The sequence below is a fragment of the Triturus cristatus genome, chromosome 8 (assembly GCF_964204655.1).
Source record: "Triturus cristatus chromosome 8, aTriCri1.1, whole genome shotgun sequence".
Taxonomy (NCBI): Eukaryota; Metazoa; Chordata; class Amphibia; order Caudata; family Salamandridae; genus Triturus; species Triturus cristatus.
In genome coordinates, this window is record NC_140591.1 from 1,147,256,201 (window position 1) to 1,147,400,379 (window position 144,179).

Sequence of the window (144,179 nt, forward strand, 5' to 3'; positions counted from 1 at the left end):
TATCTTTAGGAACAGCTACCCTCTCAATATAAACACGTGATTTTGAGGGAGCATGGGTACTGGACCTATTTTCTAATTATGCTCCCGGTCCCCCCCCCCTCTTTTTGTTGATGAGCTAGAGATCAACACACATAAGTTACACTTCATATATTACAATAAAATAGAACAAATACACGTTAAGCCCTAGGGGCGAGCCAAACCATATGCTAAAATAGTGGTATAAGAAGGAGCCAGAGGACACAGAGCGTGAGGCGTCAGCAGCAGCGCGAGCTACAGTGAGAACGCAAGGTCTTCTCCTTCCGCTGCAGACCCTCCTCAGCCGCCCTCCCGCTGCCATGTCTGCCAGCGGTCTACTGGAGCAGAGACCAAAAGGCAGCCAGGGAAACAAAGTGCAAAACATAGCCGTGCATCCCAAGGATTCTTTGAATGATTACGACTACAAGCCTTATTTGAACCCCCAAGCTAGACAAGTGTTAAAGAATTAGGGCACTGAAAGAATCAGTTAGAAGCGCTGAGGCAGTGTCCAAATTAAAAGAAAAACAAGACACTGCTCGCTGCAGCGACTGCCTCTTCTTGACACCCGGGAAGCCTCACTGAATCGGTTACCCACAGAATAGATAGGACACACTCTTCTTTCTGCTTAATTTCATGAACTGAAAGACCTTATTCAAAAAAAAACTTAGTGGTATAAGAACCACGACTTAACTAGACACAAAGCCTAGAGCCGGTAGAATTGCTGGGAACCCAAGGAACCACCCAAGGTAGTGACACAGGGGACCCACGGGGGCCGTGTGCAGAGTGAGAACACAGCCGCGAGCTCCCGTTATCTTCTATGGGGAACGTCGCGGTTAGATTTTTAAAGATTAGGGACACTTAGAAATGACTTAGGACCAAACCCTCTTGGACTTAGGAAGTTCTAGGGTCAACACCCATGGGAGCACCAGAGTACTTGCGTTACCTCACCCTGGGAAGCCGGGTGCATAGGTGTCAAATGGTGTTGGGTCGCGTCGTTGTTTTCAATGGGAGCTGGCAAAGAAGTGCTGCTTCTGGGAAGGTAAGAAGTGTCCGAAGAGATCCAAGCCTGGATAGAAGTCAAGATGAACCTGAAATCAGAGGGGACAGAGTCTGGGTCAATTGCCAGTTACCAGGGGCACGACAGGGGAATGTCCACTGATGTTGTGTGATTTCAGGTGAAGAAGTGAAAGCTTGACTCTTCAGTCACGAGGACCAGGAGGCGTCGAGGATGACCAGGAGCTGGATTCAAGCTGTCTCATGAAGGATGTCGAGTGCTGCAGCATCGGTGCCCGGATTGGACACAACAAGACTCGTCAACAGCAACCCACATAGAAAGGAGAAAGATGCTTTGGTGCAGACCAGCAAGGTCTGAGGGACTCACCACTTGGTGGAGAGTCAGGGCACATCTGGAGCAACCAGGAAAGCCCAAGGAAAATCAAAGTTACCTTCACAGGGACCCACCAGTTGACGGACCAGGGATCGCAAAGGAGCCTCAAGGTGAAATGCAAGAAGTGGGCTCACGGAACACTCATGGAGTGTAGGCCCACAATCTTTGGTACAGATGGTGCTTGGGGCGTGGGCTCCAAGTGTCCCATAGCACGACTTCAAGAGATGTTGAGAAGTTAATGCACTTGCAAATGTGCACGGTGACCAGGAGTACTGGTTCCACCTTACTCACAAGGGCTGCAGGTCTCAGCTTTGCTGGGGCCTTGGGTCAGCCTGTGAGAAGTCTGGAAATCCTCTTCCTAGGCTGCAAATACTTCAGAGTCCGGCGGGAGCTTCGGAGAAGCAGACCGGCAAGATGCTTTGTTGGTGCGTGCAAGCAGGAGAGTGACTCCCTGACCCCAAGGGAGATTTCCTCAGTCCTCTAGTCTTGAGTAGAGCATTGAAGTTCCAGGATACAGCTTCAGAGTTTCATCCAGGGACATCTAAAGTCCTGTTGCCAGGGCTTCCTTAGTTATACCTAAGGAAAGGGTTGGACTAGCTCTAGAAACTCACCTATGGGAGGGTTTTGAAAGAGGGGTGGCTACACCCATTTCCTTTGTCCAGTTTGGCGCCAGAGCAGGGGCTGGAAGCCCCTGAACCGGTTTGAGCTGGACTATGCACAGGGACACCAAATGTGCCCCCAGTGCAGGACTTCAAAGCACTCTGAGAGTGGTCCCACCCAACCCCAATACACATCTGCCTGTCTGAGAGGTGGTTTCACCTCCCTGTGACAGGAAACCTATTGTCCAAGCCTCCTCTGCTGGAGTTTCGGTCAGGAGCAGAAGGCCAGACCCGTGTATGTGGCTGCAGCATCCATTTTGTGATGCCAGGGCTCAGTTAAGTTGGTACCGGGTATACCGTTGCTGTCATGTCTCTCCCTCTAGAAGGGTGGGATCATATTCTCACATCAGGAATTGATGTGGGGGTATGATTCCAAGGTGTTTGACACCAAACACAACATGTTTCCGTGCAACCAGTGCAAAGTTAGCATTAACCGTTTTAGCTGTAATGCACTTAAGAGTATATGGTCAGGCTGCACCACTGACAACCCGGGAGAAGAGATTCCGAAGGATGCAGAGGGGCTCAGCTCATGCCTGGGCACCCTTTCGCATATGACCAAGCACCCTGCCTTCAGGATTGATAAGGCCTGCCATAGGGGTGACTGATAGGTTGCTATGTGCAATGATAGGTGAGGTATAGTGAACCTAAACCTCAGTAAGGGGTGCATGCACCACCTTACCCAGGCTGCAGTAGCAGACCTGTGGTGTCATTTTGGAGGGATTTCCAGGGGTGGCACAATACATGCTTCAGTCTCTGGTAGGCCTATGGGGTACCTATGCCCTGGTTACACAGTATACCATATACTAGGGACTCACAAGGGTACAACAGAATCCAATCTGGAGTGTACCTAAAGTACATGGAATCAATTTAGAGAGGAAGAAGCTAGGTTGTGGTCCTGAATAGCAGGGCCCCATCCAGACTTAAGTCGAAAAACAGTGAAATACCAGCAAAAAGTGGGGGTAACCATGTGAAGCAGATCCTACTCTCCTACACAACCCCCCCTCCCAAACGCAAGGACATTAAATTAACCTTGACCAGTTGAGTCTTCATGTTCTAAGTGGAAATATCTGGAGAGTTCATCTGCATTGGCATGGTTACTCTCAGGTCTATGTTCCACTGTATAGTCCATCCTCTGTAGGGAAGTGGACCACCTGAGAAGTTTGCAGTTTTTACCCTTCATCTGTTTGAGCCATAAGAGGGGCTTATGGTCTGTCTCAACAATGCATTGAGTACCAAACAAGTATGGCCTCAACTTCTTCAGAGCTCAAACCACAGCAAAGGCCTCCCTCACAATGGCTGACCAACGTTTCTCTCTGGGGGTCAGCCTTCTGCTCATGAAAGCTACTGGCTGATCCTGACCTTCATCATTTAACTGTGACAGTACAACCCCTAACCCCAACTCAGATGCATCTGTTTGTACAATGAACTTGTTGGAGTAATCAGGACTTTGCAGAATGTGAGCAGTGCACATGGCCTGCTTCAGGTCATCAAATGCCTTTTGACAGATAGCTGTCCACTGAACCTTTTTTGGGCATTTTCTTAGAGTTTAAGTCATTCAGAGGTGTCACTATTGATCCATACCCCTTGACAAATCTTCTGTAGTACCCAGTCATGCATAAGAAGGCTATCACCTGTGTCTGGGTAGTTTGAACAACCCAGTCCATTATAGTCTGGATTTTTCTCTGCAATGGTTGAACCTGGCCTCCACCTACAAGGTGGCCCAGGTACACAACCTGACTCTGCCCTATCTGGCACTTAGTAGCCTTGATAGTTAGGCCTGCGTTTTGCAGGGCCTCCAAAACATTCCTCAGGTGGACCAGGTGATACCACCTAGGTGGAGCTAAAGACAGCAATATCATCAAGATATGCTGCACTATAGTCTTCCAGGCTTGTAAGGACTTGATTCACCAACCTTTGGAAAGTGGCAGGTGCATTCTTCAAACCAAAGGGCATTACCACAAATTGATAGTGCCCACTAGGGGCATAAAATGCCGTCTTTGGCTTTGCATCATCAGCTAGTCTGATCTGCCAGTAGCCAGCTGTCAAGTCAAATGTGCTTAGAAACTTGGCTGAGGCCAAAGAATCTATTAGCTCATCTGCCCTTGGGATGGGATGGGCATCAGTCCTAGTGACTGCATTGAGACTCCTGTAGTCCACACAGAACCACATCTCTCTGTTGCCATCTTTGGTGTGAGGTTTAGGTACCAGGACTACTGGACTAGCACAAGGGCTATCTGAGGGGTCAATGACTCCCAAATCCAACATCGTTGGGACTTCTGTCCTTATACAGTCCCTGCCATTGTCAGGTTGCCTGTAGATCTTATTCTTCACAGGCAGACTGTCCCCAGTGTCCACTTCATGAGTGCACCAGGTGGTCTGACTTGGAGTCAGAGAAAACGTATGTCTAAACTGGCTGAGGAGTTTTCTGCAGTCAGTTTGTTGCTGGACAGTGAGGCTGCCTGCCAAGGCTACACCATCTACTGATCCATCATCAGGGTTCTGAGAGAGCAGGTCAGGGAGTCGGTCACTCTCTTCCTCCTCTCCCTCATCTGTAGTCATGAGCAAGCCCAAATCTGCACTGTTAACATATGGTTTAAGTCTGTTGACATGAAGTACCCTATTGGGACTCCTAGGGGTTCCAAGGTCTACCAAGTAGGTGACCTCCCCTTACTGTTCAACAATTGTGTGGGGGCCACTCCATTTGCAATTGCCTTTTGCAATTCCTGGCTAGCCTCAAAGTTTTTAGTTGCCTTTTTTATATACTCAGCCATCCGGGAGCGGAGACCAAATACATAGTCCACTATGTCCTCTTTAGGTGGTTTGAGAGGTAACTCCCATTCTTCCTTCACCAGACACAAAGGACCCCTAACAGGATGGCCAATCAAAAGTTCAAAAGTGGTATAACCAACCCCCTTTTGTGGCACCTACTTGTAGGTAAACAAAAGGCAGGGCAAAAGGATGTCCCATCTGCGCCTAAGCTTTTCTGGGAGACCTTTGTTCATGCCCTTTAGGGTTTTGTTGAATTTTTCAACTAAACCATTGTATTGTGGGTGATAGGGTGTGGTGAATTTGTAATTCACTTCACACTGCTTCCACATTGCAGTTAAGTAACTTGACATATAGTTTGCTTCCATGTCAGATACTGCCTCCTTAGAAAAACCCACTCCTGAAAATATACCCAAGCGGGCTCTTGCCACCACAGGTGCTGTAGTGGTCCTAAGTGGAATGGCCTCTGGGTACCTAGTGGCATGGTCTACCACCACCAGGATACTTCTTTGCCCAGATGCAGTTTGAGGATGCATGGGACCAACAATGCCAATCCCAACCCTCTCAAAGGGAACCCCCACCACAGGTAGTGGTATCAGGGGGCCTTTGTGGTTGTGCAACAACACTCCTTAGTGTCTTCAGACATGTGGGGCCAGTGAAAGTGAGGGACAACTCTGTCCCAAGTCTTGTTCTGATCCAGGTGTCCTGTTTGGGGAATATCATGGGCTAGTGTCAGTAGGAAGCCCCTAAACTTCAGAGGTATAACCAACCTCCTGGATGCACCAGGCTTGGGGTCTCTACAATCTGAATAAAGGAGTCCATCATCCCAATTCATTGTATGGGTGCCACTAGCATTCCCAGCAGCCTCATCAGCAGCTTGCTTTCTGAGGGGTTCAAGAGAGGGGCAGGGTTTCTGCTCCTGGCTCAGATCAGCCCTGGAAGGACCCCCTGTCCCCAAGAACTCAACCTGGTCTGGTACAAGCTCCTCTGGGACAGTTGCTTCTTCAGGTTCAAGATCATCTCCCTCAGGAGACTAATCTGTGTTCTGAGTCAGGAGGGAAGGGACTGCCTTAACCCTACTGCTCCTCCTCTTGGGAGGCACCTGGTCCATTCTTCCAGAATCCAGGTCCTGTCCAGTGTTAGACATTTTGGCCTGTCACCTAGTCACAACAAAGACATGAGCAGGGATCCCTAACATTTCTGCATGTCTCCTGAGCTCCACTTCAGCCCAGGCTGAAATTTCCAGATCATTGCCAAGCAAGCATTCGACTCGTAGGTCGGCACTTACCACCACCTTCTTAAGGCCAGTTACCCCTCCCTTTGAGAAGTTAACAACAGCCAGAAAATGGTATGTTCTGACATTGCTAGCATTGGTCACTTGGTACATTTCACTAAGTATAATCTGCCCAGGATCCACAAGATCCTTTGCCACCATTGTGACACTTGCTCCCGTGTCCCTGAATGCCCAAGCCTCTTTTCCATTTATCAAAGGCTGCTGTCTGTATTTGCCCAAGTTACTGGGACTCACAAAGGGGGACATATCCATGCCCCCATCACAGATCAGGACAGCCTGAGTTGGAACTCTGACTAGGCCAGACTCCATCTCAGAACCCAGGGTCAACCCTACTACACCTTTATTCTGAACATTAACACCACCAATTGTAGCTGTACTAGGGGGAACAGTTGCCTTAGGGGCAATGGTGGCTGGAGTTGAGTCTTTGGACTTGGTGCAATCACTTGTCCAGTGAGTCGTCTGCTTACACACTTTGAACCATGTTTTCTTTTGGCCTTTCCCTTTATTAGATTGGGATTCATCCCCTGAAGAAGATTTTTGGGGACCTTGTGCAATCCTTAGTCATCAAATGTGTAACCATTGGCTCATATCTCACAGCTCAAATATCTACCTTGTCAAACATGCACAATTGCATGAGTCATGTTACGCCGTTCACAGTGATTGATCACATGTGTTAAGTAGCTTTGCTTCTCTACTGTCAGTTTCCACATATGAGTGTATATCCTGGAGACACCAATGCAGTACGCACAGCTGGGCTGACAGGCATGTGGCACACTGTCATGTGTCATCTATGCATGGGGTAATGTAGCAAAATCCAGATGATTTGAATAACAAAAACAGCTCAAGTTTCATAGATGTAATAAATGGTCTACAAACTTTCAAGTCTGATAACTACAGCTTCACAATGCCTCAGGCGGAACACCATTCTCCTGGCACATCTGGGTGCAGTTACTCTTATAACTGAACGCATTTTGATCATGAGTACAGTCAACACTGTGGAACAATCTTGGCTAGACTGCACAAGTCCACATTTTTATATACAAACTCTGAATGTCCCTCACTTTGATTACATAGTATGCACACTTTGTACTACTGATATTGCTCCTGTCTAACATCTCATTTGGGTAACCAACTCAAATTTAATGCATATGTGACATCTCAGAATCAGATAGTGATGCAACAAAAAATTGTTTAGCAAGCCATCAAGGTGGAGTAGTCAAGACCGTTAACACACATGTCAACAGTTGTGACTGGGTACCTCACATCATACCTCCCAAATGCTGCCATGTTGTGATGAGTGACAACCTGTGTTTGCCATAGAATGGCTTGTGTTTTCACCGTCACAAAGTCCTACACATGGACTCACTCTTTAGAATGTTGTGTATGAAATTTTCTACAATATCATGGTTAAGGTCAGTGTGACATGTGACCAGAGTTATCCCAGCTGTGACCGTTCCACGGGATACATGTGATCACACTTAGCAGCTCAACTGGGAAAAAACATTGGCACACAGACTAAGCCAATCTAATCTAGTCCTGAACATAGACACATCATTCTGCAAAAATGTTTAGCATAAGATTTCCATAATTGAGTGCTTCAATCACAACACACTTCAATGATTTGTTCAAAGCAATCTGAGAACAGGCTCACCCATCAGTGAATTTGCAGACACATGTCAAGCTATGGGATATATGCTGAAGCTCGTACACATGTGTTTTTAAATTTTGGACGCACCCATGTGCATGTCACTACTGTTCCTACCCTGAACATGACTCGCTCACATATCCCTGATGAATGGGGCATTACCTGTCATCTATTGATCCTTCTCCATTTTCATTTTGTGAACATAACTGCACATTTAGCAGACTTTACTACCTGTTAAAGTGCCATCGGGCTAAGATCGTACATCATGCATGATTGAAGATAGAAGTGCAACAAGTAATAGACTCACCCCTTCCTCGCTGCTGTTTGGCCTTCAACTGCCCATGCAGATCAGTGGAAGACCACTGCTAGGATGCGGAGGGGGAATCAAGGTTCAAACCTCACTTTCCAGGTGTGACAGGCCCACCTGGACCTCAGCAATCCTCTTGGCCGAGCCATGTAGGTCCTGCCACCTCTTGCAGCAATGACAGACATGACAATATATGACCCCCACGTCATGCACCTTCTTGGCAATTGTCAGCCACATCCTTGCCTTCTTTTGGGAGTTGACCTGTAAGGATGACGTTGTGATAGTCCCTTAGTTTAAATGCGTCATGTTTCTGAGTCACACACTACTATACATAGCTCATGGTCAGTTTGGCAAACATAACTAAGGGGAATGCAGGTGGCATCATGTGCATCAGTTTTTTTTTCAATGACAACTCTGTTCCATGAGAACAGTGATGGCATGTTTGCCCCAATACACACACTTCTACAGCAGTGTGCCTGCCCAAAAGAATTCCCTAGACACAGTTAAACTTGCAAATGCCTAAAGAAATATTCATAAATGATATTCCTAATGCCAGTGATGCACGATTATTGCAAATGTCCAAGGGCAATGCACTGTTATCCTCACTCACCTGCTGCTCTGGTTTGCCATACATCTGGCTGTGTAGTGGCAGGAGTGTGTCCAGCAGAGCCTGGTTCTCCTCCTCGGTGAAAGCTGGGGCCCTGGGCTGTGTGCTTGCCATAGTGGCTACCAAAGGATGGGGTAACAGCAGCAGAGAGATGGGGAGGTGCAGGAATGAAGCAAGTAGTGGAGGCAAGTGCAGTCTCTAGGGATCACACAGACTTATATTTCTACAGCAGAGGTGGTATCAAATTCATGCATCAAAAGTGATAGGTTTGCGCCAGTCGCATTGTTTGAATCGGTCCAATGCATAACATAGCTCACAAATGACACGCCTACCGCGACGTTCAAAAACTCTTCATCTAACCGCGATTTACTTTGATACATTGGTGATGTGAGGTAACTGAGTCGGTTTCCAGGCGCTGAAGACATGAGCCCAAATCGGCTTCGCTCACCATAACAACCAACAGCCAATGGCTGTGACTGATTTGTTTCGGATGTGACTACCACATCCTTTGAATACTCACCTGTGTTTTTCGCCATGACAACCAATTGCTGTGATCGAATCATTTCGGATGCGGCAACTGTGTCCTTTTGTGAGATGGATTAAGCCACGCCCTATTTACAACACTAAGTTAGCATAAGCGAGATCATTTTTAACAAGCAAGCTTGTCGTTTCTGCTGCGCTGCACACGACACTGTTGTTATGTGTTATTCATTTTAGAAATGCTGACTCGACTTTGCCTTACAGGATAACAAACTGTTGTTTCACATTCTTAACCGTGAAATGTGCCCTTGGTCTGTACATCATGCAAAGAACGCGTCTGGGTCACTAGAAGTTGTGATTAGATTGATCGTACCACTTGTTAGACATATCATGCATACAGCTGCCAATATCTGAAGGACAAGCGTCTTTAATATTGCAGAAAAGTTTGGTTTTACATTCATTCGAACAGAAGAGCTGATGCATGCTGTGAGAGCTGATCCTTTGATGTGATTCTACTAAGCTGATCTATACGGTATGGGGTCCCCCCTGTTAGCCTAAGAGACCTTCTAATAGTCTAATAATAATAATGTATTAGATTATAGTGAAAGGAGTGTGGCCGTAAACCACTGTCTTTAATATTATGATTGCTCTTTTCATTTTATATGGTATTGTGATAATGCTTATGGTTCTGATCTGTACTGTTAGTCTGCTAGTGTTAGCCAAAGTACTGCATCTTAGGACGCGAGGTTTATAAAATAAACTCTTTAAACTTTACCGTGTCTGTATTATTATGTTGTGGACTAACAAATAAGTACGAACAGGTATTTCGGATTCCCACCACTCCTGAGAAATATCTAAGTCGCTTGTTCTGGTTTGTCTATACATTGGGACCGCCTAGCTAGATCTAGGCTAACAAATGGGATACTAAGCTAGTCGGATAAGGGGTTCTGGGTTCTGAAAGGAGTTTTCTGGTACACCACAATTCTCTGAGGTCCTGGTCTCCTGCACATAGTTCTGTGCAAAAGCAGAATCCCTGCAACATGGGTCACCTAACGTTTGGTCTTAAGATCTGAGACGCTTTAGTAGTGCTGGTGTTTAGTCCACAACTACCCTCACTCTCGTTTCCGGAAAACTTGAGTGACGGTTTAACCTACCTAGGTTTAGTCTAAAGGTTCTATCAAGCTTGAAAATTAAAAAGGTTATAATTTTTTAGCCCAAGTGCTACTGTGAATATCGTTGTTACTTTTTAAGGTGTCCTTATGGCGGTTAATTTTCCCGCTCATAGTAGGGTTCCTCTGCGCGCTCATTTGAGGGCGTATGGGGTACCTGATGACGTGATGTCCGTAGTCTTTGTGGTCAGTGCTGATACCACCTACCCATATGAGTTGTTTTACTCATGGGTGACCTTTGCGGAGGTGGATACAGACGATAATTTGTTCCACGAATATACAGCCTCAGCTGTACCTGCGGCTTATGCCCCATATCGGACTCTGGAAATTCCTATTTCTGCCTGGCAGCATACAATTTGGTTTAATGGCGCCCTCCCCCATGAGGTCGTGTCGGCGAGAATGGGCCCGTTGTCAATTGCAGGGGCTACATGGCCGGTACTGGCCGAATATACTCCACACCCACGCTACATGACGGTAGCAGTGGGTGATTTGCGAACGCTACACACAGCCCTGATTACGGTCCATAGGGCGGGGAACAACCTTTACAACGCAACTTTTACAACGCACTACACTTACAACGCATTTTTTACAACGCACAATCCATTACAACGCATGACATTACAACGCAGGACACTACAACGCATTTTTAAAAACTACCTTTACAACGCATTCCATTACAACGCATACTACCATTACAACGCATACCATTACAACGCATAATATAGTAATATACTATCCAACACGTACCCTACTGTTGCACCCCCTGGAGTTAGAATAGTAATTTTTACCCCTATACTATCCAACACTTACCCTACTGTTGCACCCCCTGGAGTTAGAATAGTAATTTTTACCCCTATACTATCCAACACTTTCCCTACTGTTGCACCCCCTGGAGTTAGAATAGTAATTTTTACCCCTATACTATCCAACACTTACCCTACTGTTGCACCCCCTGGAGTTAGAATAGTAATTTTTACCCCTATACTATCCAACACTTACCCTACTGTTGCACCCCCTGGAGTTAGAATAGTAATTTTTACCCCTATACTATCCAACACTTTCCCTACTGTTGCACCCCCTGGAGTTAGAATAGTAATTTTTACCCCTATACTATCCAACACTTACCCTACTGTTGCACCCCCTGGAGTTAGAATAGTAATTTTTACCCCTATACTATCCAACACTTACCCTACTGTTGCACCCCCTGGAGTTAGAATAGTAATTTTTACCCCTATACTATCCAACACTTACCCTACTGTTGCACCCCCTGGAGTTAGAATAGTAATTTTTACCCCTATACTATCCAACACTTACCCTACTGTTGCACCCCCTGGAGTTAGAATAGTAATTTTTACCCCTATACTATCCAACATTTACCCTACTGTTGCAACCCCTGGAGTTAGAATAGTAATTTTTAACCCTATACTATCCAACACTTACCCTACTGTTGCACCCCCTGGAGTTTGAATAGTAATTTTTAACCCTATACTATCTAATACTTACCTTAAATGCAATTTAATATTATGCGTTGTAATGGTATGCGTTGTAATGGATATGCGTTGTAAAGGTAGTTTTTAAAAATGCGTTGTAGTGTCCTGCGTTGTAATGTCATGCGTTGTAATGGATTGTGCGTTGTAAAAAATGCGTTGTAAAGGTATGCGTTGTAATAGTATGCGTTGTAACGTCATACATCCCCATAGGGCTTTAGTGCAGTATGTGTCATGCACAGTTCAGGTGGGAGCACCTGCGGTTGCTGGACACGGGGCGGATCACCATCACGCGGTGGTGATTAGCCCTGTTATGGTTAACGCGGTTGTCGACAAGCGCCCCCTCAGTAAGGATGAATTTCCTTACTGGCTTGCGGAAAAATTTGATCAATTGGAAGCCGTGTTTCCAAACACTACACCTGTGGATAAACACAGGATACTCACCATTACTTTGCTGAAGGACCTGGTCCCTGAACTTGTTGATTGTGACAATTGGGGCAAGGTCTTTGCTGCGACATATTCGAAGTGCTACGGCACTCCGTCTATGGCTGTACTACCCTCCGTAATCAAGAAAGTTCAAGAAAGTCATGGTGCGGAGGCAGCTATTGAGTTGGGATTACGGCTTGTCGACAGCTTCAATGTGATTTGTTCCATGGTAATGGGCAACCTCAAAGGAGATTCCATGCAGTTCCAAGTTGGTAATATGCTGGAGCTTGTGGCTGATGCCGATAAGCCTAGGGAGTTCGCAAAAATTATTGCGAAAGCCTATAGGATGGTTGGACGTAGTGCCTTAGGCGTGAAACCCACCATCAAAATTCCTGATGTAGTGCAGCAAACTAAGGTGAGTTCGTCTACAAAAGACGAAAAGCCCAACTTTCCTAAACAGATGTGGCGAGCCAAAAAACAAGAGAAGCAGCAACAGAAACAGGTTTCTCGTCCTGCCTCACCAGTACAGTCGTATAGTGAACGCACTTATGATTTGCGCGATCGTACTCGTATTAAGTCACCTGATAGATTTTAGGTTTCTGAACAACGCTCTCCTCGTTCTTCACAGGAAACATCGACTTCGCACTCTGGTGGTGGAGACTGTGGGAGAGGACGGGGTGCTCAAGGTCGAGACCAGCCCCGCCAGACTGACGGTAAAGGCAAGCAGGAAGACGCTGCCAGACCAAGTCCACCGTTTCAGAAAATGAAAGTTGCTGCTATCTCAGCGAGATATGCCTCAGATGGTCAGGACACAGCTTCGGAACCTGACATGGGCACTAACGCTGCTAGACAGCGCGGCGGAAGTTACAGTAGTGCGGAAAGCATTGCGTCCATTTCTGGAGGCGACAGCAACTGACATTTATGTGACAGTTGAAACTGCTGATACTCGCGTAGCCCCCCCGGAAAGATTATTTGAAATAGTCCTTAATATTGAGGGTGACATACAACGCAAAATTAAAGTGTTTTTTTGGGATAATCTTACCACCACATATGATATCTTTTTGGCGGAGAAAGATTGGCCTCCGGCGTTCATTTTAGACGCCCCTAGGGGAGAGGAAGTTATACTTCCTTCCTTTGGGCACGCAGTGCCCATGGAGGAGTCTACAAGGTTAGCCGGGGAGTGGGCGCAGGTGCTTGCGCCTGCGTTATATCGTAATCAGGTTGGTTGGGACAAATGTTCTCCCAATCACGAGATTCCATTGCGATCCGATCCCCAGCCTCAACCCCAATATCCCATGCGTCGCGAGGCAAGACCTAACGTCGCGTCCATCCTTGAACAATTGGAGTATCAAGGAGTGATTGAGATATGTGTGTCACCCATGAATAATCCTTTATTTACTGTAACGAAGCCTGACGGGTCGTACCGCCTAGTTTTGGATTACTGGCATATAAACTCACATTGCCGGACGTGTGCGGTACAAAATACTCATAGTTCGGCTCTCGTAGATAGTCTTGTGAGAAAACGTTTCAAAACTATGTTCGACTTATCAAATTGCTTTTATTGCCATAATCTGGCCCCTCTTAGTTATGAGTGGACAGCATTCACCTCGGGTGGCAAACACAAATTGTTCAAGAGGCTCCCGATGGGCTATAAAAACAGCCCTGGAGTTTTTTCCGCTCGCGTGGTCTCTCTCTTGGAGATGGTAGACCCGGAGGCATACTCGTATGTTGATGACATCTATCTGACAGACGACGAGTTGCTTCCACACCTTGCTCGTGTGGATAACATAGTGACTATGTATGCAGACTTCGGTTACAAGTTTAACTTTAAGAAGTCACACATTGCTGAATTTACAGTGTTGTTCTTGGGGTACGAACTCAATAATGAAGGTCGAGGCTTGGAACCGCAGTTCCTTGAGAAATGCGCAAACCTTCGTATCCCTACGACACTGAAAAAACTACAATCCTTGCTGGGTTTTCTGAATTTCGGTCGATCCTACATTCCTGATTATGCCCAGCGTATCAAGACACTTTATGCCTTGATACAACCAACTTATACCAGATCTTGCTGACTGCCAGAGCACTCGTTGGCATTGTATACTTTGCAAACTGATCTTCTTACAGCTAAATATCTAAAAACTCATGACAACCACACCAACCTGGTCATTAGAATTCTCCCAGGTGCGGAAGGTTTCACGTACTTAACGTTCAATGAGGGTAACACAGTCCCCATTGCTTACAAATCTCATCTGTACACTTCGGCTGAGCTGCGATTTTCCACTGTTGAAAAAGTCTTGACAGCAGTTCAGATGGCAATCCTGAAAGAATGAGCGCTATCACAGGGAAAACGCATGCTGGTGGTAACACCGTTTCCTGCTCTTGAAGCAGTCACTAAAGCTAGTGTACCAAATTCTAAGGCTTTACATCCAAGGTGGATACAATGGGCAACCTCCTTAGCTTCGCCTGACGTCGAATACATCTTTGACGCGGCGTTGCAGACTGAAGAGAGTTTGGAGTATGAATTCGTTCATCCTGCTCCGCAGTCATTGCGCCCCATCGAGGAATACCATTGTGTCATATACACTGACGGGTCGGCGCAGCCCGCAACTGGATCAAGGCACGCTTATTCAGCGGCTTGTGCAATTGTAGTCAGTACTTTCGTGAATGGAGAGTTCAAATCTGATGCAGTGCATACGCAGTCATTGGGTGATTGTACCGCGCAACTGGCGGAGCTTCGTGCTCTGGTGCTTGCACTTGAGTTTGCTGATCACAGAGTCACTACTCTCATAGTGAGTAACTCTTACTATTGTGTTCAATCTTACGACAATTTGCTTTTTTGGATTATGAATGGATTTCGTGATTCCAAAGGTAGCGCAGTGAAGCATAAAACGCTTTGGGCTCGAGTGTCGGAACTCAAAGGGAGTCTGCCACTTGTGGATGTAATTCACACTCTTGGTCACCAACGAGTTGGTGTCCATGCTGTCGATAACAGTTTGGCTGACGAGGCAGCTAAAACAGCAGTGGCGACATATTTAATAGCAGCAGTTACAAGATCAAAATCAAAGATAGATACTGACATCTTGGCAGCTATTGCTGCCTCTGAGACAGGGACAAACTACCCTAGAGGTTTCCCTTCTCGATACCATTATCACTTAAGTCCTGATAACGTCCCGTTAGTGAGGATTAACGACGTTGGTGATAGATTGATTCCCAACGCGGACTGCAGACCAAATTTGATAACAGCTGCCCACGAAGGAGTTGCGTCTGCGCATGCTGGAGTGTCGGCAACTGTGTCTCTTTTGCAGCAACATACTGGTGGTACGGTTTTTATAAACAAGCGCGGGCTTATGTACTTAATTGTGACATTTGCCAGCAGATCTAACCTTCTTCTGTTGCACGTCCACCTTCAACGCAGCTGCATATATCTAATCAACCACTAGCGTGTATTTATTTAGATCACTGCGGTCCATTTACCTCTGATACTGCGTACAAGTACATCTTGGTTGCAGTGGATTCGTGCACACGTTTTCTGTGGGTGTGACCACAAAGGAGTGCTGATGCCAGGACTGTCATCAAAGCATTGCGTGTCTTTATAGGGAGTTTTGCGTGTGGTACCCTTCACTCTGATCAGGGCCCGGCGTTCGCCTCTAAGGCTTACAAAGAGGCAATGAGAAGTTTGGGGGTCCAAGTCAAATTTTCGTCTCCATACCGGCCTGAGGGCAATAGTGTTGTGGAACGGATGAACCGTGACCTAAAGCAATCGTTGACAGCCAAGGTGTTAGGTACAGGCCGGAACTGGCTTGCCCACTTGTATGACGTCCAACGTGCACTTAATAATCTCCCTAGAAGGTCTCTGGGTGGGCGGACCCCGTACATGATGCTCTTTGGAGTGAGAATGTTTTTTCCGGACCTTGATGGTCTAGACATGGCGGCGGCTGCCGCGCCTTTTGACCTCGATGACCACTGTGCTGTATTACAGAACCTACAAGAAGCAAGAGACACTCTAGCGAAGGAACACATGCCCTCTACATCTGAAGAAGCGCTCCTGGTTCCGGTGGTCGGCTGGCTGCCTCGAGTTGGTGATCTGGTCCGTGAGAAGGTGGAGACAAGAAGGAGTTTGGCCCCTCTTATCGTGCACCAGTCCCGGTGCTTGGAGTATTGGGTACACGTACAGTTGTTTTACCACCACTTCCTGGTCGCAAGGAAAACAGGTACATTTCAATTGAAAATGTCAAGCTACACAGGGTGGCCGATTCTCCATAGTATGACACCTTCGGTTTCCTGCCCTTCAATGCTGAGAAACTCTGTTGTGTTGCCACCCTCTATCATCGTGCCTGAGGTTTCCATTGAGATGCATACAGTTTCAGACATGCCTGTACCACCTTCTGCTGGTGATTTGACTGGTGATCCGGAGTATGCTTATCCTACAGAAGTCGCTTTGCCCCTATTAAATACAACAACACTTGCCCAGTCACATTCTTCCTTTGAAACTGAATCATTGACTTCCACTGTCCCTTCCAAAATTTCTATATTTTTTGCCTGGTTCAAGAGACATTTTTTGGTTGCACCTTGGACTTACATCTGGTTGGTGCTAATTTGTATTTTTTTATTCATGACAATTGGCTTTGTGGTAGTGTTTTTTAGACTTATCAATGGACACTACCTGAATGAGCGTTCTACAATTCAATTAATTGATGGAACTTTGGCCCCCCATTCCTCATCACACATCATGAAAAGGGACCAGACGTTTGTGAACATCACCGCCTGGCGTGTACGTGATGGGATTGCTTGGGATGCAGTGAACTTTCAAATTCATGGTCCCACCGAAGTTATTAATGTACCTACTGTTTTTCGTGTTTCTATTGGTGATGTAGTTAAACAAAACATCCGCTCAGATGATTGGGATGTACAAGCAATCGAAGCACTGTTTTCTGATTTAAAATATTATGCTGCATTTGATGCTGAAGATCTGTATTTAAATACTGCAAACTATGATGAGCAGTTTTGTTTTCAACATTATGGCACACATTTCCTACACAGATCAAATACTTTTCGAAATTTTGTTAATTACACTCAATGGGAACATTGTCCTGTCCCTATGCCCGGCAGCTCTGCCACTAAATTGAAAAAATGCACATACTTTTCGGATTTTAGTGTGTCAAACCCTGAGTCTTTTTATTTTAAGGTGGCGGTAGAACCCACTTCTAAGGTCAGACTGACACACACAAAATTATTATATTCCAAATCCTTTATGGATGAATTGGCTATTGGAGGTTATGACGTATGTAAAGCTACTATCGATCTTAAATCGGTTTGGGGAACTAAACCGTGGCAGGAACAAGGAACAGAAGCTTTGCATCGTGCCTGTCTTATCCCAAACCATATTTTATTTTTAAATTTGTCTATTTTTCAGACCACCTGTTTTGGATTGGCTATATCTAAAAAAATAGTTTCTCCCTCGATCCCTGATCTGGGTGCTTATCCTGGTTGGGAAAATCAATCAGATCTATCCCTTACTATGTTGCAGTCGCTTGTTTCCAATGGCACCTTCAATATTTCAACATTGAATCCTGAGGGTTGGTTGGTATGGCAAACAAGCTCAGATTCCTGTCAACGTCGGTTTCTGGATTTGGCTCCACGATATACATAACTTAGGGTTGACCCTCGTTTTACATCTTCACACACAGTGACTACCTACTCTGTAGGTAAATTATGTCAGTCATGGCTGCAACATTCCACGTTAACTTCAGTTAAGCTTCATTTATCACGCTTAAATGACAAAATAGATTTGAATGATTTTATTAAGGGTCCTGCAAATGGCAGGTCTAAACGATGGGCTTATGCTATTTACAATGAAATCTGGAAATTGTCGCAAATTGAAGCTGCTTCTAGATTACGTGCTATTGACCAGGCCAATATGGAAAAAGTATTGGCTGTGATAGATAATAGTATTAATACGTTGTCTTCTAGAATTTATACATTAGATAATATTGTTTCTTCTGTCGTAGACATTGTGCAAGATGATGTATCTGTGTTGTATCATGGTCAAAATCAGTTGCGTTCAATTATGCAGTTTGCATGGACATTGCAAACGTTAAAGGCAGGGAAAGTCCCTTGGGATTACATTAATATTTAATCATTGTTCCTTCCGTTTAATTTGACAGAAAAACAGCAGTTCATGTCCATGAAAGATGCAACTTATGCATTGCTGCACATTGAAAAATTAGAACCTTTACCTTTTTCTGTAGCTGAGTTAAATTCAGCAGTGTGGCTAATTCACGGATTAGTCACTTTACCGTTCAGTTTGTTCAAGTTTAGTTCCTGCATGAAACATTATGCCATTGGCAGATATGAACAACTTGGTGATGCGTTCCTGCACGAAGTATGGTCGCTTCCGTTCACTTACAGATGCGTAAGGGATGGCAAGGAGGTATATACTTAAAGGGTGAAGAATGCACTTCCGCTCCTGATCACTCTGTGGTTTGTAGACATATACAATTACATGGCGCTTGCAATATACACGCTCCTAATTTAGCTTGTGTCCTAAAGGGGATTCAAATGCCAATTATAACGTCTTCTTTTAAGCTTCTTGCCAACGGTAGTTATTTGCTTTTAAATAGTGAAGCTTGCTGTGGGATGCTAGTGGGTATTCCTTACATAGTGACTGTTTCACAAAAAGTAGTTTGCTGTAATAACGTCCTTTTCCCACCCCCGCAAGGCTGACTCGATATATCCATCTGGCCAGCGATTCCAACCTTGAACGCAGAGTTCAATAGGATGAGCAGAATAAAGGCTCTTTTGTCTAAAAAAGAGGTTGCGTTGACTTCGTCCCGTGAAACATTTCTTCTAAATGTGGCGAACACACGCACTGAGGTACAAGCTCTTTTAAATACCGACCTCCCCCTCCATTTTGGAACCTTGAGTCAAACTATCTTTAATGCTTCGTCTACGACTGGCCTTGTTCATTTTTTTAAAATTGTGGGCTCGGGCCTCGTGACAACTTTCCAGACTGTTTTTGGTGTGATCCCCGCATTTTTACATTCTATTTTTTCGAGTGTCTTCGGAGGGTTCCCCTTGCTCCTCGCTTTGGTGGCTGGTATCCTCTTGTTGATTTGCGCACTTCGATATGGCTGCACACCGGGAGTTGCAAGACAGAATGCTGCGCTTGCTCCATCTTCGTAGCCGGATGCTTGATTTCTACGGCACCTTACCACTGGCGGTATTAAGCGTCAAGTATGGATTGTCTTTCCGGTTTCCCTTTTTTACGTGTGTGCAACCTGTTTTTCATTGCCTAGATTGTCCCTTCCAATGGGCTCTGGACTTGTGCCTGTCAAACTTGGCGTCACCTGACCCGGATTTTGATGAACTAATGTGTCCCTTAGTGGCTCATGAATTCGATTGTTCTGGTGTCGGGTTTATGGCTTTGGGTGCTGCACACGGAGTCCTTGGAAACTGGGATATCGGAGAGGCAGCTATTGAATTCCTTGAAAGGAGTCATATTGAGGAGACTGACAGTTGTCCTATCATGGTGCTGGATGCTCCGATACTTGATGAACATGTGTGTTCCTTTTTCTTGCTCAATTGGATGGCAGATACTTTTGCGGAACGCTCCAATGATTTCCACTTGGAAGCAGTTGCAACTTACGGTGCTTATACCTTCATGGATTGACTGATTGACATTGTCACTCCAGGGTACATCCAGGGGTGTTAATTTTCTATGAAAGTTTTGCTTATTTTTTAATACATCATTTTTCATTTTTTACACAAATTTTTTTTTTATTATTCTCGGACTTTACACTTACCTTATATGGACTTATAGTTCATGCCCTTGGTTCCGTTCTAAATCACTTGAACTCTGCGTTCTTGATAAGTGTATCCCTATTGGTTAGTGCCCCGATCATGGGGGGGTGTGAGATGGATTAAGCCACGCCCTATTTACAACACTAAGTTAGCATAAGCGAGATCATTTTTAGCAAGCAAGCTTGTCGTTTCTGCTGCGCTGCGCACAACACTGTTGTTATGTGTTATTCATATTAGAAATGCTGACTCGACTTTGCCTTACAGGATAAAAAAACTGTTGTTTCACATTCTTAACCGTGAAATGTGCCCTTGGTCTGTACATCATGCAAAGAACGCGTCTGGGTCACTAGAAAGTACAGAGTGTTGTGATTAGATTGATCGTACCACTTGTTAGGCATATCGTGCATACAGCTGCCAATATCTGAAGGACAAGCGTCTTTAATATTGCAGAACAGTTTGGTTTTACATTCATTCGAACAGAAGAGCTGATGCATGCTGTGAGAGCTGATCCTTTGATGTGATTCTACTAAGCTGATCTATACGGTATGGGGTCCCCCCTGTTAGCCTAAGAGACCTTCTAATAGTCTAATAATGATAATGTATTAGATTATAGTGAAAGGAGTGTGGCCGTAAACCACTGTCATTAATAGTATGATTGCTCTTTTCATTTTATATGGTATTGTGATAATGCTTATGGTTCTGATCTGTACTGTTAGTCTGCTAGTGTTAGCCAAAGTACTGCATCTTAGGACGCGAGGTTTATAAAATAAACTCTTTAAACTTTACTGTGTCTGTATTATTATGTTGTGGACTAACAAATAAGTACGAACAGGTATTTCGGACTCCCACCACTCCTGAGAAATATCTAAGTCGCTTGTTCTGGTTTGTCTATACATTGGGACCGCCTGGCTAGATCTAGGCTAACGAATGGGATACTAAGCTAGTCGGATAAGGGGTTCTGGGTTCTGAGGGGAGTTTTATGGTACACCACAATTCTCTGAGGTCCTGGTCTCCTGCGCATAGTACTGTGCAAAAGCAGAATCCCTGCAACACTTTGAATACTCACCTGCGTCTTTCTCCATAACAACCAATGGCTGTGACCGAATCGTTTCGGAAGCGTCTACCGCGTCCTTTGAATAATCGGTCATCAGAGCACAGACTGCTGTGATTGATGTATGTTTCTCCATTACATGTGTGGATGCGCTTTTTAAATGATAAAAGTGACCTTTAAATGGATAAGACACACTCCGATGAGGAGATACCTTGAGGGGCACATGACACACTGTTTTATTGGCAAATACAAGCATGTCAGGAGAGAGATCCAGTTATCCGCATAGTATTTGTCACAGTGCCTATTATGTTTGTGTGGATGTACATGTGCATTCTTGCATTGTCACTGCATTTGTGTATTGTATGACCCATTGTGAAATTGTTATCTTTTCAGACTGTAGATGTCTGTTGTGTAAGTAATGGCTTAAGCGTTTACCATTGGATATTTTGATGAGTTGTGCCTTGTTTTTTTTTCACACACTCAAAGGTTATTTTGAAACTAAACATGCTCCATGATGAACTGGTTTGCTAACAATGTTTGTTTATTGTGCTTGCAAATGTTGCTAGTATATTAAGCAATAGTTTTGCATTGCATTTGTGAACATGTCATGACCTGGTTGTGTCTATATCATGCTGTGACAAGGTACATACACTCACAAGCGAGTAATGTACTTCTTTAGTGATGTGTTTCCAATGTTGTAGACACTTTCTTCTTTGAGTTTTTCAACATCATTACAACTATTACATCTGTTAATCAAAGTCACAACATGACCACTTTTTTGGTGCAGAGTGATTTATTTAAGTGCATAATGTGATGAAATGAGTCCACATCATGGTGGTGAACTCAACCCAAAAACATTTTAAAAAGTGCAGATAGAGGTTGGTAGTGTTTGTAGATGAGTGATTCCAACGTAGATCCACAGTTATTTGAGTCCATGGTCCAACTTAGACCCTCCAGCCACTGTTGGAGAATTCAGTGACAGTCAACACAGTGAATGCTTGGCACACAATAGTGGATATCAGGAGCAGGTAGTCACTTCCTGGGGGTGATGCATAGCCATCTGTCTCTCACTGTATCTTCTTTGGACGACCAACTCTATGTTTTTCTGGGGGACCCTCAGGTGCAGGCAGCGGGGATGCAGGGTGCTCCCTGCCTGTGTCCACATCACTCCTGTGACTGGTACAGAAGTTGTTGTACTGGATGTGGTAGACACACAGGGAGGTGTGGACATGTTGGTGGCAATCTGGCAGAGACAGGTGACAATGTCCCTCTACACCACAGTCTGTTCATCCATTTTGTCCATGAACCTATCCATTCTTTTCTTTTGGGCTGCCTGCTGCTGTTGAATGGTCCCGAGGATCTCTATGACCTGGCCCGTATCTCCTTGTGAATCGTAATATTCATGGAGTATTCTGGGGAGGTTTTGGGTCTCTGCAGCAGCAGCACCAGCTGCATGATGGTGCCGGTCCCCACAGCCCGTCCAACCACACCTACCCATCCGAGCAGGACCAATGGGTGCTGGCACAGAGGACATGGAGCCTCCTTCATCGTTGGCATTGGAGTTGTTGTTGGGCAACTCAAGAGTGCCCTGTGTTGCTATGATGTTGATGTTGTACTGGGCTGCTGTGTCCATGCAGGGAGGAGTCAGCTGGGTATTGGCAGCTGAGGTGGGAGTGGTCACAGAGGATCTGGATGTTGCCACCACTGGTGCTGTGGGGTGACCCATACCAGACGGGCCAGGTCTGTCTTTGTCATCCGAAGAATGATAAGAGTCATCAACGGTCAAACGGAGTCTGGGCCTGCCTGTCCTGGATGGTTCCAGTGGTGTCCTCAGCTGGTCCTGTAGATACAAACATAACACAATGACTACTGTGACTGTCCACTGCCCCTCAAATCATACACATTACATAGGTAACTGAAGCTCATGATGAGTTACTGTAGATAGATTTGACTCCTTCATCCACGATGAAGGGCTATTTTTTGGAATGACTGTTATTGGGACAGAAGGGGGATTGCTGGACATGTCCAGGTATGTTCATAAATGGGCCTGTTGAGTTTAGTTTACATTAAATGTCCAAAGACATTGACTGGTTTCTGACACCCTGTGAATGACACAGATGTGTTTCTGTTGTCCACACATTTACTTTCACAGTGAGATACAAATACTTTCTCTCCCTATGTGGGTACTTTTTTGTGCCTGTCTGCTGGTCTTAGTGCATGTCTTTACCAGTCACATTGGTGTGCCTGCCTACAGACTCACATTCTGTTAAGTTAGCCAGAAAGGTATGGAAATTGATTGTGTGAGGTGCTTCTTGTTATCATCTCATTCTATACATGTGAATGGCTGTGAGTAGCAAAATCTTGTGACTCTTTAACTTTGTGGCTATACAAATCATATACTTTGTACATTGACTCCATGGTCAAATGATTTCACGAACTCAGCTTTCTGCCATTTTGTGGCAAATAACTATGATAAACTGATGTTCTTGTTCTCTGTTTGTGAACCTAACACCCCTCCTCTCACCCAGCCCCACCAGGAAGAGTGTTGTCCATACAATGTTTGGAAGAGTATTTGAAAGATATTTTTCCATGTTGGCTGGTGTTTGTAGCACATAGGCATATGTGGCAGTTGTGATAGGTTCAGATATCAGTCCCCAGTCTCTGCCATCTGGCTAGCATACATGAACACACTGTGAGATAGACATGACCCATGATGAAATAGTTGTGCCGTGTGTGTAGGAGTGTTTGCTGTTCTCCCAAGTCCCATCAGGGCCAGTCCTACATACACAATCCTGCCCAGTGCTAACAGGCCAACAGAACATAAGCTTACCTCAGAGTGTTCTGTTATGTTACTGGGTATTTGTTGAGCGCACGGCTACTCCCAAGAGTGTCCCGGCGCTGTAAGCAGCTGGGGAACCCATCCAATCTTTCCTTGTGAGATGGTCCCTACTGGGCATCTCCAAGGTGAAGACAAGCATCCCCGGCGCTGATGGGGCCGTAATGGAGATTAAGCAAGCTATTGCCCAGAGTTGCTGAGTGCGATCCATGGTTAGAGTAGGCACCGAGGTGAGAATTATCGAGTCCGCTGACCTTGGCCCAAGACCCTGCCACGTCCGGAATCGAACCCTGGTCCCGGGCCGACTTCTGCTTCTGGGTCTGCCGCCTCTAACCAGTGAACCACACCACTCCACAGTGTGTCGAATGTCTACCGGCTGTCTGGCACTCGGAACTGGTGTCTGACTTAGAGACAACTTCATCATGGCCTTGTGCACCACAAAGCATGCCCCAGTCTCTGCCATGTTATAGTTGGGTGTCCACTCACTGTCAAGCAATCTTGCTTCTTAGTGGTCTTGTATGGCTGTCTGTGTGGATGAGTATTTACATCCTGGTGTTTTGAGCACAATTCACTGTTGGTATTTCTTGAATAGTCAGACACCAGTGCCCAGTGTAATGCATCCTGCTAGTAAATTGAGATTCTCCTATTACCATGACTAGAGAATCTATATTTCATTAAAGACACGGAGGCTGACATTATGCATTATCCTTTAATGCAGTCTCCAAGCAGCCGCATTACATCACAATAAGAAGTATTCCAAAATAGAATATAATAAATACATAAAGGGCATGAGCCAAGTATAATCTGCCTCTGTAAATGCGGATAAAGGAGATAAAAGAACATGAAATAAATATAAGTTGAAATGTCCAAAGAACTTGAATCATCTTCAGATGTAAATCACAAGAGGGTGTGAAGAGAAGAAGAAGAAGGTTCCAAATGCTTCCAAGTTATGATGAGTTACCTGAAAAGAGAGAGAGAGGTGAAATAAAACTGTTCCAACAGATACAAATGACATAAAAAATTTACATTTTGTATCAAGATCAAGCACTTTAAAATATTATAAGATAAATAAACAATTTAGATATAATACATTTCAGATTTACTCATCCCGGGGAGGGATGGGAGGGATAATGTCAGCCTCCATGTCTTTAATGAAAACCAGATTCTCTAGTCATGGTAATAGGAGAATAACAATTTCATTACAAGAACGGAGGCTACATTATGCATGTTCGTAGCTTTGTAAGACTATATTAGACATATGCTTGATAGGCTTGCAATAGTGTCGAACAAAAGTGCTAGCGTTAGACCAGTCTGCTTCTTTGAGGATGTCATCTAACTTACCTCCAGACCAAAGAGTTTTACTGGCCATAGCACCTCTAAGGGGCATATGTATCAAGCTAATTTTTAATCGCAAACGCTGCGATTCGCAAAATACAGCGTTTGCGATTAAAAATTCGCAAAACGGGATGTATTAGGCAAAATCCCATCGCAAAATTAAGGAATTGCTAATTTAGCGATTTCTTAATTTTGCGTAAGCATTTAAGAAATCGCAAATTGCGATTTCTTAAATGATATGTAAAAAGCACCCAAGTTGTGCGAATTATCCTTAAGAAATCGCAAATTACCACCAACTTCCAGTTGGTGGTAATTTGCGATTTCCTTTCAAAATGCACTTTTTTGAATTTTGCAAAGTGCCACGTGACGCTCATACATGCCCTTAGGGCATGTATGTGCGCCATATGCACACACATGCTCATTTCAGGGGTGCTTCAGGGTGTCATCATGACACCCTTGCACCTTTGAAATTATTCTCAAATAGCGATTAGCAAATTGCGAATTCGCTATTTGAGAATTACTTCTCATTCATTCCTATGGGTCTCCTGGCCCATAGAAATGAATGGGCAGGTATTCCTTAATTGCGATTTCGCAATTTGCTAATCGCAATTAAGGAATTTTAAGAAATCGCTAAAAGTTTGCAATTTTTTAAATACATCCCGTTTTGCAATTCTCAAATAGCGATTCTTTAAAAATCGCTATTTGAGAATCGCAAATGGTGATGTTGATACATATGCCCCTAAGTGAATGAGCTTGATATTTTCTTAGATTGATACCAGCTAAACCCATGACGGTTTTAACTCATCTAGCAATAGAGGTTGAGGTTATACCTCTATGGGGTTTAACAAAGGAAATGAGTAATTGTTTTACATCAGGTGGACGAAGGGTAGACATCCTGAGATCATACTCTTTCATTCAATCAACTACACAAAGTTTAGGGCATGAATCAAAGCGTGGCTAAAATATAGAATCAGACATAGTTTTAGTTCTTCTATAAATCTCAAAATTAACCCCAAACATGTTATAGGATCTATTAGAAATTTCTAAAGCTTTGACGTCAGAGACTCTTCGACATGAAATTAGGCATAACAGAGTTTCAAGTTTGAAAGAAAGGTTTTTCTGTTTAGGAGAGAATTAACTGGCCAATTAGTAAAAAGATCAAGGATTAAATTGACGTCCCATAGAGATTGGTATTTGTGTCAAGGGGGTCTTTTTAGACTAATACTTTTCATTACCCGGCAAATAATAACATTTTTACCTACTGTTTTACCATTTACTAGGATGTGCCCAGCTGAGATGGCTGATCTATAACAATTGATGGTTCTATAGCTAAGGCCTCTATCGAATTGCTCAACAAGAAAGTTTACTATGTCTACAATAGGTGCCTGTAAGGAATCCAAGTTCCTTTCCAGTTACCAACGAACCCAGCTTCTCCAGATGTTGTTGTATGTGTAGTGAGTGCCTGGGGCCCAGGATTCTCTAAGGAGAGATGAAGCTGATGACGAAAGCCCTGAGATTTCGTTAGATCTCCTGACACTTTCCAAGCAAGAAGGTTCACATTTCCTGTCAGGATTAGGGGGTGACTTCCGCCACCTATGTCTGTTAGGAGAAATTCTTTGAAAGGGATTAGGAAAGGGATCCTGTAGGTTAGTTCTAGAGCAGTGGGGAACCATGCTTGGGATGGCCAAAAGGGAGTTAACAGGACGATGGAGCATTGGTCTTGTCTCACTTTCTGTAGAACCCTTTGGATCATTGCAAAGTGAGGGAAGGTGTAGCCTTTGAATCCTTTCCAAGATTGGAGGAAGTCATTCACTGCTAGAGCACCGGGATCGGGCATCCAACTGAAATATTTGGGAAGTTGAAAGGTTAGTCTGCTCGCGTAAATATCTATTTCCAACGGTCCCCAAATTCTGTTCAGGGAACTGAATATAGAGGGATTGAGTTTCCAATTGCTGCGGTCGAAGCGAAATCTTGAGTTCCAGTCCGCGGAGATGTTTGACTTGCCGGGGAGATAATCTGCTTTCAGGGAGATTTTGTGTTCTAGACAAAACATCCAGAGTTTCTTGGCTAAATTTGAGAGATCCGCAGATTTGGTACCACCCAATCTGTTTATGTAGGCGACTGCGGAAATGTTGTCCATCTTTAAGATGACAGAGCTTCCCTGGAGAGAGTGTTTGAAACTCATCAGGGCGTAAAGACCAGCAGTCAGTTCCAAGTAATTTATATGATGAGAAGATTCTTCCTGGGACCAGAGGCCCCCTGTGTTCAGGTTGAGAAGACAATCTCTGCAGCCATGGAGACACGCGTCTGATTCTAGAACAAATTCGGGTTTTGATCTGAAGATGGCTTTGCCATTCCATGCATCTAGGTTCTGGAGCCACCAGTTCAGTTCGAGCAGTGCTTCCTGATCTAAGGAAATCCGATCTTCGTACCATAGGCCGGATCTTAGGGCTCTTGATTTTACCCTCTGGAGGGCCCGATAATTTAGAGGGCCCAGAAAGATGGCTTGAATGGAGGAAGAAAGGAGACCGAGTAATCTGGCTAGGTCTCTTAGAGGGAAATCTTTTTGTTTCAATACGTGGAAAATTTCCTTCCTGATTTTGGCGATTGTTTTGGAAGGGAGTAAGAGAAGACAATTGGAGGTATCTACGGTGAAACCTAGAAACTCTAGAGACTTGGAGGGAGTCAACATTGATTTTTCTTTGTTGATAATGAAACCTAGATTCTCTAATAGGTCCATAACTGTTTTGAGGTCCTGATAAATTTGGGAGAGCTCTTGAGACATTAAGAGGATGTCGTCTAGGTAAATGATGAGACGGATGCCTCTTTATCTTAGGTAGGAAGTGACTGCCCTCATGACCTTGGTAAAGCACCAGGGGGCAGATAAGAGGTCGAAAGGAAGAGCTTGGAATTGGTATACACGATTTTTCCATAGAAATTGAAGGAAGGGTTGATGGATTTTGGCCATAGGAATTGTGAAATAGGCATCCTTTAGGTCCAATTTTACCAACCAGTCTCCTTCTAGAAGAAGATCTCTGAGAAGATGGATGCTTTCCATCTTGAAGTGTCTGCAAATTAAAAATGTGTTCAGTTGTCTTAGATTTATAACGGGTCTCCACCCCTTGTCTTTTTTCTTTACGAGGAATAGGTTGCTTATGAAACTGAGTTCTTCCGGGGAAACGTCTATATTTGCTCCTTTCTGCAGCTTAGAGGAGATTTCTTCTTCTATTATCTTTTGTTGATCTTGTGAAAGTGGAATGACTAAGAGGAGAGAGTTTTGTGTGGGTGTTTCCGAGAAGTCTATTGTGAAACCCTTGACTGTATTTAAAACCCATGGATCTTGAGTAATTAGTTTCCAATTTTGAAAAAATAATCTGAGTCTCCCTCCCATCTTTGGTGGGAAAGAAAGAGATGGCGGAAGAATACTTACTTGTGTTGTTGTTGTTGGTGAAAGCGGTTCCACGTGATCTATATCCTCTGGAGCGCATACCTCTCCCTCTTTGGGGGTAGAACTGAGGATAGTTGGCTTGTTGAAAGCCGCATCCAAAGCCACCACGTGATCTTGTGAAGGGCCTTGGGTTAAATCGGCTGGAAGAGAGGCCCCTTCTTCCAGCCCTCCCAAAAAGGTTAGGGTTGAAGACCCTGCGCATGTTTTGTTGGGCCTTGTCTAAGGCAGTGAAAGTAGCAACGTATTTACCCAATGATTTTATAAGCTCTTCGCCGAAGAGAAGACCTTTGGGGTTTTCAGAAGTTTCTTTATCAGCCATATCGGACAGTTTAGGGTTGATCTTGCTTAACAGAACTATCCGTCTTTTTGCTTTAAGGCTGGCATTAGCATTCCCAAGAAGAGTTAAGGCCCTTTGACTCCAACCTCTGATTAAATTTAGGTCAAGAGGGGTGCCATTTACACGGTTGTCCTCTACTGCATCGATGATCCTAGATACAGGGCCTAGAACATCAAGAATACGATCTTGACAGCCTTTAAGGGATCTTTCCATGCATTTCCTAGGATCCCAACCAAGTTTAAAAAGGAATATTATCAATTCGGGGTCAGAGTTTGGAGTTTGGCAAGTTTTGTTATCAATAGAGGGTCTAGAGCAGTATTGTAGTAATAATCACTCCCAAGCGGTATAGACTGGAGAAGTGTTTAATCGTCGGAATCCTTCAGCCTCTCCTAGTGAGATGCCAGCATCGTCAACGTTCTAAACGGAGCGCCCGCTCCAACATTCTACAGCAGGGCACACCCAACTGGCGAGGGAAAGGAGGGGGGGAAAAAAGGGGAAGGGACAAAGTCAAATTACAACACATCTCCCTGCGGGGCAAAGAAATACACAAAATAACATTTCATAAGAACATACCTCAAGGATAGGGGGTAAAAGGATGGAACCTTACTTTGCAAAAATAAATCCTGGAGCGCCTGTAATAACATGTGGTGCAAGGAAATACATAAATGACATTTCAATGAGAACATGCATAAAGGATCGGGGGCAAGAGGATGGAACATAGTTTTTGAAAAAAAATAACATCCTGGAGCGCCAGTACTAACATATCTCCCAACAAAGGTTATAGGAAGAGATATAAGATTGCACTCCCCTCATAGCCCTCCCCAAAATGGCAGCCAAGTGACCCAAAAGATGGAGGAAGGCTTAAGGCCCCATTTTGTAGTCCGATTGCCAACTCGGAGGTTTCCGTACCCTAGCCGCTCTGAGTTCCCTCCCATCAGGCGTTTCAGGACTGCGAACTTCCTCATAGGTAGGTTTGGAACCAGTGCTAGGACACCTCGCTATGTTGTCCATACTCCATGTGCCTCCATCTTCCAGCACCACTGAATTGTTGTTAACCCGAGTAATCCTCAGTGGCTTAGAAAACGAGGAGAATTTGGACTTTGACAGGGATGGTTTCTTGACCACCACCCACTGGCCTTCCCTCCATTTTTTTTTGTGAAACTCCCCAGCGCTTGTCGTACCTGTGCTTATACTCTTGTTGGTGTTTGTGAGTTTTCTCCAACACAGCGTCTTTGTCCACCCACACGGGAGTTCCTCCATTTAGCCAGTTGGGAGTGAGTTTGGATCCCGGGTTTCTCCCTTTGAGAGATACGAACGGTGACACTCCTGATACAGCATTGGGTGATGTATGATACGACCACAGCATTTTCCTGATGGCTTCCTCCACCGGAATCTGGGAGCTCAAAGCAAGCTGGATGGTGTCCTTTAGCATCCTGTTCGCCCTTTCAACCAATCCGTTGGCCTTGGGACAGTAGAGCGGGGTCTTGATGTGTGAAATGGCCAAAGTGGATAAAAACTGTTTCATTTCCTCTGACGTGAATTGAACTCCGTTGTCTGTTATTATGAAACCCGGTATGCCCTCCTTTGAAAAGACGTCTTTTAAGAAGTTCAACAATGAAGCAGTGGTGATAGAAGATACCATTCTCGTTACGATCCAATGAGAGTGGTAATCTATAAGAACAAACATGAATCTATGGGATTGGTTAAGTAGATTCAGAGGCCCAATTATGTCCAAACCCACCTTTTCCCATGGCACGGTAGGGACCTCCACGGGGATCAACGGTGCTTTGCGGACAATCTTGGTTTTGTCACAACAACTACAGGCTGTGCAGTTCTTCACTTGGTCCTCCACTAGCGAATCCATCCCAGGGAACCAGTAGTGCTGCCTGATTTTGCGTTTCGTCATGCTCCTCCCTGGGTGACCTTCATGGGAAATCTGTATTAACCTTTCATACATGTTTTTTGGAGGAATGATCTTACTCCCTCTGCATATTTGGTTCTTTACCAGGGACAGTTCGTCTTGCACTGGCCAAAAACGGCGCATGGACTCCGGCACCTCATGCTTGTTAGCAGGCCACCCCTTGCTTATAAAATTCTTCAGCGTAGCGAATTCACTGTCCTCACTCACGGATTTCTCCCACTCCTCTGGATTGATGGCTGGAATTTCAACCAAAAGGATGGTCTCCTCTGGTGGGTTATCTATCATGTTCCCATTGGTCGCTGGTAGTCTGGAGAGACAGTCCGCTACTCTATTTTCACTTCCTGGAACGTATACCATGGTGTAGTTGAACCCTTGTAGACTCAACACCCATTTGGAAATACTTGGAGTGGTACTTTCCAACCGTTTAGTGGAGAATAACGGTATCAAGGGTTTGTGGTCTGTCCTAAATACGAACGGGATGCCCCATAGGAAATACTTGAAATAGTTTATGGCCCAGTAGCATGCCAATGCTTCTTTTTCTATGGTCGAGTAGTTCAGCTCGGCATCTCTCAGCGTTCTAGAGGCAAAAGCGATCACCGTTTCCTGGCCGTTGGTCCTCTGCGTCAGGGAAGCTCCCAAACCCTTCGCGCTGGCGTCTGTAGTGAGAGTTGTTCTGGCATCGGGATTGAAAGCACTCAGAATCGGTGCATCGACGATGGCTTCCTTAATGAGTTGGAAAGCTGATTGGTGGCCTTGGTTCCAAATAAATTTGGACCCTTTCTTCAATAACTCTCTGAGGGGATGCACCTGATCCGCAAAGTTTTTGATGAACTTTGACATGTATTCCGCCAACCCCAGGAATGATTTGAGTTCCTCCTTGTTTGTGGGAGCAGGAGCTAGTTTGATGGAGTCCACCAGGCTGGATTTCGGTTTAATTCCCTCACTCGAGATGGTGTGGCCAAGATAGACTACTGATTCCACCCCGATTTTACATTTGTCCTTCTGAGTGGTGAAACCTGCCTTACTAAGTCTGGTCAGCACTGCTTCTAGCGTTCTATTGTGTTCCTCAGCTGACGAACTGTGAATCAGGATGTCGTCCTGGAAACATAGAACGTTTTCCAAGCCTTGCAGAATGTGTTGCATGACGCGTTGAAATACAGCAGCCGCAGACGCCAGGCCAAAAGGTAATCGGGAAAACTGGTAAGGTCCATGTGGGGTTATGAAGGAAGTGAGGGGCTTAGAGTCTGGGTGAAGAGCGACCTGGTGGTATGCCGAGGATAGGTCTAGGACTATGAAGACTTTGGCCCCGTGGATGGCTGACAGCATTTCATTGATGTTGGGGAGGGGATGTCGGTCGACCCAAATGTTAGAGTTCAAGTCCCTGAGGTCAACACACAGACAAATCCCTTTGTTACCCCCTTTGGCTGCTACCACAATGGGAGCCAACCATTCAGAACTCTCGATCCTCTCAATGATCTTGCATTCTTCCAATCTGTCCAGCTCCTTCTTAAGCGGTTCCCTCGTCAGCAGTGGGATAGACCTTGGTTTGTGGATGATAGGTCTGGCATTGGTTTTAAGTCTGATTTTGTGGAGAAAGCCTTTTAGGAGTCCGAGTTTATCAGTAAATACCTCCGGGAATCGATTGCATATTTCCATTCCGACGTTGACCCTGTCGATCAGGTACACAGGTTCCGGTGCGTTGGGGTCTAGTTTGATTCCTAAGTCCTTTTAGTGCTTCCACCCCAGCAGGTTGGAACCGTTCCTCGTGATGTAGACCTTTCCCACAGTTGATCTATCTTTAAAGTTAATATTCATGAGTCTCATTCCAACCAGTGGTATGGGATCTTGATTATAACCCCCTGGTTTAATGTCTGGAGGTAAAAGACTAGAAACATTTGTTCCCGAATTGGCCAGGAATGTGGCTTCATTAACGAGGGTGTATGGAGAACATGAGTCTGCGTAAACTTCATACATAACGTTGTCCAGAAATATCTCGCATTTGGGGTTGGTAGTGCTGTTACCTTCTGAAAAACTGGACACCTGGAAAACTATATCCTCTCTTGGTTGCTGTTGGTCCGGTTCACTGCTTATCATGTGGGTGACAGGGTTTTTTTCACTGTGGCATAATTTTGAGAAATGGCCTCTTTTCTTGCATTTGCTGCACACAACTCCCTTTGCAGGACAGCTTATGCTGTTGGCCAGATGATTGGGATTACCACACCTGTAGCATTTTAACTTATTTCCTGATGCAGTGTGTACTTCAGGGCTGGACGGTGAAGGTTTGTGTTTGTGGTCTCTACTAGAGATTTTGTGTATGTTGTTTTCCGCTACTTGTTTTACCTCCACAGCCTCTTTCATCTCATTCATACAGTAAGCTGTATGTTCTATGCTCTTAGCAATGTCAATGGCACGTTTTAGATCAGGGGCTTCTGCGAGGAGTCTTTCTTGGATCTTCTTGTTACAAGTACACCTTACAAGCTGATCTCTAATTAGTGACTCAGTCAACATCCCAAACTCACATGTTGAGGCTAAACCTCTCAGAACAGCAATATAATTTATAACTTTCTCATTTTTTCCTTTAATGGTGTTCTAATACAATATTAATTTTGTCACCAAATTGAGCTTCTAGTTTCAACAGTGTTAGCTGATACACATCACGTTGGGCCTCCCCTTTGCCCCCCTCACCCTCATGTGCATCTTCAACCATAGAATCCGGCAGGTCTTCAAAAATATCTCTCCCCTGCTTCCCCAGGTTATGCAGAAGAACATGTTGTTTCCGCACCGCAGAAAACCTGTCACCCCCAATTGCTATGAGATATGATTCAAACAGATTTACCCATTTCTTCCATGGGATCACCGGATCCCCACTCTCATCCAGAAACGGAGGTGGTTGAGACATTGAAAAGGCCGACATGGTGAAAATAGGAAGAAAAACACAGATCCAGGGAAAAGGATGACAGAAGGAGGAGAAAAGGTAGAAGAGGTGAGGAATGTAAAAGAGCGAATGGAAAGGCTGACACTGAAAAGAAAACCCAGACGAGAGTGAGATAACAAGAACAATCACAGTCCGCACCCCTATGAAATGAATAGACTAAGGGCAAGGTACAGAATAAATACTGAGATGAGTGAGCTGAGCCTGTCAGCGAAGATTTCACAGCAGGCAGGATGAAGGAAGTCAAGGCGCGCTGCGCTGGATCCCCAGCAGGGGGAGCAGCGCGGAAGGAACGGGGAGCAGTGTCTGACTGGCGAGCAGCCTCACAGGAGTTCAGTCAGGAAAACCACTAGAAACAGCAGGAAACAGGAAATACTTGAAAGGAAAACGACGTCGCTTCAACTCTGACTGGAAACCGAAGCTCTTGTCGCTTCAACTCTGACTGGAAACCGAAGCTCTTGCCACCTTATCTCACCATGCGAAGACCGTCCTTTCAGATACACACTTCTTGCGTCAAAGCACCGTTACTCCAGACCTCGACGTGAGTAATTTTGCCTGGTTCGTGATGACTGGGGCAGTGGCAGAACGAATGACACCCCCGCCCGGGACTTGCAAACATGGGTCTGAAAGCGGAATGAAAGTGCTTCCTCACTGACAGCAGTCAAAGAGAGTTCACCGGAGCCAAACGCTAACGCTCTCTTAAATCACACAGTCAGTCTTTCTTACAATAAAGCGGCACGACAACAAGTCTCTCACCGCATGACAGCCTACTGCAGCAAAGTCCGGAACGGCTCCACGCTTCAGGGCATCCGGTGACAGTCCGCTGCGGTGAAACAGATGAAAGGTGACATCCGTGAAAACAGCACAGGACGGATGACGGCTGAGTTGAAATTGACTACCAGGAGAGGCGGAAAGGCGCTGGGGGAAGGATCCGGACCGTCCCCAGTACGGTAAGGTACTCGTCGCCAAAAATAATGTAGTAATAATCACTCCCAAGCGGTATAGACTGGAGAAGTGTTTAATCGTCGGAATCCTTCAGCCTCTCCTAGTGAGATGCCAGCATCGTCAACGTTCTAAACGGAGCGCCCGCTCCAACATTCTACAGCAGGGCACACCCAACTGGCGAGGGAAAGGAGGGGGGGGGGAAAAAAGGGGAAGGGACCAAGTCAAATTACAACAACTATGCTCTGAGGATATTGCAGGTATGAGGTTCTAATGGGTTCCTTAGCCATTTGTTAATTAATTTGGCCACGTGTTCTTGGGGGTACCATTCAGAGCTTCTAGGGTGCTTAAGGTTTAGAGGAGAGAACATTACTTCGCCCAGTGGGTTGATAAAGGTATCCTTAGAAGAAGATGCGACATCTTCGAGGTTGAAAAGGTCTTGGGTATCGTCCTCGTCTAAGTCAAAAATGTATTCATCAGGGGTATCAGAGGAATTGTCATTGGTAAAATCATCATTAAATTCATTTTCTCCCATTAATTTGTGAGCACTCAGATGTTTTGTGCCGCTAGGGACACCAGGATATTTTGTTCCGCTGGGGACACCCAAATAAGTTGTGCCGCGAGGGACACCTTGGGAGTTTGAGGTGCGTTGACCTCCATTAAAGTATGAGGTGCTAAGACCTCCCAAATTATTTGATGTGCGAGGACCTCCCATAGTGCTCTTAGGGGTTAAACCCTTTTGGTTTTTTGTTTTCTTCAATCTTTTACCCCTTAAAATAGTAATATCCTCGTTAAGGATTTCAGGGATAATTTCTCCCTCGGAGGGGAGAGATCTTTTTGAGGATATAACCTTATTAATGGTATCAAGCCTACAATTTTGCATTTCTGACTGAAAAAGTTTTTTAAAGGTTTGATGGTCAATATTGGTCGTGGGGGCAGAGCCATCATCTGAATTAGAATCAGACATGATGGAAAAAGGGGGGTGTTAGGAGGCTAGTATGGGTTAGGGAAGAGCAGTGATAATAGTATAAGATTAAATCCTATACAAATAGAGCAGACAGTGATAAAATATAATGTTAAATAATCTTTCCCCCTTTTTTTTGTGGTTATATGAAGATAAATGGCGACTTGCGTATATAGAAGCAGCTGATCGGGAGTTGAATGAGTAACTGACGATGAAAAACTCCCGATCAGCTGCTACGAGGCGTTGTTGTGGCAACAAGTGTCACGCGCTTCATATGCGAAGCGGAGTACAATGATGGAGGGAAAGGACCTTGGCAACGCGAGTGTGCGTCTTCGCTGTTGCCAAGGTGCACTCCTCTAACGGTTCACAACGCTCCTAGCTCGAGCGGTGGGAACTACGGAGCGATCCGAAAAGGGGGAAATAATCAATGTGCCTTGCATGAAGAGAAAGCGAGAGTCAACACGAAGCGAGGACAAACGATCCTCAGACAAGAATGGAGATAAGTCGGCAAATATACATAGGCATACGAATATACATAGGCATACGATATTACCAAAAAAGTGGGGGGAATACTCACCGTGAGCTGAAAGAAAAGTTAGCGAAGAGGCTAGAATACTAAGATATCACCAATCAGGTAGGGAGTACCAAACATTAAGGTTAAATCGTTTTAGGCAAAGATAAGGAGGAAGGGAAAGGAATTTCCATAAATTGGAAATCGATATGGAGGCATAAGGTGAGGGGGAAGGGGGATCAACCCATGACAAAATATATATATATATATCACAATGAGATTAAGAAGGATAAAGTAGAGTGCTTATCTGCTCAGAGCCGCATTTAAAAGAGGCAGATTAATCTTGGCTCATGCCCTTTATGTATTTATTCTATTCTATTTTGGAATACTTCTTATTGTGATGTAATGCGGCTGCTTGGAGACTGCATTAAAGGATAATGCATAATGTAGCTTCCGTTCTTGTAATGAAATTCAAAATCACTGTGCGTACGCTTAGTTCCTGTTGGTCTGTTTGTGATGGTAGTGAAGGTGGATGCTGTCCAGTGCCTGATGTGAGTTGAAGGCTTTTGAAATACTCCTCTTCCCACCAGCCCAGCTAAGTACTCCAAGACTATGGCTAACTGGCAGTGATGGTAAGTGTGCTGGCTAGGATGCTGACACTGGTGCATGGTGCTCAACCTGAATCAAAATCCCAACAAAGACATTGTGCTCAAAACACCATGCACTAGTGTCAGCCATCTTGTTGTTGCACTTCCATTCACTGTCAGGTAGGCATCGGCCCAGTTGAAGTGGTTGTTCTTGGCAGGTGTAGTACTGTTCACCATTAGTCTGACTCACACCAGGCTCTGTCCTTCACATACTCTACCCACTCACAGAAAACAGACCACATGGCAGAAGGTTTTCCTGTTAGTATTTGGGAATGGATTATCAAGATGTGTGACACGTGTGCCTGTTGTCAGATTTTTCAACAAATCCCAACAGGGCCTTGTGGCCGGACACCAGTCTACATTGTCAAACATCTTGTTAGTACATTGCCACTCACTGTCAAGTAAGCAGAGTTCCTGGTAGGCTAGTTGGGCTGGGTGGGAAATATGTGTGAATGAAAAGGCCTGATGCGAGTTGTAGCCATTGCTAATGCACCTCCTCCCACCCAGACCTGATGACTCCTCTGTGCCTATATATTTACCTCACAGTGCGGGTAAGTGCACTGGCAAGGTGGCTGGTACTGGTGCATGGTGTTGGACTTGAATGCAACTTCCATCAGGGACCTGTGCTGCAAACACCATGCAACAGTGTCATACATCTTGCTAGTCCATTTCCCCTCACTATGAGTGCTGTTTAGACCAAGAAAAGTTCCCTAGTCTTGATGGGAGGAGGAGTCATTGCAATAGCTTCAAGTTGCATAAGGCCCTGCCCTACGTACACCTTCCCACCCAACACACACAGCCCAGCATGTACTATGCTTACCTCACTGTGATGCAAAATGTCCCAGCCGAATATCTAACGTTGGTGCCTGTTGTTTGACTTGACTGCAACACCCATCAAGGCCTTCTGCTTCAGACACCATGCAGCAGTGTCTGCCGTCTTGGCAGCACATTGCCACTAGCTGTCAGGTAAGCAGAGTATCAGGTAAGCTCTTTCGCCTATGTAGGAAGGTGTGTGGAGGCCAGTGCCTAATGGTAGAGGTAGTCAGGGCAAACTTTCATCCTCCCAACCAGCACAAACAGTTCATCTGTGGCGATGGCTACCTGACAGTGAATAGAAGTATACTAACAAGATAGCTGACACATTTGCATGAGGATTTGTGCACAGGGCCTTGATAGGATTTGGTTTCAAGATGAACACCATCCAGAAGTGTCAACCACCTTGCCAGTACACTTTATCTCACTGAGAGGTAAGCATAGGTCCAGAGGAGTTAGCATGGTTGGGTGTGAGGATGCGCATTTGCAATGGCTACATGTCACATCAGGCCTTGTCCCACATGCACCTTCCCAGCCAGCATCATAGCCTACCTGTAACTCAGCTTCCCTGACAGTTAGTGTGAATGTCTGTGCAAGTTGTATGACACTGATGACTGGTGCCTATTTGTCCAGACACCAGTCCACAGTGTCAGCCATTTTATCAGTAGATTTCCACTCACTATCAGGTAAGCATGGTTCATGGTGGTCTGTTTGTGCTGGTTGGGAGGAGGAGTGTTTGCCCTGACTCCATTTCCAATCTGGCTCTGTCCTCCACATACCTTCATACCCACCCTAATTATATTACCTGTCACACTACTTTCCTGACAGTGAGTGGCAATGAGCTTCTGAGATGTCTTACACTGGTGACTGGTGTCTGATTGGTCAAAATATCAACAACGGTGCCTTGAGCTCCAAACAGCAGTGTGCATGTCCAATCAGTGAGCTGTCAAAATATCGAAAATAAAATATCGACCTACACTAATATTGAGTTTTAAATATCGAAGGGACAGAATATCGATGTCAATAAAATCTATGGACAGAATATCGACCCTAAGGTAAGTATCTTTATATCGATGTTAGTAATATCAAAGTTACTAATATCGATATCAAATATATCGATGTTACTAATATTGATGTTACTAAAATCAATATTTATATTATTGTTATGTATTTTATTATGTATTTAATATGCATGTGTTATATGTTTTTTGTTAAGTGTTCTTCTCGTTTTAAAATATCTGTATACAATTTTTATATGTTAATAATGTTTTTTTAAGTAAATTTTGTGTTTAAGTACTGTAGCGGGTTGTGGGATTAAATGGGAATAGGGTGGGAAGTAATTTATTTATATGAAATTAATTATACATTTTTAGGAATTATAAATTCATTTTAATTAATTTTTGCGTTTAAGTTCTGTAGCGGGTTGTGAGTTTATAGGAGAATATGGTGAAAAGTATTTAATTATATGAAATTAATTATACATTTTTAGGAATTATAAATTAATTTTAATTAATTTTTGCGTTTAAGTTCTGTAGCGGGTTGTGGGTTTATAGGAGAATAGGGTGGGAAGTTGTTTAATTGTAATTAAGTATTAATTTATTTTCATTAATTGGTATTGATAATTATATTATTGTTAATTAAGTATTAATTGGTAATTAATTTTTATTAATTGGTAATTAGTTGTTATTAATTGATTCATTGATAATTATGTTAAGTGTATAATTTTATTATTGGAGTGTGTCGTGCGTTTATAGGGGGATAGTGTTGGGAGTAATTGAAATCTAATTAAGTAATTATTAAATTTGTTGTTGGGTATTGACAATTAATTAATTGGGCATTAATTATTAATTGGTAAATATTTTAAATTATAATATTTTGGTTATGAAAAATAATTTGTTGATTAATCATTAACCGTGAATTAAATATGATTAAATATTATGTATTAATATTTCTAATTAATATATTAATAAGTATTTATTAATTGGTAATTAATGTTTCATATTTATCATTTTGGGGTATAACACATATTTAGGTGCCGTTTCCGATTCTGGAGAAACCGGGTACGAACCGTCGGACGAAGCGTGTTCTCCGTCCGACTCGTACCCGGTAAAAAAACATTACAAACATGCACGTACGATTCGTACGGAAACACCATTTCCGTACGAATCGCAAAAATCACCGACCCACAATAACATTGCCCCAATTCTGATCTGGGACACCGCGGACGTGACGTCCGGACGGAGTCAGGCTGCGTTACACAACCCAGGAAGTACGATTCGTACCGACGTCACTCCGCACGGATTATATTTTCTGGCAGCCAAAAACTGCCGGGAAATCAGGATGACGCGCAGAAGGAGCACCTGTACGCGACGGATGGCCATGGACCCCAACCTACGTGTCATCCCGGCCCTCATAGCAGTCCACCTGGTGTACAGGAACCAACGCAGACGCCGCAGAAGGTCAGAACAACACCCAGGGCCAAAGGGGGGGCAGGGGCAGGAAACATAACCCCCACCCAAGTCACAAATCATACATGCCCTGTACATAGCTGACACCCAGGGCCTGGTCACTTCGGGGGTGGGGGAGTGTCCACCAAGGCCTGCATCCGCAACAACGGAAGTCGACATGGACGCGAACCGGCAACACAGCAATTGTGGTACGTACTGTACCTACGCCTTATGAGCGTGGATACGGGTCGTACCACGCCCACCCCTACGTCACCCCAACAATGGCGGTACGACCCGTACCCATGCCTTTGGGACGTGGGTACGGGCCGTACCTCCATTGTTGGGGTGACGTAGGGGTGGGCGTGGTACGACTCGTACCCACGTCCTAGAGGCATGGGTACGGTCCGTACCCCCACGGCACCCCAACAATGGCGGTACGGCCCGTACCCATGTCCCAAAGGCATGGGTACGGCCCGAACCCCTACAGCACACCAACAATGGTGGTACAGATCGTACCCACATCCCACAGGCATGGGTACGGGCCGTACCCCTATGGCACCCCAACAATGGCAGTACGGACCGTACCCACGTCCCCCAGGCATGGGTACGGGCTGTACCGCCATTGTTGGGGTGACGTTGGGGTGGGCGTGGTACAACCCGTCCCCATGTCCTAGAGGCATGGGTACGGTCCGTACCCCTACGGCACCCCAACAATGGCGGTACGGACCGTACCCACGTCCCACAGGCATGGGTACGGGCCATACCGCCATTGTTGGGGTGACGTAGGGGTGGGCGTGGTACGACCCGTACCCACGTCCTAGAGGCATGGGTACGGTCCATACCCCTACGGCACCCCAACAATGGCGGTACGGACCGTACCCACGACCCACAGGCATGGGTACGGGCCGTACCGCCATTGTTGGGGTGACGTAGGGGTGGCCGTGGTACGACCCGTACCCACGTCCTAGAGGCATGGGTACGGTCCGTACCCCTACGGCACCCCAACAATGGCGGTACGGACCATACCCACGTCCCACAGGCATGGGTACGGGCCGTACCGCCATTGTTGGAGTGACGTAGGGGTACGGATCGTACCCAGGCTTTTGGGACGTGGGTATGGGTCGTACCACGCAAGTGGACAGACACATAGGGGTGTGTGGCCAACAGCCCCAGCAGTGCCCAGACACAGGAGGGGTGGGTACAGAGTCCCCCCAGCAGTGCCCAGACATAGGAGGGGTGGGTGCAGAGTCCCCCAGCAGTGCCCAGACATAGGAGGGGTGGGTGCAAAGTCCCCCCCAGCAGTGCCCAGACATAGGAGGGGTGGGTGCAGAGTCCTGCCAGCAGTGCCCAGACATAGGAGGGGTGGGTGCAGAGTCCCCCCAGCAGTGCCCAGACATAGGAGGGGTGGGTGCAGAGTCCTCCCAGCAGTGCCCAGACATAGGAGGGGTGGGTGCAGAGTCCCCCCAGCAGTGCCCAGACATAGGAGGGGTGGGTGCAGAGTCCCCCCAGCAGTGCCCAGACATAGGAGGGGTATGTGCAGAGTCCTGCCAACAGTGCCCAGACATAGGAGGGGTGGGTGCAGAGTCCCCCCAGCAGTGCCCAGACATAGGATGGGTGGGTGCAGAGTCCTGCCAGCAGTGCCCAGACATAGGAGGGGTGGGTGCAGAGTTCCCCCAGCAGTGCCCAGACATAGGAGGGGTGGGTGCAGAGTCCCCCCAGCAGTGCCCAGACATAGGAGGGGTGGGTGCAGATTCCTGCCAGCAGTGCCCAGACATAGGAGGGGTGGGTGCAGAGTCCTCCAAGCAGTGCCCAGACATAGGAGGGGTGGGTGCCTATCACTCCCAGCAGTGCCCAGACATAGGAGGGGTGGGTGCCTATCACTCCCAGCAGTGCCCAGACATAGGAGGGGTGGGTGCAGAGTCCCCCCAGCAGTGCCCAGACATAGGAGGGGTGGGTGCCTATCACTCCCAGCAGTGCCCAGACATAGGAGGGGTGGGTGCAGAGTCCTGCCAGCAGTGCCCAGACATAGGAGGGGTGGGTGCAGAGTCCTCCCAGCAGTGCCCAGACATAGGAGGGGTGGGTGCCTATCACTCTCAGCAGTGCCCAGACATATGAGGGGTGGGTGCTTATCACTCCCAGCAGTGCCCCAACATAGGAGGGGTGGGTGCAGAGTCCTCCCAGCAGTGCCCAGACATAGGAGGGGTGGGTGCAGAGTCCCCCCAGCAGTGCCCAGACATAGGAGGGGTGGGCGCAGAGGCCCCCCAGCAGTGGACAGAGACATGGTGGTGTGTACACCATCCTACAATTAGCAAAACTCCATGGGTGCATGAAGGCATACACAAAGTGCGACTATATTGAGAGTGGCATGCCAACACATCACTGACAGCAGTGTCCTACTCCCATGAGGGTGGATGTTCATCCCCCACTGCATGACAAACCACATGTGGGTGTGATGACCAATTACACATGCATACCTATCCCAGCCGCTGGCAGCACAATACACACACTGAGAGCATGCAACAAGACTGTATATTCATGTTCCACCCTACTAAACTAAGAGACCCAAAGGGAACACACACTGTCACGCACATTCCAGGACTCATAGGAATGTACATGTGCTGGGGCAGCCAACAAGTTGATGTCTCCCATGGAAGGAAAAAGGTGGAGTACCCACAGATACAATGGCCACAATTGTCAGTCAGGTGACCTAAGACCCTGCAGAACACGTAACACATGTGTGCGAGGCTGGGAGTACACACATGCATAGTGCGGAAAAGGGAACATGTCCACATGAAGTCATGTCAATATTCTCCATACACAAGTACAGTGACCACCAAGGATGCTGTTAGAAATGAGGGGCCTCTGGTTGACGCAGGTGTGAACCCACAACAAGCAGGGACCCTTTACTTCTTGTCAGGGCGAAGGATGACTCCCCAGAATAACCCCTGCTCACCCTCTAGGTGCGTGGCGCGAGCAGTCTAGGCTAAGTCTCAGGCGTACACGGTTAAGCAAATGCAATTACACATACAGTAAACCCCTTGCATGCACCACAAATGGACACCAATCCGGTAGTATATAAAAATAAGCTTTTATGTAGTTTCAGCAGAGTTAAATACAAGGCCCAGTAACGTTGAACTGATGGGGCCACAATTCTCAGGAATACGGTAAAGTTCTATTTGTACGGAAAGTTCTTTAGGCGGGCACAAGGTGACTGTAGGCCTCAGCACACTCCGTGCTGAAGCGGCGACCGGGAAGCACACGGCAGATGACAGGGAAATCAGAACGTTGCGGACCCTGGATCCGAAGCGAGCTCGTGGTCGAGGTTGTAAGTACAGTACCTTGTTTCTTGACGCGAAGGTGGGTGCGGGATGTCAGCGGCTCTTCGACCGAAGAGCGAGGCGGCGTCCGGGGCTCCCACACTTCACGATGGGTGTCTGATCTTCAGGCTCACGACCAGAGCGGGGTGTCGCAGGTGGCGGGTGAACAAATCGGGGCAGCCGGGCACGCAGATACGTCCGGGCCGTCCGAGGCTTGGAGATGCTCACAAACGCCGATTCCGGCGGGAGGGTGAAGGTGCGCAGCGAGCCTCCAGCGAGCGAGGTGACAGGGGCAGCCCAGCACAGTGTAGGGGGAGCGGCTCCGATCGAGCGAGGCTCTTCCCAAGGCGGGGGCGGCTAAGCAGTCCTGGTCACGGCTCAGGGAGGGACTGCGGCACGAGGGTCACAGCTCCGGCGAGGGAAAGGACACCACAGTCCAGCAGCAGGCGAGTGAAGATCAGGTAGAGCCCAATGATCATGGGGCTCAGTTCAGGGGGCAAGCTCAGTTCCAAGCCCTTGGAGATCGTTTTGGAAAAGCACAAGTCTTGAAAGTAAAAATAAAGCAAAGTCTTCAGCAACAGTTTCTCTTCTCCCCTTTGGCAGCAAGGTCACCACTGCAGGCCAATCCCCCAGGATAGGGACAGTCTTCCTCCTACAGCTTTCCCGGTGCCTCCTCCTCAGGCAGAGATTCTTCTTGGTCAAAAGCGGATCTAGTTTCTTAGGAGCAGGGCTCCTCCATTTATACCACAAACCTTTTGTTCTCCCAGGCCAGGGGGGCCCTTGCCTAGTTCAGTCCGGTTTCTGAGCACTTTGTTTGCGTGATGCAGGCTTCTTCTTTCAGAGTGCAGGGCAGAGTCATCAGACGCTCCGCAGGGGGTGGAGCCGGCATTGAGGTAGCGGAGCACTGTCCTATTCAGAGCCTAGGAGCACTCCTCCCACCCATCTACCTGTTGATCGTCCTATTCATACCAGGCTACCTAGCCCTGCCCATCTGGGTTCCCCCAGCCCTGTCACTCACACCAGCCAGACATCAGATACACATCACGCAGAAGCGGCTGAAATGTTTAGGCAAGCAAAGGCCAACTTTCTAAAAGTGACATTTGCAAACCCGGAATATTAAAATAAACCTTGCGAAAAGATGTACCTTATTATTCCGAGTTCAGGCATACTAAACTCGATCTCCTACCATGTTCCCTGGGTCGGTTAGGATCATAGGGTGTAATAATCCCGGCCGCCCATACTGTCCTATGAGAACAGGGTAGCCTTACAGCAGTGAACAACAAAATGGCGGTCATTCACTACCAGGACATGCCATGCATCTAGGCTTGTCCTACCTCAGGCTCACAACGCACCCTGCCCGTGGGCCTACCAGAGGGGTGACTAACATGCAGCTAAGGGAAGGTCTCAGGGACCGGCAAGTGTGGGCACTTGTCGGTCGGCGCGTCAGTACCAGACTGCACGCAGGTTCTGCGATGGCAGACCTTAGACGTATTTTACCGGCCGCTTCTGTGGGTGGCACAACCCGTGCTGCAAGCCCACCAGTGGTGTTTGCCTTTACATGCCCTGGCGCTCCTGGCGCACTTTACTGGGGTCTGATAGTAAATCAAACAATCCAATCATGGAATCCAACCAACATATACAATTTACAAAGGGAGCACTCGCACCGCGACACTGGTTGGCAGTGGCACAGCGCGCTGAGCGGCCAACACCATAAAATCACATGAGGCACAGCGGCAAAAAGAGGGAGGGAGACTCACGCCAAGGTGCCAGGTCTAACAGATGCCACAAATGATGCAGGTGGAGACATTGCTGAGCATGCATGGCCAAAGTTGAAGGGATCCGTCACACACCTAGGAAATGTAGACACAGCTCAGCACAACAATTGGGAAACACCCTGCAGGGAAGATGTCAGGGTCCACAGAGGAAGGAACACATCTTGGGACAATGGCACCATACAGTAAGAGCGTACATGACCAAAGATTATTTGCAGAGACCTTGTGATGGCACACAGATACCAGGGTCCACCTCATGAGCAGCACACTACTACATTTCCCAGACACCTAACACATTATCACCACCCAAAACCATGGAGCAGCACCACCACCAGCAATATCAGAAAAGCATTAGTGTGAAAATGAAAACAAAAGGCTTTATTCAGCATTAAAAATGATAGGATTGGAAATGTACACTATTTACAAGGCCCATAGGCCAGTCCATATTAGAAATCCTGGTGGGGGACACATTGGGACGCGTGTCCCCTAGCTTGCCTGCACAGTTCAGAGTTCCTTTTCATCCACAGGGGGGGGGCATCATGTGGGGGGGAAGGACCAGGCACCGCAGGGACAGGAGTGGTAAGGGTAGGGGTTGTGGGTGCAGCAACGGAGAACTCCACCACAGGGGGTGGGGCAGCGCCAAAGGTGGTGGTTAGGATGGTGCTGCATACGGTTGCAAGGTCCCCCAGCGTCTCCCCTGCACCTGAAGGAACGACAGGCCCCAAGGAGGGGGGGGGGGGTTGGAGGGATGGGTTGCAGCGCTACTGGGGAAGGGTGTGGAGAGGGGGGGTGACTCAACTACCCTGCCCGGGTCCTGGCTCCACCGCTTGCGGGGTGGTGCCACACTGGGGCTGATGGTCAGACTGGCCAGGAAGGACTCCTTGTCCGACTATTGGGCAGGAGAGCTGAGGGGTGTTGATTTGGAGGAAGTGGGACGTGAGGTCTGCGGACTCCCACTGTGGGTGCGTGTCTTCCGTTTGCCTCCCAACCCAGTGGGTGTGCCTACTTCACCCTGTGTGTGCGTGACAGGAGGTGTGCGTTTGGCCTTCCCTGGTGGTGTGCTGCCTGTGTCTGGTGGGGTGCGTGCATGGGGACGTCTGGGTGTGCTTGGGACAGGCATGGGAGTGGTAAGAGTGGATGGTGCAGGGGTAGGGGGGGACACAGCGCTGCAGGAGACCCACTGCTGCAGTCAGTGACGAGTCTATGGACCTCAGCAACATGCGTTGGTCAGACATCGCAGCTGACATGCCCTCCATGTACGACACCATCTGTGTCAGCAGTCTGGTGTGGCCATGGAGGACATTAAGGTGCGATGTCTGACCAACCTGCAAATGCCGCAGGATGTCCACAGACTCGGCATTGACGGCAGCAGTGGAGACAGGGGCAGGGGGTGCGGTGCCTGGCACGAAGGAGACATGTGGTCGCCTAGCATGGACGTAAGGGACCCAAGCAAGTGGGAGGCCGGTGATGGGAATGGAGGGGGCGGGTAGAGATGGAGTGCTGCTTTCAGCTCTGGGAGCAGCCTCCGCCCCCTCTGGGAGCTCAGCCTCGGACCCGTCAGCGTCATGGTCGGTGGTGGGACTGGACAGGTCCTCCCGCTCACTCCGCTCGGCCTCCGTGCCACTCGCTGAGCCAGACTCCCCAGCACTGGTGGCAGCGCTGCTGGATCCCTCCTCAAGGTCCGTGCCAGTGTCTCCCTCAGTGTCCCCCGACGATGCTGTGGGCAAGGTGAAGAGACAGGAAATAATCAGACACCTGTATACATATGACACATGATTCAAAACTACATTGCTCACAGTGCATAGCATGAAAAGCAATATGAGTAACATCTACAATACAAGGCACATATGTAGGCCCTGCACCACACAGTTGGTTGACCCACCATGCCACAGAGAAACAATGCAGAGCATGACACAACAGCAAATAACTTGATATCAAATTAGACAGAGGAGCTAGTCTCTGGGGACAGTCGAGCACAGCATCTGAACCACACACCCTTGCCAAAAAAGGGATGAGCAGGAACCATGTCTTTTAACTTTTGGCATATGCTGCTCAGCAAATACATTAAACCATGCCCAAAATGACTGGCTCACTGCATGTTGAGTGTATGTTCAGACAATCATCACACACAGGCCAGCACTGTCAAGGAGACATACGGTTTGGACATGTAGGCCTTGCCTGCACAAACCCCCCCTACCTGAGACAATGTGATTGAGACAGAGGAAGTACTTACACCTCTTATTCGGAGATTACTAAAATGCCCTTCGATGAAACCTGAATGTACACGAACTAACCCTCGTGCGCCTGTCCACACATATTATTGACAAACAACCATCATCAGATAGTTGTACCAAAACACACAGGCACTGGCCACTGTGAGTATGCACAAGCCAAATTGGGTCACCCTGTACAGTGGACACATGTAGCACACTTCACGTAAATACAAATTAGGCCAGGGTACAATGCCACAGAGCGCAACCCATGCTGAAGACACAGAGAATGACCACATTGTTGGATGACACACATGATACCTAGGAAAAGGTGCCCCAGGGGACTGTAGTGGGCACACTCCTCCATGTTCCTGTATGGATATGACTGCAACAGAAGCCACCGTCCCTGCACTATGCATATCTCACACTCAAGCACATCATGTCTGAGGCCACAACATTGGTCATGCATGCTGTAAGGCAGTACACTTTTAAGACACACTCCTATGTCGGGACTCAGCATCAGTGCCAACTAACATGGACCCCACAATAACTGAACAGTACAGGGCACAGGCAAGGTCCCAAAACATATTACACACCACCCCCACACATGATGCTGCAAGCATTGGGCACTTGGATAAACTGGCAGCCTAGATTACCTTGTGCAAGAGTGACTACACACAGACCAGGGAACACATGTCAAGGAGGGGAAGGGAGGAAGAACTGCACGGGTTGACTTTGGAGAACAGGATCTGCACTGCATATATAAACCCTGGCAAGTTAACCATGCAACTGCGCACTTCCAAAAGCTGGTGACACACAACAAACACACATGTATCTACCCCCTTCCTGCTGCTGCTTCTCCTGTAGGCACCTATCCAAGTCAGGGAAGACCACCGCCAGCGCACGCTTATGGATGTGGGTCAGGCGCCGGCGCCCACGGTTCTTGTGGCTCTCTGGTGAGTCCCCCAGCAGGACCTGGGCAATCCTCCTCGTCCAGCACCGGATGTCCTGCCAGCATTTCCTCAGCTGGGCCAGGCGCCGCTTCCGACCCTCCACCGACCTCACAGCACTGACGGCTTCCTTCCAGATGACCCCCTTGGCATAGGGGCCTACCTGTGAGGATGAAAAAGTGAGACAACATCAATACACCTGCTACATGTCACACAGACACTCATTAGAACAATTTTGCAGGTTTGAACAGGGCATAGTATGCAGCTAACTCATTGCACCTTTGTCATAGTGACATTATCCTCTGGGGAAGGCCAAATGCACTACGTGGCATTTGAAGTGCACAGGTGGCATGAGGGGTGCAACACAATCACTCATCCCGGCTCACACTGTGCATCACAAGCTACACCACGATTATGTACAGCACCTCAAAGCAGTCACATGCCCCAGGCCACGGACGCAACCTCAGCAGGGTACACAGACACACACAGGCACAGGACAATCACCTGCCATTGGCAACTGCGGGTACAAACCTCACTCTTCACATGTGCCACTAGACTGGGGGGTGTCACAGGTGTGGGGCTGGCTCAGCACGGCAGAAACACAGCACTGCTTCCTGCTCACATCAGATGGGTAGGGTATATGCATCCCTCATGCAGCTGGGGTGCAACACTCCACATAGACACTCACCCACATGACAGGGGACTCACACACACACCAATGTCCAGGGGACGACCACATCCTTTGGACACTCTCTCCACAGGTACACTCAACTCACACACATCTGTGGGTACAGTCACCTGTCACACTGGGGGGACCACAGAATCACATCAGGACTGTAGAAACAACATTCCCAAGAGGATTAGCCAGGCTAAATGTGGCATGCACCATGCAGTGATTGTCACAGTAAGCACTATGCAAGTGAGGAGAGCAGACATGCGCTACAGCATGCTCCGCATGGGAGACATGAGGCATTCCCCCCCCCTGGGACCCACTCTAAAGTACATTGCCTGTCTGTCACACCTGGACACATTGCCAGAAGTGACAGTCACAAAAAATGGGCACAGTTTAAGCTAGTGGACTCAGCACTCACCTGCTCCCCTGGTCTCTCATACAGGCTGGGGTACTGTGGGAGGATCACATACAGCAGGGCAATGTTCTCCTCCTGTGTGAATGGCTGGGCCCTCTCCACAGACCTGGACATGGTGACAGAGGAATCACGAGCAGCAGCAGTGGTGTGGAATGAAAGGTTGTGCAGGCAAGTGCTCTCTCATGGGGCCTGGCTGCCTTATATCTGCCTTGCTGGCCTGTTTCATTTACAGGAGTACAGAGTGATTGGTCAATCTCATTTGCATCCTACGTTTCCTCCAATCCCTTTAAACCTACCCCAGTGTGTGCCTTTGCATGATTTCAAAATTGAGCATGATGTCAAGTCAACAACCACTTTGCAACATAGTATATTGTCTCCAACCGACTTTTGCTGGCCACCTGATAAAAACATTTGAACTTGAAACTCGGTCTCCATGACAACCAGCATGCATTTAGGGCCTTATACTTGTCCCTCATGTGTCCCCTATGTAATTTCACTATTCACACACAGGTACGGTGCGTTCCATGGCCCTAGGGCACCACTACTCCAGTGATACAGACCGTACATGCGTGTGTAGGGTCCCTATCACTATGGGAGTGCTGCCGTAGGCGTACGCCATAGGGATACGGACCGTACATGCGTGTGTAGGGTCCCTATCACTATGGGAGTGCTGCCGTAGGCGTACGCCATGGTGATACGGACCGTACATGCGTGTGTAGGGTCCCTATCACTATGGGAGTGCTGCCATAGGCGTACGCCATGGTGATACGGACCGTACACACGTGTGTACGGTCCCTATCACTATGGGAGTGCTGCCGTAGGTGTACGCCATAGTAATACGGACCGTACACGCGTGTGTACGGTCCGTATCACCATGGCGTATGCCTATGGCAGAACTCCCATAGTGATAGGGACCCTACACACGCATGTACGGTCCGTATCCCTATGGCGTACGCCTACGGCAACACTCCCATAGTGATAGGGACCCTACACACGTGTGTACGGTCCGTATCCCTATGGCGTACACCTACGGCAGCACTCCCATAGTGATAGGGACCCTACACACGCGTGTACGGTCCATATCCCTATGGCGTACGCCTACGGCAGCACTCCCATAGTGATAGGGACCATACACACGCGTGTACGGTCCGTATCCCTATGGCGTACACCTACGGCAGCACTCCCATAGTGATACGGACCCTACACACGCGTGTACGGTCCGTATCCCTATGGCGTACGACTACGGCAGCACTCCCATAGTGATAGGGACCGTACACACGTGTGTACGGTCCGTATCACCATGGCGTACGCCTACGGCAGCACTCCCATAGTGATACGGACACTACACACACCCTCAGAGCGTGTGTACGATGCGTTTCACACCTTACACTGGTGACCTGCGGCACACAGTAAGGAATTGAGCTGTCATACTTGGCCAAGGCTGGACATCAAGGCTTTGTCAGTGCAGTCCTACATGTCTCGGGCATAGGTGTGCCAGCCTGCGATGTGGCACATATCTCCTCATGTTTGAAGACAATAGATGTGTGATGAGCTGTGTACACATGTCATGTCTGATGGTGCACTATGTGCCACACATCCCCTTCCCTCCTCTGACATGTGTGCAGGTAGTACAGACTTGGTGAGCAATGCGTCACTGGCATGGCACAGTCACCAACACCTGCAACTGTCCCCTGATGCCAGGTACATGGATAATTACACCTGACATGTGACTACCCGCGTTGCACGATGTGACTATGTCATGTGTGTGTCATGTGTTCCCATAAGCTTGCTGTTGGTGTTCCGTCAAATGCATCAGCAGTTGCTGCATCCAACATGTGTCTGTGTGTAGATGGGCATGGCACACTATTACGCACACCAGGCCACATGTGGAATCAGACGTAACGTGTGTATGTATGCATCGAACATGGACTTGAGAGACAAGGACATATCTGCGTAGTCTCAATGTATGTGTGATCGGTCTTGACATGTACCCCTTCATGGCAAGCTGTGTGGTGTGTCCTTTTTTTAAAGGACATGTGACCTGTGCCTCTAGTGTTCAGCAACCTGTCTGTCTGATAAACATCCTTCTTCTGCACATATGTGGATGTCTGTCACTCCTGTAATGCGTCTGCCTGTTCACTTACACTGGCCCACAACTAGTTTCATGCCATGTAATGTTGAGCTTCAGAATCCACGTTTGTAGCTGCCTCTTGGTAGGAGTGTCACCTGGCTGGCATACGTGTCCAGGATATATTGCACAGACCGGACTCTGTATGTAGCATATGTTTATTGCCTGTTGAACATGTGCTCAGTACATTGACATTGTTGGTGTACTGCACTCACTCATTGTTGTCCCTTCCAAATTACTGCAGGGCTCCGCCTCTCCCCCGATCAATGTCAGACTTGGCTGAGTTGAGGGAACGTGACTGTATACGCCTCTACCGCTTCAGCCAACCATTGATTGAGAACTTGACCGCAAGGCTGGCACCACACCTCCAACCACTACACAGGTATCCTACTGCACTGACACCCAAGATGAAGGTGAAGGCAGCCCTACATTTTTTTGCCACGGGTACGTTTCAATATACCATAGTTCATGTTGGTGGCATGTCCCAGACCATGTTCAGCCGTGTCCTGCATGATTTTTTAGAGGCCATGTTGGTTCACCTGGATTAGTTCATCAAGTTCCCAACTCCTGAGCAGTTGACAGGTGTCAAGGGTGAGTTCTATGCCCTGGGAGGGATGCCCCATGTCATTGGGTCCATTGATGGGACACATGTGGCTTTGGTACCACCACAGGCACAGGAGGTAGCCTATAGGAACAGAAAACATTACCACTCCATCAATGCCCTTCTGGTGTGTCTTGCCAACATGGTGATTTCCCATGTCTGTGCTCGTTTTCCAGGATCAGCACACGATGCCTACATCATGAGGCAGGGTGCCTGAAATGATGCTGCAGCTGCGCAATGAACGAGCATGTATTGTTGGTGGGTATACTCTGTCAGTCCTGTATTTAGCGTCATATTTCTGTCTTACTGCTTCTCCTGACCCAATTCTGTCCATGATGTTTCCATGTAGGGGACTTTGGCTATCCCAACATGCCATGGCTGATCACGCCTCTCCGCAACCCCAAAACGGCTGCCGATCACCGCTACAACAACGCCCATGGGCAGACCAGGCGAGTGATAGAGAGGACGTTTGGCCTCCTGAAGAGCCGATTCCAGTGCCTCCACAAGACCGGTGGTGCACTCCCATATGCACCGGTGAATGTCTGCAAAATCTTCATCGTCTGCTGCATGCTGCACAACATGGCAGTTGAGAAAGCTGTGCCACTCATCCTGGATCCGGATGAGCAGGAACATCCACCCGTGGAGGATGAAGGGCTTGGTGATGAGGCAAGTGATGTGGAGGAGGAGGAGGAAGAGGACATCCGGAGTCGGCTCATACGCAACTTCTTTGCTTAGTGGTGAGTTCCTGTGTCTGAGTGTGCACGCATTGAGCCTTGTGTGGCACGTGTTGCAATGTGTGTGTCCATCTGCATGTCTGCCAAGTGAGTCAGAGGTGTGTTTGGATGTGTCACTCGAGTGATGGTGCAATAGAAGAATGTCGTTCCTGAGACATCATTTTCACCTAGCATGTTGATAACCTCATACGTGTCGAGTACATACCCATGCATGCGGATGTGCTTCTTTTGGCTGACTTCTTGTGTGTCTCTCATCCCCAGGTATTTGCGCATGCTGTCTGCTGGAGGCATTGTTGTGCTCCTGCTAATCCTCATGAACACAGCAACGTGTGCTGATTCAGCGTTACATGCACGGACATGTAGAAAATTCTCCTTAGGGTAAGGGATACAGCAAGGCTTTTTGAGTGTAGTATTTGTTTGGAATGTGTGTGCACTGCTCCTGTTCATGTTTGGTTACTTTGCATATATGTCGAATCACCATGGCCCACATGACATGGAGCTGGATTCACCTGTATTGATAGTCACACTTGGTGACAGTCATCTGTAATGGGATAGTGGATTGTGATGAAGGAATCAATGTGTGTAACACTGCCCTTGGAAACATACGGGATGCGCCGGGTTGACATAGTGTGGGACATCCACATTAGAGTCTCAATGGTGAATAGCAGCCTCTCCGTGAACAGCAGGGGGTGTTTAGCTCAAACCCGTCACTTGCGTGCCAGTTCTATGGATTTCCTGCATCTGTGGTGCAAAGGGGGGTACCAGTGTCGGTCCCACAGGTTCATCCACATGACCTGTGCATCTGTTAATATAGATGCATTTGCCTTCCGGCACACATGACTAATAAAGGTGTCCCTCTGCCTCCAAGGTGCCTCATCTCTGTCAATGGTGGTCTCTTGCCACTGTGCATGCAGCATGTCTGGCATTGTTATCAGAGATTGTGCACATGAGTCTATGTGTAGAGTAGCAAGATGCAAGCTGTTTGTCAGGGATTATAATATGTATTGTGCATGATGTCCATGGCTGTGTAGGTATTTTGCCATGTCAGTCTCCACGATGGCCACTGTGCTGCATATGCATCCATTGTCTGTGTGTGTGCCATGTTGAACCAGACACTCCTTCCTTTACATACTCCTTTTGCATAGTTCCTTTCTGACATCCTTGTCTTTGTGTGCAACTTGTGGCATGGTTTTCTGGACATGGCGCATGCTGCTGCAGGCCCTGCAGCAAGGGCACACGGAGTTTCTATATTTAGCCTCACACACACGCCTCTGAGACGCACACCACTTCCTCCCTCCACCCATTGATTTGGGTGTAATCTGCTTGTGTGTGACACAGTTGCGGTGTCACAGGCTGGACCGTCAGCACATGCTACGTGCACATTGCACGTGCCTGATGTCCTTGCATGTGCCACATCACGCTACACCATGATGTTGAGGCCACCCACCAAGCAATGACCATCCAATACATCTGTTGCATGCACTCAGGCATGCACTAATCAGCCACACAACACCTTTGCATAATGAGTGTGCAACTTCAACTGGCTACACAGCGCTGGCATGCCTTCCAGGCCCTGTCACACCAGCCAGGTCATGTTCCTCCTGCTCCACACCGGCTCTGTACCCCAACAAGGCCATGGGAGTGGTACTCCAGGCCTCGGCGTGTAGTATGGTGACGTTGTGGGACACATGGCACATGTATCATGTCTCAGCGTATCAGTCTACAATGTGTCCAGGATCCCCCTCTACACCATGAAATGTGCACTGCATCTCATCATCATCTGGTTCCCCATTGACAGCCAGGTGCTCCTCACCCTCCCCAAAGACGCAGTCCTTGCCAGTTCTCATGTAGAATAATGCATGGTATCCATTGGCAGATGGCTGAACATCAGCCACCTGATGCTGGACTTGCACACGACTGAGGTGTTCATCTGTGGATTGTCCCCTTACAGGTGGCTCAACTGCTTGTGTCCCACCCGCAAGTGCCCTGCACAGGCACCCAGTGGCCACGCACACGAGCTGGTGTGCATCATGGATTGCTTGCTCACATGTGCTATGCTGATCACCCGCATCTGTACCTCAGGCTGCAGCACACTCTGCATTATGCACAATATCCACAGTTCGATCCACCTCAAGGCAAGACAGACCATCCCCCAGGTCAACTACAACATCCGTGTCCAATCCTACCCTGCACTCTATGGACAAGTACGTTACTACTCCCATGATACTTGTCCACATCCAGGGTGCATCTGCACAACTCAGCTTCTACATCCGGCGACCCAGCCACATCACCGTCCAACAGAGATAGCTGCAATGGATCACTGCCAGCTGCAGGATGACCTTCACAATCCACGCCCACACTCAGGATGCAGCCCACGACCACGACCCCAACACAACCTTGTGGCACTGTCATCCAAGACCCCATTGTGCCATCTCCATGGATCCAACCTTGGCATGGCCACCATTCTCCCCATCCACCTGACTCCAGCATGCAGGACACAATTCTGCCACCTGAGTCCCACCCCAGGACACTCCACATGATCCCTGACCTCTGCGCATGACTGCTGCTCTTTAAAATATGTCTGTCTGCACAGTTGTTCAGGCACCCCCTCAGCTGGTTTGGCCCATCACGGGTGAGTATGGTGCTCCAGGTCTGTATTGGATGATACATTGTGACCCATGTGTGTCCAGTGCCAGACTCAAACCCCAGGGTATAGATGTTTGGAGTTACTGCAACAATCAGGCATGGTTAGACATTGAAACACACACATGTTATGGAATAATGCAAAATGCCGGCATCATCTCGTGATTGTGATGAATTTTATTATTGGTGGGGTACGTGTTTGGGGGTGATGAAAATAGGTGCTCTCCGGGTGTGTAGAATCCAAAGTTCTCTGGGGGAGTTGGTATCCTTGCCATTGGAAGTCATCAGAGTCCATGCCACAGTCTTTGTCAACATTGGTCAGACAGTGACAAGCAAGTCCATGTGGCAGAGAATGTCATTTGATGATGTGCTGCTGTTGGGCCAGAGGGCCAGGTGCCAGGCCAGGTGACCTGGGAGATGGTGATGTTCCGCTGACTCTCACGGTCTTTTGCGTGGACGACCCACCTTCTTCCGGGGACCCTCAGAAGCAGGCCTTGACGATGCTTGTGATGCTCCGTCGGATGAATCCTCCTCCTCCTGATCCCTCCCTGTGGCTGGTGGTGATCTTCGACTGGTGGCACAGGGAGGGTTTCCCATGTTTTCGGCAATCCGACGGAGTGAACGGCACAGGTCCGTTTGCACCGCCACGAGCTCAGCCAGTCTGTTCTCCATCCGTCCTTGGTGTCGCTGTTGACTGGCATGTTGCTCGGCCTGCAGGGTCTTCATCTCCTCGAGGGTCCCCTTGATGTCTGTGAGGGTGGACACAACCTGGCTGATGCCCCTGGTGTCACTCCAGTATGTGTCCAGGATGTTGCGGACGTGTGACATTGCCGGTTCCTCAGCTGGCTGGTCAGGTTCGCACCTCCGCCGTCCTCCACTCCCACCACCCCTGCCCACTTGAGCCTGGCCTGCCGTTGTGGGCACATCGGGTCTCCGGGACCCCTGAGGGATGGCATTTGCGGGTTCGGCTGCCTCCTCCTGGGTGCCCGGAGTACCTTGTCCCTCCTGGTCAGACTGGCTGCGTTGTTGTGTGCGGGCAGGGCTCCTGGCTGTATCCTGGGATGTGGCAGGAATGGGGGTGGTGGTTGGCACAGTTGTACCGGACGCAGGTGCTGCAGGTGCTTGTGCACCAGAGGGGCCAGGTTGGTCGGGGTCATCCACGGAGTGGTGAGAGTCGTCGCTGCCGGTGGGATCATCTTCCCGCGGAGCGTGGTCCTGTGATTCTTCCCCCCCAGTTTTGGGGGGAGATCGACGACGTTGCCCTGTGTGTGAGAGAGAGACAATGTTAATTGTGTTAAATGCGACATCCATGTTTCATACATATTCAAGTTGGCACAGTTCCCTTGGGAAGTTAGATATGTCTAGCATTCCTCTCACAGTGCACTTGTGCATGGGTATGTCCCTTGGCCACGGCTTTCAACCCTTTACCTATGTGTGACACACTCTTTGTTGATGCATCATTTTTTAACGCAGTCAGCAGTGTAGCGAGCGGGCGTAGCGAGCCATGCAGAACCGCCTTACGTGTTGCACTGTACGTGGGCAAATGGTGTTTTTTCATATGTATTTGAGAATGCAGGTAGGTAACTTATGCATTTGTGACTGGGTTCTAACAAACACAGTGAGTGGGTATACTGGGTGTAAGGTTAGGTTTGTGCCTGCAGCAAGAATCTACTCGTGCACAGATTGACACATGGCCCAGTGATTTCAACATGAAAAAAGGGGTGGTTCACGCACTGCAAAACCTTGTCTACATGCACACAGTCCACCTGCTGACGAGCGGACATGCCCACACCACCCACGGGTGATTTGTTCTCCCTCTGTCTCCCTTTCTCCCTCCCTCTGTCACCCTCCTCCCTCTGTCTGTCTCCCTCTGTCACCCTCTGTCGCCCTCTGTCTCCCTCCCTCTCTCTCACTCTCTCTCCCCGTCTGTCTGTCACCCTCTGTCACCTCAGCCCAGCTTCCTGGGCACACACAGTTTGCAGGTCTTTCAAAGGCCATTGGCTTGTTCATGTGGCTTTGTTTAGAATCTCCCGGCCCCCATTGTGCGGAGTGTCTGCGCTGCTGCGGCGGTGTGTGCTGCCACTCTTTCAATGTGATGCCTATTCATTAGCTGCTGTTATGTGCAAATTGGGCCTACCTACCCATGTCATCCTGCGACGCGGCCACCATTTGCAGGCTACACAGTACTGTGTGGGGACACACTGTTTGTATAGCTCTGCCCTAGGCCATATGGGCTGAGGGCATTGGTGTCTGCTTCTGAGTTGCACAATGTGTTTTTTAAGGCCCACCCTCCCACCATCAGGTGCATCCTGTCTTGTGTTGGTGTTTTGTGTGGCCTGCGACTTGGCATGGCCTTGCTTGGTGCATGGGGCATGGAGCCGCTAGTGGCATGTGCGTGTTTTTTGAGTGTGGTTGTGTCCGGTGATGGCTTTGGGGTAGTTGCGTGCATAATTGGGAGTTGGGTTGTGGATGGCGTTCCCCCATGTGAAGTGAGTTGTTTGTGTACTCACCAGGCTCGGCGACTCCTTCTACTCCATGTACTCCCACCGGCAGCAGCGTGCGCATCACCTTTTCCTCCCAGGGATGGTAGTGTACCGGTCTGCGGGGCGGCCCACCTCCGGTGATGTTCCCCTGGTTATTTTCATCAGTCATTTTGCGGCGGACCGTCCTCCGCAGATCGTACCCCCTGGCTTGGCATTCATGCCTGGTCCTTCTGGTGGCCCCAACAGCATTCACATTATTGACGATCCTCTGCCACATGGCAGATTTCTCCGCTATGCTGGTCTGTCTGACCAATGTTCCAAAGAGCCGTGGCTCGACTCTGATGACTTTGTCGACAAGGATGTCCAGCTCCTCCCTTGTGAACTTTGGATTCTTGTTTGTGGGCATGGTGTGGGATGTGGGTGTGGATGGTTGTGGATGTGTGGGTGTGGTTGTGAAGGTGTGTGTGTGAATGTGATGAGGGAGTGTTTGTGATGGTGGTTGTGTGAAGGTGTGCAAGTGTAATGTGTCTTGAAGGTTGTAGTATGGTGCAGTGCGTTGTCTCTGGGGTCTGGCAGCAGTGGATCTGTTGCAAAGGCTCATGGTTTGTGTGTGTGGGCCCTTTTTATTGGTCCATTTGTGGGTGTGGCTGTGTTTGAACTTTGGGTGGGTGTGTTATAAGGAGTGGTTGTGGTATGGGCCTCTGTTTACCAGTTTGGCTGTTGCAGGTCAGTGTATTGGATGTATTTGGCCTTGTTGGACATGTTTAGTGGTGTTGTGCGATTCGATTTGACTCTCCTTGTGTTGTTTTGCAGTGTCCTGGTTCAGTACGAGTGTTTTTGGCGTATGTAAGGTGCGTACATAGGCCATGTTATTGTACAGTGCTGACATTTGCTATGCCTTGGTACGACTCGTACATGCGCGATGCTGGGTGAGGGTGCTGGTGTAGGGGCCTGGGTTAGGTTGCATACAGACACGGGCAGGGTGGTGGTCCGCACCGTCCATAGGTGTTGGGGGTATGCTCTGTCTATACACGGGGGGCTGGGGGTATGCTCTGTCCATACACGGGGGGCTGGGGGTACGCTCCGTCCATACACGGGGGCTGGGGGTACGCTCCATACATACACGGGTGGAGGTATGCTCCGTCCATACACGGGGGCTGGGGGTACGCTCCGTACAAACACGGGGGGCTGGGTGTACGCTCCGTACATACACGGGTGTTGGTACGCTCCGTACATACATGGGGGGCTGGGTGTATGTTCCTTACATACACGGATGGGGGTACGCTCCATCCATACACAGGGGGCTGGGGGTAGGCTCCGTACATACACGGGGGCTGGGTGTACGCTCCGTACATACACGGGTGTAGGTACACTCCGTCCATACACAGGGGGCTGGGGCTACGCTCCGTACATACACGGGGGGCTGGGTGTACTCTCCGTACATACAGGGGGGGCTGGGGGTACGCTCCGTACATACACGGGGGGGCTGGGTGTACGCTCCTTACATACACGGGTGGGGGTACGCTCCGTCCATACACAGGGGGCTGGGGGTACGCTCCGTACATACACGGGTGTAGGTACGCTCCGTCCATACACGGGGGCTGGGGGTACGCTCTGTACATACACGGGGGGCTGGGTGTACGCTCCTTACATACACGGGTGGGGGTACGCTCTGTCCATACACGGTGGGCTGGGGGTAGGCTCTGTACATACACGGGGGGCTGGGTGTATGCTCCGTACATACACGGGTGTAGGTATGCTCCGTCCATACACGGGGGCTGGGGGTACGCACCGTACATACGGGGGGCTGGGGGTATGGTGCGTACAGACGGGAGGGGGCTGGGGGGGTGTTCGGTGCGTATGCGGGCACATGTTGGGACATCTCCATGGTTGCTATTGATGTTCGCTCCGTACGGAGTTTTTTCCATACGGTTGTACATTCAGACGGACGGGACGGATCATACTTGCGCGCTCGGACTTCAGTTTTCCGATTCGTACGTAAAACGTGCCGGGGAATTTACCCAATGCGATTCGTATGGACTTTTTCACATACGAATCGTACTTGCCAGTTTGTACGGGACTTGTACAATTTGTACGGAAAAAAATCCGGATACGATTCGTACGGGGAAACTTTTTAACGGATCGTAATCGGCACCTTAATAGTTCAATATATTTTAATTGGTAATTAATGTTTCAGAATTAATATTTTGTGGTATAATTTTCTTTTAATTGTTCAATATTTTTTAATTTGTAATTACTTTTTAATAATTCATATGTTTTTGGTTATGAAAAATATTTTATTGTTTAAAATTTATTATTTGGTAACTAATATTTATTAGTTAATATTTATTGGTATTTATTATTAATTGATTGTTAATTAATTATTCATTGGTAGTTATGTTTGTAATAATTATTTATTGGTATTTGTAAATAATGTTGAGTTATTTAACCCCTCCCCTGCTCATGACGGAACCACTCCGTCATGAGCCACGGTCGCCCTGTGTTCATGACGGAGTGGTTCCGTCATGCCGCGGCCGTTGGCGGCCGCTCCTCCCACGCTGCGCTGATTCCCCGCCTGTGCGGGCGATTAGCGCAGTGGGCAGAGTCATGACGGAACCACTCCGTCATGAGCACAGCTCAACCGTGGCTCATGACGGAGTGGCTCCGTCATGAGCACAGCGCCACTGCGCTGCCCCCAAACCCCCCCCCAGCGCTGCGGTGGAATTCCCGCCGCAGCGAAAGGGTTAATAATTAAATCACAAATTATTTTAAATAATAATTTTATTCATAAGTATGTTATTTTTAACTTCTACGCTATCCAACACTTTCCCTACTGTTGCACTAACTGGAGTTGGAATAGTAATTTTTATCCCTACGCTATCCAACACTTTCCGTACTGTTGCACTCTCTGGAGTTGGAATAGTAATTTTGACCCTTACGCTATCCAACACTTTCCCTACTGTTGCACTCTTTGGAGTTGGAAAAGTAATTTTTACCCCTACGCTATCCAACACTTTCCCTACTGTTGCACTCTCTGGAGTGGGAATAGTAATTTTTACGCCTACGCTATCCAACACATTCCCTACTGTTGCACTCTCTGGAGTGGAAATGATAATTTTGTATCTACGCTATCCAACTCTTTCTCTACAGTTGCACTCTCTGGAGTTGGAATAGTAATATTTACCCCTACGCTATCCAACACTTTCCCTACTGTTGCACTCTCTGGAGTTGGAAAAGTAATTTTGACCATTACGCTATCCAACACTTTCCCTACTGTTGCACTCTCTAGAGTTGGAATAGTAATTTTTACCCCTACGCTATCCAACACTTTCCCTACTGTTGCACTCTCTGGAGTGGGAATAGTAATTTTTACCCCTACGCTATCCAACACTTTCCCTACTGTTGCACTCTCTGGAGTGGGAATAGTAATTTTTACCCCTACGCTATCCAACACTTTCTCTACTGTTGCACTCTGTGGAGTTGGAATAGTAATTTTTACCGCTACGCTATCCAACACTTTCCCTACTGTTGCACTCCCTGGAGTGGGAATAGTAATTTATACCTCTACGTTATCCAACACTTTCCCTATTGTTACACTCCCTGGAGTGGAAATAGTAATTTTTAGCCCTACGCTATCCAACAGTTTCCTTACTGTTGTTTTTTTTTAGGCTGGAGTAGTAGTTTTATTGTCTGTGCTATTTAATATTTTTTGTATTATTTTAGCTAATGTAATATATAATTAATTTTAACAATATTCAAATTAAATGTACTTTTTTAAATGTGTTATACATAATTATTTAGTTTTATTTATGTTATTGTTTTATGTGTATGATGTATTTGTAATTTATAAATAATTTTTAATAATTTATAAGTTATTAAAACAATTTTTAAAACTGATTATTAAGGTGCCGATTCCGATCCGGGTAAAAAATTTTGCGTACGACTTGTATCCGTATATTTTCACGTACGAATCGTACAAGTACCGTACAAACTACGAAGTATGATTCGTACGTGAAAATACATACGAATTGCATCGGGAAAATGGTCCGAGAGGGAGCCGTAAATGTTTACGTCCGAATAGCGTCGGGAAAAGTGTCCGATAGGGAGCCGGACATTTTTACGTGCAAATCGTAAAACAGAAGTCCGAGCGCGCAAGTACGATCTGTACCGCCCGTCCGAATACACAACCGCATGTAAAAGGCCCTGTACGGAGCGAACACTGTAGCACACATGTACACGGGTAAACTTGTGCCCGGATACGAGTCGTACAGCCCCCCTCACCCCGCACATGTCAGCACCGTACCCCGTATGTCAGCACCATACCCCCCCTCTGCACCGTACCCCAACACCGTAGCACAGCCCCGCACCTGAACGCGCCGCACCCCAGGCCCATCTCCCAGCCCCGCACCTGTACGCCCCGTACCCCAGGACCGTACCCCAGCCCCCCACCTGTACGCGCTGCACCCCAGGCTCGTCTCCCAGCCCCGTACCTGTACGCTCCGTACCCCAACACCGTAACCTAGCCCCGTACCTGTACGCACCGTACCCCAACACCGTAGCCCAGCCCTGTACCTGTACGCTCCGTACCCCAACACCGTAGCCTTGCCCCGTACCTGTACGCACCGTACCCCAACACCGTAGCCCAGCCCTGTACCTGTACGCACCGTACCCCAAGACCGTAGCACAGCCCCGCACCTGTACGCACCATACCCCAACACCCTAGCACATCCCCGCACCTGTACGAACCGTACCCCAACACCGTAGCACATCCCCGCACCAGTACGCAATATACCCCAACACCGTAGCACAGCCCCGCACCTGTACGCACCATACCCCAACACCGTAGCACAGCCCCGCACCTGTACGCACCGTACCCCAACACCGTACCCCAGCACCCTCACCCAGCATCGCGTATGTACGGACCTTACCTACGCGAAAAATACTCGTACAGAACCAGGACACTGTATAACAGCACAAGGTGGGTCAATTCAACTCGCACAACACCACAAAACACGTCAACATGACAAAATACATCTCTATGACTGACCTGGCACATCCAAACAGGCAAACAGAGGCCCTAAATCACAACCACCTCTTATAACACACCCACCACAAATTCAAACCCAGCCACACCCACAAATGGACCAATAAAAAGGGCCCACACACACAACCCATACGCCTTTGCAACAGACCCACTGCTGACAGACCCCACAGACAAAAAACTGCACCTTACTTACACCTTAACTACACCTTAACTGACACACCTTCACACAACCTCATTCACAAACACCCCCTCTTCACATTCACACACACACCGTCACATTCACACCCACACACCCACAACCATCCACAGCCACACCCCACACCATGCCCACAGAAAAGAATCCAAAGTTCACAAGGGCAGAGCTGGACCTCCTCGTCAACGAAGTCATCAGAGTTGAGCCACAGCTGTTTGGAACATTGGTCAGACAGACCAGCATAGCCCAAAAAACAAGCCTGTGGCAGAGGATTGTCGATAAGGTGAATGCTGTTGCGCCCATCCGAAGGACCAGGCATGAATGCCAAGCCAGGTGGTACGAACTGCGTAGGGCAGTCAAGAGGAAAATGAACGAGGAATACGCCCAGAGTAACATCACTGGAGGCGGGCTGCCCTGCAGACCCGTACATTACCATCCCTGGGAGGAGAAGGTGATGGCCATGCTTCCGCCGGTGGGAGTACACGGAGTCGAAGGAGTCGCAGAGCCTGATGAGTACACAAACAACTCACGTAACATGAGGGGAATGCCATCCACACCACAAATACACCAAATGCACACAACTTCCCCCAAGCCCTCACCGCACACAACCACACTCAAAAACCACGCTCATGCCACTAACTTCTCCATGCTCCATTCACAAATAAAGGCAATGCCATATCCCAGGCCGACCAACCACAAACCCAAGACTGGATGTCCGGGATGCTGGGAGGGTGGGGCTAACACAACACATTGTGCAACTCCGAAGCAGGCACCAATGCCCTCAGCCCATATGGCCTAGGTACATACCCATGTACCATGCCCAATGCACAGGGACTGGCAAAGTACTGACAAGGTAGCTGACACTTGGCCCTGCTGTATGCAGCACAGGCCCTCCTGTGACCACTGTACACTCAAACACAAACTACACAAGCTCAGATATCTAGCACAGACACTCAAACTCACTGCCATGCCAGCATGCACCATGAGGGGACAGACACATCACCTGGGAGACCCAATGACAAATCACACTACACCCAACAGCAGGCCCGGTCACACACCCCCCTCACACAAGCACACACCCCCGGGGCAGGCAACGGATTTACCCACTCTCACAATGGACATGTGACACAACAAGACCAATCCATCGCCAAATAAGCATCCGAGCCAAAATTCTACTGGTCAAACACTACATACCCATCCCCAAGTGGACATTGAGAGGAATGCTAGGCACATCCAACTACCTGGAGGATCTGTGACAACTTGAATATGTATAAAACATGGATGTGGCATGAAACAGCATTAACATTGTCTCTCTCTCACACACAGGGCAACGTCTTCGACCTCCCCCCAACAATGAGGGAACAATCAAAGTTCCAGACTCAGCGTGAAGATGATCCCACCGGCAGCGATGACTCTCACCACTCCGTAGATGACCCCGACCAACCTGGCCCCTCTGGTGCCCAAGCCCCTGCAGCACCTGCGTCAGGTACATCTGTCCCAACCCCCACCCCCATTCCTGCCACATCCCAGGAGACACCCAGGAGCCCTGCTTGCACTGAACAACAGAGCCAGTGTGACCAGGAGGGACAAGGTTCTCCGGGCACCCAGGAGGAGGCAGACAACCCCGCAAATGCCATCCCTCAGGGGTCCCGTAGACCCGATGTGCCCACAACGGCAGGCCAGGCTCGTGTGGGCAGGGGTGGTGGGAGTGGAGGCAGGCGGAGGCGCGAACCTGACCAGCCAGCTGTGGGAACCTGTATGTCACACATACGCCACATCCTGGACACATTCCGGCGTGACACCAGGGGCATCAGCCGGGTAGTGTCGAGCCTCACAGAGATGAAGGGGACCCTCGACGAGATGAAGAACTTGCAGGCCGAGCAACATGCCAGTCAACAACAACACCAAGGACGGATGGAGGCAAGACTGGCTGAGCTCCTGGCGGGCCAAACGGACATGAGCCGTTCACTCCGTCGGATCGCCGACAACATGGGCAACCCTCCCTGTGCCACCAGGCGAAGACCACCACCAGCCACAGGGACGGAGGAGGAGGAGGATTCGTCTGACGGAGCATCACAAGCATCGTCAAGGCCTGCCTCTGAGGGTCCCCCCAGGAAGATGGGTCGTCCACGGAAAAGACCGTGAGAGTCAGCGGACCTTCCACATCTCCCAGGTCACCTGGCCTGGCACCTGGCCCTCTGGCGCAACAGCAGCACCTCATCCAATGAAATTCTCTGCCACATGGACTTGCTGGTCACAGTCTGACCAATGATGACCAACACTGTGGTCTGGACTCTGATGACTCCAACTGACAAGGATGCCATCTCCCCCTGTGAACTTTGGATTCTATGCACCCAGTAGAGCACCTTAGTACATCTACCAAAAGACTTACCCCACCAAAAATAAAAAATAAAAATTTTCATGAGATGTTGCTGTCATTTGGCATTAGTCCACAACATATGTGTGGGTAAATCTCAAACTATGCCTGAGTGTTGAACTAACTCCAGCCATCGATACCCTGGGATCTGAGTCTGGTACAGGACACACATGGGTCACAATTTATCAGTCAATGCAGACATGGAGCACAATACTCACCTGTGATGGCCTCAAGCTGCTGAGGGGTTGCTTGCAATACTGTGCGGACAGATCTATTTGGAAGAGTATCATTAAGGCGTAGAGGTCATGCCTCATTTGGAGGTTCCCGGGGAGGGAGTCCCAGGTATGTGTTCCCAGGTGGGAGAACTATGTCCTGCATGCTGGAGTACGGTGGATCTGAAGAATGGTGGCCAGGTCAAGGTTGGATGCACGGAGATGGCACTACGGGTTCTTGGATGACAGTGGTACAAGGTTGGTGTTGGGTCGGGGTTGTGGCCTGCCTCCTGAGTGTGGGTGGGGAGTCTGAAGGTAATCCTGCAGCCCACAGTGATCCATTGCAGCTTTCTCTGCTGGATGGTGATGTGGCTGGGGCGCAGGATGTTGCAGCTGAGGTGTGTAGATGCAGCCTGGATGTGGACAAGTGTCCTGGGAGTTTGGATGTGGCTGCCCCGTAGAGTGCAGGGCAGTATTTGACATGGATGTTGTCGTGGGCCTGGGGGATGGTCCGTCTTTCCTTGGAGTGGATCTATCTGGAGATCATGTGCATAATGCAGAGGGTGTTGCAGTCTGAGGCACAGATGCTGGTGATTACCATGGCAAATGTGAGCAAGCAATCCATGATGCACACCATCTTGTGTGCATGGACACTGGATGCTTGTGTGGGGCTTCTGCGGGTGGGACACAAGCAGTTGACCCAGCTGTAAGGGGACAATCCTCAGATGTTGACCTCAGTCCTGTAATAGTCTAGCCTCAGGTGGCTGCTGTTCTGCCATTCATCAATGGATATCATGCAATCTAGAATATTGGAACTGGCAATTTCTGCGTCCTTGGTGAGGGTGAGGAGCACCTGGCTGTCAATGGCATACGAGTTGATGATGAGGTTGTGTGCGCATGTGATGGTGGAGAGGGGGATCCTGGACACATTGTAGATTGACACGCTGAGAGATGATACCTGTGCCATGTGCCTAACAACGACAGCATACTACATGCAGAAGCCTTGAGTCCCACTCCCATGGCCTTGCCGGGGTACAGAGCCGGTGGGGAGTAGGAGGGACATGACCTGGTGGGCGTGACAGGGCCTGGAAGGCATGGCAGCGCTGTGTAGGCAGTCGGAGTTGCACACTCATCATGCAAAGGTGTTGTGTGTGCACTTAGTGTATGCCTGAGAGCTGGCGGCAGATGTGTGGATGGACATTGCTTGGAGGGTGGCTGCAACATCAGACTGTAGTGTGATGTGGGTCATGCAAGGACATGAGGCTCGTGCAATGTGCACGTTGCATGTGCAGACGGTCCAGCCTTTGACACTGCGTCGCTTCAACTGTGGCACAGACAAGCTGATGACAGCCAAATTAATGGGTTGATGAAGGAAGGGAGGAGCATCTTTGATGTGTGTGTGTTGCCAAATCAGGAAACTTCATGTGCCCTTGCTGCAGTGGCTGCAACAGCAGGTGGCATGTCCTAGGAACTATGCCACAATTTCCACACAAAGACTAGGATGTCAGAAAGGACTACTGCAACAGGTGTATGTCAAGGAAGGAGTGACCGGTTATCAATGGCACATCCAGAGACAAAGGATGCACAATCCCCAAAGATGACTGACACCGGATCATGAAACTGAAGGCCAAGCTGCGCACGGTATACACACCCTAGAAGGAGTTGACGGCCCGTTGTGGGGACCAACATACCAAAGCACATACACAGCCATGGACTTCATGCACAATAGAGAATCAAATACATGTAGAACAGCATGCAGGTTGCTAATCTTTACATAGACTCATATGCACAATCCTTGAAAACCATGCCAGAGATGGCGCATGCACAGTGGCAAGAGACCTGCATTGACAGAGATGAGGCCCCTTGGAGGCTGAGGAACACCTTTATTACTCAGGCTCACACCTATGGAAATGCATCAAGATGAACAGACTCACAGGTCTTTTGGATTAACATGTGGGACCTACACTGGGCACCCCCTTCGCACCACAGATGCTGTAAATCCATGGGAGTGGCACACAAGTGAAGGGGGTGAGCCAAACATCCCCTGCTGCACACAGAGAGGCTGAAATTCCCCACTGAGCCTCTTATGGGGATGTCCCGAAATATGTCCACCCGTAGCCTCACGTATGTTACCGAGGGAAGTTGTACACACATTGATGCCTTCATCAAAATCCACAATCCCATAACAGATGACTGTCACGAAGTGTGACTATCAATTCATGTGAGTCATGCTACATGTCATGTGCCCCATGGTGAGTCGACATGTATGCATAGTAACAAAACATGCACAGGAGCAGTGCCCACACATTACAAACAACTACCACACCCAAAATGCCTTGCTGCAATCCTTACCCAAAGGAGACTTTTCACAATGTCTGTACATGTAACGCTGATTCAGCACACATTGCATTACTCATGAGGAATAGCAGGAGCACAACAATGCCACGAGCAGACAGCATGTGCAACTACCTGGGGATGAGAGACACACAAGAAGTCAGGAAAAACATAGTCATCCGCATGCATGGTCATGTACTCTACATGGCTAAGGTTGACACCATGCTACTTGTCAATTGAGTGTGTCAGCTAAAATGTGTGGAATGACATCAGCACTCGAGTGACACATCAGAACACACCTCAAAGTCACTTAGCATACAGTCAGCTGGACACACACATTGCAACACATGCCACACAAGGCTCCAAGCGTGCACACTCAGACCCAGGGACTCACCATTATGAGAAGAAGTTGCTGACTCCAGATGTCCTCCTCCTCCTCCTCCTCCTCCTCACTTGCCTCGTGACCAAGGCCGTCATCCTCCACGGGTGGATGTTCCTGCTCATCGGGATCCAGGATGAGTGGCACAGCTTTCTCCACTGCCATGTTGTGCAGCATGCAGCACACGAGGAAGATTTTGCAGACCTTCACCGGTGCATATGGGAGGGACCCGCCTGTCTTGTGGAGGCAACGGAATTGGCTCTTCAGGAGGCCAAACGTCCTCTCAATCACTCGCCTGGTCTGCCCATGGGCGTTGTTGTAACGGTGATCTGCAGCTGATCTCGGGTTGCGGAGAGGCGTCACCAGCCATGGCATGTTGGGATAGCCAGAGTCCCCTACATGGAAACATCATGTAAAGAAGTGGGTCAGAAGATGCCGTCACATACTAAGATACCGCTAAATACTGGACAAACAGAGTCTACCCACCAACAAGACATGCTCGTTCATTGTGCAGCTGCAGCATCCATTCTGGCACCCTGCTACGCCTCATGATGTAGGCATTGTGTGCTGACCCTGGAAAACGTGCACAGACATGGGAAATCAGCATGTTAGCAAGACACAGCACAAGGGCATTAATGGAGTGATAATGTTTACGGTTTCGAAAGGCTACCACCTGTGCCTGTGGTGGTACCAAAGCCACATGTGTCCCATCAATGGACCCAATTACATGGGGCATCTCTCCCAGGGCATAGAACTCACCCTTGATACCTGTCAACTGCTCACGAGTTGGAAAATAGATGAATTCATCCAGGTGCTGCAACATGGCTTCTAAAACATCATGCAGGACATGGCTGAACAAGGTCTGGGACATGCCACCCACATCAGCTATGGTCAATTGAAACGTACCGGTGGCAAAGAAATGTAGGGCTGACATCACCTTCATCTTGAGGGTCAGCACAGTCGGATAACTGTGTCGCGGTTGGAGGTGTGGTTCCAGCCTGTTTGTCAGGTCCACAATTAACTGTTGGGGGAATCTGTAGCGGCGTTCCCTCCTGGCAGCCAAGTCTGGCATTGGTCGGGGGAGAGGCGGTGCCCTGCTGAAATTTGGAAGGAATAACGAAGATTGAGTACATTACTACACCAATGTCAATGTCAATGAACTGAGCACATGTTCAACAGCTAATACACATATGCTACATACAGAGTCTGGTCTGTGCAATACATCCTGCACGCCAGCTACAAACGTGGATTGTCAAGGTCTACATGACATGCCATGAAAGTAGCTGTGGGCCAGTGTGAGTGAACAGCCAGACACATTACAGGAGTGACATACATCCACATATGTGCATTTGAAGGATCTTATCTCATACAGACAGCTGGCGGCAAGCTAGACGCACAGGTCACATGTCATTAAAAAAGGACAGACCACACACTTGCCATGAAGGGGTACATGTCAAAACTGATCACACAGACATTGAGACTACGCAGATATGTCCTCAGCTCGCAAGTCCCTGTTCGATGCATACAGACACACGTTACGTGTGATTCCCCATGTGGCCTGGTGTGTGTAATAGTGTGACATGGGCATCTACACACAGACACATGTTGGATGCAGCTACAGCAGATGCAGTTGACGGAACACCAACAGCAAGCTCATGGGAACACATGACACACACATGACATAGTCACATCGTGGCACGCTGGTAGTTAGATGTCAGGTGTCATCATCCATGTACCTGGCATCAGGGGACAGTTGCGGGTGTTGGTGACTGTGCCATGCCAGTGATGCAGTGCTTGACAAGTTTGTACTACATGCACACATGTAAAAGGTGTGAAGGGGAAGTGTGCCACATAGTGCCCCATCACATATGACATGTGTACACAGGTCATCACACAACTATTGGGTTAAAACATGAGGAGACATGTGCCACATCACTGCCTGACACACCTAGGCCCTACACATGAAGGACTGCACTGACAATGACTTGATGTCCATTCCTGTGTGAGTCTGACAACTCCATTCCTTTCCTGTGCGCTTCCTATCACCAGTGTAAGCTGTGAAATGCACCGTACACACGTTCTGAGGGCGTGTGCATGTTCGTTTCACTATATAGGGGTTGGGCAGGAGTACACATGTGTGTACGGACCGTACACACGTACGTGTACACACTGCTTCTATCTAGGCCTGGGCGAAGCACTACGCTACGCTCGCGTAGTTTGCGAAGTTCGCGCTACTTCGCACTACGCGAACTGCACGTAGCACAGTGCGAACATGCGTAGCGTAGTGTTGCGTAGTGCTGCGGTCATTTTTTGCTTGCTCGCGGTCCTCAACGTCAAGTTGGCGACCGCGAGCAAGCAAAATGACATCCTGGCGAGACTTTTTTCTTGTTCGCGATCGCGAGCATGGAAAATAAACCTCCCGGCGAGATTCCCAACGCGAGGAGGTCAGGTTTCTCATTGCGAGGGGTCGCGTATGCTCGCGATGAGAAACTACCAGTTCGCGTTGAGAAAGCTGCAGCTCAAGTAAAAATCTACTCGAGCAGCAGAAAACTACAGCTCGCACTGTGCAAGATGCCATTTTCAATGATTGCACAGTGCCGGTTGCTTGTCCGCACTGTGCAATCATTGAAAACAACATCTTGCACAGTGCGAACATGTTACTACGCAGTTCGCGAAGTGCTACGCGTAGCTCGCGTAGTGCGAACTTCACTTTGCGTAGCTTCGCGAAGTGCTACTTCGCGAACTACGCTCACCCTTAATCCTATCCCTATGGTAGTGTTGCCATAGGCGTACGCCATAGAAATACGGGCCGTACATGCGTGTGTAAGGGTTGTATCCCTATGGTAGTGTTGCCGTAGGTGTACGCCATAGAGATACGGGCCGTACACGCGTGTGTAGGGGTCGTATCCCTATGGTAGTGTTGCCATAGGCATACGGCCCGTATCTCTATGGCGTATGCCTACGGCAACACTACCATAGGGATACGACCCCTACACACGCGTGTACGGCCCGTATCTCTATGGCGTATGCCTACGGCAACACTACCATAGGGATACAACCCCTACACACGCGTGTACGGCCCATATCTCTATGGCGTACGCCTACGGCAACACTACCATAGGGATACGACCCATACACACGCGTGTACGGCCCGTAGCACTATGGCGTACACCTACGCCAACATTACCATAGTGCTACGGGCCATACACACGCGTGTACGGCCCGTAGCACTATGGCGTACGCCTACGCCAACACTACCAAAGTGCTACGGGTCGTACCCACGTAGGTACGGCCCGTAGCACTATGGCGTACGCCTACGCCAACACTACCATAGTGCTACGGGCCGTACGCACGTGGGTACGGCCCGTAGCACTATGGCGTATGCCTACGCCAACACTACCATAGTGCTACGGGCCATACACACGCGGGTACGGCCCATAGCATTATGGCGTACACCTACGCCAACACTACCATAGTGCTACGGGCCGTACCTGCGTGTGTACGGCCCGTGGCACTATGATAGTGTTGGCGTAGGCGTACGCCATAGTGCTACGGGCCGTACACACGCAGGTACGGCCCGTATCACTAGAGTAGTGGTGCCCTAGGGGTATGTGTGAAACGCACCGTACCTGTGTGGGGATTTGAAAATTACAATGGGGACACAGAAGGGACAAGTATTAGGGCCTACATGCATGCTGGTTGTCATGGATACCCAGTTTAAAGATCAAGTTTTCCATCATGTGGCCTGAAAAAAGCAGTTGGCCACATTATACATTGTTGCAAAGTGGTTGTTGACTTGACATGATGCTGCAAATTTGAAAAAATGCTAATGCTGTCACTGGTGTATGTTTAAAGGGATTGGAAGAAACGTAGGATGCAAATGAGTCTGACCAATCACTCTGTACTCCTGTTACTGAAATAGCCCAGCAAGGCAGATATAAGTCAGCCACAACCCATGAGAGGGCACTTGCCTGCACAACCTTTGATTCGACACCACTGCTGCTGCTTGTGATTCCTCTGGCACCATGTCGCGGACTGTGAAGAGGGCTCAGCCATTCACACAGGAAGAGAATGAGGCGTTGCTGTACATCATCCGCCCACAGTTCCCCAGCCTGTATGGTAGACCAGGGGTGCAGGTGAGTGCTGACTCCGCTACCTTTGACTGTGCCCCTTCTTTTTGTGACTGGCACTTCTGGAATTGTGTCCAAGTGTGACAGACATGAAATGTTGTTTAGAGTGGGTCCCAGGGGGGGGGGGGGGGGGTAATGGCTCTTGTCTGTCATGCAGAGCATGATGTGGTTCATGTGTGCACTCCTCACTTGAATTGTGGTTACTGTGACATTCACTGCATGCTGCATGGCATATTCAGCATAGCTAATCCTCTTGGCCCTTCTTGTTCTATAGTCCTGAGGTGATTCAGTGTTCCCCCCGTGTGACAGGTGACTGTACCCACAGATGTGTGTGAGTTGAGTGGAGATGTGGTGAGAGTGTCCAAATGATCTGGACATTGATGTGTGTGAATGTTCCTTGTCATGTGGGTGAGTGTCTATGTGGAGTGTTGCACCACAGCTGCATGGAGAAGGCAACAGCTCTACCCATCTGATGTGAGAAGTGATCCGTGCTGTGTGTCTGACTTGCTGGGCTAGCCCCACGCCTGTGACACCCCCCAGGCAAGTGGCACATGTGCAGAGTGAGGTTTGTATCGGCTGTTGCCACTGGCAGGTGAATGATCTGTGCCTGTGTGTGTCTGTGTAGTCTGCTGATGTTGGGTCAGTGTCCTGGGGCATGTGACTGCTTGGAGGTGCTGGCCATCAGCTTTGTGTTGCTTGTGATGTACAGTGTGTGCCATGATCAGGGAGTGTGTCGCACCCCTCATGCCACCTGTGTACTTCCAATGCCATGTAGTGCATTGGGCCTTACACAGAGGCCAATGTCCCTATGACAAAGGTGCTATTATTTTGCAGCATACTATGCCCTGTTCAACAAATCAAAGATGTTCTAATGTGTGTCTCTGTGACATGGAGCAGGTGTAGTGATCTATTCTCAATTTGGCATCCTCACAGGTAACCGCCTACGAAAAGGGGGAAGATATGGAAGCGGCCCGTCAGGGCCGTGATCTCCGTGGAGGGTCGCAGTCGGCGCCTGGCACAGGTGAGGAAACGCTGGCTGGACCAGGAGGATCGCCCGGGTCCTGCTGGGGGACTCACCAGAAGGCAAGAACCGCGGGCGCCGGTGCCTGACCCACCAAATGAAGCGTGTCCTGGCGGTGGTCTTCCCTGACATGGATAGGCGGTTACAGGCGAAGCAGCAGCAGCAAGGGGGTAGGTACATGTTTGTTTGTTGTGTGTCACCAGCTTTGGGAAGTGCTCAGTCACATGGATACACTGCCAGGGTTAATATGTGCATTGCATTTTCTGTTTCCCAAAGTCATCCGCTGCTGTTCTTCCTCCTTTCCCCTCCTTGACATGTGTTCCCTGGTCTGTGTGTAATCACTATTGCACATGGTCATCTAGGCTGGCAGTTAATCCAAGTACACATTGCTGTCTGCATCTTGTGGGGGTGGGTTCGGAGACATGTGTTGTTACCTTGCCTGTGCCCTGTCCTGTTCAGTCATTTGGGGGTCCATATCAGTTGGCACTGATGCTGAGTCTCAACATAGGAGTGTGAGTGTTCAAATGAACAGACTTGCAGCATGCATGACCGATGTTGTGGCCTCAGACATGATGTGCATGAGTGGGAGATATGCATAGTGCCGGGACGGTAGCTCATGTTACAGTCAGATAATTCCAGGACCTTGGAGCAGTGTGCCCACTACAGTACCCTAAGACACCCTTGCCTCGGTATCATGTGTGTCATCCAACACTGTGCCCATTCTCAATGTGTTCAGCATAGTTTTGCCTCTGTGGCATTGTTCCCAGGCCTAATTTGTATTTATCTAAAGTGTGCTACATGTGCCCATTGTACAGGCTGACCCCATTTTGCTTCTGCATCCTCACACTGGCCAGTGCCTGTGTATCTATGTACAACAATCTGTTGAGGTTTTTTGTCACAAATATGTGTTGGCAGCCTCACAAGGTGATGTGGAGTACATTTAGGATTTCCTGATGCACTTTTTAGTAAACCCAGATTGAGAGATGTCACTTCTTGAACTGTCTCAATCACATTGTCTCAGGTATGGTGTGTTTTTGCGGGCAAGGACTACATGTCCAAACCTTATGTCTCCTTGCCAGGTCTGACCAGTGTGTGATGATTGTCTGGACAGGCACTCAACGTGCAGTGACCCAGGCATGTTGTGCAGGGTGTCATGTTTGTGCTTTGCAGCATGTGTCACAAGTTAAAAAACATGTTTCCTGCTCATCCATTATTGGCACGGGTGTGTGCTCCAGATGCTATGTGGTTTTGTCTGTGTGTGCTGACATCTGTGTGGACATTCTTCGTTCACATCAGGGTGTCTCCTCAGTGCAGGTGCTCCTTATTCCAAAATCTATCAACAAAGGCCTAGGGCTTGGAAGGTAGAGTGCTTTCTTCTTAGCTGTGGATCAAATCCTATTACTTTAGGTATATGATACTCCCCGTTTTTTGGGAAAAGGGTAGTCATCCACTACGCTAGCCACCTTCAATTTTAAAATGAGAACTTTACCTGTGGCAATCCCCTTGACAAACCTCAAGGTGCATGAATACAAATAAACTACACCAGGTGTTTTTTTCAAATACAAATAGTAAAAGAAATATGAAAAAATGTGAAAGAGACGAGATGGAACCTCACGTGCGCACCACCAATTGAGCCTGCTGATTGGTACTCATCAGCTCTGCCCACTTTTATCATCATTGGTTGCCATCACGCTCCAAAAAAATAATAATGAAGAAAGTGTCCAAAAATAAACCAAAGCTGTTAAGGTACGTGGTGAAGAAATCACATACCAAAAACGACTGAATAGTGAAGGTAAAAGGTTGAGGAGGATACACCCTCAATAGGTTCAAACTTTATTATTCCTTTGATGTGCACCCAAATCAACAATTAAAAAGGTTGCTTAATATGCATACCGTTATATAGTGCCAACATGTTTCATCGCCCAATCTTTTTTGGGCGATTTCGTCAGGGCAGCTCCAGTCGCTTGGCACAGACACAGGACACTGTTAGAGTTTTTTCTCTCGGGGACTGCCAAAGGTAAAAAGGGGGTAAAAACACACAACACTCAGCTCATTCCACTACCCCTGTTACATATACGAGTATATGTTTTTCATTTGAATATATCCATTACCCTTAGTGAGCCATGGCCTCGCGTACCAGCTCACTCCAATAGGTCTTACGCGGGCTCCTTAAGTGAGTCCTCGCAGTGATTTTGCACTCAGCTGTAATGGGAATCTACAAAGAGAGTATTTTTGATATATTCAAATTCCTCTTCTTCACTCAATCTTGTATTGGATGTAAAAACACACATTCTTGTATTAAATGTGAAAGCCAAGTAAATACCAAGACCCCCTTATTTGTTGGCTCTTTTTGAGGAGACCTAGCCACATACTCGTCCATGCTACAAGTTCACGTTAGAGGCAAGATACATATTCTATATTCAGACTCGCTGTATTGTCACCCATGGTACACACCAGCACATACACACCAGTACACAAGGAGACTCTACTTTTAACGGTGTCTGGGCTACTTATGAATAACCCTGTTGGTCTCATATATATATCGGAGAGACATCACTTGATTCTGTTACCATAAGTGCGATGTTGGATTCCCTACCGCCTTCACCTTCCTATTTTTCATATATGGAAGATCTCTAGTCCAAATCTACACCACGGAGTCATAACAACGATGGGTACTCAGCCTCATGTCTATATCCCCACTCCCTCTCGGTAGCACCTCCTTACCACCCAAAGCCTCACGGAGCTCCTTCTCTCCGCCGGTCACTCATGGGCTGCTCCCCTCGCTCTTTATATACAGCCAGCACCTACTCTCTTGCGCATCAATAATACGCTCCATCTTCGAATGGGGAGGTTCTTTATTTTCGATCTAGTTGTAGCTGATTCGAAATTTGTTATTTCATTGACATCCGTTTGTGAAAATAATGTGTGGGGGACCTCACGGGAGGAGTCATAGGTAAAAATTATCCTGTTTATATATATAAACACCTACGTTGTAGAGCATAGCTTTGGGCGCCATCTTGGATAGGGGTATTTTTCATACTTGATGTTACTCGAAATGGTAATATTCCCCTTCATGCCAGTATTTTTACGGACTTTCTTATATCATAGATATCCATTTAGGGAAAAACGATATGGGCACAGAAGTGGTTCATATTGGGTCTAAGTCCCTGCAAATCTCTGTCCCAGTCTAATGTCACTATGAGCGCCATCTTTGAGTAGATATCAGGAAGATAGTGTTTATTTTGGAAGGCTCAGGGCTTATAGATACCTAGTAATAATTTTCAATGTGGTTCTATCTGTAGATGTTAGGTGGTCTGTAATAGAAACTTATTTCTTATATCATCTACTCCTAGCCTATAAGTTTGGATGGTGTTATAATCTACATATGTCCCCTCATTGCCAAGTGGAGATCATATTCCTATGTTTCACTTAGGTTCATAAATAGAGCTAAATTGAGGGGGGTTGTATACGACCCGAAATAACTGGCCAAAGTAGGCAAATATCAAGCCAAAGAAACTTTGTTCCAGTCAGAACCACTTTAGTATCTTGCCCTTCCCCACTCAATTTGGTCATTAAGCCCAAATTGGTCAGATTTCTCCTGGAAAATCCATTTGGCTTCTTTTGAGGCCAATATATCCTCAATATTTTGGCATGTGTCCATTATTCTCTCAAGGACCACCCATGTAAAGGCATGTTTAGTTTCGTGACAGTGTTGTACTAGCTTGGTCGTAAGTTTACCGACTCTAATCGTACTGAGATGTTCTTGCATTCTGACCTTTACCTTCCTCATTGTGATCCCTATATATTGTAGGTTACACTGGCAGGTCAGTCTGTACACCACATTTGCGGTATTACAGTTACTGAAATATTTCAAATACCATGTTTTACCTGAATTTAGAGTGACACTCTGTGTTTTCTTTGTCAAACCACATACGGAACAAGATCCGCAAGGATAGTGTCCTGAGGGAATAGTCGACTCTGTCGTACTAGATGCCATTTTTACACGGGTGTGCACTAGTTTATCTCCTAGGTTGCATGATCTTCTAAAGGCAAACCTGGGTGGGGGCATAGCAAAATCCTTGGTGGACAACAATGTCCAATGTTTACGTATGGACTGACGGATTTTGGTGGCCAAAGGATCAAATGTCATGACCACAGGTAAACAATCATCTCTTGCTTTTTCGTTCTTCTGGAGTAGAACACTATGGGGGGTGTTCATTGCTCTTTTTCTAGCATGTCTGATGATCTTCCGTGGATACTGTCTCATCTCCAATTTGGCACATAGTTCTTCTGATTGGTCCAAAAAAGTGGTGGTGGATGAACAGTTCCTACGGTATCGAAGAAACTGTCCCACGGGTAGATTATCCCTGAGTGCTCTTTAGAAGATCAAGCAACCTAGGAGATAACCTAGTGCACACCCGTGTAAAAATGGCATCTAGTACGACAGAGTCGACTATTCCCTCAGGACACTATCCATGCGGATCTTGATCCGTATGTGGTTTGACAAAGAAAACACAGAGTGTCACTCTAAATTCAGGTAAAACATGGTATTTGAAATATTTCAGTAACTGTAATACCGCAAATGTGGTGTACAGACTGACCTGCCAGTGTAACCTACAATATATAGGGCTCACAACGAGGAAGGTAAAGGTCAGAATGCAAGAACATCTCAGTACGATTAGAGCCGGTAAACTTACGACCAAGCTAGTACAACACTGTCACGAAACTAAACATGCCTTTACATGGGTGGTCCTTGAGAGAATAATGGACACATCCCAAAATATTGAGGATATATTGGCCTCAAAAGAAGCCAAATGGATTTTCCAGGAGAAATCTGACCAATTTGGGATTAATGACCAAATTAAGTGGGGAAGGGCAAGATACTAAAGTGGTTGATGACATACTTCAATTGAAGAACATTTTGGTTCTGACTGGAACAAAGTTTCTTTGGCTTGATGTTTGCCTACTTTGGCCAGTTATTTCGGGTCGTATACAACCCCCCTCAATTTAGCTCTATTTATGAACCTAAGTGAAACATAGGAATATGATCTCCACTTGGCAATGAGGGGACATATGTAGATTATAAAGCCATCCAAACTTATAGGCTAGGAGTAGATGATATAAGAAATAAGTTTCTATTACAGACTACCTAACATCTACAGATACTACCACATTGAAAATTATTACTAGGTATCTATAAGCCCTGAGCCTTCCAAAATAAACACTATCTTCCTGATATGCACTCAAAGATGGCGCTCATAGTGACATTAGACTGGGACAGAGATTTGCAGGGACTTAGACCCAATATGAACCACTTCTGTGCCCATATCGTTTTTCCCTAAATGGATATCTATGATATAAGAAAGTCCGTAAAAATACTGGCATGAAGGGGAATATTACCATTTCGAGTATCATCAAGTATGAAAAATACCCCTATCCAAGATGGCGCCCAAAGCTATGCTCTACAACATAGGTGTTTATATATATAAACAGGATAATTATTACCTATGACTCCTCCCGTGAGGTCCCCCACACATTATTTTCACAAACGGATGTCAATGAAATAACAAATTTCGAATCAGCTACAACTAGATCGAAAATAAAGAACCTCCCCATTCGAAGATGGCGCGTATTATTGACGCGCAAGAGAGTAGGTGCTGGCTGTATATAAAGAGCGAGGGGAGCAGCCCACGAGTGACCGGCGGAGAGAAGGAGCTCCGTGAGGCTTTGGGTGGTAAGGAGGTGCTACCGAGAGGGAGTGGGGATATAGACGTGAGGCTGAGTACCCATCGTTGTTATGACTCCGTGGTGTAGATTTGGACTAGAGATCTTCCATATATGAAAAATAGGAAGGTGAAGGCGGTAGGGAATCCAACATCGCACTTATGGTAACAGAATCAAGTGATGTCTCTCCGATATATATATGAGACCAACAGGGTTATTCATAAGTAGCCCAGACACCGTTAAAAGTAGAGTCTCCTTGTTTTCTGGTGTGTATGTGCTGGTGTGTACCATGGGTGACAATACAGCGAGTCTGAATATAGAATATGTATCTTGCCTCTAACGTGAACTTGTAGCATGGACGAGTATGTGGCTAGGTCTCCTCAAAAAGAGCCAACAAATAAGGGGGTCTTGGTATTTACTTGGCTTTCACATTTAATACAAGAATGTGTGTTTTTACATCCAATACAAGATTGGGTGAAGAAGAGGAATTTGAATATATCAAAAATACTCTCTTTGTAGATTCGCATTACAGCTGAGTGCAAAATCACTGCGAGGACTCCCTTAAGGAGCCCGCGTAAAACCTATTGGAGTGAGCTGGTACGCGAGGCCATGGCTCACTAAGGGTAATGGATATATTCAAATGAAAAACATATACTCGTATATGTAACAGGGGTAGTGGAATGAGCTGAGTGTTGTGTGTTTTTAACCCCCTTTTTACCTTTGGCAGTCCCCGAGAGAAAAAACTCTAACAGTGTCCTGTGTCTGTGCCAAGCGACTGGAGCTGCCCTGACGAAATCGCCCAAAAAAGATTAGGCGATGAAACATGTTGGCACTATATAACGGTATGCATATTAAGCAACCTTTTTAATTGTTGATTTGGGTGCACATCAAAGGAATAATAAAGTTTGAACCTATTGAGGGTGTATCCTCCTCAACCTTTTACCTTCACTATTCAGTCGTTTTTGGTATGTGATTTCTTCACCACGTACCTTAACAGCTTTGGTTTATTTTTGGACACTTTCTTCATTATTATTTTTTTGGAGCGTGATGGCAACCAATGATGATAAAAGTGGGCAGAGCTGATGAGTACCAATCAGCAGGCTCAATTGGTGGTGCGCACGTGAGGTGCCATCTCGTCTCTATCACATTTTTTCATATTTCTTTTACTATTTGTATTTGAAAAAACACCCGGTGTAGTTTATGTGTATTCATGTACCTTGAGGTTTGTCAAGGGGATTGCCACAGGTAAAATTCTCATTTTAAAATTGAAGGTGGCTAGCGTAGTGGATGACTACCCTTTTCCCAAAAAACGGGGAGTATCATATACCTAAAGTAATAGGATTTGATCCACAGCTAAGAAGAAAGCACTCTACCTTCCAAGCCCTAGGCCTTTGTTGATAGATATTGATTGAGAGGAGGGCGGCCTCGGTTCTTTTTCCCTCTGTAGCTCCTTATTGTGTATATGCTCCTTATTCCAACACAATTTCAGGGCTATTTGCTAATGCATTGTCCTGTGTCTGGACATGTGTGCCACTCCACATGACAGGTAGTTTGTCAGATGTGTTGCCAACTGTGTCATCATGGTACGGATGGCCATGTGACAGGTGGCATGTTTTAAGTTGTTATTCAAGAAGTCATTTGCCCTGGCACTCACTACACTTGTCAACATGTCCCAATAGTTTATATGCTTCACTTTGATTTTTGTGAAGGACAATGATGTGCCTACATGACAGATGTCTCCCAAGGGAGTGCACAAGTACCACTTTTACACTTTTGTGGAACACGCTGGCACAATTAGAACATGGGCACATTTCTGTCCAAAATTTGTTTAGGAATTATACATATCCATGTTCCCACAGTGTGTTAGCATTTTTGTTAGTCCTTGTTTGTTGCTGATGCCAACTTACTGGTGTCAAGTCATCCCGAGCACCGTGGTGCCATGTATATGTACTTCCTGATACCACATTTCTTCTTAACATTGGCTTCTTGGCATTAGGCGGGCAGCTCATACAATGACTGTGTAAATGTAGTTTGGTGTGCACCTCCTTGTGTGACTTCTGATATTCATGCACATGTGTGTTCTGTTCCACAGGTGGGACATTCACATATTCCAAATATGTCAATTGTGTAAAGTTTTGTGCTTCCCAATGGATCAGATAGTATTACTTTTGCTTTTCTACAGTACTCACAGGTCTATCACTGTGGGGACCCCTTCAGCATTGGCGTCTGTTATTTGGCATTGGGTGCACCAATACTATTCCGTTCACAGTGACCAGGAGGTGGCATGCTGTCATGGTCTGCCTGTGCTTCACTGTTCGCAGACACTAGCTTCTCTGTATAATTGGATATCCAGTTATTTCCTGTGGTGTCCTGATTTTCATTATTTCAGGGGGCATGTTGGGTGAACCAACTGGGGAGTGCAGGGCTTACATATGTGCTGGGTATTCTAGATGTTCCTCATGATGCTTTTCATGATATGCACTGTGACCTATTTAGTTTGGACTCATGTGTCAGATGTACACAGGTGACTGATTATTTCCTGTCTCTTCACCTTGCCCACAGCATCATCGGGGGACACCGAGGGAGACACCTGCACGGACGTGGAGGAGGGATCCAGCACCAGTGCCACCACTCGTGGCGAGTCGGCAGCATCAAGTGGCACGGAGGGCGAGGGGAGTGCGGCGGAGGACCTGGGTAGTACCAACACCGACTACGACGCAGACGGGTCCGAGGCTGAACTCCCTTAGGGGGCAGAGGCTGCTCCAACAGCTGGCAGCAGCACTACAACTGTCACCGCCCCCTCCATTCCCATCACCGCCCTCCCAGTTGCTCCGGTCCCTTCTGTCCGTGTAGGGCAACAACGTGTCTCCTTCGTGCCAGGCACCGCACCCCCTGCCCCTGTCTCCCCTGCTGCCCTCACTGCTGAGTCTGTGGACATTCAGCGGCAGTTGCAGGTTGGGCAGACATCGATCCTGACTGTCATCCATGGCCACACCAGACTGCTGACACAGATGGTGTCGTACATGGAGAGCATGTCATCAGCGATGTCTGACCAACGGATGTTGCTGAGGTCCATGGACTCATCACTGACGGCAGCAGTGAGTGTCCTGCAGCGCTTGTTCCCCCCACCTACCCCTGTGCCATCCAGACTTCCCACTCCCATTCCTGTCCCAAGCACACACACACCTTCCCAGGCAGGCACCACACCAGACACAGGCAGCACACCATCAGGGAAGGGCAACCGCACACCTCCTGTCACGCACACTCAGGGGAAAGAAGGCACACCCACTGGGTCTAGGGCACACAGGCAGACACGCAGCCACAGTCGGAGTCCGCATGCCTCACTCCCCAGTCCCTCCAATGTCACTCCCCTCGGCTCCCCTGCCCCACAGTCTGAGAAGGAGAGCTACTTGGCTGTGCTGGGCCTCAGCCCCACTGTTTCACCTGCACGCAAATGGGCAAGGCACTCCACGGGTAGGGGAGTTGAGTCCCCCCCCTGTTCACCACCTCCCCCAGTAGCACTGCATCCCATCCCTCTGACCCCCCCCCCCCCCTCCTTGGGGCCTGTGGTTCCTTCGGGTGCAGGGGAGACACTGCAAGAGCTTGCGGACGTGTGCAGCGCAATACTGACCTCCACCTTTGGCGCTGCCCCACCCCCTGTGGTGGAGTCGTCCGTCCCTGCACCCCCAACACCTGCCCTACCCCCTCCTGTCCCTGCAGTGCCTGGTCCTTCCCCACATGATGCCCCCACCCCAGTCGATCAACCAGAGGTATCTAATGTGCAGGCAAGCTAGGGGTGATGCATGGCCATGTGTCCCCCCCCCCCCAGGACTTCGTGTCTGGACTGGCCTATGGCCTTTGTAAATAGTGTCCTTTTCTACTTTTTGTTTTCATGCTGAAAAAAGCATTTTGTTTTTACTTTGCACACGATTGCTTTTCAGGTATTGATGTTGGTGCTGATGCTCCATGAGTTGGGGTGGTGATCATGTGTTGGGTATCTGGGAAATGTAGTAGTCTGCTGCTCATGGGGTGGACCCTGGTATCTGCGTGGCATCACAAGGTCTCTGCAATGATTCTTTGGTCGTGTATGCTCTTTGTGTTTTGAGACATTGTCCCAAGGAGTGTTCCTTCCTCTGTGGCACCTGACATCTTCCCTGCAGGGAGTTGCACCATTGTTGTGCTGACCTGTGTCTACATTCCCTTGGTGGCTGATGGATCCCTTCAACTATGTCCATGCATGCTCAGCAATGTGTCCGGCTGCATCGTCGGTGCCATCCTTGGTAGTCACTGTACTTGTGTATAGAGTATGTTGCCATGCCTCCATGGGGAAATGGTCCCTTTTCCGCACTATGCATGTGTGTACTCCCAGCCTAGCACACATATGGTACTTGTTCTGCAGGGTATTTGGTCACCTGACTGACAATTGTGGGTATTGTATCTGTGGGAAGTCCACCCTATTCCTTCCATGGGAGACAACAACTTGGTGGCTGTGCCAGCACCTGTACATTCCTATCAATCCTGGAATGTGCGTGTGTAGGAAGGTGGAATCTGACTATATGGTTGCCCCCACTTTTTTCCTGGTGTTTAATGGTTTTTGACTAGTCTGGCTGGGATCCTGCTATCCAGGACCCCAGCCTATCTGCTTACTCCCTTAAACAACTTGGTGTGCATATTAGATGCACTAGTGATTGGATACTGTGGTACCTTATGAGCCCCTAGTATATGGTGCCTTAGGTACCTAGGGCATTGGTACTTCACAGGCCTACCAGGGGCTGCAGCATGTATTATGCCACCCCTGGGAAGCATTCACAATCTGACACCACAGGCCTGCTACTGCAGCCTGTGTGAGGTAGTGTTAGCACTCCTCACTGAGGTATAGGTTCCTATATCTCACCATACACACACATATAAACCTATCAGTCACCCCTATGTTAGGCCCTATCAATCCCAAGGGCAGGGTGCTTGGTTTACTATGTGAGGGGGTGCTTCTGCCTGAGCAGGACCCCTCTGCAGCTGGCAGAGTCTATTCTCTGCTGCTGTTTGTGGATGCGGTTAAACCATATACTCGTAAGTGCATTATAACCACGCTGTAAATGCTAACTTTGGAATGACTGCATCAAAACATGTCGTGTTTGGTGTCAAACATCTTGGAATCATACCCCCACACCAGTAACTGGTGTGGGAGTATGATCCCACCCTTCTAGAGGGGATGACATGTACCCACTGTACTAAACGGTAGAAATCTTCTAGAGCCCTGGCATCACAAAATGGATGCCACCAGCACAGACGCCGGGCTGCCCTCCTGCTGCTGACCGAAACTCGCAGTGGAGGGAGCCCAACAAAGGGTTTCCTGTAACAGGGAGGTGTCACCACCTCCCAGACAGGATAATGGGGCCTATGCATCAACAATGCCATTTGCGATTCCTTATTAGCGAAAAATAAGGAATCGCTAATAAGGAATAGCAAAAGGCTATGCATGTAGGAATCGCTATTCAAATAGCGATTCCTTAATATTCCTTATTACCGAATCGGTAATACCGAATCGGTAATAAGGAATACCTACCCATTCATTCCTATGGCCTTGGAGGCCCATAGGAATGAATGTAAAGCCAGTCTGTATTAGCGATTCGGTATTACCGAATCGCTAATAGCGGGAGCACTTTCAAGGGTGCCAGGGTGTCAAAAGGACACCCTGTTGCACCCCTGAAAATGATATGTGCACATATGTTGCACACACACATGCTCTAAGGGCATGTGTGTGCGCAACATGAAACTTTGAAAAATGCACAAAAGTGCATTTTTCAAAGTTTTTGCAAATTACCATGCAGTTCATCTTCATGGTAATTTGCTCCCCCTATTAGCGAAATCGCTAATTTTTTAACTTTGATGCATTGCATTTAAGGAATCTCACTTTGGGATTCCTTAAATGCAATCGCTATTTAAGGAATCGGTATTTAAGGAATCCCTATTTAAAGAATCGCTATTTAAGGATTCCTTAAATAGCGATTTCTGCTTTTGGGTTGATGCATTGGGATTGGGTATTTTTTACTGAATACCGGGAGCTATTACCGAATCGGTATTTTACCGACTGGATTTTGGGTTGATGCATGAGGCTGTTAGTGTATTGGAGCTGGGTGGGTGCACTCTTAGAGTGCTTTGAAGTCCTGCACTGGGGAAGCAGTAGGTTCCTCTGTGCATATGCCAGCTTAAACCGGTTCAGGCGCGAAACTAGACAAAGGGAAGTGGGTGTAACCACCCACTACCCTGACCCTCCTAGAGGAGTGGTCATAGAGCTAGTCCCTCCCATCTTTTCACTATAAGATACCAAGCATTGCCAATGCAATTCAGATTACACCTGGACGACGCTCTACAAAGAAGAATCCTGGCCCTTCGACGTTCCACTATCTCTGGAAGACAGAAGAATCTCCCTTGGAGTCAAGGAGTGACTCCCCTGCTTGGCAGGCACCAAAACTCTTCAACTACGGTTGCAATCTTCACCGCTCCCGCCGGAGTCCGAAGTCCCTGCATCCCCTGAAGTAGATTTCCTGACCTCTCGTTGGCCATTTTGAGTAACCAGGGAAGCTGTTTTATCTGGATCCCACGAGTGACGAGGAACAGCAATACCAGGGAACAGTGCACTGATTTCAAGTGCAAGCCCTAAACAACGTTCCACGAACTTGTGCTTTAGCCCATCTGTAGTCCAAGTCCCTAGCAAGTCTAGTACCGAAAATCAGCAGCCTATCCCGTCCCGCGTGACCGTGGGCTCCTGTTAAACTTTTCCTGCAAAGGCATCTTTGCGGTTGCTTGCCTGTTGGCTAGTGACTCACCCGAAGACTTCCACATCAACTTCAAGGGCTCGCCTGGTTGCTCTGGGCCTGCCCTCACTTACCTTTGCTGGGTAAGTCCCTCAGACCTTGCTGGTTTGCACCATTGACAATCTTCAATCCACACAAGACTTGCGGTTGCCAAGGCTTGTTGGCTCTAATCTGGATGCCGACACTGCCATCAGCTGTAGACTTTGTGGGAGCCTCTGAATCCAGCTGCTGGTTATCTTCGATCCCTCCTGGACCCTGTGAGCGAAGAGACAAAACACCATCATTGACCTGAAGAGACGCGACAGCTGTGGTCATCCATCTTGCTGGCCACCGGTCACTGGCAAGTGACTTTGAACTCTGTCCCCTCAATTTCTAGGTCTTCTGCAACTCCAATCCATCTTTGGATTCCAGCGGACACCTCTCCAGTCGTCACGAGCAGCAAGTCTTCAGTGATCTCCATTGAAAACAGCATCGCGACCCGACACCAAAGGACACCTATGCACCCGGCTTCCCTGGGTGAGGTAACTCGTGCACTCCGGTGCCCAAGTGTGTGTTGGCCCTCGAAATACTTACCCTGTAAGTTGCTTGCCTGTTGACTTTTGCGAAGTGCCCTAAAACTGTAAATTACAAACCGCGACATTTGCCATTGAAACGTATGAGAAACCCGTGTGCGTGTTTAGACACTGCATGCGTCCCCTGTGGGCTGATTACTTACCTGCTAACACTGCAGCAGTGAAGCCCCAGCAATTCCCAAGGCCCTTGGCCTCTTCAATTTGCAAGTCGAGTTTGTTATACCATTTTTTTAGTATATGGTCTGGTACGCCCCTAGGGCTACAGCCATATTTGTGCTTAATTTATTGAGAACTGTTGATCTTTTGAATGTTTACCTGGCTCTAATCTCATAAAGAGATTAGTAGAGTATATTTAGAAATAAATACATATATATTTGATATATATACCTGTGTGGTGTCTTTTCATTTGGTAATTCAAGAGATTATAAGATAAAACAAGCTGCTTTACATTCCTCAGAGACTTAGCCTGAAGGCTGCTCTCCACAGCTACCACTCGGATAGCTTTCTTTAAAGGTTGTCTTAAACCTATCTACCACAAGAGTCGAATTGGACTGGTGCAAGGTGGCCACTATAACTAGTGACCAGCATATGCCAGGCCAACTTCTCACATTGGTGGGCAGCGTGTGGGATTCCAGCTTGCCATTGTTTTACCAGAAAATCTCTATTTGAATTACTAACTGAAAACCACTAAAGGTACTCAAGGTACATATAAAGTCAAGCTAGTATCAATAAGTTCTACTGAACTTAGAGCTGTTTGTGAAGAGATAAGCACACCCTTGCTACAGCTCAAGCTAGGTCCAGTAGGCCCCAACTAGTGTAGGTAGTACAACACGGCACAACACTAGTATGTCTCACCAGGGTGGAGCCAGTGGGTCCACTCCATCTCAGTACAAAGATATAGCCTACACTTAACTGAAGGCCTTATGCTTTGAAAGACAACTGAGGGTGGGCAGGAGTCTGTAGTGACCAGGTCGGGACACGATGAAGAGAAGTAAATATATCTTTAATGATACATTGGATGCTGCGCAGCAGCCGGCTCCTTCAGCTCCTCCAGATAACAACAGTCCCACATTCAAACCTAAACATTCCACATAGAATTCTTGAGTCCAGAACAGAGTGGGCTCAAGAATTCTAAGTTAAAGCAAACACTACATTATCCTCCCCCTTACAAAAACAAATAAAAAGACAAAAATAACCCAACATGTGAATAGTACCCAAAACAAGAAAAGGACTAACGAAATCTAGCAGGAAGAAAACGTTGTCTAGAACTCCTGCGTAAAACCTTCACATCCGGCAAAACTGCCCCGTCTAAGTGAGACGAGTTTTTCACAACACTCGGATTGACTTTCACCACTCTCGAAACATTCCACCAGTTTTTTGAATTCACTCTCACTGCATTTTTGAAAACCCTATCAACAGTGAGAGGCTCAGAAAATTTAGAATATCCTTTCCTAGAATGAACAGGAATTTTTACACGTACAACATCTCCGACAGACAAAGGCTGATCAACAGTTCTTTTCCTTGAATCAAAATATGTCTTTTGACGTAACTGTGCTTCAGCAACATTTTCTCTTACAACACCATCCACATCACTCACAGAATCCAACTTAACCCATTTAGACATCCAACCTGGACAGACTTTAGAACATGGCTTTCTCCCTCTTAGAAGCTCATAAGGATAAATCTTCGTAGAAGAATGCGGAGTTGTGCGATAAAACCACAACATTGATCTCACGGCATTTTGCACATTACAACTACCTGCCAAAGCCCACTGAACACAGTTGTTAAGAACTCTATTCATCCGATCCACCAAACCATTGGTTTGAGGATGATAAAGTGCACTCCTAGCATGTGTAATGCCACCCTGATGCAAAAAGGATTCAAACTCTTGACTGGTGAATTGTACACCATTATCACTAACAATTGTGGATGGAAACCCTTCTCTGAGAAAAATATCTTTCAAAAAGTCAATGACATTCTTAGAATTTGGTTCATCAATGAAACGCACTTCTGGCCATTTATAATAATAATCTATAACAACAATCGCAAATCTTGAATTCCTAGGAAGAGAATTAAACGGTCCAACCAAATCTATTCCTATCTTCTCCCAGGGTCTGTCTGGTAGAATGATAAGTTGCAGAGGTGGAGTATGGACCTTCAAGCACTTATCTGAACCAGAACAGATTGCACACTCCCCCACAAACAAATCCACATCATTGTCCATTTGTGGCCACCAGAAACGTTCACGAAGTCTCCTCTTCGTGAGTGTTCTACCCAAATGGCCTTCATGTGCTCCCTGTATCAACCTCGCTCTTAACATGCCAGGAGGGACCAACCTATCTCCACGTACAAGCAAACCATCCTCTATTGAGAGTTCAGGAGCAACTTTAACAAAAGTTTGAAGAGAAAATGATATATTCTTCTCCCTAGGCCAACCTTCCTTTACACATCTGATGACATCACCCAACAACGTATCTTTAGCTAGAAAATCTCTCCATTCAACTTCACTGACAGCGCACATTTCCTCCAAACCCACAGAGGCGACAAAACACTCCTCTTCATCCTCATCCTCCATATCCAGCTTTGAGTCAACAGGATGTCTTGAAAAATAATCTGCACACACATTTCTAGAACCTTGAATGTGACTAACTTCAAAATCGTATATTGCAACAATTTAGTAGAAAAACGTGCTATCCTGGGCGTATGCTCTTTGATCTTGTCCCCAGATAAAATCGAAACCAGCGGACTATGATCAGTTCTTAGTTTAAAATGTCTGCCCCAAATATATGGATTAAACTTACGAATAGCCCACCAGCATGCAAGCAATTCTTTTTCGATTACAGAAAAATTAAGTTCAGACCCACGCAAAACTCTTGATGCATACCCAATGGTATGCTCAGCTCCATTGATCATTTGTGTGAGAACAGCTCCCAAACCCAACCCACTAGCATCAACCGTGATAATGCAAAGAGCATCTGGAATGAACGGTTTGAGAACTCTAGGGCTGATGAGTTCATTTTTGACCCATTTAAAGATTTCATCACACTCAACGTCCCATTTAAATGGAACACTTTTCTTAAACATGTTAGACAAAGGTTGACACTTTGTCGCATACCCAGGAACAAAACGCGAATAAAACTCACATAAACCAATGAATGATTTAAGTCCAGCTTTATCCATGGGAGGTGAGGAGTCAACAATCGCTTTAACCAACCCTGGTCTTGGTTCAACCCCTTGCTCTGACAAAACATGTCCTAAGTACTCAATCTTCTTCACCTTGAAAACACATTTCTCTTTCTTTAACACAACACCTCCTTTGCGCAAAGCCTCCAATACACAATACATGGTCTCATCATGTGACTCACCTGTTTCACCATGTACTAAAACATCATCCTGAAACACGATCACCCCTTTGATACCTTTAAGCAAATTAGACATGATTCTTTGAAACACTGCCGCGGCAGACGCTAAACCAAACGGCATCCTACAATATTGAAAAGTTCCTATGGGCGAAACAAAAGCAGTCAGATGCCTTGAGGCTGGATCAAGAACAACTTGATGGTATGCTGATGCTAGGTCTAGCTTACTGAACCACTTCGACCCACTGATTAAAGACAACATCTCTGGGATGTTGGGAAGAGGATGAGAATCTATCCAGATGTTCCTGTTCAAACTGCGCAAATCAATGCAAACGCGAATCTCGCCATTCTTCTTCTTAGCGACCACTAACGGAGAAAGCCAGATAGACGACTCAACCGGCTCTATAATCCCCTTCTTGCAAAGACCAGAAAGCTTTTTTTCAAGTTGACCTCTGACACTAAATGGTACATTCCTGAGTCGGTGCTTAACGGGAATAGCACCCTCTTTCACTTTAATAGTATGCATGAACCCTTTGACACATCCAAGCCCATCACCGAAAACCTCAGGAAAACGTTCAGATAAGGAGTCAACAAAATCATCAACCCGGAGAATGGAGACCTGATCTTTCGTACCTGGTCTCAAAACCATTTTGAACAACCCTTGATGGAACCATCCAAGAATATTCAAACCTTTGATGGCTACATAAATTTTACCAAAGATCCTCTTACCTCTGAAAGACAAATAATCCTCAAAATAACCTGCCAATCCAATGGTTCTCCCTTCGTACGAGACAGGTGACCCATCTGGAGGGAATAACGAACGCACACCCCAAACCTCTTTAAACGTTTCTTGGGTAACCATAGTTATTCGTGCTCCAGAATCAACCAAAAGACACACATTTTTACCCCCAATATCCATGTCCACGTATGGATCCACGCACTCATCTTGTAGACTGCAAACTTGATTCACATCTACAACTACAACAACCATGTCTCTGAGATCATCCTGGATTTTCGCTAGTTCATCACACTTCGTTTCACACAAAGAAATATTTGCAACAGAGGAACCAGCAGAAGAGAACGGAACATTGCTGCTCATCCTTCCCTCTTGTGTGGTTGAGTAATTCCTCTTCACATTTTGGCAGACCTTAGCAAAATGACCTAACTTCCCACACGCCCTACAAGTTACACTCCTAGCAGGGCACGGACGACCAGATCTGAAATGTGGAGCATTCCCACACTTAAAACAAATATTAGTTTGCTTGAAAAACTTATTTTCCCCACGATAGCCAATAGCGTTCTTATTTTCCTTTGCTCTCACTACATTAACACACTCTTCCTCCTTTCCATTTGAAATAGTAACTTTACCATCAAGTTCTTTTACCGACAGTTTTGAAAGTTCTATGCTTTTTGCAATCCGTATTGTTTCCTCTAGCGTTGGATTACCAAGAGACAATAACTTTTGTTGTATACTCTTGTCATTACATTTACAAATAAACTGATCTCTTATCAATTGGTCTCTGAACACTTCATACTGACATTCAGCACTAAGGACGCGTAAGGCGGAAATAAAATCTTCTACCTTTTCCCCTGGCTTCCGTTCTCTTTTTAGAAATTTATGTCTTTCAACAACCAAGCTTGGTTGAATATCAAAACGCAACTCTAATTTTTTTACTGTTTCTTGAAACTCATCCATGTCCCCCTCCTCACCACCCACATGTGTTAGAGGAGGCAAATGTTTAAAAATTTCTCTCCCTTCAAATCCCAAGACATTTAGTAAAAGACATTTTTTCCTTTCTGCCCTGTACCGTGAACCACCAATGGCACCTATATACGTTAGGAATGCATCGTACCATTTTTTCCACGAGATAGGCGGATCACCAGGTGTTTCCAAAAAGGATGGAGGAGGAGACACCGATTGCATTTTTGCCTGAGTCTAACAGGAACTAATTGTGATCCAAAACAAGAAAAAAAAACAATTAATACATGCTAACATATATCACTAATACATGCTAACATATGTCACTTTTAAACTAAACTTTTGCACACCAAAACCTTTTCCCCTTTCTTTTTTTTCCTTATGTATAGAGCGTTGTTTTTCTTTAACACACCAAAAAAAAACAAGTTTGTAACCTTTCAGACCCACCAGTCCTTCTTAAAAAAAAAATACTGTCTCACAAATGCTTTTAACCAGAGTAAATCATAACCACATTGTCCTCTTCGTTCTTTATGCAAAAGGAGCAATGTACATGCCACGTATGGTTCCTTCCACAAATAAAAGCAATACTTGCACAGCGTTCCTTTAATGACAACCAGATCGCCGAGTCTGCTGCAAGCTTTGTTGCTTTGATGTCCGCTTCTTATTCGGCTGAGCCCGCCGCGAGTTTCGTTGCTTCGTTGGTTCGTTTTTCAATCAGGACTCGGCTCCTCGTTGGCAAAATTCTCGTCCTCTATGGTTTGGTAACCATGACAGTGACGCAAAATTCTCGTCCTCTATGGCTTGGTAACCATGACACTGACGCTCTGTTCCAATGCGTCTCCTTCCACGGGTACGTGTTTTGAAGATGGCGTGCGACGTAAATCGGTGACGTCACACTACTACACGCCTCTCTTCTCGGGCATGTACTCACCCAAGATGGCGTGTAGACCAACAGTCAAGGCAGCTAGAACGCCAACTCTTCTCCTTTGCTTTTCAACGAAACGGCAATCGTAAACACACGGAGAACGTCTTTGTCACACCTTCCTTCGCAGAAAGCTCCGCTGCTGCTTATTTTTGCCTTCTTTCGCGGTAAGTTCAACTGCTGCTTATTTCCTTGGTGCCGATTCTTTTCCTTTTCTTCGTTTTTTTTTTTTTAAACTTCCTTACACAACACCAGGGGTGTGGAAATTTTAAAATAATCTACTTGTCCATGGGACAAAATGCAACATAAACCTACATGTCCTGTAAGACAATCAACTTGTCCCACCTATTCCCAAATCAATTACGTGGGATGACACACAGCCATTAGTGGATTTTTGTTTTCATAAAACTGACCAGTGGTTAATCAGTGATTTTTAAAAATGTTGTTGGCAAACTTGACTTTATTGCTGAGAAGCGATATTCTCCTGAAGTGCTGAAACATAACAATAAATGATCTTCAATAAATCAATCAAATGACACTTGTTAAAGCGCACAGCTGTTTCGAAGGCAGCAACTCAGCACTCTAGCAGACCGTAAGGGCAGGCCAAAGTAACTAGAAACTAAACGGAGTCAAACAGCAAGTTTTAAGTTGCCTTTTTAAGGCTGACGAGTCAATTACCATTAACTGAAAAAAAAGACTGTCCATAATTTTGCCTTGTGTACAGTAAAGCGGTTGCCTCCACAGCGAGACTTGAGAATTTTTGTAGGCCTCTGAAGATGACTTGTTGGATATACGCACCCACTTTTGAGTATACAGAGACTGTCTATTCAGCAGATATGTGGGGCCTCACCATGATAAGCGCTGGAAGCCATCGTTAGATGGTGCCTCAACACTCTCCTGATTAGTCATGCCGCTGCACTTTGAATTAGCTTAAGTCAAATATGCAGGAAGACCAAGGTAGAGACTGTTAAAGTAATCGTGGGACGTAATTAAAGAATACATTGTTTTCCCAGTCTCTTCAGGAACCAGACCAAGAAACGTCTTTATAATTTTCATCTTCAAAAGGCAGACAGGCAAAATATGTTTAATTTGTGACGTAAAAGAGAGGGTTGAGTCAAATATGATGCACACATTTCTAGCAGGTTTGTGGTATGATTAGGACAGGTTTGGCAGGCCAACAGACAGAAGGTGGCAGGAGCCATTTTGGTAAAAACCAAATCTTTTGTTTTGTCAGAATTTTGTTTAAACAATTTGCATCCATTCGAGTTGCGACTACTCTAAGACATTGTTTGAAATTGTGAAAAGCTGCCTCCGTATTATCTTGGAAGGATCTTGAATAGCTGACTTTAGGTATGGTAGTTTGAATGTACTGGTCCAAAAACAAGCTGCAGCTTATTTGCACATCGATCCATGTTGGTTGTATGTGGAAATACCTACTGCGGAAACATCATGCTGCCAAACTATTGAGAACCAAAATATAGAATCTGGAGTTAAGAAAAGTAAATCTTTACTTAACAATTAAATTCTCAAAATTTTGGCCCTCAATATTTTGTATATAATATTCATGTAGCACGATATTCTGAAGGCAAAATTTAGGTAGAGTACCTCAGGGTTGCAGTAAAAAAGAAATAGATGAGAAATTCTGTGCAGTTGAGGAGGTGCTGTCTGTCACGAGATTTCTGGCCTGCTTCCAGCCTAATTGGTTCTTTCCTTTCATCTTGCCAAACTGACATACTCACTGCACATACACACAACCCAAATAAAATGACACACCCTCCCGGGACAAAAAAACACACTCACTGCACACTCAAATGCCATTGCACAGACACAAAGCTACGCTATAGATGCATAGACTCATGCATCACTTAATGGACAAACACACAAACACATGCAGGACCACACCCCTAGAGACTTGCCCCCGCGCAGACATAAACACACCCACTATAGATAGACCCAAGCGCTCTCTATAAACAAACTGTACCCAAACAGGAACGGTTTGCATAACATGTGCCCTAATTTGGCACTGACTGGAGCAGAGATACTGCCCGCAAAGATATCCACGGATTTCCAAAAAAGGCTGGAAGAAGCCACTCATTTTCTCTTCTAAGGTAGGACATTCTACAGATGTATAAAAAATACAAATGTATGTTGCAGAAGGGAAATAACTTGTAGGAAGTTTAGGATTAGGTGGCAATGATGTCCAGCATAGGTCCATGAGGGCAGGTCAGACTCAATGGCCAGACTTTCAAAATGACCACTTACTATTCAAATTTGTTCTAATGAGATAAAATTAGTATTCGTTTATTTTATGTGAGAATCCTGAAAATCTAGTATGCGTTTGGCCCTCCTTGGCACACGTTGCACACGCCTAGTCTCTTTGGCTGTTTAAGGCTCTCTTGTTTGCCAATGCTTGTTTCAACTTCGGTTCATAAATAGCACAGCTTTTCAGTTTGTTAGGCTCAGAGTGTAGATGTGCACTTGTAAAAGATACACCTACATTTTCCTGTGAATTAATATTTTCTGAGGTGTGAGAAGAGGGTGTTTCAGGGTTGGCATGCCCTGGGAAGTTTGTGCACACCCACAAAATAATGCATTTGGGAGTTTTCACAAATCTTTCCACAGCCTATTCGCATCATGGACCTGGGCAAATATTTGCTCATATCAAAGTTCGGACAAAATCTGTGTCCAGGGTGGAAGTGGAAAGAAAACACCATCTAATTGGGTGGGATTGTAGGGAAAGGTCTCACTGTTTGCTTTGTAGTTTCTTTGCCAGAGAGACTGGAGAAAAATGGAGACAGTATTCCTCTTGGGCAAACTACATATGTTGTTTTCACTCTAATGCGTAATATAGCATTAAATGATACAGTTTCAATCAATAATTATCCTGTAGAGTGCAGCTATGTGTTTTGTTTGTGCTTAGAAATGGATGGCAGGAGTGCAGGTTGAAGCACTATATTAAAGATTACTGCTTCTTTTTAAAAAGGTATTCTTTCAGACTATTGAGGACCCATACTATTCATATCTGAAAAGAATATCCTGCCCTGACCCTTATGATGGCAAAGTATTTTTAAGAATTAAATTGAACATATTCCTAAATTGGTTAATTGTAGATTATATTCATTCCTAATATTATGCATTGGTTCCTCAGACAGACAGCCTCACATTCTTTACTTGTTTTCTTTTCAAATCATGCCCAGTAGGCTAGGTCGTCCATTTCAGGTGTTTCGCTGCAGTTCTCGTTTCTCAAAAGGGTTAATTTCTGATATGCATTTCTTTACATGTCTTTGTTATTCATTTACTCACAATAAAATGGCACTTGAGGTGTCCAACATTTGGCAGCAGAATGTCACTCGTTTTAAGTACACTGTAACCACGGAAATGTCACCCATAAGCAAAGAAAAATCGGCAGCTATGAGTATCACATCACACAAAAGGCCTTCAAAATGCTGGGCTAAGTGTGTAGCTAAACGAGCCAAAGCTAAAAGAGCCAAAAGCATAACTTTTCCTTTTTACACATAAAATAAGACCACATTAAATAAAAAAAATACCCTGAAATGCCTAAGCACACTGACAACTTGTCAGCACCTTTCCCGAACAAATGCTCACCTTTCAGAACCTGAATAACAAGGTCTATGCCCTCCGAGCAGCAAATCAGGGTCTCTTGGAACTTGATGCACCAGCCAACTCCACTGCTCTCTTTAGCACAATTACAGCCGACTGCTCCAACCCCTGCAAAGCTGCCATGGTCAGATCCGGAGAAAATCTGAGCCAAATGGGACCCCGAACGCCAGATGAGACAGTCCTTTTCCAGTGTTACACATGCAGGAATGCTTCCTTGCGCACCAGCAAATAAGGCTTGTAAATGCAAACTCACTATCCTGCATGAGCAATCTCCACCACACTTTCGATTTCTTTGAACAGACGCACCACAGGAGAAAGTGAAAACGGACAACAAAACAGACGGAGGAAAGGAGTTACCGTGCCTCAGCAGATTTTATATTGCTTTCTTGTTGTAACCTAAGGCAAGAACAAATAACGTTACAATTGAGTTCCTTCGTGTATTATTGTGGCAGTTAGTGAGAAAAAAAACATATACTGGCAGAGTCTACGCCCGCTCTCAAAGACCTCGCTCCTTGCTCATCCCAGTTTCATTCTCTTTCTGCCGCCTCTATCTCCTACTTCATACGCTTGCGGAGCAAAAGTGTCCAGTTATCAGCACTAGCCACACAGGCATTAGCTGCTAGTAAAACACAAAAACGTGTTTTTAAAATCCGAGCCTGCAAGGAAAATAAATTGCAAGTTCTGTTTTCGGTATCCTGTGCCATCACGAATACTATGGCATTAGTAAATGGAGCGAGAGAGACTTGTAGAGCTCTCATAGGCAGACAATTTAATTGTTGTTGTGCGCACAAGAGCTATGCATGCGTGCAGAAGCTACTACCAGCAGCGAAGAGAAGTTCATCTGAGAGAACACTACCGGCCACTCACCGAGCCGATAGCTGTAAGGGCGGGGCCAAGTAGGGAGGTCTCCATTTACTTTGATTTAATGTCTAGTTGTCCGTCGGACAAAATAGACATTAAATCTTCTTGCCCCTGACAGAAATCAACATGTCTCGGGCGTCGGGCGATATGAATTCCTCTCCCCTGCAACACGTTGCGGGTTCTGCAGCATCCAATCCCAGATCGTCGCCAATTTTGTAGTGACCAGATCGGGACACGATGAAGAGAAGTAAATATATCTTTAATGATACATTGGATGCTGCGCAGCAGCCGGCTCCTTCAGCTCCTCCAGAAAACAACAGTCCCATATTCAAACCTAAACATTCCACATAGAATTCTTGAGTCCAGAACAGAGTGGGCTCAAGAATTCTAAGTTAAAGCAAACACTACAGAGTCCCTCATCACAACACCTGATAGAGCTGCTAGTAGCAATGAACTGAAACAAACTCTAGGAGCAAGTGGGTCTGCATCAGGGGGTGGGTCAAACATAGTCTCTGGGTCTGATGATGAAAATCAAGATGACCTGGAGTCTGTGATTGAAGGGCCAGACCCAGAAGGGTCTGAAAGAAACAGAGGAATTCTCCTTAAGAGAACTGACAGAGTGGGAGATAGGCCTAGGTCCCTCTCAAGGGACTCTGACAAGTCATATCACTCTGGAAGAGAATCTGTTTCACAGAGGAACTCCAACTTTCCCAGGGAGACCTTCTCTAAGAGAAGGTACAAGTTGCTCCAGTATGAGGAAGCTAGGCTTCTTCTCAGAACCAAGCAATTGGCCTTAGATAGGGAAGCCTTCGAGCTCCAAAGAGCTTCAAAGAAGGAGGGGTTAGATACCCCTGGTGGCAGCAACAGTGTCCCTAGAGGCAGAGATTACATTCCAGACCATAGGAACCTGTCCAAGGTTGTTCCTCCCTACCAGAGTGGGGATGACATCCAAAAATGGATAACTGCTATGGAGAGGGCCTGTAAAGTTCAACAGGTCCCCCAGAAACAGTGGGCAGCAATCTTGTGGCTCTCCTTTTCAGATAAAGGTAGAGACAAGCTCCTCACTGTTAGAGAAGAGGATGCTAATGATTATGAATCCCTGAATAGTGCATTAATAGATGGGTTTGGCTTAACCACTGAACAGTACAGGTTCAAGTTCAGAGACACCCAGAAAGCACAGACTCAGGATTGGGTGGACTTTGTAGATTGTGCTACCAAGGCTCTGGGGGGTTGGATAGTTGGCAGTAGAGTCACTGACTTTAAAGGATTGTATAATTATGAGAGAGCAGATCCTTAATAATTGTCAAAACCAACTCTTACACCAGTACCTGGTGGACTCTGAGCTGACCTCTCCCCAAGAATTGGGAAAGAAGGCAGACAAATGGGTCAGAACCAGGGTTAGGCCCAAGAACCAAGGTGGTGACCAGAAGAAAGATTCCACTAAGCCCAAAGAGAAAGGTGGTGATGATAAAACAGAAAAGTCCTCTGAAGGGCCCCAAAAACCCAGTTCTGGGGGTGGGTCCCAAAAACCTTCCTCTTCCAATAAGAAACCATATTGCCATGTGTGCAAGCAACCTGGACACTGGAAAACTGACTCCAGCTGTCCAAAGAATGGCAATAAAGAAAATGTTCCTCCCACTGCAGCTCCAACACCTCCTGTTACTACCAGTAGTAATCCCCCAGGTGGTGGGAGTGCACCCAAAAACTTAGTTGGGCTTTCTTGGGGAACTCAGGTGGACTCTGGCCTAACCAGGTCCCCTACAAAAGCAACTCTAGTCTGTGATGGTGGCATGGGGTTTGCCAACTTTACCATTAGTCCCAATACCTTGGGCAGGTAAAGACAAGAGCATATGATCAATGGTCAGAAGGCTGTGGCCTACAGGGACACAGGGGCTAGTGTCACCATGGTGACAAGGAAACTAGTGCCCCTAGAACAGCTTTTACCTGAGTTTAGCTACCAGGTGACCAATATTGATGGAATTAGGACAGACCATCCCATGGCAGTAGTAAATCTCAGCTGGGGAGGGGTCACTGGCCCCAAGAGAGTGGCAGTGTCCCCAACCTTGCCTGTAGATTGTTTTCTGGGGAATGACCTAGAGATCTCAGCCTTGGCTGAGGTAGACCACAATGCCCATTTAAGAATGTTAGGCATCCCTGAGAGAGTGGATGAGACCCTGAGGGCCTCACCTCCACCCCAGGAGAAATTAAGGGGAGTGAAGCCTGAAACTATGGATCACTCCACACAAACAGAGAGCATAGGGGGTGAGGAACAGTCCTCCCCCCAGCAGACTAAAGGTAAGGGTCCGCTTTCTAAGGGAATTGCCCTTGCCCCTTGTGAAGTAACTGCCCCAGAAGTGGTCAGGCCTGTCCTGACCACAACTCTGATGGCAGGGGATCCTTCCAAGGTGGCACCCAGTCTGGAGCAGGTATCCTGCCCCTCTCTACCCTGCCTCAGTCAGCCCAGGGCTGCAGAGGTCAGGGAGGTCAGTGGACCCCTGGTGGGCCCCTGCCCAGAGGAACCCCCTCATCAGCAGATTAGGGACACCCAGCAGAGAAGTTCTAGCCAGGTGAAAATTCCTCTACAAACTGAGGGATCCCCCTTACCCCTAGGTACAGGTACCCCCCAGATGGACTTTGTTGGGCACAGGGAAACCTGGGCCATAGTTGCCCCAAACATTCCAATGCCCTCCACTATTCCAACCAGAGGGACCCAACCCCCAGCTGTAGGCAGCCAGAGGTTGACCGTTAGGGCCAGATATGACACAGTCATGGACAGAAAGGCTTCCATGGTGACCAGTGTGCTGAGGAAGTTGAGACCACCCCAAATAGGGCCTCACTTCCTGACTCAGACACCCCACCAGCCTACTTCTGTACCAGAAAACAATACAGGTAATTTCCCTAGACTTTGGAGAAACTCCAAAACCCCTTGGGGTCGGATTTCCCAAGTGGTCCATGAGACAGGGAGCAACCATGCTAGTGCAGGTTCTTCCTTATATGGCCACTCAGGAAATAAAGGCTTAACTGGGCAAGGTTAGCCTTATCTCCTTTCGTTTGGGAGGGGTTATGTAGGAAAGTGGAATCTGACTAAATGGTTGCCCCCACTTTTTTCCTGGTGTTTGAATGGTTTTTGACTAGTCTGGCTGGGATCCTGCTATCCAGGACCCCAGCCTATCTGCTTACTCCCTTAAACAACTTGGTGTGCATATTAGATGCACTAGTGATTGGATACTGTGGTACCTTATGAGCCCCTAGTATATGGTACCTTAGGTACCTAGGGCATTGGTCTTCACAGGCCTACCAGGGGCTGCAGTATGTATTATGCCACCCCTGGGAAGCATTCACAATCTGACAACACAGGCCTGCTACTGCAGCCTGTGTGAGGTAGTGTTAGCACTCCTCACTGAGGTATAGGTTCCTATATCTCACCATACACACACATATAAACCTATCAGTCACCCCTATGGTAGGCCCTATCAATCCCACGGGCAGGGTGCTTGGTTTACTATGTGAGGGGGTGCTTCTGCCTGAGCAGGACCCCTCTGCAGCTGGCAGAGTCTATTCTCTGCTGCTGTTTGTGGATGCGGTTAAACCATATATTCTTAAGTGCATTATAACCACACGGTAAATGCTAACTTTGGAATTACTGCATCAAAACATGTCCTGTTTGGTGTCAAACATCTTGGAATCATTCCTCCACACCAGTAACTGGTGTGGGAGTATGATCCCACCCTTCTAGAGGGGATGACATGTACCCACTGTACTAAACGGTAGAAATCTTCTAGAGCCCTGGCATCACAAAATGGATGCCACCAGCACAGACACCGGGCTGCCCTCCTGCTGCTGACCGAAACTCGCAGTGGAGGGAGCCCAACAAAGGGTTTCCTGTAACAGGGAGGTGTCACCACCTCCCAGACAGGATTTAGTGTATTGGAGCTGGGTGGGTGCACTCTTAGAGTGCTTTGAAGTCCTGCACTGGGGGAGCAGTAGGTTCCTCTGTGCATATGCCAGCTCAAACCGGTTCAGGGGCTACCTGCCCCTGCTCTGGTGGGAAACTAGACAAAGGGAAGTGGGTGTAACCACCCACTACCCTGACCCTCCTAGAGGAGTGGTCATAGAGCTAGTCCCTCCCATCTTTTCACTATAAGATACCAAGCATTGCCAATGCAATTCAGATTACACCTGGACGACGCTCTACAAAGAAGAATCCTGGCCCTTCAACATTCCACTATCTCTGGAAGACAGAAGAATCTCCCTTGGAGTCAAGGAGTGACTCCCCTGCTTGGCAGGCACCAAAACTCTTCATCTACGGTTGCACTCTTCACCGCTCCTGCCGGAGTCCAAAGTCCCTGCATCCCCTGAAGTGGATTTCCTGACCTCTTGTTGGCCATTTTGAGTACCCAGTGAAGCTGTGGCATCTGAACCCCACGAGTGTTGAGGAACAGCAATACCAGGGAACCGTGCACTGATTTCAAGTGCAAGCCCTAAACAACGATCCACAAACTTGTGCGTTAGACCATCTGTATTCCAAGTCCCTAGCAGGTCTAGTTCCGAAAATCAGCAGCCTACCCCATCCCGCGTGACCGTGGGCTCCTGTTAAACTTTTCCTGCAAAGGCATCTTTGCGGTTGCTTGCCCGTTGGCTAGTGACTCGCCCGAAGACTTCCACATCAACTTCAAGGGCTCGCCTGGTTGCACTGGGCCAGCCCTCACTTACCTTTGCTGGGTAAGTCCCTCAGACCTTACTGGTCTGCACCATTGACAATCATCACTCCACTTAAGACTTGCAGTTGCCAAGGCTTGTTGGCTCCAATCCGGTTGCCGACACTGCCATCAGCTGTAGACTTTGTGGGAGCCTCCGAATCCAGCTGCTGGTTATCTTCGATCCCTCCTGGACCTTGTGAGTGAAGAGACAAAACACCATCATTGACCTGAAGAGACGCGACAGCTGTGGTCATCCATCTTGCTGGTCACTGGCAAGTGACTTTGAACTCTGTCCCCTCAATTTCTAGGTCTTCTGCAACTCCAATCCATCTTTGGATTCAAGCGGACACCTCTCCAGTCGTCACAAGCAGCAAGTCTTCAGTGATCTCCATTGAAAACAGCATCGCGACCTGACACCAAAGGACACCTATGCACCCGGCTTCCCTGGGTGAGGTAACTCGTGCACTCCGGTGCCCAAGTGTTTGTTGGCCCTCGAAATACTTACCCTGTAAGTTGCTTGCCTGTTGACTTTTGCGAAGTGCCCTTAAACTGTACATTACAAACCGTGACATTTGCCATTGAAACGTATGAGAAACCCGTGTGCGTGTTTAGACACTGCATGCGTCCCCTGTGGGCTGATTACTTACCTGCTAACACTGCAGCAGTGAAGCCCCAGCGATTCCCAAGGCCCTAAGCCTCTTCAATTTGCAAGTCGAGTTTGTTATACCATTTTTTTAGTATATGTTCTGGTACGCCCCTAGGGCTACAGCCATATTTGTGCTTAATTTATTGAGAACTGTTGATCTTTTGAATGTTTACCTGGCTCTAATCTCATAAAGAGATTAGTAGAGTATATTTAGAAATAAATACATATATATTTGATATATATACCTGTGTGGTGTCTTTTCATTTGGTAATTCAAGAGATTATAAGGTAAAACAAGCTGCTTTACATCCCTCAGAGACTTAGCCTGAAGGCTGCTCTCCACAGCTACCACTAGGATAGCTTTCTTTAAAGGTTGTCTTAAACCTATCTACCACAAGAGTCGAATTGGACTGGTGCAAGGTGGCCACTATAACTAGTGACCAGCATATGCCAGGCCAACTTCTCACATTGGTGGGCAGCGTGTGGGATTCCAGCTTGCCATTGTTTTACCAGAAAATCTCTATTTGAATTACTAACTGAAAACCACTAAAGGTACTCAAGGTACATATAAAGTCAAGCTAGTATCAATAAGTTCTACTGAACTTAGAGCTGTTTGTGAAGGGATAAGCACACCCTTGCTACAGCTCAAGCTAGGTCCAGTAGGCCCCAACTAGTGTAGGTAGTACAACACGGCACAACACTAGTATGTCTCACCAGGGTGGAACCAGTGGGTCCACTCCATCTCAGTACAAAGATATAGCCTACACTTAACTGAAGGCCTTATGCTTTGAAAGACAACTGAGGGTGGGCAGGAGTCCCTCATCACAACATCTGATAGATCTGCTAGTAGCAATGACCTGAAACAAACTCTAGGAGCAAGTGGGTCTGCATCAGGGGGTGGGTCAAACATAGTCTCTGGGTCTGATGATGAAAATCAAGATGACCTGGAGTCTGTGATTGAAGGGCCAGACCCAGAAGGGTCTGAAAGAAACAGAGGAATTCTCCTTAAGAGAACTGACAGAGTGGGAGATAGGCCTAGGTCCCTCTCAAGGGACTCTGACAAGTCATATCACTCTGGAAGAGAATCTGTTTCACAGAGGAACTCCAACTTTCCCAGGGAGACCTCCTCTGAGAGAAGGTACAAGTTGCTCCAGTATGAGGAAGCTAGGCTTGTTCTCAGAACCAAGCAATTGGCCTTAGATAGGGAAGCCTTCGAGCTCTAAAGAGCTTCAAAGAAGGAGGGGTTAGATACCCCTGGTGGCAGCAACAGTGTCCCTAGAGGCAGAGATTACATTCCAGACCATAGGAACCTGTCCAAGGTTGTTCCTCCCTACCAGAGTGGGGATGATATCCACAAATGGATAACTGCTATGGAGAGGGCCTGTAAAGTTCAACAGGTCCCCCAGAAACAGTGGGCAGCAATCTTGTGGCTCTCCTTTTCAGATAAAGGTAGAGACAAGCTCCTCGCTGTTAGAGAAGAGGATGCTAATGATTATGAATCCCTGAAGAGTGCATTAATAGATGGGTTTGGCTTAACCACTGAACAGTACAGGTTCAAGTTCAGAGACTCCCAGAAAGCACAGACTCAGGATTGGGTGGACTTTGTAGATTGTGCTATCAAGGCTCTGGAGGGTTGGATAGTTGGCAGTAGAGTCACTGACTTTAAAGGATTGTTTAATTTGATTATGAGAGAGCAGATCCTTAATAATTGTCAAAACCAACTCTTACACCAGTACCTGGTGGACTCTGAGCTGACCTCTCCCCAAGAATTGGGAAAGAAGGCAGACAAATGGGTCTGAACCAGGGTTAGGCCCAAGAACCAAGGTGGTGACCAGAAGAAAGATTCCACTAAGCCCAAAGAGAAAGGTGGGGATGATAAAACAGAAAAGTCCTCTGAAGGGCCCCAAAAACCCAGTTCTGGGGGTGGGTCCCAAAAGCCTTCCTCTTCCAATAAGAAACCATATTGCCATGTGTGCAAGCAACCTGGACACTGGAAAACTGACTCCAGCTGTCCAAAGAATGGCAATAAAGAAAATGTTCCTCCCACTGCAGCTCCAACACCTCCTGTTACTACCAGTAGTAACCCCCCAGGTGGTGGGAGTGCACCCAAAAACTTAGTTGGGCTTTCTTGGGGAACTCAGGTGGACTCTGGCCTAACCAGGCCCCCTACACAAGCAACTCTAGTCTGTGATGGTGGCATGGGGTTTGCCAACTTTACCATGAGTCCCAATACCTTGGGCAGTGTGGTGATCAAGTCCACTCAGTTCAGATAGTTCAAAGAGGTTTCATACAAGATGGTAAGAGATCACAGAGAGACAATAAGTAGATCAAATCAAGACCCCACCAGGAGCAGGCAGCTCAGCCCAGTCAACAGTGACTCATTTGACTAACAACATTCTAAACCATGTCATCACTGTAAGATTCTACAGGCAGGGCATGCATAGCAATGAAGTCAGGATATAACATATCCCCCTTTCTTCCACATAAACAAAAGACAAAAATGAGAAAAAAAAGAAGAAACAAGAAAAAGAAAACACAGAGAAGCAGAACCTCAAAACAATCGGAAGAAAAACAACAAAAACAGAAAGAAAACAACATAAAAGGAGAAAGAAAAACAACATAGAAACCATCCTCCCTTCTTACCCATTTGAAAAGAAGAAAAAAAAACAACAACGTCCTAAAAAAAACCACAAAAAAATTTCCCAAACACGCCCACTGGCCAATACAGGAAAGAATGGAGGGTGAAAATAAAGATTTAACAAAACACAAAAATGCAAGCTGCGAGGAACAACAAGAGGAAAGCTCAAAATCCACAAGAGACAGGATAAGTAGACATCAGAAGGCAAACAAAAAAAATAAAAAACAAAGAATACAACAAAATTGAAATTGACTTTTGAGAACGTACAAACTGGAAAACCTTGAGCAGAAATAACTTGACAAACGTTCCCAAATTGAAATACATTGAAATGTGCACTTGAGAACGTACAAACTGGAAAACCTTGAGCAAAAATAACTTGACAAACGGTCCCAAATTGACATACATTCAATTGTGCACTTGAGAACGTACAAACAAGTAAATCTCGAGCAGAAATACCTTGACCAACGTTCCCAAAATTGACATTGAAATGTGCAACCCCAACTAGGGAGCACTGCACAGATAGAAAATTGAAAACATTGATTAACCTTTGCAAAAACTCGTGAAATTCCTGGGCAAAATAAGATCGAGTAATGTTCCACAAATAAAAATTGAGAAAGATAGAGTAATCGAACCTTGTAAACCTTACAAGGGAACGTTGCACACATTGAAAATAGAGGATAATCAGAGAATCAGAGAATAATCAGTATGTAATATCTTCTGAACACGTGTGACTTTAAGAATGAGCAAACCCGGACAACCTCATGTATAGGTACACCATTGCATTACACACATGCAATCTTGCAAGAAATAATTGAGAAAATAGCAACAACAAAATGTATAAAAGGCCAAACAAAAATGCACAAAGTTAAACATGCCCAAATACAATTTGTGATAACATTTGACCAGAAAGGTAAAACCAAATCCAGGTACGCATGTGAATTAAAAAAAAAAAAAAAAAAAAATAGGACAAAGGAGAAACACTAGAACATTGTGCAGTAAAATTTGAAACCATACTTAACTTGTGTTCAACAAAACAGTGTCCATGTAGAGCTGAGAGAGTAGCTAGGTATGTGTGGCAGAAACACACCGATACTTACAGTGCGACACTGCCATTATTTGAAGAAAACTTTATTGAGAGAGAACTTAGTGAATGACAGAGAAGACCAAGATCTTGATGTAAGACGCCAATGCAGAAATGGCGAGATGTTACCAGACTTTTATCCCGGGTGTCTGTAAGGTCAGTCGCACACCAAAACCTCTAAAACATGTGAAAAAAAAAGTGTCACAAAAAAGAGTGACGACGTCACCAAGATTGCACAAAGACTTCGATGGACACTGGCAAGAGGGTAATAATGTACATGCAGAGGTGCACATGTTTTGAAAAGTCCCCAGGTCAGGGGAACGCCGTGCATGCCTTGAGAGGGATTTTCACTATACGTATAAACTGCCATAAGCACAGAGGAAGAGTGGAGCCCATAATAACATTGAAATTGAGCCACACCATATGTTCATGGATGTACAAGTAACGCAAGTGTTAGAGAGAAAGTATCATTGCACCAAGCGTGCTTGAAACAAAGATCCACCTACACTGTATAAAATGTGTCTATAAGTGGAGTCTTGGCCCTCCCAAGCACATTTAAAGTACAAGTCGAGATCTGTGCTTAAGACTCATCTATAAGTGTTGCTGATCAGAAATCCCACGTCGAGAACTGGGAGCAGACTGGTTGATAGTTAGGAAGAGGTACTCACTGCAAAGTAGATTCTAGAGGCACTGTAAAAATAATGGACTGGGAGCCAGGTGCAAAAAATATGTGCGGTAGCACTTTGAGACCGGCTAGTAGAAACTGGGAGGCAGGTACAATAGATGTGTTCTGGAGCACTTTGAGACAGGCTTGCCGTCACGAAAGGCACAGCACGAGTTGAATTGAGAAAACTAGAGTAATTGAACCTTGTACCTTACGTTTTACTGGAAGCAGATTGGTTGATAGTTAGGAAGAGGTACTCACTGCAAAGTTGATTCTAAAGGCGCTGTATAAGTAATAAAAACTGGGAGCCAGGTGCAAAAGATATGTGCGGTAGCACTTTGAAACAGGCTAGTAAAAACTGGGAGGCAGGTACAATAGATGTGTGCAGGAGCACTTTGAGACAGGCTTGCCCTCACGAAAAGCACAGCACAGGTTGAATTGACACACTTCAGAGGTGAAATAGAGATGAAACTTCCAGGGACTAGGAACCGGAAACCTTAATTCTGGAAGACAGGATGAACTTCACTAAAGACGAAGGGAGATCTGTGTCCCTAGAAATTGCAAAATTTGAGATACACGAGTTGAAGAGTAAAAAAAAAAGAAAGGAAAAATCTGGTAGATGAAGATTGGAGAAATACTGAAAATATTGGAATTGAAAGAAAAACAACATAGCTGCGTAGACCTTGGTAAAATAGCACTCCGTAACTGAGTAAACGAACAAACACATGCACATTGAGATAAAAGAACAATTGAAAACATACAATCCAACTAGTGAATGCAATAGACAGATGTGCACATAGAAAACCAATAGAGAGGCAATCCCAAATAGAGAAAAATCATAAGATGCATGCAGATAAATTGAAACAATGGAGTAATAAAACTATCACATGCACATACCTTGATATAATTGAGAAATTAAACACATGCAAGCACCTTGATGCAATTGAATAATATAACACCTGCATGTACATTGAGGAATGAAATCACACTCCTGCGAGACATCATGTTGCTATATACGTTGTGCAGTGCTCTGTTCTGCACTGCTCAAATTGAACAAAAAAAATAAATAAACAACCTAACTGGTAATGAAGCTTGATTTGTCGCACTAATTTAAAAGTTACTGAGCAATTTTAGAAAACGTAGCGTTAAAACAGGAGGTTGAAACGTTGTAAACTGTAACTGGAATAACTCACTGTAAACTGCAATAAATTATACTTTAAAATTGGCATACAAGCAATGAATATTTTTTTAAATAAACACCAAATGGGAGCATAGCAGTGAATAGAGCTCGTAATGTTTGAAATAAACACTAGATGGAAGCATAGCAGTGAATAAAGCTCGTAATGTTTGAAATTATGCAATGTTGACAGAACTGGAAAAGAAAATTGTCACCTCCAATGCAACGTCTTAAAAACGAGTCACTACATTATTCCAAACTCACAGGTGCTCCGATAAAACAGCTGATGCCATGCCGTTACATGACTTAGTACTCTAGTGTGCAAAATACAAAGATGAAACGACCTGCAGACGTTGAGAAGAATTTGCCATGGAAATTGACAGCTTCACAGAGTCACACAACCTTCTTAAGAATACACGGAGAGAAGACTGTTCAGACGAACTAAAACTGTGACAAAAGTTGGTGAGTGTAGACTCGATGCTCACAATGATGATGAGACAAGATGGCGGCACGTACAGCACGCCGTGCAGGATGGCTACAGGCAGAGAATTGCACCAAAACTGTTACTCCACTGACACGGAGGCAGCATCGAAGACGGAGTGTAGGTATGTCATTGAAGCAAGAATTGTCGCAACTGAGGCTTGAAGTAAGAAGGTAAGAGCACGCGTTAAGATAATGCGTGTGCTGGGGCTCGCTCGACGCTAGTACAGCAATGTTCAAATGGCAGCAGTTAAACTGCCATGTCACAGACCGAACCCCAAATAGCATCCAAAAGTCACTGCTTACTTTAAAACATGTAGATAAAGTCACTCCCACGGTAAATGACTCCAGTTTAAAACGATGTTGCAGAACACACGACAAGTCGACACTTGAGGAAAAAGATAGACGCACATGTGGTGCAGAGTCCTCCAGATGACACTCGACAAGGCGTGAAAATAGTTGAGGTTAAATAGGCAGGACCTCTTCGAACAGTTGAATAAAACGAGCGTGCCTCACCAAAACAAACATTACTGTTAGCGCCAAAATTAACAGGACAGTCGGTAAAACAAATAAAAATGCTCACATCTCAGCAACTCGATGTCTCCTCTGGAGTGATGCTTCATAGAAGGATGACAAACTCAGTATGCAACACTTGAAAACAAGAAATCAGCTCATTATTTTGTAAGCTAAGTAGAAGACTGCGGGTTAGATGAAACGTTGAATATTGAATGGCGCTTGAAAGTTAGTGGATGACTTGGTTGTTGAGGTGTTTCCGTTGTAGTGCAGAGGTTGAGGAGTAAATGCTTGGAAGTTGGATGCGGTACCAGAGTCTTTGAAGTTGGATGCGGTGCCAGAGTCTTTGAAGTTTGAGGATTGATGAAGCTTTTGAATATCTTCCCTTCTTGAAGATTGAACTTGAGTTGAGCACGTAGAGGGTAAGATCACATCATCGCACCCTGTGTTGTATAGAGTGGAACTGGCACTTTGATTAAAAGAGACTCTGTGCTGTGCAGACTGGAACAGGCACTTTGATTTGAAGACACTCTGCGCTGTGCAGACAGAAACTGGTACATTGAGTTGAAGGCACTCTGTGCTGTGTAGACTGGAACAGGCACTTTGATTTGAAGACACTCTGCGCTGTGCAGACAGAAACTGGTACATTTAGTTGAAGGCACTCTTTGATTTGAAGACACTGCGCTGTGCAGACAGAAACTGGTACATTGAGTTGAAGGCACACTGTGCTGTGTAGACTGGAACAGGCACTTTGATTTGAAGACACTCGGCGCTGTGCAGTAGCAGGTTCTTTAAGTTAAAATCGTCGCCAAAATTCTGTGGTGATCAAGTCCACTCAGTTCAGATAGTTCAAAGAGGTTTAATACAAAAGGTAAGAGATCACAGAGAGACAATAAGTAGATCAAATCAAGACCCCACCAGGAGCAGCCAGCAGGCAGCTCAGCCCAGTCAACAGTGACTCATTTGACTAACAACATTCTAAACCATGTCATCACTGTAAGATTCTACAGGCAGGGCATGCATAGCAATGACGTCAGGATATAACAGGCAGGTACAGACAAGAGCCTATGATCAATGGTCAGAAGGCTGTGGCCTACAGGGACACAGGGGCTAGTGTCACCATGGTGACAAGGAAACTAGTGCCCCTACAACAGCTTTTACCTGAGTTTAGCTACCAGGTGACCAATATTGATAGAATTAGGACAGACCATCCCATGGCAGTAGTACATCTCAGCTGGGGAGGGGTCACTGGCCCCAAGAGAGTGGCAGTGTCCCCAACCTTGCCTGTAGATTGTTTACTGGGGAATGATCTAGAGATCTCAGCCTTAGCTGAGGTAGACCACAATGCCCATTTAAGAATGTTAGGCAATCCCTGAGAGAGTGGATGAGACCCTGAGGGCCTCACCTCCACCCCAGGAGAAATTAAGGGGAGTGAAGCCTGAAACTATGGATCACTCCACACAAACAGAGAGCATAGGGGGTGAGGAACAGTCCTCCCCCCACCAGACTAAAGGTAAGGGTCAGCTTTCTAAGGGAATTGCCCCTGCCCCTTGTGAAGTAACTGCCCCAGAAGTGGTCAGGCCTGTCCTGGCCACAAATATGATGGCAGGGGATCCTTCCAAGGTGGCACCCAGTCTGGAGAAGGTATCCTGCCCCTCTCTACCCTGCCTCAGTCAGCCCAGGGCTGCAGAGGTCAGGGAGGTCAGTGGACCCCTAGTGGGCCCCTGCCCAGAGGAACCCCCTCATCAGCAGATTAGGGACACCCAGCAGAGTAGTTCTAGCCAGGTGAAAATTCCTCTACAAACTGAGGGATCCCCCTTACCCCTAGGTACAGGTACCCCCCAGATGGACTTTGTTGGGCACAGGGAAACCTGGGGCATAGTTGCCCCAAACATTCCAATGCCCTCCACTATTCCAACCAGAGGGACCCAACCCCCAGCTGTAGGCAGCCAGAGATTGACCCTTAGGGCCAGATATGACACAGTCATGGACAGAAAGGCTTCCATGGTGACCAGTGTGCTGAGGAAGTTGAGACCACCCCAAATAGGGCCTCACTTCCTGACTCAGACACCCCACCAGCCTACTTCTGTACTAGAAAACAATACAGGTAATTTCCCTAGACTTTGGAGAAACTCCAAAACCCCTTGGGGTCGGATTTCCCAAGTGGACCATGAGACAGGGAGCAACCATGCTAGTGCAGGTTCTTCCTTATATGGCCACTCAGGAAATAAAGGCTTAACTGGGCAAGGTTAGCCTTATCTCCTTTCGTTTGGGAGGGGTTATGTAGGAAGGTGGAATCTGACTATATGGTTGCCCCCACTTTTTTCCTGGTGTTTGAATGGTTTTTGACTAGTCTGGCTGGGATCCTGCTATCCAGGACCCCAGCCTATCTGCTTACTCCCTTAACAACTTGGTGTGCATATTAGATGCACTAGTGATTGGATACTGTGGTACCTTATGAGCCCCTAGTATATGGTACCTTAGGTACCTAGGGCATTGGTACTTCACAGGCCTACCAGGGGCTGCAGCATGTATTATGCCACCCCTGGGAAGCATTCACAATCTGACACCACAGGCCTGCTACTGCAGCCTGTGTGAGGTAGTGTTAGCACTCCTCATTGAGGTATAGGTTCCTATATCTCATCATACACACACATATAAACCTATCAGTCACCCCTATGGTAGGCCCTATCAATCCCAAGGGCAGGGTGATTCGTTTACTATGTGAAGGGGTGCTTCTGCCTGAGCAGGACCCCTCTGCAGCTGGCAGAGTCTATTCTCTGCTGCTGTTTGTGGATGCGGTTAAACCATATACTCTTAAGTGCATTATAACCACGCGGTAAATGCTAACTTTGGAATGACTGCATCAAAACATGTCTTGTTTGGTGTCAAACATCTTGGAATCATACCCCCACACCAGTAACTGGTGTGGGAGTATGATCCCACCCTTCTAGAGGGGATGACATGTACCCACTGTACTAAACGGTAGAAATCTTCTAGAGCCCTGGCATCACAAAATGGATGCCACCAGCACAGACTCCGGGCTGCCCTCCTGCTGATGACCGAAACTCGCAGTGGAGGGAGCCCAACAAAGGGTTTCCTGTCACAGGGAGGTGTCACCACCTCCCAGACAGGATTTAGTGTATTGGAGCTGGGTGGGTGCACTCTTAGAGTGCTTTGAAGTCCTGCACTGGGGGAGCAGTAGGTTCCACTGTGCATATGCCAGCTCAAACCGGTTCAGGGGCTACCTGCCCCTGCTCTGGTGCAAAACTGGACAAAGGGAAGTGGGTGTAACCACCCACTACCCTGACCCTCCTAGAGGAGTGGTCATAGAGCTAGTCCCTCCCATCTTTTCACTATAAGATACCAAGCATTGCCAATGCAATTCAGATTACACCTGGACGACGCTCTACAAAGAAGAATCCTGGCCCTTCGACATTCCACTATCTCTGGAAGACTGAAGAATCTCCCTTGGAGTCAAGGAGTGACTCCCCTGCTTGGCAGGCACCAAAACTCTTCAACTACGGTTGCAAACTTCACTGCTCCCGCCGGAGTCCGAAGTCCCTGCGTCCCCTGAAGCAGATTTCCTGACTTCTCGTTGGCCATTTTGAGTCCCCAGCGAAGCTGTGGCATCTGGACCCCATGAGTGATGAGGAACAGGAATACCAGGGAACCATGCACTGATTTCGAGTGCAAGCACTAAACAACAATCCACGAACTTGTGCTTTGTACCATCTGTAGACCAAGTCCCTAGCAGGTCAAGTTCTAAAAATCAGCAGCCTACCCCATCCTGAGTGACCGTGGGCTCCTGTTAAACTTTTCCTGCAAAGGCGTCTTCATGGTTGGTGCTCATTGGCTAGTGACTCGCCTGAAGACTTCCACATCGACTTTAAGGGCTCGCCTGGTTGCTCTGGGCCTGCCCCCACTTACCCTTGCTGGGTAAGTCCCTCAGACCTTGCTGGTCTGCACCATTGACAATCTTCACTCCACACGAGACTTGCGGTTGCCAAGGCTTGTTGGCTCCAATCCGGTTGCCGACACGGTCATCAGCTGCAGACATTGTGGGAGCCTCCGAATCCAGTTGCTGGTCATCTTTGATCCCTCCTGGACCTCGTGAGCGAAGAGACAAAACACCATCATCGACCTGAAGAGACGCGACAGCTGTGGTCATCCATCTTGCTGGCCACCGGTCACTGGCAAGTGACTTTGAACTCTGTCCCCTCAATTTCTAGGTCTTCTGCAACTCCAATCCATCTTCGGATTCCAGCGGACACCTCTCCAGTCGTCACAAGCAGCAAGTCTTCAGTGATCTCCATTGAAAACAGCATCGCGACCCGACACCAAAGGACACCTATGCACCCGGCTTCCCTGTAGGCCTGGGCGAAAAGTTTGTTCCGTTCGCGGAAATTGCGATAATTTGACATTTTCGCGTTCCGCGGAAAGCGCGAAAATGTCAAAATTTCCGCATTCCGCAGCTTGCTGATAATTTGTTTCTTGCTCGCGCTGTATAATAATACATTCTCGCGCACGCGCGATCGCCTTACCTGAATCCCTGCTTTTGCCGACAAGTTTTCTTGATCCGGTCGCGTTCTCCATGAGATGTTGTATTGTTTTTAGCCATTTGCGCTGTCTCGCGACAGTTCGAGCCGCAGTGACATCATGCGTCGCGCGATCACATCTTTCTTCTGGCGATCATGCACTGCGAGACAACTCAAAACAAGATGGCCGCGCCCGCGAGCAATCACATGGGTAAGTTGGCGACCCGCAACCATGCAGAAAATCTCGCGAACATGCCGGAAAAAAACTTCCGCATCTTCGCGATATTTCCGCTTGTTTGCGATAATTTTAAACATTTTCGCGATAATTTGCGAAATTGGATTTCGCAAATTCCGCCCACCCCTGCTTCCCTGGGTGAGGTAACTCGTGCACTCCGGTGCCCAAGTGTGTGTTGGCCCTCGAAATACTTACCCTGTAAGTTGCTTGCCTGTTGACTTTTGCAAAGTGCCCTAAAACTGTAAATTACAAACCGCGACATTTGCCATTGAAACGTATGAGAAACCCGCGTGCGTGTTTAGACACTGCATGCGTCCCCTGTGGGCTGATTACTTACCTGCTAACACTGCAGCAGTGAAGCCCCAGCGATTCCCAAGGCCCCAGGCCTCTTCAATTTGCAAGTCGAGTTTTTTATACCATTTTTTTAGTATATGGTCTGGTACGCCCCTAGGGCTACAGCCATATTTGTGCTTAATTTATTGAGAACTGTTGATCTTTTGAATGTTTACCTGGCTCTAATCTCATAAAGAGATTAGTAGAGTATATTTAGAAATAAATACATATATATTTGATATATATACCTGTGTGGTGTCTTTTCATTTGGTAATTCAAGAGATTATAAGGTAAAACAAGCTGCTTTACATTCCTCAGTGACTTAGCCTGAAGGCTGCTCTCCACAGCTACCACTAGGATAGCTTTCTTTAAAGGTTGTCTTAAACCTATCTACCACAAGAGTCGAATTGGACTGGTGCAAGGTGGCCACTATAACTAGTGACCAGCATATGCCAGGCCAACTTCTCACAGCGTGACAGTGTGTGTTCCCTTTGGCTCTCTTAGTTTAGTGGGTTTCACATAACTATACAGTCTTGTGACATGATCTCAGTGTGTGTATTGTGCTTTATCCGCCAGGGGTGGGTATGCATGTGTCATTTGTCATCGCACCCACATGTGGTGTGTCAAGCAGTGGGGGAATGACATCCGTCCTCTTGGGAGTGGGACACTGCTGCTCAGTGATGTGTTGATATGGCACTCTCAACATAGTCGCACATTGGGGATGTGTTCATGGACCCATGGAGTTGTGGTCATCTGAGGATGATGCACCCACCCCTCATATGTCTGGGCACTGCTGGGAGTGATATGCACCCACCCCTCATATGTCTGGGCATTGCTGGGAGTGATATGCACCCAACCCTCATATGTCTGGGCACAGATGGGAGGCCTCTGCACTCACCCCTCATATGTCTGGGCACTGCTGGGAGTGATATGCACCCACCCCTCATATGTCTGGGCACTGCTGGGAGTGATATGCACCCACCCCTCATATGTCTGGGCACTGCTGGGAGGCCTCTGCACCCACCCCTCATATGTCTTGGCACTGCTGGGAGGCCTCTGCACCCACCCCTCATATGTCTGGGCACTGCTGGGAGTGATATGCACCCACCCCTCATATGTCTGGGCACTGCTGGGAGGCCTCTGCACCCACCCCTCATATGTCTGGGCACTGCTGGGAGTGATATGCACCCACCCCTCAAATGTCTGGGCACTGCTGGGAGGCCTCTGCACTCTCCCCCATGTCTCTGTCCACTGCTGGGAGTCCTGGACACCCACCCCCATGTCTCTGTCCACTGCTGGGAGTCCTCTGCAGCCACCCACCCACCCACCCGCCCCCTTGGTGCAGTACACTGCTGTCCTGTGCATACACACACACACCAATATACTGCTTATATGCTGCACCAGGCCCTATGCCAACATTCGTGGCGTGTGTACGCCTTGTATCCATTCTGTACTGGTGCCGTAGGGGTACGGGTGGGACGGACCCTAACCGCGCATTCATAGGTTGTACGGGCCATACCCACGCACTGAGGGCGTGGGTACGGCGCGTACCCCTCCATCACCACTCCAATGGTGGTACGGGCCGTACCCATGCTCTAAGGGCGTGGGTACGGCACGTACCCCTCCATCACCACTCCAATGGTGGTACAAGCCGTACCCACGCTGTGGGGGCATGGGTACGGCCCGTACCACCATTGTTGTGGTGATGGAGGTGTACGCACCGTACCCACGCTGTGGGGGCGTGGGTACGGCCCGTACCACCATTGCAGTGGTGATGGAGGTGTACGCGCCGTACCCACGCTGTGGGGGTGTGGGTACAGCCCGTACCACCATTGGACTGGTGATGGAGGTGTACGCGCCGTACCCACGCTGTGGGGGCGTGGGTACGGCCCGTACCACCATTTGAGTGGTGATGGAGGGGTACGCGCCGTACCCACGCTCTGAGGGCATGGGTACGGTGCATACCCCTCCATCACCACAACAATGGTGCTACGGGCCGTACCCACGCCCCCACAGCGTGGGTACGGCGCGTACACCTCCATCACTACTCCATTGGTGGTACGGGCCGTACCCACGCCCCCACAGAGTGGGTACGGTCTGTACCACCATTGTCATGGTGACGGGTACGCGTCCACGTCCACTTCCGTTGTGACGGTACATAGGGAGTGGTGGACACGCCCCCCCGAAGTGACCAGAGCCAGGAGGTCATGTATGTACAGGACATATTTACAATTTAACTTGGGTGGGGGTTATGTTTCCTGCCCCTGCCCCCCCCCCTTTGCCCCTGGGTGTTGTTCTGACCTTCTGCGGCGTCTGTGTGGGTTTCTGTGCACCAGGTCGTAGGCTAGGAGGGCAGGGATGACACGTAGGATGGGGTCCATGGCTGTCCGTCGCGTACCGATGCTCCTTCTTCTCTTCGCCCTCAATTTCCCAGCAGTTTTTGGCTGCCGGAAAAAATGGTCCGTTCGGAGTGACGTAGTCACGAATCGTACTTGCTGGTCCGTAAAACGCTGCCTGACTCCGTCCGGACATCACGTACGCGATGTCCCGGATCGGAATTGTGGGTATTTTTTCGCCGCACGTACTTTTGTACAAATCGTACGGAAATGGTATTTCTGTACGATTCGTACTTGCTGGTTTGTAAGGAGGATTTCCCGGGTACGAGTCGTACTGAGAAAACGCTCCGTACGACCATTCGTACCCGGGTTTTACAGGATCAGAATCGGCACCTAAGTAAGTATATATATTATATAATATATATATATGTTTAATTAATGTTTTATTAAATTATATATATTAGTTATTAATTTTAAATATTATGAAATATATTTAATTATGTTTTTTTTATTTATAAGTATTATTTGGTTTATTTTACTTTTTTTTTTTTACAAAAAAATACCTTATATTTTTAATAACGATTTTTTTGACATTCTATATTTTATTTTCGATATTTTTGTACTTACCATGTTGTAGATAGGAAGTCGATATTCTTGACATCGATATTTTTGCTCCGATATTTTTGTAGGTCGATTTTTTGACCTTCGATATTTTGTCAGTGATCCTGTCCAATCATCTTGCCAGTACATTCTCAGTGACTGTCAGGGAAGTTCAATTCTATATGGGCTTGTTGGTCTGTGTGTGAGGATGAGTGTTTGCACTGACTTCAACTCTCATCATGCCCTGTCCCCACATACCTTCCCAGCCAGCACAGCCAGAAGACCTGGGATAATGCTATCCCGATGGTGAATGGAAATGTACTAGAAGATGGCTGACACTCAGGACTGGTGTAGGGAGCACAAGGCCATGATGGGAGTTGTGGTCAACTCTGACACCATGCACAAGTGTCAGACATCATGCAACTACGCTTCCCCTTATTGTCAGGACACCACTCTTTCTGGTGGGCTGGTTCGGCAGTGTGGGAAGGTATGTGTAGGACAGAGCCTGATAGGAGATGTTGTCAGTGGAAACACTCCTCCACAGTGCCCAAACAGCTCATCTCTGACTATGGCTACCTGACACTGAAGTCTACTATAGTGTTGTCTGATGCTGGTGCATGTTGTTTGACTTGACTACAACTCCCCTCAGGCCTTGTGCTCCTAACACCATGCGGCAGTGTCAGCCATCTTGCTAGTACATTTCCACTGACTGTGAGGGTTGCATAGTTCCAGTGGGTCTGCTTGGGCTGTGTGTGTGGAGGAGTGTTTGCTGTGACTACAAGTCCCATGGGGTCTGTGCCCACACACACGTTCCCATCCATCCCAAACAGCCTACCTGTGACTCAGCTTTCCTGTGAGTGATTGGAAAAGTACTGGAAAGTTGTCTGACGCTGGTACATGTTGTTTGGCGCACAAGGTCTTGGTGTGAGTTTGTGAGAAGTATGTAAATGGTTATAGTTTAGTGCTATTTCAAATAAATTTGAGGTATTTTTAATAACAATCTGACATACACATCACATGCTCTAAGAATCCAGATCATTTTATATATTTATACTGTCATTTTTTAACTGTGTCCTTTACAGTGATGTATCTAGGGGTGTGATTAATAACTTTATATGAATGTGGATTGTGTACTCCACAGAATCTTGTGTTCCTGATATTCCATAGACACCCTTCGGCAGAAGGATGTCACGCACCTTCTCTTGCCAGGAGGTCAACTGGACAGGTTGTGCAGGAGGGCCACCGCCGATCTGCTGGTTTTGAAGGTGTACCCTGGCCATCAGCTTTTTGACCCTCCTTCCCACATTGTAGTACCTGCTCCTGATATCATCCATTATGCACAGGCAAGGGTTTTGAGCATTCACCTTGTCAACTATCCTCTCCCACATCCTATTTATCTGGGAAAGGGGGGTCTGTTAGACTAGGTTCCACAATACCAGTGGCTCTACACTGACAATCTCATCTACAAGCACTTTCAACTACTTATTTGTAAAACATGGATGCTTCCTTTTGTTCATGGTGAGGATGAATGTGAAGGTGAGGGTGAGTGTTGGACAGGCCTCACAGATGGCTCGCGCCCTCCCCGCTCGACAAGGCCCGGACTCCGGGCCACCTGGCATAACCCCGCAACAAGCACCTGGACCCCGTCCCCCGACGGACCCTCTGCCCTCGGACCCCTACTCATCACGGGGTCCAGCCCCACCGGCTTTCCCGGCCGCGTCAAGCCGCCATCTTGGACCCCGTACCACGCGGCCGCCTGGCCTCCCCTCGACCCTAACCCCGGGCCTGGCCGGTCCCGACATCCCGGCACCACGATCCACCCAGGAGGTGAGCGGACCACTTGACAGGTCAATGGGAGACCGAAGTGTCAAGGGCTCTCCCCCGCCAGGTGCCGATCGCGCCCAGCTTCCCCCGGGCACTGGCTCCACCCCCTGCTGGGTGTCTGGACACCTTCATCCCGGACCCTCTGACCTCCAAGTGCGAGGGTCCGGACATCAAAGGGCACCAGCCCTATAATTGGGGCAGCTCCGGAGCAGGAAGGCAGTTGTATCCTGGAGTCGAGAGACACCGAGTGAACTCAACCCTGACGGACTACTGGCGCTGCCGTAGCCCGCTCTTGTGAACCATCGTCCTGCCTGCTGGCGCTGCCGCGGCCTTCTGCAACAGTCATCTTCCTGGGACCTGCTGGCGCTGCCGCGGCCCGTTGTACCGACCATCCTCACTGGGACCTGCTGGCGCTGCCGCGGCCCTCTGCAACCTGCATCTTCCTGGGACCTGCTGGCGCTGCCGCGGCCCGTTGTAACGACCATCCTCACCGGGACCTGCTGGCGCTGCCGCGGACCGTTCATCTTCCTGGGACCTGCTGGCGCTGCCGCGGCCCGTTGTATCGACCATCCGCACCGGGACCTGCTGGCGCTGCCGCGGCCCATACCACCTAACCACCAAAGCTCGAGGATTGTGAGCTCATCACCATCTCATCCGGATTACCTGATTGGTAAATAGACTGTCCCGCTACCCCCTTCCCTGCCTTGCGAGACTCTAATCGAGGGGACCCCTGAGTCCAGACCTCCTTGTACCATTTGACCGTACCTTGCATAAGTGCCTATAAAGATCATTGAACCTTATCCGTGTGTGGTATTTGTCTGTGGGGGGGAAGTTACTTGTCTGTACGATCGCTGGAGACGGCTCTCCCCGGAGACCTCTCCCCCTGACCCCGGCCGACCCTCCCGGTCCGTCTACCTTTTCTAACATTGGTGGCCAGCGGCGCGATCCGAATCAACGCGTAATCGTACAGAGAGTAGCTCACCCCACGACAAAGCACAATGTCGACCAAAGATAGCAGCTCCACCGAGAAGTTCCAAATGGAGAAACTAGAAGAATACAACCACCGCGAACTGAGACAATTTTGCATAGAACTTGGCATTGCTACCACTGGCCTGAGTACCAAGGATGATCTAAAGCGCGCCCTTGAGTCGTGGACAGAAACGGGGGTCACAAGACCCTCCGACCAAAGCAGCGTCACACCAGACCAAAACAGCGTTACACCAGAGAGGGACGCCACGACTCCCGAGGAGCGGGGAACGGGCCTCTCACCGGAGGAGATACGAGAGAGAGACAGAGTCAGACTGCACGAATTAGAGATGGCACGACTCAAGATGGATGGGGAGCTCAAGTTAGCTGAACAGAAACTCAACCTCGAGCATATGCGGATTCGAGAGGAACGAGAAGAAAAACAGAGGCAGAGAGAGCTGGAAGAGAAAAAGATAACGCTCGAGCACGAGTGCCAATTGGCAGAAATAGAACTGCGCAAACAGCATAAGGACTTGGGGGTGCCTGAAAGACCACACACCCCGGGACCAACTGAAAAAAAGGTTCACATCCCCAAGGATGTGGTCCGCGAGTATGTCCGAGAAGACGACATACAACAGTGGTTTAAGGCCTATGAGATCGCAATGACCTCCCACCGGATCGACCGGAGTGATTGGGGAGCCGGACTTTGGGGGAGATTTATCAACGAGGGTCGCGATGCCCTGCTGCAGCTCCCCGATCACCAAATGTCGTCCTACGACCACATGAAGGCTGCCCTCCTCACCCGCTACGGCCTCACACCCGAGATGTACCGCCAGAGGTTCAGGGATTGCACCCGGATCCCGGGTACAACTTGGGTGGAATACGTGAACTATTTCAGCCGGGCCTTCGAGGGTTGGATCAAGGGAAGTCAGGTCACCACATACGAACAACTCTTCAACCTCATGGTATGGGAACACCTGTCAAACAACTGTTTCGTCGAGCTCCGGCAGCACCTACTCGACAGTAAGCTGACTGACCCCCGGCAGCTCGCCGCCGAAGCTGACCGGTGGGAAAGCACCCGAGTGGGCCGAAAAGGGCCACACGACCAGAACAGAAGCAACCAAGGCCAGCACCGTCCTCGGGGAGGAGGAGGAGGCCAGGGGCGTGGGAGAGACGCCTTACCAGCAACCACCGTGGCCAGCACCCCGCCGCCGGCCGGCCGGGGCAACCCCCCGTTGCGGCCTGGGTACCGAGCCAACGTCACGTGCCACCGGTGCCAGCGACTAGGCCACTACGCCAACGATCCGAACTGCCCGCTGAACCAAACGCCCAAGGCCCGCCAGGTAGCTGCCGCTGCCCTGGGGGAGGAGCAGTCGTCGGAAGGACCCGAGGAGTGTGAGCCGGACCAGCAAGGGTGGGAACCGGCCGCCATGGTCCTGGCATGCTTAGGGGGAAGAGACATGGTTCCGCGGGCTCCCCTACCCGCCAACACCAGAAAATACGGTCAGTGGGTGACCATTAATGGACAGAGAGCTGAGGCCTTGCGCGACACCGGCGCCAGCGTGACGGCCGTCCGCTGTCACCTGGTGAAGCCCGAGCAGATCCTGCCGAACATTCTCTGCCCCGTCCGCTCGGCAGATAATTCTGAAAGCATGTGTAAGATGGCCTGCGTCCCGTTTGAATGGGGAGGGGTCTCCGGCCTACTGAAAGTGACGGTCCGGGACGATGCCCCCGTGGACTGCCTCCTGGGGAATGACCTCGAGAGTTCCCCGTGGGCCACCGTCGAGAGAAGAGAGCACTTGGGGATGCTGGGCCTCCCGGACTGGGCCTGCATAACCACCCGATCCATGGCCGGCCGTGCCGCCCCCCGATCAGAAGAAACCGAATGGCCGGCACCTCCGCCCCCGGTTGCCCCCGTAGAGGACAACGGCGAGCCCGACCTCCCAGACCAGACCACCGAAGAAAACGCGCAACCCCAGGACCTTCCGGATCTGGCTCAGTGGCGGCAAGAAGGGGGGCCCACCCAGGAACAGTTCCGCCAGGAGCAAAAGACCTGTCCCTCCCTCGAGGGACTCCGCCAACAAGCCAGCACCCAAGCCGCCGGGGACACCACCGGAACCCACTGGGTCTACTGGGATAACGACCTGCTCTACAGCGAGCAAAGAATCGCCGAGCTGGGGGCCAGTCGAGTTCTGGTGGTACCGCTCCGCTTCCGAGACTTTCTGCTCAACCTAGCCCACGATGTCCCCCTGGCTGGGCACCTGGGCCAAGATAAAACGTACAGTCGACTGGTAACCCACTTTTTCTGGCCAAAAATGAGGAATGACGTCCTGAACCACTGCCGGTCGTGCCCCACATGCCAAGCCAGCGGGAAGAGTGGCCGGAAGCTTAAGGCCCCTCTACAACCCTTCCCGGTGGTCACCACCCCGTTCGAGAGGGTGGGGATAGACATTGTGGGACCGCTGGACCCCCGCACGGCACAAGGACACAGGTTCATCTTGGTACTAGTGGACCATGCCACCCGCTATCCTGAGGCGGTGCCCCTACGGACCGTGACCGCTCCAGTGGTTGGCCGGGCCCTGATGGGGATCTTCTCCCGGGTAGGCTTCCCCCGAGAAGTCGTCAGCGACCGAGGTACGAACTTCATATCGAAATACATGAAGTCCCTCTGGCAACAATGCGGTGTCACCTACAGATGCACGACCCCCTATCACCCCCAAGGGAACGGACTAGTGGAGCGGTTCAACCGCACTCTCAAAGGGATGATTGGGGGATTGGAAGAACCTCTCCGTCGCCAGTGGGATGTACTGCTCCCGTGCCTCCTCTTCGCCTACCGGGAAGTACCCCAGAAGTCCCTCGGCTTTAGCCCCTTTGAACTCCTGTACGGACACCCTGTGCGAGGGCCCCTCAGCCTAGTGAAGGAGGGCTGGGAGTTGGCCCCCCTAACGACCCCTCCAGACGTCTTCAAATACATCCTGGCCTTACGAAACCAAACCCGGCGCTTCAGGGAGATGGCCAAGGCGAACCTCGAGGCCAGCCAGGAGGACATGAAGAGGTGGTATGACCACAATGCCTCCTCCGTGGAATTCGAGCCGGGGCAGCAAGTATGGGTGATGTCCCCCACCGAACCGTGTGCCCTGCAAGATAAGTGGACAGGGCCCTTCAAAGTGGTAGAGCGCAAAAGCCCCGTCACTTACCTCATCGACATGGGGACCTCCCGGAACCCCCTTCGGGTCCTCCACACCAACCGGCTCAAACCGCACTTTGTGCGCTCCGAACTAAGCCTCCTGATGGCTACGGACAGTGGCACAGAAGAAGACTCCGAGCCCCTCCCGGATCTCCTGAAGACCCAAGAGAAGGACGGCTCCGTGGACGGGGTCCGGCTCTCTGACGCCCTCACTACGGAGCAACGACAGGACTGCTGGGACCTCCTGCTGCAGTTCGCTGCCCTGTTCTCCCTCACCCCCGGGGTCACCCCCTGGTGTTTGCACGACGTAGACACCGGGGACAGTCCCCCTGTCCGGCACCGGGCTTACCGCGTACCAGATCGGGTACGGGCCTGCATACAGGAGGAGGTGGCCAAGATGCTCACGATCGGGGTCATCGAGCCCTCGGACAGTCCCTGGGCCAGTCCGGTCGTACTGGTTCCCAAAGCCGCTGCCCCCGGCACCGCACCTGAACTGAGATTCTGCGTCGACTACCGGGGCTTGAACGCTGTCACCCGGACCGACGCTCATCCCATCCCCCGAGCAGACGAGCTGATCGACCGGCTGGGGGCCGCCCGCTACCTTAGTATCTTCGACCTAACGGCGGGCTACTGGCAAATCGGCCTCACACCCAGGGCTCAGGAACGGTCAGCCTTCTCCACCCCCGATGGCCACTATCAATTTAAGGTCATGCCCTTTGGCATGAAGAATGCCCCCGCCACGTTCCAACGCCTTGTGAACCAGGTCTTGGCGGGGCTTGAAGAATTCAGCGCTGCCTACCTGGACGATATCGCTGTGTACAGCCGCCACTGGGCCGACCACCTCCGACACCTCCAAGAGGTCCTACAAGCCCTCCAGCGGGCCGGCCTCACCATTAAGGCCGGCAAGTGCCAGATTGGCCAAGGGTCTGTGACCTACCTTGGGCACCAAGTGGGGAGCGGGCTGGTGGCCCCACTACAACTTAAGATTGCTGCCATCCAGTCCTGGCAGCCCCCCGTCACCCAGACCGAGGTCCGAGCCTTCTTGGGGCTCACCGGCTACTACCGGCGGTTCGTGAAGGACTACGGCAGCATCGTGGGGCCCCTCACGGGTCTCACCTCCAAGAACCAGCCAAAGCGGATCAATTGGACTCCTGACTGTCAAGCGGCCTTCGAGGAGCTGAAGGCCGCCCTGTGCACCGCCCCGGTGCTCCAGGCCCCCGATTACAGTCGGGAGTTTGTGGTGCAGACCGACGCCTCCGACCACGGCATCGGAGCCGTCCTCTCTCAGTTGAACCCCGAAGGTCATGACCAGCCAGTGGCCTTCATCAGTCGACGTCTCCTGGCCCGAGAACAGCGTTGGAGCACCATCGAGAGGGAAGCATTTGCAGTAGTGTGGGCCCTGAAAAAGCTCCGGCCCTATCTCTTCGGTACCCACTTCCGGGTACAGACCGACCATCGACCCCTGCAATGGCTGATGCAGATGCGGGGGGAGAACCCAAAACTCTTGCGCTGGTCCATTTCCCTGCAGGGAATGGACTTCACCGTGGAGCACCGACCGGGCCAAGACCACGCCAACGCGGATGGCCTGTCCCGCTTTTTCCGCCTCGACGAAGAGAGTCCCCAAGGAGATGGGTGACTCTCCCCGCCTTCAGCTGGGGGGGACGCATGTTGGACAGGCCTCACAGACGGCTCGCGCCCTCCCCGCTCGACAAGGCCCGGACTCCGGGCCACCTGGCATAACCCCGCAACAAGCACCTGGACCCCGTCCCCCGACGGACCCTCTGCCCTCGGACCCCTACTCATCACGGGGTCCAGCCCCACCGGCTTTCCCGGCCGCGTCAAGCTGCCATCTTGGACCCCGTACCACGCGGCCGCCTGGCCTCCCCTCGACCCTAACCCCGGGCCTGGCCGGTCCCGACATCCCGGCACCACGATCCACCCAGGAGGTGAGCGGACCACTTGACAGGTCAATGGGAGACCGAAGTGTCAAGGGCTCTCCCCCGCCAGGTGCCGATCGCGCCCAGCTTCCCCCGGGCACTGGCTCCACCCCCTGCTGGGTGTCTGGACACCTTCATCCCGGACCCTCCGACCTCCAAGTGCGAGGGTCCGGACATCAAAGGGCACCAGCCCTATAATTGGGGCAGCTCCGGAGCAGGAAGGCAGTTGTATCCTGGAGTCGAGAGACACCGAGTGAACTCAACCCTGACGGACTACTGGCGCTGCCGTAGCCCGCTCTTGTGAACCATCGTCCTGCCTGCTGGCGCTGCCGCGGCCTTCTGCAACAGTCATCTTCCTGGGACCTGCTGGCGCTGCCGCGGCCCGTTGTACCGACCATCCTCACTGGGACCTGCTGGCGCTGCCGCGGCCCTCTGCAACCTGCATCTTCCTGGGACCTGCTGGCGCTGCCGCGGCCCGTTGTAACGACCATCCTCACCGGGACCTGCTGGCGCTGCCGCGGCCCGTTCATCTTCCTGGGACCTGCTGGCGCTGCCGCGGCCCGTTGTATCGACCATCCGCACCGGGACCTGCTGGCGCTGCCGCGGCCCATACCACCTAACCACCAAAGCTCGAGGATTGTGAGCTCATCACCATCTCATCCGGATTACCTGATTGGTAAATAGACTGTCCCGCTACCCCCTTCCCTGCCTTGCGAGACTCTAATCGAGGGGACCCCTGAGTCCAGACCTCCTTGTACCATTTGACCGTACCTTGCATAAGTGCCTATAAAGATCATTGAACCTTATCCGTGTGTGGTATTTGTCTGTGGGGGGGAAGTTACTTGTCTGTACGATCGCTGGAGACGGCTCTCCCCGGAGACCTCTCCCCCTGACCCCGGCCGACCCTCCCGGTCCGTCTACCTTTTCTAACAGTGAGTGTGAGTGTGGAACTGAGTGTGAATGCAAAAAATATGGTGTGTTTGTATGGTTTTGTATGAAATAAAATCTGTGAAAGGTGTGTGGTGTGTGATGTGTGAGTGTGTGAGGCAGAGAGCAGGGAATGTGTGGTGGTAGCTCCTCAGACCTACTTGCAGTTGTGGCAAAAGATCATGGCTACGGCTATGGTGTTGGCCATTTATGTAGGTGGATTTGTGGGTGGTTTTTTTTTGGTGTTGCCAATGCTTGTTTTGACTGTTTTTGACTCCTCTCCCAGTCATTTAATAAACAGACCAACATAGTTCCGAAACCGAGTCTCATGCAACGTCACCTGCTTGTGTGTTAATGCGAGTCAGATTTGAGACCGGCATGCTATTTTTGAGCGTTTGCAAATGAGTCGGTCACATCAGTGGTGTTTCCAGAGGCTATTTTCAGAATGACAGCATTCAGTACAACTTGGTTGTAGTTTAACATGGGATGCATTGTACTCCGTCGCTCGGAGGTCTCGCGGTCGAGTCGTTCTGAAAGCATTCCGGATTCGAATAGTTCAGAATGCTTTTGGAACGATATTAGAATCTGCCCCTGAGTGTGTGATTAAGTGCAAGAGTGTCTCAGTGGCTGTATAAGTGTCTTAGTAGGTTTGTATTGTAAGTGAGTGTGAGAGAGTATGAATGGAACTGTAAGTGGGTATATGAGTGTCTGAGTGGGTGTTTGGGTCTCTGATAGGAATGGGTGGTAAACTCTAGCGGTTGGAATGCAGAGTTCAGCAAAAACTCTGCCAACCACCAGCAGAGCGGAGTTTATCTGCATCTCTTACCCCTAGACTTCATCCCCCAAGAGTAATGTGCCAGGAGGGACGTTTGCAGAGTAGTTGAGTAAGGGTGCAGGGCCGCCGATGAGGTCTGAGAAATCCTGCTGTGTGGGACTAACTGCTGCTAATATTAGGGGTTCTTGGCCCCCAACAACCCTCAGTAGCCCAGGGGACTTCATCCCCCAAACAGTAGGGTGCCATAAAGCAGGACAGCTAGACCTCGGACCCTCGGTCAGAGATCATTTCTTCCCCAGCAGCTCCGCCTTGCTGTGCTCTGCCTACAGTCCCACACAGGCAGGGTTCGAGACCGCACCTTGCTGGGTCCCGCTGGTGCCTCGCTGCCACGCCCATATTTTCTTTTCTCCTGAATCTCCCCACTATAGCCTAGTAACACTGTTCCTCCTTTATTTTATTTTGTATCCTCTGTTGTTGTCAGTGTCACGCTGATTGTGCCTCCACCGTAGCATTCTTCTGTTCCCCTTACTGTATCACTGTTATTGTAGTTATTGTATTGTAATGTAACAATAATCCGTGAATGACAGATCACTGAACCTAACCAAGGGAGAAGGGGTTCAGCAAAATGTGCGAAACACACCCCTGTACTGAGAAAAGAAAATCCCTTTATTAAGTCCACTCACTCACCAAGGATTTTCCCTAGGTGACATGCTTCATCATTGGGGCCATCCCAAGCAGCTACTGTTTGGGGCGTGTTGCGACTTGAGAAGTTAGGTAGCAGCACTTTAATGTGAAAATATGTGTAGTGCAGTATAGGGGGAGTGGTGTAAGGTGACGTTAAAAATACCTAGCAAGTGAGCTAATGTTTTATTCTGGAAACATGTTGACAAACGTCACCTTACACCACTCCCCCAACACTGCACTACACATATTTTCACATTAAATTGCTCCTACGTAACTTTGCAAGTCGCAGCACGACCCAAACAGTAGCTGCTTGGGATGGCCTCAATGTTGAAGCATGTCACCTCAGGGAAACCGTTGGTGAGTGAGGGGACTCAAGAAAAGCATTTTCTTTTGTCAATACAGGGGGTGTTTTGCCCATTTTGCTGAACCCCCTCTCCCTAGTTTCAGCGATCAGTCATTCACGGATTTCTGTTACCTTTCATATATTTAGGAAGGTGAACCTAACCTTAACCTCCTTCTCCCCCTATTTTAGTTTGTGTTATTGCATTGTAGTCATTGTGCACTGTGTGCTGCTGTTTGTATTCCTGTGCTCCGTATTTTGCCGTATTTACTGCTGCTGTTCCTTTTTGTCCACCGTTCCTTTTTCTCTCTGCTACCCACCCCAGCTTCCGCCTACCAGCTGCACGCCCCCCCTTCTCCTACTTAATGGCAACCATGCGCAGCGGGCCTGCCGCTTGCACGCCTTAGGCAAGCCTGTCTGTGCCCATCTGCGACCTGACCGTGACCAGAACTCAGAGTCCCCGCCGATATGACTCAGCCGTCCTCCATGCACTCAACCCCGAAAGACACGCCGACTGCCAAAGAGCTGCACTTAGCACCACCCATGGACAGTTCTCCTGCAGACACTCCCAATGATCCTTCACCATTAACGATGCCCCCATAACGGCAGAAGGCCCACTGCACGGCTGCTCCACCGAAGCCCTGACTCGCATCCTCCTCAATGTGTGCTCCCTACATAGACACGTCTCACAGATCTGGAACCTGATCTACACCCTATCACCCGACGTCGCTTTCTTCACGGAAACTTGGACCAATGCCACATACGGCCCGACATCGCCACTGCCATCCCCAACGGGTACAAGATCCAGAGACAGGACCGCCCCCACCGCCCAGGAGGAGGCCTCACCATCGCACACAAGACCTCCCTCTGACTCTCCACCTCCAGCACGAGCGACTCCCATGCCAACATAGAACACCTCCACTTCCAGATCCAGACCAGCCCCAGGACCATGCTGCGTGGCACCCTCACCTACAGGCCCCCGGGATCTCGCATCCACGCCGCCACAACCTTCGCCAACCTCGTCAAACCCTGCGCCATCACATTCAAGGACTACATTCTACTTGGAGACCTGAACTTCCACCTCAACAACCGCAACAGCCCGACTCCACCACCCTCCTCGACAACCTCTCCAACCTGAGTGAAGCAGCTCATCACCACCCCCATGCACAAAGCAGGACACACCCTCGACCCCATATTCGCAGGAGGAACAAACAACGGCTTCAGCCACACCACGCAGCCCCTCTGGACATACCACCACTGAGTACATTTTACCCTCAGCACCACCACCGTACCCAAACCCCCCATGCCCACCACGAAGGAACTGGAGCAAAATCACAGAGGAACACCTCAACACCACCCCCCCAGCACCACGACTGATGCCAACTCCGCAGCCAAATAACTCCACCGCTGACAAGATCACACCTCTCCACCACCCCGCAAAGCAATGTCCACCGAAGGCTGCCTGGTTCACCACCAAACTCCAAGAAGCCAGACACTCCTGCAGTCACCTCGAGAAAACCTGGCAGAACCGGAAAACCACGGAAAACCTGAACGACCACAAGAACGCCCAGAAGGAATTCCACTGGAAAATAATGGACACCAAGTGGACCTTCATCAAGAACAAGATCCACACCAACTCAACCAACACCAAATAAGTTTTCAACATCATACAGCAATTCACTAAACCCCCAGCGAAGCCACAGACAGTCTGCAACAAGCTCAGCTCCTACTTCCATCTGAAAATCAAGGCCCTCTATAACAACTTCAGTGAACAGACACCGGACACTACCCTTCTCCCCACACCGACAACCAGCCGACTGTCACTACCTGGAATCCCGCCACGATGGAACACATCACCGCGACCATGAACAACACCCACTCTGGAGCCCCCACAGACCCCTGCCCTCCACAAATCTACCACAAGCCTGCCGCCGCCATCGCACCCGAACTAGGATGGACCATTGATGCCTCTTTCAAGTCCAGCACCTTCCCAGATGACTGGAAGCGGGTGGAAGTCAAGTCCCTCCTCAAGAAGCCCATGGCCGACCCGACAGACCTGAAAAACTACCAGCCCATCTCCCTGCTCCCCCTCGCTGCTAAAGTCACTGAGAGACTCGTAAACTCTCAGCTGACCACCTTCATCAAAGAGAACTCCATCCTTGACTCCTCCCAGTCTGAATACCGCAGCAACCACATCACCAAGACCGCCCTCCTCACCGCCACTGATGACATCCGCATGCTACTCGACCAAGGACACACCGCAGCCCTCATCCGACTAGACCTCTACGGAGCCTTCAACACCGTCTCACACTGCACACTCGCAGCCAGACTCCATGACGCGGGGATACGATGAACCGCCCTCAACTGGATCTGATCCTTCCGTCCTGCAGAACCCAGAGGATCAGACGGACTCCCTTCCTCTCCGAACCTACAGAGATCAACTACAGAGTACCCCAAGGATCGTCGCTCATTTCCATGCTCTTCAACATCTACATGGCACCCCCTCGCTGCTATCGTCCGACAGCATGGGCTCAGCAGTCTCATACGTCGACGACACCCAGCTCATCCTCTCCCTCACGAAGAACCCTGAAGACACCAGACTCAGCTTCCAGGAAGGAATGAAGGACGTTGCATGCTGGATGAAAGACAGCTGCCTGAAGCTCAACGTGGAGAAGACCGAGATACTCATCCTTGGACTCTCCAACTTGCTGTGGCACAACACCTGGTGGCCCTCTGCCCTCAGAATTCCACCCACCTCTACAGACCACGCAAGGAACCTAGGCATCATCCTGGACTCCTCCCTCACCATGACCTGCCAGATCAACTCCGTCACCTCCACCAGCTTCAACTGCCTTCGTATCCTCCGAAAGACCTTCAAATGGATATCCCCGAATGCAGAAAGACCGTCACCCATGCACTCATAACAAGCAGACTGGACTACTGCAACGCCCTCTATGCAGGAATCAACAGAACTGTACTACACAACCTCCACACCACACAGAACACCGCAGAAAGACTTGTCCTACAGACACCACAACACGAACACATGACCCAACACCAATGAGACCTCCACTGGCTCCCCGTCGAGAAGAGTGAACTTCAAACTTCTCACCCATGCCTACAAATCCCTCCACAACATCGGACCCAAATACCTCAACGAAGGAGTCTCCTTCCACATACCCAAAAGGAACCTCTGCTCTGCCGACCTGGCCCTGGCAGAGACCCCCCACATCCGCAGAAACAGAGATGGAGGACGACACTTCTCGTACATCACAGCCATGACCTGGAACGGGCTCCCAGCAAACATCAGATGCTCCCCAAACCTGCACACCTTCAGGAACAATCTCAAGACCTGGCTTTTCAACTGAACCGGAGCTGCACCCCCACCCCCCAGCACCTTGGGACTTGGGACCCTCACGGGTGAGTAGCGTGCCTTATAAGCCCCTGATTGATTTATTGATAGATTCATTGATTGAAGGCAGATTTACAGAGTAGTTGAGAAAGTGGCGGGCCTCTGATGAGATATGAGTAATCTAGCTGTTGGGGACTTACTTGTGGCAACAATAGCGGTTCTTGGACCCAACGACCCTCAGCAGCCAAGTGGTCTTCATGGATCTTACGGCTGTTTCATGTTCAAAGTTATAGATTAAAGTTTATAATCGTACTTTGACATTTTCTAGGATACAGCTATAGCCTGGTGACTGAAAATAACTTTTAGGGGTTAGTCCCTGGAGAAACATGGCAACTTGAATTCAGTGCATGTTCCATTTGTAAATATCAGGGACACTACTATGTGGGCAACAGAGTGTACTTAGGGGTGACATATTAATATTTAAAAGCAGGGATTTCCACAAGTAAAAAAGGATTATTTTGACAGGTTAAACAACAGGTTTTAGGCTGCTGTAGTCAGTCTACACATAGTAGTCCTGAAGCAATTTTTTACAAGCCAAACGTTTGGATAGCACAATAGGTGCTGCAGTCCACAGGTGCCATTTAACTTCCAGGTCCTGAGCAAATTTCTACACCATATACTAGGGACCTGATGGCAAGTTAAATATGTCAATAAGGGATAAGCCAATTTAACCATGTGTAAAGGGGAGCACCAGCATGTTACTCCTGTTTAGCAGCTGTACAGTGCACAGAGTTCAATAACAAGGAAAAATGAGATCCATAAAAAAGCAACAAATCTGGGGTGACCATGCAGAAAAGGCAGATTTACTACATTTTCAAGTCACCTATGTTACATTGTGAATGATCATTGTTTTATGTAAGCTATGTTTCTAAGGGCCAGATGTATGATGCTTTTTTAAGGTAGCTTATGGCCCAATTCACAGAATCGGGCCATTTGCGACCAGAAAAAAGCACTTTTCTATATACAAAGCCCTTTTTTGCAATTTGGTAACCTATTACCTAATTGCAAAATGTGTTTGCAGTTCGGTATTATTAAGGAGCATATTAAGTGCATCTCTACCTAATAGTGACAGTGGTATGTGTGAAGATTTTGCTACTGAAATGCTGTCATAAACATTCACATTTTACCGCCTACTTCAAGTAGGTGGTAACCCATTTGCAAACTGAAAGGGGTCTCCAAGGGACCCCTTCCCCTTTGTGAATGTATTTAAGTGTAGGCAGTACTTCAGCTGTACTATGTTGTTATGCTGTTAGCAAATGGTGTTGCAGCATCTATAAAAGGGTATTGACCATTTCTGTTTTGATGCCCGTGCCTGTGGCTCTGGATAATTGACTGGGAAGAATGTCAATGTCAAAGAATAATGGCAACAATAATCTTTACTACTTTACCATCTTCACTGCAGGGGTCCCTGCATCCCACCAGATGGCAGAAACTTCCCTCAAAATAATAAACAAATACAAAGCAGTGATTTTTGAAGTTGGCCGCAGTTGGTGCGTGGATCCAGCCGTGATTGCTGGACTAATTTCTCGTTTAGCCTGTGGCAGGGATGTCCTTACAGATACACCGTGTGAGCAAGGAAAGACATTTGGTTTGATGCAGGTAAGCACCATCACCAACACAGCAGTCGCATGGCGTTCCATATATAATCCTCATAGAAAATTGTGTCTCAAAATGTGTGCCTGAACTGGTCATATGGAAACAAAGGACCGATGTTGCTTTGTATTTTAGATGTCCAAATACTGGTACAAAATAAGAGGTGCATGGAACAGTAAAGAACACATTTCCCATGGTACAGAGTCGCTGGTCGAAAGGATCAATCAAATCAAGAAAAAGTTTCCGAGTTGGTCTCAGATTGAGCATTTGAAAGGTCAGTATCAGCACACCAGGGGCTATTTCCTACTGCTCGTCTTCAATCTCACTTCCAATTCTTAAACCACCCCAGGCCTCTGGGGTGATGAATTTCTCAACAATTGGGTTTCTTAGGGAGTGAGATCTGCACTTACCTCTGTAAATGAACCTAAGTGAGTTGTGATACCAGTGATTTATGGGCAGTGCATCAGAAGGGTACTATTACAGGGTGGATGGGAATTGCAGCAGTACGGATCGTTGGTGCAAACTGAAGTAAAAGCTGCACTCCAGTGGATGAACCTTTAGTCCCAGATTGAGGCATAACTCAATAAATCAGCAATACATTAATTACAGTGTAGCAATTAGGCCCCACAATGATAACATAGGGTAGTAAATTTGCAAACCATGAAGGTTTAGTAGCAGAATAGCAAAAATACAAACTCCTATCATTTAAAGTTGTCAAAAATCAGGAGTGAATACATGAATATATAAATCAGTATGATTCTAATACATTAAAAATAGCAAATATAAAGACAAACTGCTCAAGGTTTTTGTGAGAAATTGGGTTGTTGGTTGACTCCGAAATTGGCCCAGGTCAAGTAACAGCCGCAATCGCTGGCAGGGTGAACCACAAAAAAGTCACTAGATTAACATGTGCTTAACCATGGGAAGCTTAGCCCAAAAAGCAGTCAGGTTTACCTTAGAGGCAATGTGTAAAGTTTTATTCAGCACACCAACAGTAATCAAGTAAAAACTCAACACAAGAAAAATACCACTCCAATTTAGAAAATGAGAGTACATTTTAATGAATCATTTGACACTAAAACAATAAAAATACAATCAGTAGAAATGGAGTTACAATTTTTTTTATCCCCAAACTCCAATTGGGATTATCCCAGGACAAAGTCGCCACATAGACTAAAATAAAATTTTCTTTTGTACGTATTGAATTGCTTGGAATAATCGATTTATCCGAAACGATAACAAAATACTAAGAACTGACATTAACAAGCTTGAAAGCCTTGAGAAAGCCCTGGTCCAGATGACCATGTAAGGGCGAAACATGTGTCGGCTGCTGAATGAATCAAATTGAATCCGGAAACATCTTGAACAAATGATGAAAATTCCAAAACCATGAATAAAAGCAAAATCAAAAACCATCACTAGAAACCTTGAAGCATTCTTTATCTACTAATATCTAACAAAAAGGAGGATACACTCATACAATCTCAACCAGTTACAATTGAGGCATAAATAGGTCCAATGCCTCAAGATAGCACCCTCCCAACAAAAGAAAAACGGCAATAACACTCTGGAAGAGAACCTTTGGACCTTTTGCTCAACAAAAAAAACCTAGCACCTTAAAGATCAAGGCTCTAACTGTGGACATCTAGTCATGCAAAACTGGTTCGCAGTAGAAAAATATGGCCAACCACAATGGAGCCCTGGTTGGATACAAAAAGTAGATTGGGCCCGGTCAGCGCTTACCTTCGGACTCGAATTTCAGTATGGCAGGGCTGCAGGCGGTGTCCGAGGATAGAGCGCTGTCATCGGGAGCCGCTGGAGGAAGTAGTGGTGAAGATTTCTACATTTCTACATTCAAACTTAGTCACTTTTATGGAAGTCAAAAATCTCCAGTGGGATGAGGAAGGAGGGTATAGCAGAAGAGAGTTCCGGGAGGCCTGTGTCTTCTTTAGCAAAGGAACAATGAACAGGATTTGATGCTGTAGAGAAGAACGTACCAAACTACTGTGAAGCCAGGTCGATCGGAGATGCACCTCAGGTGGATCAGCAAACAGGCTTGTCCCGGTCTTCTCTCGGTTCTCGGGGCAGTTTTTAGGCCAAAAGTTCCCAAGGTTTGGAGCACTTTAAGCACCAACATTAAGGACCCTGGACTCAAGGGGCAGAACTTGGATGGGTCAGGACTCACTCAGGCTGGGTCCAGGTTCAAGATGTTGTAAGCCTGTTATATCCCTGTAGCTGTCAAGAGGAGGCCATTAAACTAGACTTTGGAGTCACTCTGGTAGTCTTGGGTTCAGGTGATAAAGAAGGACCCAAATCAGCAGGGCAGGCCTCTGAGGGTTCAAGGCAGGCTGCAGGCAGCAAAACAGTCTTTCCAGATGCAGAAAAGCAGTCTTGTGGTGTACACACCCAGCCACAGCAGCAGGCTTTCTTCAAAGAGTCCTTCCACAGGTCCAGAAAGTGAACTGAAGAGTGATTTGTTTTTATTTGAAGGTTTATTGTTTAGTTAATTAAAACCTTAACAATTTACTCATAGATAAAGTATAATAAAATGTCTTCGTGCTTTTAAGACAAGATTCACATTTTAGGGTATACATCCTCGGTAGTTACGACCAATAGTATTCGTGTACATACAAATGAAGTTCCTAACCTGTATAATAACATTTCTTAATAATTCAGAAAATGTTTACATTCTACAATATTCACTGCTGCTCCTCATGATAGTCTTCCTGTGCAGCCAGTAATGGTCCTGCTCATAGGTAATAAAATCCAATACCATCTTGAACACAGTTCAAATAAACTTATGTCATAGCTCATGATAATCTAAAATATTTGATCCACAATTAATTTAGTTTCCGAATTCAAGAACACACATGAAAAGAATTCATAGTAAAAGCCTGGTTGTGAAAGTAGAGAAATTTTGTCAGCTTGCATTTCATTTGATGATCTGATCTAGCCCTTGCATTATAGCAGCTCTGCATGTCCCTATTCCTCTGATAATTAGGGCTTTTCTTAAAAAACTGACTCGTACTTTATAATGTTTGGGGCATATGCAGATTAAATGAATAAGGTCCTCTTTTTTACTACCGCAAAGTCGGCATTTTGTAGGCACTTTATGTGCCAGCTTGGCTTGTCCACAATCGACTATAATTTTCCAAAGCGTAGGGCCATTAGCTGTCTCTTTAGATGTACATAAAAAGTAATACTTAAGTAAGGTGCAGTGCATGGGTCTTCTAATTTTTAACCACCACCCAGAAATGCGGGCTAAGGCTGAACTTTTTTTGTCGAGTGCTGAGTACAGAGGAATGGAACTTTGCTCTTTTGCTTATGACTTATTTAAAAGTTGAAAAAGGGAGATTATTGTTCCATAGCTCTGCCGTGCAGGTAGATGTTAACGCTCTTTGGAGATATTGATTATATGCTGATTTTTTATCGTTTTCAAGTTCTGTCCGTAGGGCCTTATCGAGTAGGGAGCACACTGTATTCTGTTTCAGTAAATACCCGAGCTTCATTGTGTTATACATTCTCCCTAGTGTTTCATTTATAAGACCAAATTCAAGTCATACCTGGGCTGGTGATGCTGACTAGTGGATCTGGAAGACCATTTTATAGGTTGTAACTAGCAGTTTATTCAGAAAAACAGAATCTTCAGCTTGTGAAACAATGCTGGCGTACGTTATGGTTGGCAGCATTTTTGCCGTTATCACGGCAAGCATTGGTTTGAAGGGCGGCCCCTACGGTTGGTTTGTCAGGGTCCTAAAAGTGAAAGCTAATGCACTAGTTCTCTGTGAGATATAATTTTTCTGCTTTTGATTGTTTAATCTATTATACCCCAAGTATTTATAACTGGCGACTTCCTCTAATGGTTTGCCATCAAGCCAGATGTTCTGCTTGGTGCTTGGACGATTGCTGATGTGCATTGTTTAACTTTTTGATGGATTCATTTCTAGTTTGTTGGTTGTTATATATTCCATCAATTCCCTTTGAAGACCAAACTTATTTAGGCTCATTATCACCACATCATCTGCATATGAAAGATTTGATAATGGTAAGTTTCCCAATTGCAGTGGATGAGAATTGATCATATCAAGCCGTTGTATCAGGTCAGATTTAAATAGATTAAAAAGGTGTGGCACCAGCACGCATCCTTGTTTTAAGTCTTTTTCTGTATTCAGCTTTCTTGATAATCTGGAGCCATTGCCCAACTTTATGAACTGAGGAGTGGCTCTGAGGACCCTATTCTTATACCTGGTGCCTTCTTTGATGTGGGCACAGTTTCTTGAGGTTTCTCTTCGAAGTGCTTAGAATCTCTTGACTCCCTGCCCTGGTTTAAGGTAGATGCAGAGACAATGTGGGAGTGACAAACCCTTTGTGTGAAGGCAGTACACAGCCTATCCAGTTGCAAGTGAGGCTGTGTCCAGCTTTGCCCCCATCCTGCCAGTAGATAGCCCATTCTGGCCCCCGTTGTTCTATTGTATGACTGTCTAAGAGGAATTCACAAACCATAACTGCCAACTACACCCAGTAGTGTGATGTGGGGAAGGCTACAGGCACCAATTGGCTAAGGGCAGGAAAATGTCAACTTTCCAAAATGGCATTTTCAAAATTGTAATTTAAAATCCAATTAATGAGGGTTTTTAATTACAATTTCGTAGATACCAAACATGAAATGCTATCTGTCCCTAATGCATGAAATGCTATCTGTCCCCAATCAAAAGTAAGCACTTATTAAATGTAATAAGGCAACCCAATGTTATCTGGGACAGGTAAGTCTTGCAGAAGTAAAAAACCAATGTAGGTGTCTTGCACTACCAGATCAAGTAAAACATAAATGGTTCTCCTAGGGACTACCTTAGGTGTGACCTATATACAATAAAAGGGTAGTTTAAGGCTTGAGAATGGGGTTATATTGCCAAGTCGAATTGGCAGTTTAAAACTACATTAAGGCTCAAATAGCAGGCCTGAGACATGTTTTAAGGGGCTACGTAAGTGGATGGCATAATAAGTGGTGCAGGTCCATTAATAGCATTAAATTTACAGGCCCAGGGTATAGGGTATACCACTTGACGAAGGACTTATAAGTAAATTAAATGAGCCAGTCATTTGTAGGTCAATATTACCATGTTTAGCGGGGTGAGCACAAGCACTTTAGCACTGGTTAGCTGTGTTGAAGTGCAGAAGTAAAAAACCAATGTAGGTGTCTTGCACTACCAGGACAAGTAAAACATAAATGGTTCTCCTAGGGCCTACCTTAGGTGTTACCTATATACAATGAAAGGGTAGTTTAAGGCTTGAGAATGAGGTTATATTGCCAAGTCGAATTGGCAGTTTAAAACTACATTAAGGCTGAAATAGAAGGCCTGAGACATGTTTTAAGGGGCTACGTAAGTGGATGGCATAATAAGTGGTGCAGGTCCATTAATAGCATTTAATTTACAGGCCCAGGGTATAGTGTATACCACTCTACAAAGGACTTATAAGTGATTTAAATGAGCCAGTCATTTGTAGGTCAATATTACCATGTTTAGCGGGGTGAGCACAAGCACTTTAGCACTGGTTAGCTGTGTTGAAGTGCACAGAGTCCTAAGGCCAACACAAATGAATTTCAGCACAAAAAATGGTGGGAAAAAGATGAAATGTTTGGGGTTAGAACCCCCTAAGGCTGACAGGTCTAACAGTTTTCATAAAGAAAATCAAGCAGGCACAGCTTTCCATGAAGGGGAGTTCCCTAATATGCTCAGCTAAGAAGTCAGGCAAGTTGTGGAAACATCAAGCAGAAGGTGTCAGCAGGCAAAGCCTCTAAAAGGCAGAAACAAATAAAGATTCAGTCAAGAAAGTGAAAATGGAATTGCCCAGGAGTTGGGCAGGAAAAAAAGGAGAATCTCTTCTGAGTAGAGTGGAAAGGACACTTAAATCTAACTCAGCAATGCGCAATTAAAAGTGCAGATCTTAAGTGAAAACTATTACCCACGGTTCCCATGAACCAAACCAAACCGGATCAAATATTCCATGATAACTCAGTGTCCGTCCTCTTCTCAGCCATCACATAGTGTAAATTATCACGTATAGGATGATAAATTGTGGTATGCATGCTTTTTGTGCAGGAGCAGCAGTTCATTATTTAGCTCACCATGGAACAGATACCGAAAATCATTCACACATACACAGATTCAATAGGAATACAGTTCTAATTACATCATACTCCTGACATTTGCCTCCTGAAATGAGAGAAAGAGAAAGAAAATGTACAGCAGCCAAAAGAGCATTTACTTTTAGAGTGATTTATTTAAACTGAGACCTACATTAACCATGGTCAATTTTAACAAGTATATATATATATATATAAATGCATGCTGTTCGATTTAATGTAAAGTAGCGCAAATTATAAAATAGTGAAAAGGCTTCACCAGTAACGTTGACTACTGGTTTATCAGGGCCTTGGGTATTAAGGGTATTATGGGTACAAGATTACTGGTGCAGTATCCATGTGGCATTTTAATCCTCATTTTCAGAATCTGACAAATTCTATGTGTTTTCTCCTCCAGGAGCTAATTTTGCAAAACCCTTGACATAGCCCTACATTGTTTTTTCTGATTCCCATGAAGATAGTGCTAGACTCTGCTGATCGATCAAGGCACTAAAAGTCAAACTTTGACTACTATTACCATAACCAGATCATACCATCCCTAGTGGGTGGTGCCAGATGATTGAAAGTGCTGGGTACAGACCTATCCATCTCTACACCAGGGAGGAGAATGCATAATGACTCTCTGTATAAATCAGTGTAGGTTCGCCTGATTGAGACCTCTGATTGCAGTTGGCGTGCATCCCCCACATCCAGTGCCCTTAATTCTACTAAGAAGCCAAAACACAGCAAAAGCATCTGATTGTGCCAATTGCCAAACAGCTATGGCAAATCTGAAGGAAAAGCACTTTCAATCAATTGACTCCCTCTAAATGTTTGGGGCTAATTGTAAATCTGAATGGCCAGTGCGCTGGTGCCCAATTACTACTATATTGGATTCATAAGCTAACCTTTTTGCATAACAATTTCACATTTACTTGCAAAGGCTCTGTGCACCTGCACAAAAAGGAAATTTGAGACCAGAGGCAGAACATTTGTCTGGCTTCCTTAGAGATCAGATCTGAAGATAAGCAACCCAATGTGTAGCCATGAGTAATTTGGAAGGATGGAAACTACCAAGCCTGGAGTCTTCACCTACAATGCTCTTTGGGCAGCACGACTCCAGTGTGAAGGCTCATTTTTCTCAGTAAATGTTGTTATATCTTTTATCCCCCTGCAAATGGTGTGGGCCTCAGCATGAAGGACTGGTTGTCTCCACAGATGTCCTTGTAATTACCTGAAAACAAGAAAACCCCAGAATGAAGGTCAATGGACCTTCGGTATCGGGGCTTTATCTGCTGCAGTTCATGAAGCCTCTGGACCAAACTACTGCCCAAGTCACGTTTCTGATCTCTTGGCCATTGCATTGATCCTTGCAGTGGTTTTTCATCCCACCAGGATTAATCAGTATTCTAATTGTTGAGGTCACCATGAGATACCTGACTAAATACAGAAGTTTTACCATAAAAAAATTGATCTCATCTACTAGCCCTGTGGGAAATAAACTACACAGCAAATTAGATTGCTGACAACATATTGTGAACTAACATCTCCTGTTGTCTGAGTTATTTTGTTTGTCTTCTGTGTGTGCCTTAAGACCTCCTCGCCGCACCAGCACCCTGAACTGACACAACAATTCTGGTTGCATTAGCAACTGTATCTGTAGCATGTATCTGGTACCAAGGGTCGTGAATGCCAAAACCCCTGAACCTCAATACTGCCAGTCATATCAGCATTGCACCTATCTTAAATGAGTACAAGCTCCTCACACATCAGAATAACTAGTATTTTACAAAATTGAACCCTGACAGCCTCTGCATACACATCTATCATGCAAGTTTAAGATTCTTTATTTTCTCTTTACAATAATGATTTTCTCTATACTATAATGCCGGCAGACAAAATGTAAAGAGAAGAGTGTCCAAAAAATGCCTTTATTTGCCATAACGTTACTGAATGATGCATTTTAAGATATTTTCATAGTGTTATTCGAGAACTATAAAGCTCTTCCCTGGATGGACCGAGAATGGTGGTAATCCCCTAAGGGTGTTAGGGGCATATTATCAAGAAAGGTGTTAAAATTATCGCTGCTTTAGAAGCAGAAAACTGCAGTTAAAGCGGCGATAATGGGCTTGATAATATGCGGCAGAGAATTCCAATAGAAGCCCATGTTGACACCAGAACATGGGCTTCTATGGGAAGTCTCAAGGGCATATTATCAAGCCCATTATCACCGCTTTAGCGGCAGTTTTCTGCAGTTAAAGCGGCGATAATTTTAACGCTGTTTCTTGATAATATGCCCCCAAGTGATCCAGACCTAAGCCAGGTCAATAAACAAATACATTCAACATTGTATAAACCACATTAGGCTCCACAGAAAATCAGAGAATATTTTAGTATAAAACCATGAAGCTTTATTAAAAGTTATTGGTTTACGGAAGGCAAAAATCAGAGCAGCAGCAATTTACAATTAGAATGCATATGGTTCAATCAATAAGCTGTCAAAGTTGATCAAATTTGACAAAGCAGAGGACAACCCACAATTCGATTGTCTCATAAGGCAGGACAAAGGAAATGTTAGTCATCTCTCTGAAAGAGCACACCAAAATCTCTTACTCTGGTTTGCTCTCACCTATGCTAAAACCACATAAACTTTAACATTTTACACAACAACACACAGTTCTCAAGAAGACTATCCAATCAGGTTAAAGTCAATTGAAACAATTCCATTCACAATATGTTCTCAAGTTTTTTCACAATAGAAGCTCCTTTCTGCGCCTTTCAAACTTACACTATCTGTAACTGGATAAGATACGTGGACTAGTCAGCACACTGCAAGTGTCTCTTGAATGTGATATTCAATAAAACAACATTCCATGATAATCACAAAGAAAAGACAACATTTCTTCACATAGGAAATAAGAAAAAAACAACATTCAATACTTAAAACTCCAGCTTGTCTAGAAATAAAATGTTCACATGTGACAAAGCAAGGATGGCAACTAACATTAACTCATTTTGATATTCAGGCCTACATTAGCTATAGTTAAACTAAATGTGAATAAACATAATTTCTCTCTACAAATAGCCATGGGAATCATTTAGGGGTGGACAGGAGTGGCACTTGAGACCCCTTGCTTGCCCCTTCCAACCATAGCACTGCTTTTGCAACCCCTGGCCTCAGAAGTTGCAAAATCATTGCAAGAATTGCAAGAATACAGGAACAGCTTGTTCTTTTGGTTGTGGGTACTCAGCTTTTGTCTACCCCCTTTTCTAGTTACATTAAAAGTAAATAATAGGTTACACTATTAGTGTAATATAAGATGGAGCACATGGAGATGGAACTAGACTTTTGCTGGCAGAGTAGGTAAGAAGAAAAATGTTTTTAAATGTTTGTTGTGTGCATGTTTGGGGGTGGGAGTTTTTGTGAGACAGTATATATGTGTGAACGTGCAGCTCTGTATGTGTGAGCATGTATGTGTAGGTGAGAGTGAGTATGTTGGAGTCAGTAACAGGTATTGAGTGGAAATAAGTCTCAGTAAAGGAGTATGAGAGAGTCCGAGGGAGATAGAATAAGAGTGACTGTAAGTGAATGTGAGTGGATGAATGAGAATGAATGATTAAGAATGAGTATGAAGGAGTATTAGAGAGTGAGTCAGAATGAGTGTAATTGCAAGTGAGAACAAGTGAGAGTATCAGTGAGTGCAAGTGGTTGTGAGTAGGTGGGGAAGTGAGTGAATGTGAGTGAGCTAGTTTGAATGAATTACGGAGAATGAGTGAGTCTGACTGAGAATACATGAGAGTGTGTGGGAATAATGGAGTGGCTGTTTGGGTGAGAGTGAGTGAATGAGAAAGTATGAGTGCGTCCAAGTAAGAATGAGTGAGTGAGAAGAGCAAGAAAGAGTGAGTGCAAGAGAATGAGAAAGCATGAGTGCAGGTGAGTGCAAATAATTAAGAAGGAGCTAGAATGAGTATAAGTGAATTAATTTAAATAAGCATTAGTAAGAATGTAGTATTATGCTTGAGAATTATGCGGTTGGCCATGACACACTGAAAGTCATTCTTGGCTTAGAGAGTCACCCATGGCAAAATACAGGCACTGGTATGCTGCAGGTGATTCTTAGCCGGAAAGGCACCTGTCAAAAAATCAGAACACATTTTGAAAAACATGGGGTAAACTCCTGAGGATCATCAGGTTTCATTGGCTTTGCAAACTGTGAAAGGACTTGAATATTTATTGAAAGCACTTTCAGAGATGAGGGCATTTTAGCAAATGTGTGTGAAATGTGTAATTTAAATGAACCATATGACCCATTCCTTGGGGAAGAACCCCCTAGAGCCCTTCTAGACGAGGTCTGGCTCACTCACTTTACTTGTGTGTTACAAAACAGGACAAGTATTATGCACCACCACTTTCAAAGATTATGGTGCCTTTGTAATATATGTGGTATTGAACTTAGACATTTGTCTGTGTTGTGTTGTTATAAACATGCAGTTACTTTGGAACTTCAGCAATTCAATTATCTTGGTAGCTACAGGGTTAAGGTCATGTGACTTCACTTTCTGGGATCGTAGGTCATATGGTTTCACCTCCTGTTCCTGTAATGTCATTACGTCGAAAGGATGTGTGATGTCACTTCCTTTACCCCAGACATTTTAGAAATAGTATTTTTTTAAAGTATTAGGGACTCTGGCCCTATAATAATGAAGGCTATATGGGTAAAGAGACCTAGGTTTTAGATGTCGTCTTTAGGTGTCTGATTATTGATTGTCTACTCCTTCCCTTTTCTTTTTCATTAACATATTTGTGATGTCAATTTTATATTTTAATAATGTTTAAGAGTTTTAATATCTAATAAACAAATTTCAACCCCTAGTAATAATAATACAACACATTTGACATAAAAAACTTCACCAAAAGCTTGATGTAAAAAAAAAAGAAAATTCCTGTTCCTTTTCTAAACGAATTTGCTTAAATTGTATCTTCTATTTACTTCACATTGTGCAACTGTATTTTGGTTACATAATCTACAAAGCCCTGCAAGAGAAAGACTTAAA